The following is a 144,179-nucleotide window of genomic DNA, read 5'->3' as shown; positions in this document are numbered from 1 at the left end:
TACATATGATACTAGCTTAGACCAAATAATGTTTAAGTTAAAAAACATTCTATTCTAAAAAATGATACAACTTAGTGTTTCTACGGTTTTTGTTTTAAAAATAAATACAATTTTAGTAGTAAACTGACATATTTCTAATGTCTTTTGAAACTGTTTTATAGTATGTATTCAAGCTGTTACCAGTAAATAATAGTTTGTTATTAATCAGTACAGTTTATAAAAATTATAGTTCTAATTGGACTATTATAAGTATTTTTGCCAGTTTTCGAGATATTATTATTATATTGTTTATTGTGCAATGTTAGACTCAGGCATCAAACCCTGAGCCATTTAAACAGGACACACAAAAAGAGAAAAAGAAAATAAACTTATATTCAAAACTTTAAGATAAATTATATATATATATACAAACATAATTTAAATGAAAACATAAAGTTAAACACAATATGATAAACAAATGAACTAAATTGAAAATTCAATTCAAACTTATATATTACTTAGTACACACAGTAAAGAAGATTGTCTAAAATCATGGCTTATAAAACAAAATTCGTAACTACAAAATATATAAGTAAGCTAATAGTTTGTAGGGGGGAGGCGTAGGGAAATGAATATTTTTTCTTTTGTTTACAGTGAAAAATTAGTGAATTTTACTGGTATTTAAATCAAATCTTTTTAGCTTTAAACGAAATTGTTCTACCCTCTTACAAGATACTATATCCTGAGGTAGTCTGTTCCACATAGCTTTTGCTCTGTGAAAAAATGCGCCTTGCCACTGACTGTTTTGAAAATCATGTTTACATTTTATTTTTAAATTATTTCCTCTTAGTTGATATTTATTTTGGGAAAAATTAAAAACTGGTTAAAAAAACTTTTATATTTGCCATTGATAATTTTGTAAAGAGTTAATAAATCAAATTCCCATCTTCTATATTTTAAAATAAATACAGAAAGTTTTGAAAAAAATAATCTTATAGTAAGTATAAGTAGTATACTAGAACAAAGTAAAGCTAAATAAAATTTTGCACTTTTACTGAAGACGTTTTTAAACTGATACACTACCTTATACATAAAAAAATGTATTAAGCAAATAATATTCTCTTTATTTCCATTAGTTTACTTGAACTATATAATAAAAGATAAATTGAAATAACTTTTTTTGCAACTCCGTACTGACTTTAAAACTCACAATTTTTCAGTCATACTTAAAGTTTTTCAAAAAACTATGTCTATCAAAAACTTTAAATGTAATTTGCAAAAACTTATACTTTTTGTACAAACATAAAACTTTGTAGTATAGCTATTTAGTTTAATATAGATTTAGTTTTTTTACCTCCTTTAGTTTTTTTTACAACTAATCTAATATATTCTTATATAATCTTAATTTTTTAAGTTTAGTTGAATGTTTTTAAATTCGGTACTTTAAAACATAATTTTAATCTTTTTCTCTTTAAGGTCTTGAAGCTAGTATGTTTAATAAATGAATTTAAACTCTATGAGTAAAACCTTGTTTTGAAATAGAAGAAATGTTTTTAAATGAAATGTTTGTATTTATCTCTTCAAACCTAGGTTGAAACTCTAATTGTTGCATTTAAACTAAATGTATACCATATTGTTAACATAACTGATGTATGCAATAGTTAAAGATAACACACAGTGATTATTACAAACTTAATAAGCAAAACATCAAGTGGTGATAAAAACTTATTGTAGAAATGATTAGAAGCTAAAAATATGAACTTTGCAGTACAAACAAGTTTACAAGTAAATATGAATTTTTTCGCAGTGATGTAGAAAACAAAAAAAAATTCAACGGTTCCTCTGATAAACTTCACTTTTCTTAGAAGATATTGAAGTTCCCCTGTACTCCTAAAAGTTTTGTCGTAATAAAGAATAATTTATTGACAACTAAAAATTATTACAGAACAAAATAAGTTAAAACAATTATCAGAAAATAAAGTAAGTTTTCATTTGTTTTTATTTAGTTTTCTATCACTAATTGTTTGTTAATAACATTAAAATAAGTTTTTTATTTAAAGTGATTCATAATAAGATAGATGAAAGCTTTTATATCTAACTAAACTATCCCCAACTAACACTATCAAGTAAAATGCTATAAAATAAAATGATTTTGTTCATAATTTACAAAATACCAACAAAAAATACTTCAATTCAATGACTTACTTGTACTGGAAGCAAGTTACTTTGGTAGTGTTGTTTGTATTTACCATGGAGCGAAGTACCCAATGTTGAATCATAAACTTGGTGCGCCATTAAGTCTTTTTTGGTAAGTTTCTTCAGTTTTTTAGCTTTGTTTCTCATATTCCACTGTGTTATTCATACATTAATTAAAACAAATATTATTAAAGGTTATTTAAATAAAAATATTTCCCTTTAAATTTGTTTATAAATCCAAAAGATCAAACAATAAAATGTGTTATTGAAGTAAGTATTTCTTTAAATAAATGTTTTTTAAACAGTAATTTTAATTTAGTTTTATGTTCTCTTTTATTCTATAAAAAATACTTACATAAATAAATATAGTTTAATGATAATTCTTTATTTATATTTACAAGGTTGCCAACTCATTTTTTCAAATTTTTTTCCAGGTTTTTAAAAGTACACATTTTTGGGTCTATTTTTAGTTAATTTCTATTAAAGAAACTGTGTTAAATAGAATAAAAGCATTAAAAAGATACAGTAAAGTTACTTTAAATGTGTTTTTTAACAAAAAAAATTTTTGATGATGACAAAAAATCTTAATTATATGATAGATTTTTTGTGTCAAATCAAAATTTTACAACTGAAAATGTTAAAAAAGTTATTAAAAATTCCAGGTTTTTTGATCAAGTTTCCAGGTTTTTTTCAAATTTTCTCAAATTCCAGGTTATTTTAGCCTAAATTGTCAAATTCCAGGTAAAGTGGCAAACCTGTATTTAAGCTACTAAAATAATTTGCGGCATAACAACTTTACTGTTTGAATTTGTTATTTACAAACGCTGGTTATGATTTGATTAAAAAAACTAAAACTATTGTTATAAAAAAAGTTATGTTCAGAATGTTTTTAATCTCAATGTGCAACTCATAACTTATATTCAGTGGAATTTTTCATTGAAAACTAGTGATTTTAAGGTAAGTACTACAAAAACTAATTTAAAAATTGTTCTTTTGGTAATTTAATTATTTTTAATCAGCAATGAAGTAAATATTATTTCTATCCATACACTTTTCTAAAGTACCTTTACTGAACACCATAAGTATACCTAAAACAAATTACAGCTTCTTATAGTAGACTATTGACTAACTTCATGACGTTATTTGTTTTTTACATAAAGTCAACCATGTAATATTTTTTAAATGCAAAGCACACGAGATGCTAAAACAAGGATAAACATTTTATAAAAGAATCGATACCACTGTGGTAGCAGTGAATAATCATTTGGAAGTTAATGTGCATTGTGACAGGCTAAACTAAACTTATAATTAAATGACTCTTATAGCTAACTATCTAAACTAATATTCAAAAATATAAAAACAGGTTAAGGGCAAATAAATTTTTAAAAGAAATAAAATGAGTATACCATTTATAAAAAATGCATATTAATCAGCTCTACAATTCAGGGTATAAAATGGATTGTTGATTATAAGCCATATACTCAAATCGTGTAATGTAAATACACATACATACTTGTAATAAAAAAACGCCAGGGATAACATTTGGTTGTCTAGGGCCAAAATCGAAAGTATAATCTTTGCGGGCCGCTTTGCAGTTTTAGTTACAACGTGATCATTTTTATTTTACTTTTCATTACAAACCCCGGAATATTAAGTGAAGATTTCTAAATTTAATGGTTCACCGGTCCAGATTAACATGTTCGCGGGCCGCAGTTTGCCGACTCCTGACTAATAAACAAAAAGACAACAAAACAATTATTAAGGTTATATAATTTATTTTTACTTATGCCATGTATGCTACTAAAACAAATAAGAAAAACATTCTATTCTATCTTGCTTTGAAAACTATTTTCTACCGTAAAACTAGCATAAAAAAAACTAATACAAGAAAAAAAAAGCGTTTTTAGCAGTAAACTTTATTAATCTATTATCTTTTTTGATCTCAGATGCACTCATCCCGACTCTACTAATTCACTTGCTTCATTTTAGACAATAACAGGAACACCTTCTCCGTCTGTCTGTGCTCCGGTGTACTGTGTACAAACATTTTATCTATATACACTGCACTGTGGTAAAAAACATTGAAGAAGGAGAGTTTGTTACAAAACATACAACTTTTATCATTCTATAAAAACAAAATCGTGATAACTATCCTATGACTAAACTCAAACATAAAACTTGAGGTGACATCTGTCAATCTAAGTATTTTGGTTTTCAATAAAAACTTCTGGTCTAAAATTAGTACGCTTAAGACATTATTAAAAACGCTGTTGAAACAAAACATAAAAAACACTTTCAGTACAATGCGTAAAACAAGTTTATAAAAATATACAATCATATAAAGTTTACAAGTATGAATACATTGTATACAAGTTTAGTTTCAATTAAAAATTGTTTTGTATAATTTTATTCTAAGCTAATGCTTGTAAAAAATAAACAAAAATTATCTTCATCTAAACCAGGGGTCGGCAAGCTGCGGCCCTCAAAGTCAAAATCTGCGGCCCGCGAGCTCCTTTTCAGATAAAAGTATATACTTTATTAACATTAAAAATTTTATAATAAGAACTTACAGTTAGGCTCTTTATTTGATAAATACTCTTTATTAGTGCTCTAATATTACCTTAATTTATCGTACTTTTGATCTTAAATAATATTTTTCTACTGATTACAAGAATTATTTTTTAAATAAATGCGGCCCTTAAAGGTTTTTTTTCTAAAAAGTGCGGTCCGCGAGCAATTTTTTCTAGGAAGATTGGCCCGCAAGTTACACAAGGCTGCTGACCCCTGATCTAAACCATATGAAGTTTGTCTCAGTTAGCTTAATGAAAACAACTGCATCAAAATATTACCCGATGCATGTAGAGCATTTTCGAAGTGGCTTTTTTGTCTTCGGCGCAATCGATTGAAGTGAGGCCGTCGTTGTCTTTCTCGTCTATGAGCGGTTCTGTTAAGCAAGTGTATTTGCAAATAAAATAGTAAAATCATTTACCATGGTGTACAAAATGTGTGGTGCTCATAAACACTAATAAATAAAAGAATAAATGAAAACAGTTTAATTGTTATGCTTAGTTTAATAAAAGTAAAGTATATTTGGTACTAATAGTCGATTTATAAGTTACAGGGTCGCCACTCTTTGAGTCATAAAATCTGCCCTGAGTGACCAGAAACTTCCCTGAGTTTTTTTCCAAATCCTTAAACTTTTTTTTTGCTTCTGGCACAAATTACTAATACCTCATGCTCATTTTTCTTCGTTAATAATAAAAGGAAGGTTGTATGTGTATGCTTCTGCATTAGATGCTTACTAAACTTATGAAAAACTCTGTTTTCAAAAATTCAATGTTAATTGATTAAACCAGTTGAGATTAAAAAAAAAACAATACAGGCAGTTTTTTTCCAGTATTGTACCATTTTTACTACATTAGGCCAAATTAGAATACCTCTATTAGCAAACTGCTTTGATTCTAACCACCTTGTATTACAAAATGATAAATGGATAAACCGGTTTCATCATCTCTTCTGGCGGATGTGTGGTCAAACAAGCAATGGAGTTGTTTCAATTTTTTTTTAGTGTAGCTTCAACCCCATACTTGAATGAACTATGAATAATGTGCAATCTGCAGGACCAAGGGTTATGAGTTGAGGTAGACCTGTAGCCTCTTTATCTGTGTCATCTTTTTTTGCAAGAGAAATGTTCACATTTGGTCCACCCATTAAAATTTGGATCTTTTTTTTTTTGGGTTTAAGTCTTGAGTCTCGGTCAATAGGGCTTTTTTCAATTTATCGGCAGTACAGTGCCCTAAAAATGCTGAAGTAAAATATTGGCAGTGTACTTTTTTTTTTACAAGATCTAATTGAGTTTTTTGCAAAACTTTATTAAAACACTAATCAAAAGATATTGAATAAAAAGATGAGCACAAAACCGTTTTTTTCAAAACATCTTTAAAAAAGGGGCTATGCTAAAGTTTGTTAAGTATGAACTTGGTTCTATTCATACAAAACTTTTTGGAAATTTCACTGTCAGGAAACATGGTAGTGAATAAGATGTTTGGTAATTAACTACAAATAAATTAACCTCTAATGTAAAAATAAGACAACACAAATCTATACTCATATTTGATTTTTTTTTACTGAAAACAAGAAGTTGTAAACAAAATTTTTTTTTTTTAAATAAGAACTTATAGTACAACATAGTTTAATTAAACTACATAAGTAACTAAAAATAAAAAGTTTATTAGAACTTTTTAATGCATAGTTAGCCACAACTTTCATTTCTTTAAACTGTTTGTTTTTGTTTAACTTTAGTCATGATAAATATAAATTTAAAACTTAAAAAAAACTACAATGTTAATTATAAGAATACTGAAGAACTAGCCGCAAGGCTAAAAAATTTCTAAATAAGCACTTAAAAATTAAGAAAAATATTTTTTTGAACAAACTATTGAAACTGGATTAACTAAATCTCATTCCATATCAAGAAAAAAACTTCCCTGAGATTTTTTTAAAAATTGTAAGACTTTTCTGAAATTTTTAGAAAAATTCAAAACTGCCCTGAGTTAAAAAAAAAATTCCCTGAGTTTCCTTGAGATTTTCTACAACTTGAAAACTCCCTGAGTGTGTGGCAACGCTGAAGTTATCGGCAAATGAAACTCACGGCCACCATGTTGAATCAACAACTGTATCGCTTCGGACTTTCCGCTTGTCGCAGCTACGTGAAGCACGTTTCTGCCCTTCTTCGTCTTTCCGTTTATCGTCACTCCTAAAAAGTGTTTTGTTTAATTTTATTGTCATAAGCAGAACGGATGAGTTTAAATGACTAAAAAAGATAAGATTATATTTCTTCTATAGATATTTTAAACAGCAAGTAACAATAATCTTTTTTGAAATGATATAAAGAATAATTTTTCATCAATTTAGATTTTCGTTAAAAATTAAACTATTGAAAAATGACAGGCTAATGGACTCAAGAGTGTTATACAATAATATGAACGATATGATAAAAACTATCATTGTTGTTATCAAAGTGAAATATGATTTAAAAATTACTTCCAACATTAAACTTTACACTAAATCAGTTTATAAAAAAGGTATTAGGCATTGTTTACATTAATTCTATAACTTTAACTCATTGAATCATATAAATTAAAATTATAAAGTAAGACACATAATTACTTAAAGTCTAATAAAAGATAAAACTAAAGTACACATAGTATATTAAGTAAGAAAACATTACAAAGTTGTTTTTTGTAAATTGTAATTATTATTAGATCTAGCTAAACAAACTTATTCTTTGGTTTTATAGTGTATAAAAAACTCTATGAAAACTTTCAATATTAAAAAAAAAATTGACAAATGATATTTACTATTTAAAAATACAAACAGTTTAATTTTCAAACCTAAAAATGTTAAGTTAAGTCTAAAATGTTTAAGGGTGTCGATTATTTTTTAGGTTTCTGCCAAGAGCGCGTTTCTAAAATGATTTTGGGATATCCTGATCTAAAATGTAAAGTGTATTAAAAAATGTTGAATTTAATTATATACATAGATACTCGAAAATAAGCTAATTTCTCCGAACAAAATGCTAACTCATATAAATAAACAATAAAGTTTTGATTTATTGCTTTTACAACTTAAACTACTCCGCTCTAATACTTACAATATTCTTGTTAACCTATTTCTATCTAGTTTGATAACTAGTTGAAACTATTGATAAGAATTACAAAAAAATCAACAAATTTGATTAACATTAATTATTTTATAACCTGCTCAAAACAAAACGATCACAACCTTTTTAAATAAAAAAAGAATAAAAAATTATACTCGCTTACAGGGTAATTTGAAAAAAATTACTGCTAGGTAAGCTTAAGATTTTTAAACACAAAAATAATAAGAAAAGCACTTAACAGGGAGGCCACCGGTTTTTAAAAGTACAGGTTTTTGGGTCTATTTTTAGTTTAAATTAAGTTTAAGACTCTATTTGAATAAGATTTTTTATATGAGCACCAACGAGGTCTTTGACCGAAACTGAGTTTGCATTAAAAAGGCTTGAAAGAATTTAATAAATATAATTTATCGTCTAGAAGTTGAGATCTTTTTATTAGTTTTCGAAAAATCAAAACATATAATAGTAAAATACTGTGTTGAATAGTATAACAATATTAAAAAGATACTGTAAAGCTAATTTTTATGTGTTTTTTAATAGAAAAAAGTATTTTTTTTTAATCTATATAATAGATTTTTTGTGTCAAATTAAAACTTTACTACTAAACACGTAAAGTTGGTAAAATTCCAGGTTTAGTGACTTAATAAAAAAAATTCAATTTAAAAACACAGCCTGAGATTTAAGAAAAACATCCAAACCAGCCTTAGTTTTTCAAAAAAGCTCAAACTTTCCTATTCCACCACAACTTAACACTGTAGAAACGCACAAAAACAAACCTTCTTGCAGCAGCTTGCCAATGAGGTGCTTGTTGCCATGGTGCGCGGCCACCAGCATCGCCACGAACCCCCTTCTCCTAACCCATCTGCTCCTCGCCTCTGGCGCCATCATGCGGCTGTTCGCCGTGTTGAAGTCGCTCGCGCCCGTAACTCCAAGCTGCATCACCTGAGCATTTGGTCAGTGTTTGAGCCGTGAATATTAGTTTTTAATGAAAAGTTATGAAAAAGGTAAATGTTATTCAGGAGTGACTGGTTGTATGTTTTTTGTTTTTAACTTCTTGATTTTCTTGAAAATCAATTCAAAAAACAAGGCATTTTAAAAATTTACATTTAAAATTTATGTGAGTGTTTTAACATACTTTTATTAAAAATATTAGTAACACACACTAAAATAAATCTATTATATCATTGAAATGATTAACATCATTATTGAAATGATTAAATGTGATTTACAGCAATACAAAAACTTAATTGAAATTAACAAAAAAAAAAACTACAACTTCAACTCTTTTTCCATTCATAGAATTAAATATATTTAATAAGCATGAGCTTTGCAATAAAAAATTCGGAGTTTGCCAGAATTTGTTTAATTTATACTGAGATTTCTTTAGTTTTTATACAGATTCAAATATGCCTGAGCGAGTAGCAATCTTGTAACAGCGTCATGTTATTTTCAGAAAAGTGTTCTTTCTTTTTAGCAAAAAAAGTAATTATTTACATAGTTTCTAACTTAAAACAAAACAGGATTCAGAATAAACTCACATAAGCACAAATTAAGATGATAATAAAAATCTTTAGTACTATTTTTACTAAGGTAGGTGTCAAAAATGCAGGAAGGGACACTTTTGCATGGAGACATTTTTGAACGAAGACACTTTTTATTTTACTTAAAACTTTTTTCTAATTAAATATCTTTTTTTTTCTATCACTGTTACTCATCACCCTTACCCTTGGTTGGTATTATTATTTTGTTTTATAATACTTTCAAGTTTTTTGTTTACTTTTTTCTTAATCTCGTGCAAAACTAACCGTCTCCATTTACTAGACTTGCAACGATTTACTGAGCTAAATATAGTAAAATAAGGAGCAATTAAGTTAAAGCAAAGTTTTTCAAACAAAAGTTGACTAACAAACTATAAACTTTTGAAAATTTTCTTAAAGTAGATTTTATTAATCACCTCACATATATCTACTAAAAAAATATATAAAGATGATAGAATTGATTAATTGACAAAACACTACATTTTGATAATACTGGTGGGGTGATTAGAAAGTTGTGGTTGTAAAAACTTTTAATGGCTTTTAAAATTGATAAAATACACTACAAATTAAAAAAATCTTATTATTGTAGATAACAATTACATGACTGAAAACGGGTAGCTGTCAAATTTGCACAAGGGCACAAAGTTGAACAAAAATACTTTTGCACGAGGGGATAAAATTGCTCAAAGATAAAAATACCCAAAGACACTATTGCACGGAGACATTTTTGTACTGGTTGATTTTTTAAAATAATTTTACTTTCTTTTTAATATCTTTATTTACTATCACTGTTACTCCTAACCCTCGGTTGGTAATTTTTTTTTCTGTTAATTATTATTTTTTTCTAATTATATTTTTTTTTATCACTGTTACCTCTAATACTTACTTTTGGTCAGTAGCTTTTTTTCTTTCTAATTAATTTATTTTCATTTATTCATTTTTTTTAATAATAATTTTTATTAATTACTTTTTTTAATTTTTAATATCACTGTTACCCATAACCCTTATCCTCAGTCAGTAACTTTTATTTTCTTTTTGTTTTATTATTAATTTATCTTTTATTTTTTTTCTGTATTTTAAACATATATATTTTTCTTTTTCTTTTTCATTTTCACTCTTGTGCAAAAATGACCCTCCATGCAAAATTGACCCTTGGTGCAATTTTATATTTGTGCAATTTAGTAATCTTGTGAAATTTTATCTTTATGCAATTTTGACCCGTTCCCCTGAAAACAGGTAGGTGTCAAACTTTTGCACAAAGGGTTATTTTTGCAAGAAGACACTTTTGCACTGGTGAATTTTTTTTTTAACTATCACTATTAACCCTAACCCTTAGTCAGTTACTTAGTTTTCTTATTATTTATTTGTTTGATTTAATTTTTTTATATCCTTGGTCAGCATTTAATATTTTTATTATATATTTTTTACTCTCATGCAAAAAGGTCCCTTAGTGCAAAAGTGATTCTTTGTGCAAAAAATCTTAGTGCATAACTGACATGTCCCCTTAAAAACATGTCTAAAGAGCCACAACTCAAAAAAGTATTACATACTTGAAAAAAAGTGTTTATGGTCTCTAATTGATAAGATTAAAGATAGTAAAAAAAAAACAGAACTTTAAAAAACAATGTATTATAAAAAGTAATTTAGCCATATCTCAAAAAGTATTTGAAATTTGCAAAAATAGTTTGTCGAAGTAACTTAGACCTAAACTGTTTTTTTTTCAAACAAAGGATAATTTCCAGTTGAGGTTCTTTGAATTTTTTTTAATAATTTAATTTGAATTGCCAAATTTTAACACTTGTGCACCCGTAGATAACAAACACTTTAAAAAAATTCAATTTAAAAGACAGAGGCTAGATTTATCTATTTTTTTAGAACAAAGCTAAATTCTAAAATAAACTAAACACGATTTTCTTCAGTTTTAAAACTTGAAAAACAAAACAAGTATATATATATACTCGGCTGAAGACGCGTATTAAACGCAGAAACAGCTGTCCCAAGCAAAAGTTTATTTTGTGTATTTTAGTTCTATATACATGTATATATACAATTACAAAAATTTACAATTATTTTAGGTAGATCATCTAAATTGACTATTTCATTTTATAAAAAAGAAGTCCATTATATTTGTATTTTTAAAAAGTTTATACACATACATTTATACTGTTAAAGCATATAAAATTCTAAAATTTAAATTCGTAAACATCTTCTTACACAGATATTATTACTTCAAACATTATTAGCTAATTCATATTTTCTGCAAAACAAATAAATAAAACACTCTCTCAAGTTTTTTCTGTGATAGTTTATACGTATTACACTACTTTTCGTCAGAACTTAACAGTAGAACAAATTTAAAATTATGAAAAGTTTTTAAACAAAAACACAAAAAGTTAAAACTAACCAAGTAATAAGCACAATAAATAATTTGTGTAAATAAATAATTAAACTCAAATACTACTAACGGATAAAAAATAGATAAATTAACTAAATAAAGACACTTTGTAATCAGTTTCTTCTGTTTACACAGTTCTGGTTTCTCCAAAAATATAGAGATAGCCTCCAACTTCACGAGATCAAACACACTATTGCAATGATGGATTATTCTAAATCTGGATATGTCATATTTCCTAGCACATCTATATTATTTATTAGATGTTCTGCAACTGAAGATCTTTTTGCTGCGTTTTTTGTTGCTATTGTCTTAATTTCAGGTTCTTGTTCAATGAATTTCAATACACAAGCAGGTAGATGTTCTTTTATCCTGGTTTTTAAGTGCCTAGAGGTCTGACCAAAATAGCTCTTTTTGCAAGAGCAATTAAACTTTTAAATTTGTTCTACTGTTAAGTTCTGACAAAAAGTAGTGTAATACGTATAAACTATCACAGAAAAAAACTTGAGAGAGTGTTTTATTTATTTGTTTTGCATTAAACACAGATATTATTGTTATTCTAGACCAGGGTTTCCCAAACTTTTTTGCAAATGGCTCCCTTTAAATAAATTAAAAAAACCAAGGCCCCCTTCAACAAGATTGCTCAAAAACTACCATGAAAAACACCAAAGACACTTTTTTTTTTGCTGTTCATCTTTAACTCGAATATATCTAGTGTAAGTTTCTTAACTACCATTGAAAACACCTAATACCTTTTTTTGCTCTTCATCTGCAACTCAAGAATACCTAGTGTAAATTTCAAATTATGACCTCATGACCCCCTGTGGCTCCTTTACTGCTCATGGCCCCCTGAGTCATGGCAAACTTTGGGAAACCCTGTTCTAGACCTATTATGATTATGGCTTTGTTTTAATTAAAGAACTTCTATGAGCATACATTTTTTTTCTATTGTCATTTGTTCAATTCGTTAGTTGTAAACTTTGCCTAGTTAATAAAAAACAATTTATCTTATTCAACTCAGTTATACTAGATTATACTTTGTTTTTTTACTTTTATTGAATAAAAAACTCATTATTCATAGAATGATGCTAACTGCTTATATACAATCTAAATTTACCAATAAAATTATTAACTAGAAATTGCAACCTTCATTGTTTGTATAAAGCTTAGAAAAATTGACTGTAAAAACAAAACTTACAAAAGCAAATTAATATGTGCACTTAAGGTTATCAAAAAAAAAACAAAACTTAAACTAAAAGGGTATCAAAAGTAGGTCTGTTCTAGGTGAAGCACATTAGAAAAAATTAAACAAACTTGATGGATATCTCCTTTTGAAACAGCCCTTATTAAATTAGTCCATTCATCCCAAACTTTCAACTGGAGCTGTCCATTATTGACAATGTGATGATCGGACAAGCAGCTTTTATTATCCAATTCACCTGCAAAGTTTGTATATTGTAAACATGACTTACTATTAAATCTGCAGTTAGACTTATTTAGCTCTTTGTATCTTTTTTTATTATCTTTTATTATCCTTACAAATTATCAATTAATAAAAATATAACAAAATTAATAAATTCAAATAAATAGACATTCTTCACATTGCGTTTTTACTTGTCTCATAAAAGACTATTTCAATTTAAATACTTAATTTAAAGACAAATTAGTAATTTGAATAAGTAATTATAATTTTTTTTAATCATACATGCTGTTGAACTTCAAAACAAATAAAAATAATTAACCATCATCAAGATATGAAATACGCTGAATATCAGAAGGAATTCCAGTCAGAAGTTCTAAGTCTTCTTTGATTTCTATCAGTTCTGTTTTAACATCTACATCTGACAGTGCTATGTCCTCATTTGTAACTTGGCAGTTTACTTTTACACTTACAGTGCTTCCATACTTTGACTGAGTGCTAGTTACACTTTGTTTTGATTTTGTTGCCATTTGCAAAATTTTATCAAGTGAATAGCTTCATATTTAATTTCTTAAAACTTATTTATAACTTCTGTTATTAATTTGGTATAAAAAAAAACCTTTTGACTTCATTTCTAAATAAATTTTTACTCATTGTATAACAATTTTCAATTTTAGTGTCTTAAAAATTAAATAAAACTAAAGGTATGTTGATACAAACTTTAAAAACTTAAAAGATTGATTAAAGCAATATACAAAATGCATAAAAAATAAAAAAATAAGTAAGATATATATAATACACCAAATTAACCTGAATTATGTGATAATTAAAAATAAAAAGTATTTACAAAGAACTTAATAAAAACACCAATTTAAAGAAAAGTTATCTAATGTTTAGAAAATAGCCTGAAATTTTATGAAAAAATATCCAAACTTATCTGAGTTAACCTAGGTTGTTCAAAAAAGTTCAAATTATCCTTAGTTACTCTGAGTGTGGCAACCCTGAATCATTTCAATAAAGTCTTAATTATAAAAATAAATGAAAATGTCTTAAAAAATCAATGATACATCACTTAAAAATTCATTTAAAGACAAGGTAATTTAGTTGAAGATCATACCCAATTTAAGATTTAGTTTCTTGAAGAAATTGAACAAAAATAGCAATAACTGAAAGACAATCTCAATTTTATAAACACATAAATTAAATTTATTTATCATAAGAAACTAAGAAAACTTACATTTTTAATTGCTTTTATTAAAAAATATAAAATAATTAGATAAATACAATAATTTATATTGATTACAATGTTGTAAAATCAAATAGATTAAATATTTTTATTATAAAAATATATTTAATTCTTACTATGTATTTAGATGTTTTGTTTAAAACAAAGTATCTTTTTAGATTTAACTTAGTAGGCTTAAAACATTGGTTTTTAGCCTAGAATTATGGTTAAAAAACACTTCAAATACATCCTAGGTAATTTTTCAAAGTTAGCTTTCCTTATTTTTCTTTAAACAATTAAGTGCTAAACATTAAAAGAGCCAGTCAAGTTACAAATGATGAAACTGGCTTGAAATTTGCATAAGTTTATCGTAAAAGAGGGTTGAGTAAGTTTAAAATCAATTTTTATTTTTTTACAGTCTTTTTCTGTTCAAAACTTGAAGTTTTTAACTTTGATAAACTGATGTTTCTTCATTAATACACTTAGCCTCAAGTTGATTATTAGTTACTTTTTTATAAGTTTTACTTTATGTTTTACTATGTACAGTAACATAGCATTGTAAATACTAGTGGGCGCTCTAGTATATTGGGTAAAAATTATTTTGTACTTTATCATTTTTGTTTTATTTATTATAGTAAATACCTACTTAACTTATTTTAAAATATCTGGTTTGGACTACAATATTTTTTTATTTGTACAAAAACCAACGATGGCTATTACTTAAACTTTATCGTGAGTTTATTATCTGTAATTTTTTTCAAACATAATTAAAACAATTGTCAACTATCAACTATATAAGTGAGCCTACTTTTTCACAAATCATATTACTTTTTCCTGGACAAAACAATAAAAGGTATCCAAGTGGTGTGCGACTCGATAACCTAAAGGTTTTTTGTGCACCAGGTCCTAAAATCAAACTTTTTTGTCGTTCAATAACCAATATATTTTTAATTTCTATCTTTCAATATGTCTCATATCAATTATCATATCTATTAAGTGCAAAATCAAGGGGATTCTGGTTGAATAAAGTGAGATTTATGTTTAATTTTATATTTTTTAAATTTTAAGTTTAATTTTTTTTAAGCTTGGGTTATGATATAAGTGTTTGTCTAGATTTAAATGTTGAAGTGAATTAAATTTGGAAAAGGGATTTTAGTTCTATTAATGTACTGCTGCATTGTTACCTATTTGATTTGCATAATATTGTAAATGAAAAAAGTTTTAAACCTTAGTACTGCAGCTGACTCGTTTTTTCTTATTCAGCTACAACAAAAAAAATTAAACAACTGAAAACCTTCAAAAAATAAAAAAAACTAAAAAGTTAGACTATCTTCAAATAGTTCAAACGTTAAAGTTAGCAATTTATTAGTTTTAGTAATAACAAAATTATTAGAAAAAATTCAGTTGTTTATACATCAAAAAATAGTAGCTTTTAATATATATATGTACTGTAGTACCTGAAGTTTTTTAAGTTTAAGTCAATATACAGTTTGAAATATTTAGAAAAAATTATGTTTATTCACAAATATAAAACCTCCCCAGTAACAGAAAAAGCTTAAGATTTCTTAAAGAAACACTTTTATATCCATATAAAGTTTTAAATCTTTTTGATAGATAGAATTATCATACAAAACGGTAACAAATTATTTGCAGAAAATCTTAATCAAATTGTATTTTAAATAATTCCATATGTACATAAATAAAAATGTATAAAATTTCATTTTAGTACTTAAAAAAACAAATATTCTAGTACACTATACTTAAACTCGTTTTATATTAATTTTATTAATTCTTTGTTAATATTTACTAGACTGCACCACACAAACATCAACAACAGTCCATATACGACCTTTGTCCTTATTCGGACTCTTCAGAAAGACATAATCACGATTATCCGTTGCATCAGTCAAAATTAAACTTGCTTAAACACAACTGATAGCTAATTCTGATAAGTCTTCTTTATTTGTCAACTTAGTTTTTAAAGTTTAGAAACTATTAAAAATAGAAGTCATATTTAGTAAAGTTCTAACGAACTTCAATAGATTTTGAAAGGTTTAAAAAATGTATTTATGTTAATAGTTCAAAATAAAACTATTTAAAAAAAAATAAATATATATTTGGGAGAATATTTTGTTAAATTGATTTTTTAACATCATACTAAAAATTTTTTCCCTATTTTAACAAACACTTAACTTTTTAAGAAGCTGTAAATTATTTTATCGCTTATGAAGTTATTTTTTCTTAGTCTTGTAATTATTAACTAAATTATTTCATTTCATGTCGTCAATAGTGTAAATTTTTGCGAAAGCTTTTATTTATACAATATCCTTATAAAATTTTTACCCACGTATTATTGATACGCAGCAGAAAAAAACTTGTTTTGTAGTTAAATTAATATTATATTTGTTAAATATGCAACAAAATATTTTTTTCTAGTATTTATTATACAAACTGAAAACTTCACAATACAAAACAAAAAGTTTGAGGATGCAAATTATAAAACTCCTACTAATTCAACTTATAACTTAATATTCAGAAGGTTATTGATGATTTCCTGTGAATCGAATTTTTCTTGCAGCACTCTCGCATAATGCAAGTCTTTTTCAGCATTTTCTTTTTCAATAGCATTTTTTGAGTTTCTTTCGCTTTCAAGCTGCTTTAAGACTTTAGCTAGTTCGATTTCTTTCTCTTTCAAGCGGTCAGACTCAGATCTGTATTTCAATTCATTTTCAATAATTGTTCTTTCAGCTCGTTCTTTTTCGACTTTTTCCTTTTCAATTAATTCTTGCAACTTAGAAATTTCCTTGTTATTGATCACAGCATCAGTCTTCAGCTGTATTTTTAAAAAAATAGTTAATGATAATGTTAATTATTATCAACATATTATTTTACGCTGTGTGTTGTAATAAAAATAACATACTAAAAAAATGTAAACAAAAAATAACTACAATGTAGTTCAGAATTTATAGCATTTTAACCGAATAATAAACTTAACTAATTTTAAACTATATTGAAAATATAAAATACGATAAAGAGAAGTAATAACTTTTTCTGTGAGGTCAAGAAACTGATTAACAAGAAAGTTGTTCTTCAGTTGATCCGGCCTCTTTAATGTGTCTTGGCGGCAGAGCGGACATTTTATCTTTTGTTTTCCGGAATGTTCCCATATACCTATTTTGTTTTTTTACAATTAATTTATAAATAAAATAATAATTTTGTTTTAAAGAGATTTTAGTAGTTGAATCATACTTACAATGATTTCCATAACATGTGTACAAGTTATATAACAAACTTTAAAAAATACAGAATATAGAATACGGAATCAAGACATTAAAATTTATCCGTGGTGTATGACTCAATAAACGAAAGGTTCTTCGTGCACCAGGTCCTAGGACCAAACATTTCGAGCATTTATTTTATTGTTAAATAAATTATAATATATATTCTTAGGTGTTTGAAATGAGATAATCAAAACTGACCATTGGAGCATTCTAAACAGATAGTGTGCTGACACTCAAGAAGCTTGGGAAGACGAAAACTACTGCAGCAGATAGAGCAAGTTAAAAAGTCCTCTTGAATTTTGTCAACCAATGGCAAAACTGAACTCATTTTTGGTTTAATTATTCAAAAACTGAACTGAAATAGGACGAAGTTAAATCATGTAATGATAGTAACAGAATTAAACCATGTAACATAATAGCATTACATGAAAAACTAAACAACATAATTCTAATTTTAACTAATCTATTTTAATGGTAATAAAAAGGTAGTAAAGTTTTAATGTCATGTGTATCAAAAGCTTTATATAACTTGCTGATATTTGAAGTCTGGTTTGGTTTGAAATAGATATAAGTATGGTATTTGAATAACTTTAAAGTATGAAAACATCGAGTTACATTTAATATTTTAAAATAATAATGAGTCAATTTAGCCAGATAAACTGTTAAAAAAGATTCGATTAGGTTTTATCTACTCTAACTTAAGTTTTGCTAATAAATCATTATTTTTATACAGTAGTATAATGAAATACCTTACACTAATCAAAGTGAAACATTGTGAAAGTAAAAATGCTGATTGAGTTAAAACTGGTAAAAAGTAATTGACTTATTAAAAAGTAATTAATTTTTTTGTTCTAAACATCATTAGCATTTTTTTTTAGTTTATAAAATATTAAAGTTAGTTTTACCTCTAGCCGTCGTTAAAATTTAGTTTGATAAAACTTAAAGATTGTTTTTTAATTGTAAATTTACTAGTCTTATCGTTTTTTATATGATTAAAAATGACAAATAAGTAAAATAATTTTGTAACGCTTAAAAAGTTATTAAGTTCTATGAATATCAAAAATACACCAGTTTATATACTTTTTTTACTATTATATAATAAGATTTTTTTTAGCAAACTTACTTTAAACATTGTTTAAACTGAGTGATATTTTTTAAATACTTGAGAATAAGTGATTAATTTTTTACCCAATGTATTTCAATCAGCACTTTTACTTTCACATTATTCCACTTTAGTTTATATAAGTAATTAAATAAGATAATTGCATTGACAAAGTAAATGCGTTCAGATATACAAAGGTTAAAGCATATAGTTTCTAAATGATATTATTCTTCAGTTGGTTTATTCAGCTGGTTAGATTAATATATTTATATTTCAAAGCCCTATAAAAACAGTTATTTTATAAACAACTAGGTGTTATTCATTTTTTAGTATATAAAAAATGGTTTTCAAATGACATATTTTTTCAAAATTAGATAATTGGGGTCAGCAAGCTTTTTAGAACTTTTAATATATTTAACATAAATTTTTAACACCAAATTTATACCAAATATAAAATACAGTTCAAATTAGAACAACATTATAAGTTTTTTGATATCTAGTTGATACCCTTTTCTAACTTATTAAATAAAGTAAGTTAAAAAAATTAATGTTGTCTGATTTTAGCTTTGTTTTCGACTAATTAAACAAAAAATGAGTTCAGTTTTGCCATTGGTTGAAAAAATTCAAGAGGACTTATTAACTTGCTCTGTCTGCTGCGACAGTTTTCGTCTTCCCAAGCTTCTTGAGTGTCAGCACACTCTCTGTTTTGAATGCTCCAAATGTCAGTTATGTTTATTTTTGAAAAACTTTGAAAAAAAATTCTATATTTTTAAAAATTTACTCATGTGTTGAAAACTAGTGTATTCTTAGCTTGGCTACTTAATCTCTCTTTAAAAAAATAGTATGTATAAGAAAAGAGTATTTAATTTTTCATTAGGTATATTGTTCAAAACTATAATAAATCCATAGGTATCTGGGAACGTTCCGGAAAACAAAAGATAAAATGTCCTCTCTGCCGCCAAGACACATTTAAGAGGCCGGATCAACTGAACAACAACTTTCTTGTTAATCAGTTTCTTACTCTCACCGAAAAAGTTATTATTTATCTTCTTTGTATATAAAATGTACATCATAATCGTAATATTCTGGTAAAAAAAAGTGTTTTTTATTAGTCAAAATTTTATAAAATACTTCTATATAAATTTAGGTTTAAACTGAGAGACTAGCTACACAACGATTAGTTTTTTTTAGTATTATAAAGTATGTTAATTATTTACTAGAAAGTATAATTATAAATATGTGTTGAATAAATTATCATAGTTAATATGAAATTTTATTATAAATCTAGCTCAAGACTGATGCAGTGATCAACAACAACGAAATTGCTAAGTTGCAAGAATTGATTGAGAAGGAAAAAGGCGAAAAAGAACGAGCTGAGAGAATAATTATAGAAAATGAATCCCGCTACCATTCTAAACCGAAACGCTGGGAGGAAAAAGAAAACATCGGTGAAAGCCGTGAACGTAGAGAAAGGCCCGTACACCGCAGACGCAAACGCCGCAGTGCAATGGTGGAGCAAGAAGAAAAAACTTGGAACATTCCTCAAATAAAAGGCGCCCGCAAGAACATGGTTCAAAGGGAACAAACTCCCTGGCAACGAATCAAAAACGATAACGCCCGCAACGCTATGCCGCAACGCGATAGTGCTCATCAAAGTCGCGTGGAAATCGAAAAGGCGCGTCTAAGAATAGAGGAAACTAAAACTAAAACCGCGTATTTGGCTGAACAGAGAAAGCTCGAGCAGCAGCGTTTCGAAAACAGCAAAATGAACTCGAAAAAACCTGATAGCTTGTTGGACGTAGGGCTGATGGTGATGAGTGCTATAAAAAACAGCGACACTTTTAAAAACGCCCAGAGTAAATCCAGCACTGGTTGTGAATGGAATCCAATTTCGAAAATGAAGGAAGCAGTTAAAAGAAAAAGGGTAAGTCAATTTTTTTGATAGGTTTTGACAAATACTAGCCCTTAATGTTTGTTATTCTTTTAGTAGGCTGAAACGGATTTAATTTAATGAACAATTAGATGCATTAAAACCTAACTATTATCTAGTCGTATTGTAAAATAAGTACTTCTTGACAACTACTTAAAATTACGGCAAGTTTATTTAAATTCTTGTAAAAAACTGATTATACCAACCTATTCAAGTAAAATAAAAAAATGTTTATGTATGTCAAACAATAAATTTCTGAACAAAATTTGTTTTTAAAGAGTTATTACAAGTTGTTAAACTAGTAATGTTTTACAGGAAAGTTTGTCACGAGCACCATTTGGTTTTAGAGGAAATCCTCAATAATCTTCAGAATTTAAACTATAAGTTGAACTAGTAGGATTTATAAGTTTAATTAATAGGAGTTTTATAACTTGCATCCTTAAACTTTTTGTTTTGCAATGTGAAGTTTTTAGTTTATGTAATAAAAACTTGAAAAAAACTATTTTGTTGTGCTATTTAAAAACATTATTGTTAATTTAATTACCAAAAAAGTCTTTTCTGCTGAGGAAATATACGTGCATAATAACTAAGCAGGTATTTTGTATTAATAAAATTTTTGATAATGTTGATACAATTGAAAACACAAACAAAATGTTTTTTTTTATGCTTAAAACACAAATAATATTGAAAGAAAAAAACAAATATTTTGCCTTCAAAGGTAGATAAATAGTTAGTTTTAGTTAAAGTTAAATATGCTTTTTTTAAGCAACAACTTTTAAGCTTGAAGTTAATAACTCTGCTTAAAAGTAACCTCTTCCAAAAGCTTTTAATCTCCCTAAAAAATCTATAAAAAACTCGTTTTAAGTATATATGTTTTTTTTAAATGCTTCTAAAGCATTATATACTAAGTTTTTATTTGGTAAAACATTTATAAATCAAAGTTAAAAAAATAGTTTTTAAGAAAAAAAAAATATTCTAACTAAATTCTATACCTCACTAAAAAAAAATCTTTGTAAAAAAGTTTTTGTTCTAGCCAGTAAAAATTTAGAAAATTTATGTAAAAATATTGTAAAGTTTTATTTTAATTTCATAGAAAATTAGCTATAAAATAAAGGTCATAATCATAACTTTTGAATATTAAACTGTTAAAAACTAATTCAATCAAGATTTTTAAATAGTGTGAGTTTAGTTATTTTGAATATAAACATGAGTTAAACTAAATAGACTTAACTAGTAACTATCTTTACTTTGCACTAAAAACCTTTTTTTTAAATCTTTTATATATATATATATTTGTTTAGCACAATTAAAATTTTGTAAATGTTTTGTTTAAGAAAATTTTATTTTTAGGTTTCTATATAACTATAAATACAACATTTTTATAACATAAAAAAACAACTATTTTTCGAATCGTTTACTTAGTTTCAATGCTTTATGCATATCAGAACGAAATAAAGAACAAAGCAAAATTTTTAAACAATCACACAAAAAAACACATCGTGACGTTTCAAACAAAATTAAATAATTTTAGTTAGCCTATTTTAAAAATAACTTATGTACAAGTCGACTTATTTTGCTTTTTTGTTCTTGTTTTTGGTTTTATTTTGTTGTTATTTTTTGTTATTAATTAGTGGTTTTTGTTCTTTTAAAATACATGTTTTGGTTATGGAGGCAGGGTTGCTGCCTTTTATTTCTTTTATTTAATGATAAATTTTTTTTAATTTTTTCTATCTCGTACTTTTCCAAGCAACAAATGGCATGTTTTGTTGTTTTGCGGTTTTGTTTTGGTTCTGCAGAGTATTTCCCATTTTAAATTATAGTCTTTTTTTACATCTTTTAATTCCTAAATATAGTTCGATAATTCGGTATTGTGCCTATTTAAATGTTGTACTAGTGGAACCCACGTAAAATTTTGTTTTTATAGTTGCTCGGTAGATTATATTTTTTGATAGGCAATTATTGTTTAACGGGCATTTTTCTTTCCTGCACTTGCAGGTTTTTTCTTGTTGTTTGAAATTTAGGTTGTTTAATATTTTCTTATTGTGTTTAAGAATTTTTGTTTTAAAATTTTCCATACAGCTATAAGAAATTTTAAGTCCTGTTAAAAAAATTGTGGTATGGGTGGTTTGTGTCAAAGTGTTTATTTTATACAACATATATGAATACATAAATATGCATTGAAAATATTTTTATAAAGTCTTCTAGAATTTTACATGTTTGTTTTTTAAACTTAATTTAAAACAACTTCTTAAAAGGAAAAATTTAAACTTAATCTAAAACAACTTAAAAGGAAAAATTTAAACTTTATAAAAAACTATTTCTAATTAAAAACACGAATCAATTTATCAACAAAACTGATATTTTTAACATTTATTTTAGTAATTTGTTATCACCTTTATCATCTGCAAAACTTTAAAGATTAGGAAAACTTACTTAATGATTTGGTATTTATTTAGAATATAAAATCAAAAACAATACTGCAAGAAGTTTTAAGTTTTCAACTATTTTTTAACTGTTAGTCAGTACTGTATGCAGTTCTTTTTCAATAGTTAAATAGAGCTCTTATAATTTGGTTTTATATACAATTTTATATATATTATAATAAGTTTTATATATAATTTAGTTTTGACCGTTCTTTTTTATAAACCCAGGTTAGATTTGGAACACTTAGTTATTTGGGAAAACTAAGAAATGTTTATTAACTCTATAGATTAACTCCATAAAAAAGCTAAAAATACGGAAAAATATGTGTATAAGCATTTTTGAGTAGTACAGTTTTAAGTATTTTGAAGTTTTTGTTACAACGTAAAGAGACTATAAATAAATAGCTAAATTTTTTGGCTTTAAAATATATTTTAAAAAGCAGAAGGAAACTAGCAAAAATATAAAAAATGTTTTAGAACAAAACTTTAAAACAAAAACATTTAATTATATTAACATTTGTTAGAATTTCGTGGTACTTGCTTCAAGAATATTCCTTTTCCATCTACACACCAACAACGATTTTTTCTGCACTGAAATTTACAAAATAAATTTAAATACACTTATCTAAACAAAAAGGTTTTTGTTGTAAAACAATAAACACGTAAAGTTTGGGTTTCTTTATACTCTCAAAAATTTTTCTATGTTAATTTAGAGATAAAAATTTGAGAAGTTTGAAAAGTTATAGACTAGGTCACTGAAAAATTTGTAAAACTGAGGATAGAACCAATAAAAATTAAGAAAATAAAGGTACGAGTAAGTAAAATGTATTAAAGTATTGTAAAATTCATTGCTTTTTTGTAATTGTTTTAAAATGTTTTAAAAATTTAAAAAAAAATAGTTCTTCTACTAAACTCAATTTTTTTATTACTTTACTTTTGCTTTTTATTAAAACTACATTAAATAAAATCCACTAACAATTTTATCAGTAGTTGAATAGGAACCATTATCGTTACAAACAGGTTTCCAAAACTTGTAGTGATCATTATTTTTATTCGATACAAACTTCTTGTGAGACTGACATGGTAACTAATTTTTTTTTATTTAACTGAAATCAATTCAATCTATAAAATAAGAGTTGATTTTATGGCTAAATTCATGTCAATTCAAAAATTCAAAATGTTAATACTACTAATTAATAAAGTTTCATAATACTAAAATTTAAACAAACTTCTTTGACGGAAAATCTTTGTGGCAACACTTTAATTTTTTCTATATGTTTAATTTTTATTGATTTCATTTTGTGAGTGCTTGAAGCTTCTGAGTAGTTTAAGTTAATTTAGTATTTAAGTTTATTATTTTTTACAAGTTTGGTAAATAGTTTTTTTTACTAATTCGTATAAGTTTATACAACTTCTTTGTATTTTCTGAGGGGACGGGTCACTTTTGCACGAAGACACTTTTACACGAGAATAAATAAAAAGTAAATAATTAATTAATGGTCACGGGTAAGGGGTTAGTGGTAACAGTGAAAAATAAACAAAAGATTAAAAAAATATATATATATTTATAAATAATAGTAAAAAACTAACAACCAAGGGTAAGGGTAACAGTGATAGTAAACAAAACATAAAAAAACAATAAAATAAAACTAAATGAACAAAGAAAAAAATATTAATAGAAAAAATAAAAAACCGACCGAGGTTTAGGGTTAGTGATAATAGTGATAGTAAAAAAGAGAGAACAATAGTAAGACGAAGAAGAAAAAAAAAGTTACCGTCCGAGGGCAAGGATTAGGGGTAACAGTAGTAGTAAGAAAAAAAGGATATACACTATCTGTTTCAATTTGTGCAAAAGTTTCTTTCGCACAAAAAGCTCTTATTTCAAAAGTGATTCCTCTTTCAAAAGTGTCTTCGTGCAAAAAGTCCCTTCGTGAACTTTTGACACCTACCTATTTTCTTAAGTTTAATTGCAGTTTTTAAGGTAATAATACGTTTATCTCTAGATAATAAGAGCATTTTGTTTTAAATCTATGTACTTTATTTATCATAAAAACTAAACAGCTTATGTCAGTTACATTAAAAAATACAGTGATATAAAAAGTCACTAAAAAACCTGATTTTTTAACGATCGTTTCGTTTTTAGTATCACTAGAGTTAGTTAATGCAAATTTTTCGTTGGTTTCTTCAACAAAAACGCTTTTTGTTCGGTTCTGATCCGCTTTTAATTCGTTCCCGGATATTTTTTTTTGTTTCTCATTTTTAACTACTTTTTGGTAACTTTCATTGGCAAACAGTCTCAACAAACTCTCGAACGAAGTTTTTTGCGAAGGAACACTGTACTGCAAAGCCAGCAAACCTTCGAGCATCTGTTTCAATTTTGGAGCGTTTTCTACTTGCATCGTCTTGTTACTCTCAGCTGCTTTCCGCCTGGCGTCTTCGTAGGGAAGAGTCAGAAGGTACCCGAACAGGGAAATCCCCTTCTCCTCGCCCAGCTCCCCCACCACCTCGCCGATCGTCTCGTTCGTTTCTCCTCGCATCTTTTCGATCAGGCCTTTGCTCGTAGGATCTCCCATCCACCCGAGGTATGCGAGGAAAGATCCGACTCCCTTCGAGAAGTGATCTTTCCACTGGAAAGTCGCGTGGCCCGCCTTCCACGACTTCCACTGCTCGATCATCCACGAGCTGAAGTAGGACTGGAAATATTCTTGCGGCATCACCGCTTCTTCCGTTTGGTTTTCTGATTTCGGTTCGATGTTCAAGTGCGCATCGGTCGATAGTTCTTTTTCAGTTGGTAGGCTTTCAGTTTTGTTGCTTTGTAACGCAATTGCTACTTGCAAGATTTGGCATAGAAGCACAATTTTTATTAGGGAAAGTGATTTAATTCCGAACATTTTCTGTAGAGTATTGTTTTTGTTGAACATTTTTTAAATTTAAATAAACATTGTTTAAGTTAATTTTAATGAATCTTATTTATAAATTTGTTATTGTAGTTTTTAAGTTTTATTAAATAATTTAAAAATTAATAAAAAACGCAAGTTAATAATACTAAATAATAAAAGAAGTATTTGTTTTAACATAGTTGCAAATATATTGTACTTTCAAGTTTATTTTATGTTGTAAATATTTTTTAAACTTACTTATAATGCACACTAGTTATTATGTTGAAATGTAATACTTCTTTCTATAGTAAATATTGTCAGAAAATTAAAAATAACTTAAAGTTTTTTATTTTAAATTATTGTTTTTTATAAACGGTTCAAACAAACAAAATGACTGTTAATTCAAAAAAAAAACTTTTATATGTCTAATTGAAGTCCTTTAAAATATTTTAAAGTTTGATTCATAACCAAAACCTTGTTGAAGAAAATCTATAAAAACAAACATTTTATTTTTTTAAGCTTAACAGAGGTTTTTATAGTATGACAATAACACAAATTTTTTAAACTCACTATAAATTTTATTAGAAACATCATTATACTTTCAAAACGAAAATTACTTTTGTGTTTAGTAACTGAATAACAATAAAAAATGATTTGTTTTAATTTTTGTACTAATATACAAAAAGATAGCAAAGTGTAAATATAATATATTTCAATTTACTTAAATAACACTAATACACGAAAATTTGTGTTGAAAAATGAATAAAAATGAATAAAGGTTATTAAGTATCAATATAAGTTACTATTTTTAATTATAGTATATTGAAAACTTTATAAACTTATGTTAGTCAATTCTTACAAATTGTTTAAATAAAAAACGTTGATATATATTTAAACTACAATGAAAAAAAAATAAAATAAAATCAAGTTAATTTTTAAGTGAAATGTTATTTGAACATGTTAAAATTACTTATTTAGTATTTATTAGTTTTGTTAAAACTACATGATTCATATCAAGTTATAACTTGAATTAATTTAATAAAATAATATATATATTTACATTCCAAAGAGAATAAACTAAGTAATTAAAAAAATTTAAACTAATAAAATCTGCTATGAAAACTATTGAAAATTATTTAAAAAATTTAAATTACAGCTTGTTTTACTAAATGAAAATAAGTATTATATCAAAGTTTGAGTTTTAACCGTAACTTTTAACACTTACAACTTTGTAAAAAAAGCTTTAACTTAACAGCATTATCTTAGCGAACAACAGTTTACCTTTTCAATAGCAAATTAGTTTGATATTAACTTAACATCTGTTTTATTCATATACAGTAACCTCTCGGATCTTTACGCACTCGTGACGTTACGCACTCTCGTTTGATTACGCATTTCAAAATTCTATAAAATTCAGAAAATAAAAATTTTATTTTTTTTTAATATTGCACAAATTAGGTTTAATGTATATTTTTAATTTAAATATGTTTTTGAATGCTAACACGCCTCTCTATATCTTTAGACTTTGTAAATTTATGTTCCTTGACTAATTGATAAAAATTTGGTTATACCTCAGTATATCAGAAATTTTGTAAACAATAAAAGATTAAATCAAAATTCTGAAATAAACATGACTGTTTTTAATAATGAAAGTATAATGAAATAATGAGTTTAAAACACAAGAAGTAATACAGCAGTCTTGCATTATATATTAATAAACACCATTTTATAATTGTAAAGAAATTCTTAATTATAAATTGAATTTGCTAAGTAGAATAGAATATAAAAGTCACATATAAATAAAGATAATTTCTACTTATTATTAAAATAGTAAAATTATTTCTACTCGTATCATTACTTTTATAGAAATTCAAATTCTTTTTTTTAATATATGTATAGTTATATCTGTTGTTTTCATATTTATAAATAAAGTAAACAAATTGTTAAAAGTGGGAAAGTGCCCAGTCTGCTTTTAACTAGAAGCAATATTACAAAACAGCCATTTTAGTGAGTATATTTGGTACCACTCGTTTCTTTACGATCTCTCATATCTTTACGCACTTTTTCTGTGGACACAATGTGCGTAAATAAGCGAGAGGTTACTGTACTTAGTAAAATCCAATTTTTTTTTCTTTGAATACGCGCTATGAAGACAGGCCAAAAGTGCGTACTTAAAGGAAACGTGTATCTAAGAAGTTTCAGTCTTAATAAAAATTGTATTCTAAGCATATTCATTTGGCTGATGAGTCAAAACGTAAATAAAACTAATTTCAAATAGCATCTTAGAATTCAAAAATAAAAACTTTATATTTTCAAAATAAACATTATCGTAAAAAGCTCTTTTTATTGCATTTAAAGTAGTTACTGCTTTGTTAATGTAGCTTTCGGTGTTTTTGATATTCTTTGTCTTTAAAACAATTTTTTTTATTACATCTACTCGCAATACTATAATTGTTTAGAACAAGTTTTTGTAAGACTATACTTTTTATACTTACCTATTATTATAAAGTTTAAGTTTGCAGACAGAAATACCACAGTGCAAGTTCTAAAGCAATTTAGAATGCTTAATACATTTTTAGTTGGTAGCCAGATGTGGAAAAATTAAGTCTTCGAAAAACCCGAGGATTTTAATATTGTGTGATAGAAGGAAACTACTTTAATTACCAACTCATTTTGACTAAATACTGATTCTACACAACCGTTGTTTTTATAAATTTAGTGTGAGCTTCAATCTTAAGTAAATTGTAATTAAGACCTTTGTGTTTTGCTACTTATACAAAAATATCTAGTGTAAGTTTCAAAATTTATTTAGCGGACCAGGTTTACATGCTCACGAGCCACAGTTTACCCATTGCAGGCTTAAATTAAATTTTTTAAACATTTTCGGGCCAGACGTTTTCATTCGCAGCTCACCCCTAGAATTAAATAATAGTTTCAGTGCAAATAATCATTTTGAATCAAACCTTTTTAAAAAAATACCCAGTACTTACATAATCTACAGTAACTTAGAGCTAATCAAAAATTTATTTAAAGAAAGATAATATATATTATAAACAAAACAAATGTGTCTCTGTGAATTACAAGTTTTGTTAATTTCAAACAAATAATCTATCAAAACAATTAGCTTCAATGACTTTACCAGAAAAAAGTTTTGTGTTTTACATTTTTCAGTGATACTATGAAAGTAGCAAAATTGGACAAGCCTCAAAACATTTGAAAACACAGTTCAATGAGCTGTACCGAATAACATTATATCTTACATTTATGATAAAAACAGGATTGCCACTCGTTTTTTTTATAATTTTTTCCAGGTTTTTAAAAGTACACATTTATGGGTCTATTTTTAGTAAGTTAAGTTTAAGGTAAAAAACTGTGTTAAATAGTATAAAAACATTGAAAAGATACTCCAAAGCTATTTCAAATGTGTTTTTAATAAGAAATTTGTTTGTCCATATGATAAATTTTAAAGTCAAGTCGAAATTTTACGAGTTGACATTTTAAAAATTGCAGGTGTTTTTAGCGATTTTTGTTCAAAATTCCAGGTCAAGTGGCAACCCTGTAAAAAGAATAAAATGAACTTAGCAGTAAGCAGGGTTGCTAAATGTTTTTGGCAAATTTTCTCCAGGTTTTCAAAATTTCCTTAAGGTTTTTAAATGTACACATTTTTGGGTCTACTTTTAGTTTAAGGTAAAAAACTGTGTTAAATGGTAAAAACATTAATAACATATTGTGTAAGCTACTTCAGATGTGTTTCTTGATAAAAAATAATTTGATGATGACAATTTTTTATCTAAATGGTAAATCTTTTGTGTAAAATCGAAATATTTCTACTTAACATGTAAAAGTTGTTTAAAATTTCAGGATTTTCTTCAAAATTTCTCAAACTCCAGGTTTTTTAAGTTTTTTGGCAACCCTGAGTAAAAAATACCACGATAAGATCAGCTACGGCAAAAAACTAAGTTAACGGCCCTAAATGTAAAGACAGCTTTGAAAATTTTATGTTTAGTGTTTTGAAACATTGTTTAAATATTTTTGACTTTGACAAAAAGTTTTCATATCAAAAAGTACATTTCACTTTAAAAAACTTAGAATATGAATTTAAAAAAAAACGACCTTGAATGGCCTTTTTTTAACCAAACTTTACAACAAACTATTTTCAATTTCTTTAATGCTAACTTGTAACTTTTTTTTCTAAAGAACGTTCTTTTGCTTAGCTTTTCACAATAATTTTTATTGAATTGGGGTTTTACTTTTGTAGTGGAGCCCATTAAAAAATGTTATGTTTTTTTGCATTTTTTCACTTTGCAACGTTTTTCTCAAAAAGTTTTTTTTTTCAATTTTTTTTTATAACATATGCTTAAATAAAATTTTGAGAAAGTTCCAAATTTACACGGTTTTGGTTTCTTTTTACATGTTTTCATAGCATAAGTAAATTATTTTTTGAATAAGTTTAATTTTTAACAGACTTATATAATTAAGTTTTATATTATTATTATATTTTTTCCTTTCCTTTTTATTATTATTACTTTCCAAACATAAGACCAATTTAAGTTTTACCTAAATTCTTAGCATTTTATCAAGAAATCCCTCAAATTACGTAAACAAAAAAATTAGGTAAAACTTGTAGGTTTTAAAGTTCGGTTTAAAAAAAGCCATTCAAGCCAAGTTCACGCTCATAAAAAACATGTGCTACTACTCAGCAATTTAAAAAATCATAAAGTTAAGGATTATATTTATTTATTTTGCTTTTGCACCTAACTTCATACTTCATAATTTTTCTTGAAATAAATCTCTATAACTTTGCATCATCCTATCTCTTACATGTGGAAAAAAAATTATATTATTGGTATAACAACTGTTCATTGTTTTAATTTATCATTTACTGGTGATTACTGATGTACAACCTTTTTAAAAATAAAATAAAACTAGTGAGAATTGAAACTTTATTTTATAAACATAATTAATTACACTTATCTGTTTAAAACAGCACTACTTTTAAACTAAATTAATTCTGAGTAAATAAACAAAGTAAAATTAACTTTTATTTTCTTACTCACAAACTAAGTCAAAATTTTCCAAAAACAAGGAGTAGATAATAAAAAATGGTGAAATTAAAACAGTTGGTTATAAGAAATGATTGGCAACTTAATATCATAGAATAGAAAAAAAGATTTTGAAATAAGTACTTCATCAAACGTAAAAAAAAAAATCATGAGGAATATTTGTAAATGCATAAAATAAAAACTTACTACATAATCATCTACAGATAAAATGAAAAAGAAAAATGTAGTGGAATATCAAAAGAACAAAGTCTGTACCTGAAATTAAAGTTTCATACTCAGTAACTAAAACAAGGTTAACAAAAAACATTCTTCATAAACACAAAATAAAACTAAATAAGAAAAAAAAAACTGATTTCATATGTACTCGCAAACTAAACAGCAAAAGTTTCAACTGAGAAAGTTACTGACTGATAGATCTGATTTCTAACTCATTTTGCTGGATGCGGCCTTACCGCTCTCATGCAGCTTTTTCCTGCTTATGGCGCGGTAGTAGCCCGTCAGAAACCCGCTCCTGTGCCACCTCCTCAGCATCTTGTCCAGCTCCTCGCAGTTGTACCCGTGCGGACCCACCATGTCCTCGAAGCTGCCGAAGCTGCACGAGCTCTCCTGCGGCATCTGATCCGGCTGCTCCTCCAGGAACCTGTGCATCAGCTTCTCCACGTCCCCGTCGATGTTCGGCTGCTTCACCAGCTTGTGGTTCATGACGGCCAGGACGGCCATCGCGTCCTCCACCGCCTCCCGCACCACCTTCGACGTCTTCGCGTTGAACTTCTCCTCCTCCTGCTGAGCCTTCTTCTCCACCTTCTCCTTCTTCACTTCGCCCCTCCTCCGCCTGCCGCTCGACGACCTCCCGCACTTCTTGTGCTTTTTTCTCCTGTCGCAGCTCCTGCTCGCCGACTTCGATCTCCTGCTCCGGTCGGGCGACCCCTTCTTCCTCTTTCTGCCGCGCGGAGGGGACTTTTCGGGTGAGCAGCTGTCAGTTATTTCAATGACCAAGTTGCCGGGACACCTCTGCCTTTCTGCGGGTTGTTGTACTTCTACTTATAAAAAAACATAACAACTTTTTTGTTTTGTAATGTTTAAAGTTAGAAATGTTGGAAGTTTTAGTAGTCAAAGTGTTTGTTTAATACTGCATATTTTTTACTCTTAGACTTACATACAGGTGTTATAATTATTAATTTTTTTGAAAACTATAATTACAAACATCTTAATTTACTGAAGTTAAAATATTCAACTATGAAAAATACTTAATCTATAAAAGAATCCTATCACCGTCCCATAACAATTCATAGAGCTTATTAATTGTTAATTCCAAAAGTTAACATTGGCTGATAACTTTTTTATTGTTCAAACTTAATAAAACTATGCACAAGTTGATACTAAATAAGATTAAAAAACCTATGTTTAAGCATTTTTTAACTTGACTTAACATTGTCAATATTTAGAATAAAACAAATTGACTAAATAAGATAGATAAAAGCAGTTTCACAGCAATTTTTATCATGAAATTAACTTGTGTGAAAGTTGAACTTTAAACTTAACTTTTAATACTTTAGCAACTGAATATAAATTTACTACACATTATGTTATGTCAGAGAACTATTTTGAGGATGATATAGCGTGTTATAAAATAAAAACTTTTGAGAGTAAGCAGTATTATACTATTCTAAATATCATAAGCATTTTTTTGTTAGTTTATAAAATATTAAAATTAGTTTTACCTCTAGCCGTCGTTAACATTTAGTTTGATAAAACTTAAAGGTAGTCTTTTAATTGTAAACTTACAAGTCTTATCGTTTTTTATATGATTAAAAATAAGGAATAAGTAAAAACATTTTGTAACACTTAAAGAAATTATTGAGTTCTATGAATATAAAAAAAACACCAGTTTATATATTTTATTTTACTATTATATATCAAGCATTGTTTAAGTAAGCATAAAACTTTGTTTAAACTGAGTAATATGCTTTAAATACTTTAGAATAAGTGATCTATTTTTTACCCAATGTAATTCAATCAGCACTTTTACATTCACATGATTTCACTTTTATTTATGTAAGTACTTAAACACACTACTTAATGCATTCAGATATGCAAATGTTACAGCATATAGGTTCTAAATGATAAAAAAAATTGTTATTTTTGATGTTATTCTTCAGCTGGTTAGATTAATTCATTTATACTTGAAAGTCTTATACAAGTAATGAATTTTTTAACAACTAGGTCTTGAAACTGCAAGCTACGAATTTCACACTAGATACACACTTTTGCCTCTGTTCAAGTTGTGTACCTTATTTGTGCCAAAACTATACTTAAAACATATTTCAAATTAAAACTGACCATTTTTCCTACAGGGAGTTCTATCATACAAATCATCTTTGGTGCTTAATTCTACTTTTAAATAACAGTCATAGTAACTCCAGTTGTTTAAATACCTGAAAAACAGTTTATTATGCACATGAATTTATATTACTTAAACCTTTTTGTAATGTGGACTAATTCTAATACTTGGTAAAAATAATAATTTAAGTCATCATTAAATTCTGTACAAATAATAAACAAACTAGATATTTTCAAAAAAAAAAAGCTGATTTGAGATCTTTAATATATTAATATATCCAATATTTATTTTAACAGTTTATTACTAACAAAACATTGTTTTACTCCTATACTTCCATGTAGGAGATCCTCAGTTGTTGTAAATAGGTCTTATTCAAATATAAAATATATTAATTTAAATCTATAATAATATGCATTAATATATAATATTAATATATACGTAAAATTAAAAAAACTACTTTAAAATTAAATTTTGAAAATTATCACAAATTTATCTCTCAAGTTTAGCTTATCAACAGTGTTTTAAAATTATTAAGGACATAGGGTAAACAATTTTTTTTTACAAAATGACTAATTTAAAGGCTTTTTACTTAGCTAGAGCAGTTGCTTTTTACTATGTTTGTTTGGATAATTTTTTGAGTCATAAGGGTACAAAGTAAGAAAGCCCTTTAAAGTTTTTAATGGAAGGACTAAGTTAAGAAGACAAAAAATTCTTTTTTATTTAGAATTTATTTTCTCCTATAGTTTTAAAGCAATTTTTCTCAAACTTTCACTAATCTTAGTGAATATTAAACAATTCAATTATGTTTTTTTTTTAACTTTCCAATTAAACACACTTTTTTTTTTAGTCTAAAATTTATACTATAGCATTTTTTTTAATGTAAGAAAAGTTTCCTAAAAACTTTAAGTTAATGTTTGTGAAATGTTTGTGTAGATGTTTGTAAAAAAAAAAACATTTTTTGAAGTTCCTATTGAAACTTTTTCTTTATACACTTGTATCAAAAACCTTTTTACAAAATGAATTATAGCTCAAATAACAAATAAGATTTTTAGAAAAACAAATTTATATTGTATAACACATGGCTTTAAAAAAACAACAATGTAAAGTTTTGTAATAAATCCCCCTCTCGGACTGTTAAAGAATTATTTTTCCTAATTCAAAAAGTAAAATTAAAAACTGGACTTATTTAATTTAAATTATCTATTTTACATCTTTTTTAATACATAAAATAATAATTGATAAAGTCAATAATCTTACCAAGAACTAGAATTTGTCTCTTGGAAAATAATTTTCACTTAAAGTTTTAATCTCTATTGACTTAGAGCAGGGGTCGGCAGCCTTATGTAACTTGCGGGCGAATTTTTATTCTACAAAAAAGTGCTCACAAGCCGCACTATTTAGAAAAAATTTAGAGGGCCGCACTTATTTGAAAAAAGTTCTAGTAAACAGTATAAAAGTATTATTTAAGATCAAAAATATGACAAATTAAGCAATATTAGAGCACTAATAAAGAGTATTTATTGAATTAAACGCAAAAGTGTAAGTTTTTATTACAAATCTTTAATTTTTAATGCTTCCAAAATGTATTTTGTAGCTAAAAATGGTGCTCGCGGGCCGCAGTTTGCCAACCCCTGATTTAGAGCATTGGTCTATTCAAAACTTATAAACAAGCATAATTTAGTTGAGATTTTCTAATGAAATATATTTCTACAAACTCTACTGGGCAAAAAATTGCATTGGGACTAAATTTTGATGAACAAACTCTATAAAATTTGTATTCCTAAGCCTAAAAGAATATTTAGATAAAAATACTATTGTTTAACTAAGGAATTTAAAAGTAATAAGATTTTGTTTATTAATGTATCCGAGTTAATATTTTAAAATTAGAAAAAACAACTTGCATGAGTATTCAAATGTTTATGTAAAACAGTTGTAAATTTATAGAAAACTTAAATAATATTTTATACAAAACATAATTGAGTTTTTTTAAATTTTGAACATTTTCATTCTCTTTATTCTTGATCAAACTTGAACATTGATGCTTTTATACCTAAGTAAAACTAAAGGCCAAATAGAAATTAAAGTGATTGTTGAAAATTTTAAGTAAAAACTAAAATGATTCTAAGGATTTTTTTTGAAGCATAACAAAGAATTGTTTTTAAAAATATTTTTTAAATTAAACTCTTAAATATTTTAGGTTTATACTGGATGATTAAAATTTTTATAAAAAAAAAAAAGTTTTTTAGAACTTAATCCTTATGTTTTTCCATAGTTTAAAAATTTTAAACCATTATTTTCCAAGTATAAGTGGTCTTATCTTTCTGTAAAGTTACTTTTAAACTAAAGATAAAAAGGAAATTTTAATAGATCTTTAAAATAGATAAGATAGTGCTTTAAAAGATATTGTAAAGCTAATTTAAATGCTCTTTAATGCAATTCAACCTTTTAATTTTTTATCAAGTTCTACCAAGGTCTTGTCTTAAGGTTGTTTCAAAACCTCAGTGTTTATAGAAGATAAACATTTTCAATACTTATTTACAATTTTAACCTTTTGTAATAAATAAGTTTCAAATTTATGAATTTTAGCCTCTCTGATTATAGAATTTTAATAGTTGGGAAATTTTTTTTCTGTAATTTATTTAACAAAAACTTATGACCTAAGACAACTTTTTGAACTTATAAAACTTGTTTAGTTTTTAGTAACTTTCTAGATCTAACAGCTAGTCAAACTAAGAGTATAGAAGGGATAGATTACTATTTTTTGAGTTTTATTTTAAGATATTTTACTAAACTACCAGATGTTTTTTGCAGTTTTAAAATACTTAAATAAACTTTTTATTAAATAAGCAATCAAAATTCGAGAGTTTCCTTCGGAACAAACTAGAATACAAAAATGACTATTTTGTATAAGTTATTTAAGTAAATATAAAGTATGAGACAAATAGTAGTTAAATAAATAATTGTTGTCTGCTGTATAAGACAGAACAAAACTAAACTATAAAGCTTATAAAACTTAGTTCCAATTTGTCAAAATCATTTACATTCAAAAGTTGCATACCTAAAAGCACAAGTTAATTTCTTAGCTTAACCTGAACAAATGTATATGAAAATATCATTCGTACTAAAAGCTGTTATAACAATAAATATATTATTTAATGATTAAAGTAATTATATAAGATTTTAAATGTTTAAAATATATACAAAACTGTTTTAGTTATTTTTAAAATTTAAGTTAACATTTTTATATACCTAAACTATGCATTATAAAAATATTAAACTTGATCAATTATTTTTCTAAATCAAACAATTACCTTATTGCGGATAGTGCTTCTGCATAATTAGCTATGTGAACAAAACCGTAACGCTCTTCCTTAACAACAGCTTCTGTAACAAGACCATACTGACTGAACAGGTCAAACAGATCGTCATCTTCTACAAAGCCTGGCAAATTACCTACAAATAACTTAACCATTGCCTTAGTACTAGTTTATGTAGGGAGTGAAGCTGTATAATTATTAAATCTAACAAGTAAATTATGTGATATGTTACTGAAAATATTAAATAAAACAGATTAGACTAGTGTGATTTAATTAAAACTGAAATAAAAATATTTTTGGCTGAAAACGATATAAATCCCAAATATTCTTCATAAATGTTCAAATTGTGACTTTGAAATATATAATCAATTTTAAAACTCATATTTACGGGAACAGGTCTAAATTGCACAAGTAAACAAAGCCAATTTATCTTTGTGCAATTTTATAACCTCATGCAAAAGTATCTTTATGCAAAAGTATTTTTGTGCAATGTTGTGCACTTGTGCAATTTTGTACACTTGGGCAATTTAAACAGCTACCCCATTTTAACATATACAAACTAGCTTAAAGTACTACTTATATATGTTTTTTTTAATTTCTAAGTTATAAAAACTGTGAATCTTTTTATTCTATAATAACAGGGTTGTCATTCTTTGAAACAAAAACCTAGCTAAAACAACCTAAAAAAAGAGTGAATATTTATTTACAAAGCATGATAGCCAAAGGTTTTTTGAAAGTAGAAGGTTTTTTGTACATTTTTAGTATAAAATAAATTTAAGGTACAAAAGTATGCTAAAATTAAAAAAAAAAATGATAAGTAACTGCATATGTATTTTATAATATATATTCTAGTTAATATAAATAAAATGTTGTATATTAAAGATTTTTTATATCTTATCAAAATTTTATTATTTTTCATGTAAAAATTGATTAAAAATCAAGGTTTTTTAGTTAATTTGTTACAAAATTTCAGGTTTTTCTAGGCTTATTTTTGCCCAATTTATAAAACTCTAGGTTTGTCTGGGATTTCAGGATTGGCGACCCTAAAACCTTTACTTTTCCATCACACTATTATATTCTCCTATTAACTTGAAATCACAAAGAGTATGTCTGTAAATGTATGCTTTTAAAAATACTAAAAATAAAAATAAATTAAAACACTTAACATTAAGGATTTTAAACACTGTAAATAGAGAACTGACAGCATAAGAATATGTATTTTTATTAATATACAGCAGTACTAAGTTTTAAAAAGTTATTTTAAAAAACAATAACTAATGATTCTAAAAATATAAAACTACATATATCAGGTTTGCAACATTTTGAAGCAAAAATGAGTTCAATGTTGTTACTTTTTGAGTCAAAATAACTAACCTGAAAGACCAAAAACTGTCCTGATAAACCCTAAACTATCCCAAGTCATTCAGAATTTTCAAAATCCTTAAAACAGTTTTTTATCTCTAGTGCAAATTACTTATACATTTTTTATTAAGTAATAAAAGAAAAGTGCTTCTACATTTTATCTTTAAATTTTAAGCATTACATAACACAACTAAAATTAAAACTGGATCAAATAAATCTCATTCAAGATCTGAAAAAAAAAACCTGTTCTATATTTTTTAATCTTATAACTATATTTAGTTCTTTACAAAAAACAAAACTATCCAAAATAAGCCTGAGTTAAAGAAAAATATTATCCTGAATTATATTTAAATACGACAGGAGATTAATCTAGATATTAGATTAACATAGTAGTGAGCTGTTTAACTCTGAACAATGATTGAAAAGTTGCAGAAAACTTCAACTGACAATAGAGGGATTACACAAAAAACTAGCAAGCCAGGTAGCAAGAGGTAAATAATGAACTAAAAGGCTTCAACCTTTTTTTTAATTTGGGTACTTGAACATGTAACAAATGAAAATAAGTTAATAAAGAAAGAGATGGAAAGTTAACAAGAAAGTTTATGATAGCTGGGTACAGGGTTGCCACTCTTTAAGTCAAAAAACCTTCCCTGAGTAACTTTAAACTTCCCTGAGACTTTTTCATATCCTTAAAAATTTTATTATTTATTAAAAAATTACTATGTTAATTCTAAGAATACTGAAAAACTAGCCGCAAGGCTAAAAAATTTCTACATAAGCACTTAAAAATAAAAATAAATAACTTTTTTGAACAAAATGTTGAACCTTGATTAACTAAATCTCAATCTAGATCTAGAAAAAATTTCCCTGAGATTTTTACTTTAGAAAAAACCAAAACTGCCACAAGTTTCCCAGAGTTAAAAATAAAGAATCAAAATTTCCTGAGTTTCCCTGAGTGTGTGGCAACGCTGTGGGGAGAAGAAAAATTTCAACATTCTGATTTGAACAGATTACAAAACTGGTTTGATAAGGAGATGAGGCAACAACATCAAGATTAAAGATATACCTGTAAATAGTAAAAAGAAAGTTGAAAACATAAAAGTAGTAGTCTGAAGCTGGAGAAAAATCAAATTAGTAGTATTATTAATACTTTTTTTTGTATATGTAGAAGCAATGATAACTAACATTTTGTTTAAATAGCGTTTTTACAATTATACTTAAAAAAGTTTTAAAATAATTGCTAGAGAATTAATTTGGTTCTGTAAAATGAGGTAAAATTATAATTCCGCAACTATTTTGACGCTAAAATTTTTGACAACTTTCTTGATTTTGGACAATTTTTGTCCAACAGACTTGACTAAATGAGGGCTGGTGGCTAGCTTTTGAGGTAATTCAACCCAAACGAATTTTTTTATGACCTTCAAACACAATTTAGAACCCTTTTAATAGATTACAAAACTTGGACTCAAAAAATAACATACCCACCTACTATTAAGCAAATAAGACTAGTCAAAGCAGAAACCAAGCAAGAAAAGGACGAAAGGTTGATCCTACTTTAGTGGTGCTTAGATCTAGGGACCTAAAAGATAAATTATGATGAAAAAAGAAAGTTAGTCAAGTACTTTTAAGAGTATGAATGCTAGTATGGTTTTTGTTAATGATAACCTCAAAAAGCTAGTAGAAATCTCTTGGTCATGCTATGAGATCGAAAAATGAAAATGGTTGGAAGTACACTTGAGCAAAAATAGTATATTCAGAAGTAAAAAAAATAATGATTCATAAGCTATTGTATAATCTGTATAGAATAATTTAACAAAGTTATAGTTAATTAATTATGCGTTTAAACATAAGTTAATGATATAATATTACATTTTATTGAACAACAAAAAACCCTAAAAATATTTGGTCTTAGGACCTTGTACATGAAAGAAAGAAAGAAAAATGTGAACGCTCACAACTAAGGTCAATGGATTAGTGTGGAGAAAGACCTTTTGGTCATTGAGCTGCACACCATTTACTTGTATCTAATTCTTTGAGCTAACTTTAAAACAATAATGAGAAAATAATAACAAAAACTTAGTAAGTAACTGTATATACAAAAAAAAATTTTTTAAGTTTAAAAATGGTAAGCACCCTTTTTTAACCCATTACTGCCAATATTGACCATGGAAACCATAGTCTACCATGGGCTCCACACCGTCTCCTCCCCTAGATTTCTACTTTTATGATCATGTACATTCATGAGTCGAGTATCAAGTCACACACATCTTGGATACCTTTTAATGTTTTGACAAGAACATGTATTTACATATATTTTCTAATTGGATAAGTTGTTTAAGTTTTGAGACAGATATTTTTTCATTTACTTATGCTTATAATGCATGTTAAGTGTGTCATAGAAAATTTAAATATTTATATGTGTATTCCACCTATTAAGATAATGTATCAATTGGGAGCATTAAATTGTTGTGTCTGAGCTTGAGTTTAAATTTTATGTTAATAATGAGGATTATTATTATTGTGTCATTTGTGAAAATAGTGTTATGTAATTAAAATTATTTTGGGAGTGATAATTTTCAAAATATACATACTTTATTGAACAAATCATGCTCAAAAATTTTTTGTTTCAAGGACCTGGTTATACAAAAAGACCTCTCGATCAGATTGATTGTTGCAAATCTTGTTTTAAAAATGTTTATATCTAGATTATAGATGACTGTTTGTTTTGTAAAAGCCGTTTTCAGTAAATGTACCTCAGTATCTGTTAAAACGTCTGCAAAAGTAGTTTATGTCTGCTTGCGCATGCAATTTGACAATTTAAGAATGTATGTGTGTTTAATATATTAATATAATACAATTTAAAAACTTGTTAAATTTGAATTCCTTTGCAAGTGTTCATAGGCCAATAAGAAGTTTGTAAACAATATGGGTTCAAAAATATTGTACCTGCTGTAAATTATATTGTTGAAGAATTAATTGAGGCTAATAGTAAAGGTAAACTGAAGTGTGTTTGTGGATTTTGCAAATGCTTTTAAAACCTTAAACATAAAGTTTTATTATCAAAACTTTAATTTGATAATTAAACTTATCAATGTTAAGTTTTTTGAAACTTAAAAAAGCGGATGTCGGTCTACTACTAAAAATTGTTTCTCAGCGTAAATTTTTAAATGTTGCAGTATTTCTGGGTTCTTGTTTGGGTCAGTTGTTTTTTATGTTTTTGAAAATGGTGAAGTCAAAAGACATACTAATTATGTTTTATGCGATTTCGAAGTTACGTGGGATAATAGTACATAACAACGAGCAACTTTCAATTATATAAGTAATAGAACATAACATAGGCGTGTTTTGACTAATTATCTGAAGCCTGTACGATCCCTAAAAAAAAAGAAAAAAAGAAGCTTAAAATGTTTACTAAAAACTTTGTTACAGCTAGTTATTAATAATGTTGTTTTTTAAATTATTATAACATAGTGTTTTTTTTTAACTAAACCTAAAAGAAATTGTACTAAATGTTGTTAGAACAAACATTTAATGAAACTGCTGTTTAAGTTGTTATTTATTAAACTTAACGTAGTTGTTACTACAGATTTGATAACAATCGTTGACAAACTTGATTTTTTAGTATATCGTAAAAGTAGTACATTATAATTTCTTTGACGGTTATACACCTTTTCACTACGTTGATACTCTTAAAAGTATAAAATAGTTACTTATAAATAAAATTTTGTGTTATTCAGACAGCTATTTTTATTTTACAAAACTATAAGAATTATTGATAATATAAAACAGAAGTAAATTTACTAAGCCTTAATTTTAGTCACCATAAAAAAGTCATTTAATGTGTGTGTAAAACTTTGTTCTGGACAAGAAGTCTAAAGGTATCAATGGTATACGACTTGATAACCAAAAGGTTCTTCGTACACCAGGTCCCAGGACCAAATAATTTGAGCGTCATTTTATGTCGTTCAAAAAACTACATAAAACATATTTTAAAACTGTTTATTAAATTATCCGTTATATAGTTTTTTGTCTTAGTTAAAAAAGATTGCTCAATTTACTGAAGTGTAAAGAGCTTATTTAAAGAAAGATGTGCAAATTAAATATCTTATTTACAACCAGGTTTCGGTGACAAATAATTGCGACCTCTTCAAGTAAAATAAAATAGTAAACTGCACATAACAATGTTGTTTATCTATAATGTTATTTAAATACTTATTCATGCATGAAAATCTAAACAAAAACTAAAATGTTACATATTCGAAAATGCAGGCTTTTCATTGTATAATTAGGTAAAACTAATACTAAATTTAAAACGAATTGTATTTAATTTATATTATGAGACAAAAAAATTAACTGAATTAAGAGCTTTTTTAAAAAGTTTAAAGATATTTATACCATGAAATTCATCTAAATGGAATTAAAAACTATCTGAAATTGGAATTTTAAGCAGAGTATCAACAAAACATTAACAAAACTCAAAGTCATTGAAAAATTAGGTTTTTAAAATTTTTAGCAAGCGGGGTTAACTTACCAGTAAAAAACTACCAGCTAAATCATATTTCATAACTTAAACTTATTAAGCACCCTGTAATGTAATACCTAGTGTAAGTTTCAAATCTCAACTAGTTTATATTTAAGTATATATCTAAATATTTTGTTGCTTTTTTGTGGATCTCAGAATATTTAGTATATTTTCAATAAAAAGCTTGACATTTTTAAAGTTTACTTTTCGCGAGTCGTACGTCGTCCATCCATGCTTTAAGTTGTATACCTCTTACTAATTTGAGTTAAGTACAATAAAATGTTGATATTTGTTAAAATTTATCGACCCAAAATATCTTAAACAGTTTTGAAAAGTGTTGATTTCTGTTTTTCTTTTAATTTTTATTCATTTTTGTTGTAAAATTCTTAATGAGCAGCTAGAAGCTATTTTTCCCGTTCAGTAAAACTTAAAGTAAAGCGTAACTCTTTATATTAAGCATTCTTTTGTTTGAGTTATTTGAGCTTTTAACATTTTTGCAATCTACATTCACGTATGCTTTTATATCCCAAATGAAATTTTCTTGTTTTATTTAACTTAAATTAAAGTTGGCTCTTTCTAAATTAAGTAATCTTCATTGTTAAGTTTAGACTGTTTTCAAGTAATTAAAATCAGTTTATTGTTTAAACAGAACAACACTTACTTTTTAAATACCAAACTTTTTAAGTGCTCTTTTTTGTTTAGGCTTTTGAGCGTGTAGCTTACAAACAAAAAACAAGATTTTTAATACTCTAAATTGAAAAAAATAATAAATCTTAGTTAAAAGATAAAGTACTTAGCTAAGCAACTACACATCATTCTTTTCTGATCCAGATAAGCAAAATCATGCTAAAAAAAGCAAGTTAAACGCAAGTCTAAAGAACTTTAGTTAAGATTTTTATAACTTCTATAGCAAGTAAAATACTTTTCATATGTTTCTACACCCATATAATTTAAATTTTAAAAGTGTTAATAATAATTAATTGGTTTATCTTGGTGGTAAATTTTTGTTTTTTCAGGGTTTATTTGAAAAAACAGAAGATTTGTTATTATAATAAAAAAGTTTTAGTTTTTTCAATCTATTGGATCCGGATCCAGCAAAATCACAGCTAGGCTCCATATATATTTTTTTTATAAGGATCCAGCCAGACTCGGATCCTAGCAAAAAAAATGGCCGGATCCAGTAGATTACTAGCAATAACCTAAATTCTCACATACTTATATTAATCAAACGCTTTCTTAAAATTGTTTATGCATTTTAAGTGCAAATAGAGTAAACCATATAAAAATGTACTTAAAATAGTGTTTTTGAAAAGTTTTCTTACTAACATAGTATGTCGAACACTTACATATACTTTTTAGATTTTAGATAACTAATTACATAATAATAAAAAATCACTTAAACTGATGGTTAATTTTGTATTTATAATTTTGTGCTAAAAAAATTTCGCAGTTCTTCAAGTTCATGGTTCCCTACCTTTTTTCTTAAGGCACCCTTCGAGAAAATCAAAAAGCTATTACCTCGTTTAACAATATTTCTCACATTATCCCTAAATACGTTTAGACCTTTTTTTTTTAATTATTATCAATTCCAGAATATGTTTTAAAAGTTTTAATTGTGTACTTCTACAGTGTTTCACCCCCTAACTTTTTTTTAACCGGTTTTTTTTTGGGCCATCATCAACAAAGTTAAAATATTTTCTGTCATCGATAAAAAACAAATTACCTCACCTCACGATCAACAACAACATCACCAGAGACGGTCTTAGGCCGGTTTCGTCCCTATTACTCAAGTTTATGCGTTTTTTTTTCTTTAAACTATGTTTTCACTGACTGCATGAAACAGCCAACATTAAAAAATTACAAATTGATTTTAAAATCTAACAATGTTTATTGTTTGCTTTTTTAAATTCCTTACAACAATCTTTTTTAATGAATTAGGTTGATGACAAGTGGGTATAATTTTAATTCAAACGGTATATGAAAGTTATAACGTAGATATACTGATAAGCGTTAATTTTTACTGTTCAACTATATTTTAAGGATGCAGTTGTCTTGAATAAAAAGTTAACTTAACAAAGAGTTATTTTAAACCACGCTTGAATAGTTCTTACATTATTATATATAAACATTAACTACTCATGCTCCACAAGAGAAACTCAGATGTTTTTATTTTAGAATTTTAAATGTTAAAATAACTTTTTTGTCACTGTTTATGTTATTAAATTCTACTTAACTAACCGTGGTACCGAATTGAGACGTTCTGTTTAGAATTCTTATTTATTTTAATTTAATTGATATTTAATTCTAATTATATTATTCTCATTATATATAAATAAACGAATATTTTATTACTATTGTATTTTTTGTTATTATTAAACACAAGCAAAACAGAGACCAAACATAAAAACAACACAACTATACAAAGAAAATCTTGCATATCTAACACAACTTATTTATACAAATACTAATATGCAACGTATATGAACGTAACTACCAATGAAAATTTTATTACAACGAAGCAACTTTTCCAATGAACAAAGTTTGACTTTTATGTAAAATCATGAACACAAACGGATGATCAACTGTAAAACAGATTGGTGTTCGACAAACTTTTTTACAACGAGGAACCTTCATTAATACTCCAGTTGCTGCAGCAGCTTCAGTTCCTTCTTCACTTGTCTCTACAAAAGCTTTGTGAACTACTTTAGAAACATAAAGTCTACGATCTTGTTGCAGAGCGTCTTTAGACATTGAACTAAAATCTGCGTTTTCCTCATCAAAATCTTCTTTGATTCCCAACGAACACATAGTTTCTTTTAGGTTTGCCTCATGTTCGATTTTGAGTTTTGGTATTTTCAGCAAAATATTTTTTCTTTCAAAACTTTTATCGTCTTTAATGTTTTCAATTGTTTTAAAGTCTAGTTTTTGGATTACATTTTTCAATCGAAATCTTTCATCAGGTAAAATTATCAGCATACTAAAATCTGATTGTTTGTAAGGAATTTTCACACACTTGAACCTTTTTTCAATTAATGGCATATACGGTTAGTAATCATTTTTTGTCATTATTTTATCAGTAGAAGTTTTCTTTTCACTGCAATAGAATGGAGCATCTTTGGTGCTATACGACTTGAACTTTTTCAACCAATCACCTTTGAAGTAGATACAGCTAACTAGAACACACGCAGTATCAGCGAAATTTTCGCTAAATAAATTTTTTACTTTTGCATTGGTACGATTTGCAACCCAACCATTGATTACTGATTTTGATCTGTCTGCATTGTTAATGTAGTCTAAAGACTGCATTTGGCTTTTAAAAGCAGTTTCTATGTCATTTTTGTATTTTGCAATCATCTGAAATGTTTTTGATGGAAAGATAGAGTTAGCAAGCTTGATTTGTAAACCTTCGTAGTTTAAATTGAGCACATCACTTAGCGTTTCAATATTACCAAGAAACAGTTCATCTTCTACAAATCCTAATGCCTTTTCAAGCTGCTGCTTAGTTGTTCCATTAGAGCCTACTAGTAGCATCGACAGAGCAAGCGAAATACTAAGTGGTGAAAAGAAAATGTTCTTATTTTTATCAGTGCTTTCACTAAGCTTGTTAAACAGAGTGGCATCAAACGAGCTTAAATTCATACTAATTATTAGACACCAAACCTTTAATACTGTAGTTTTATTATTGATATAACTCAGTTAAATACTTCTAAAACTTAGCTTATGTTTTACGAATTAATAAAAAGGTTTATTAAAAAAGCTGTTAGATCAATTTCAGCTTATTGTGACAATTAAGTTTTTATTGCTTTCTGGTAGGTTACACGACAATTTATTAATATTTTATAAAGTTTTTGAATGAGCTCCATCTCAAAAAGTAGCCTGAAAATTCAAAGGCATTAAAGTTTTCCTGAAGATTAAATTAATAAAGTTTATAGTTGAATTTTAAATAAATTTTATATTTACTAGTTATAGACATAATTTAATTAGTTTAAAAGCTTATCTTAGCCATACCTCCAAAATTAATTTTAATTGAAAAGAAACAATTCTGTAGGTCTAAACAAAATACGGTGTCATAAAGTTCTGAGAACCACTATCGTTAAACATAATTAGAGAATAATTCCAAATTGTTTCGGTTAGAAATTTCGAAATTTCAAGATTCGTGTACTTCTTTTAAATATTCGACTATTTTGTTTAAGCTATTTTCTATTTTAAAATATTAGGATGCAACAAATTCAGATGTACAACTCGTACAATATGAATAAGATTTTGATGCATATCTTTGTTATTATATTCAAGTTATATAAATGCTTATGAGAGAACTTGATTCAAATCGCTTAGTTATATGTGAAACATAACCATAAAGTAAGCAGTTAAAGTTTTGAAATTTTCAATACTTACCAGATGACACTTTTGGCGCTAATAAGCTACATTTTTTCGATCTGTACATCTTACAGCACGATATGATAGCTAGAACAAAAGTGTTATTTTAATAGTTTATATACCCATTTTAGAAATAAGAACAATTGTTGATAGCGTACACTTTAAAAATATATATGGTTAAGACTTAGTTCTTTGAAACGAATTTATTTTTTGTAGTTCTAGTAGCTGTTTTAATTATAACACACTCGTAGTTCTAGTTTCTTATGATTTTTATGTCCACGGTATCTTTTTTTACACTCTTCTATTTTTTTCTTATAAAAGCTCTAAATATTTCTAGAACACTGTTTAACATTTACACTTGATAATTAAAATTTGAGTATATATATCAAAATTACAGCTTTTAAATAGTAAATCAAATTATAAAACTATTTAAAAGCTTTTTTATATTTGAATTGAAAACAACACTTATAACTAAGCCAACTAACTGTTTAAATAAAAAACTTTAAACTAGTTGATATTAACTTTTTGTGTTTATTAGCTGTTTTTAGAGTATATATAAAATATTCGGAAACATAAATTTTAAATCATTCCTAACCCATTATTTACACAATTTGTTTCAATTTATATTTAAAAGTTAATAATATTTTGTTACAATTTTATCATTTTATACATAAAACTACTAAGGTTTAGTGTTTCATATAAACAAAATTATTTTTTTGACAAGAAAAACTAAATAAGTAAAATATAAAGTCAGACTTTTGGGTGCACGACTATTCAATTTCTGACAACTCAAATAGTTAAAAAAAAATTGAAAGGGTCACAACCAAAAAGTAATGTATATTTATCGATTATATAAAATACAAATGTAGATACTATAAATATCTAAAAGCCGTTTTTTTCTTTCTACAAAACACTAATATTTTTTGAGATATGGCTTAAATAAAGTAAAAACATAGTTATATTTAGTAATTTTAAAGTATCTAAAAAATATAAGATTTCGCAAAAAACAAAAAGAGGCTTGTTGTTTTAATAAGATCTACATATTTATTTTCAAATTTATATAACTTTTTGAGACTATTTAAATATTTTTTTAAGAATTAGAATTGTCTGAATTGTCATGTAACCAGACTTTTAAATGATTAGTTGGATGATATCAAAGGAAAACGTTATTCTAAACCAGGTTTTCCAAAATTTTTGTTTTATAGTGCCCCATTTGAAGAAATAAAAAAAGACATGGCCCCCTCCGCCAAATATTCAAAAACTACCTTTAGTGCGCCTAAAGCCTTTTTTTTAACTCTTAGTCATCAACTTCAGAATTTTTAGTGTCAATTTCAAATTGTGGACTTGTGCCCTCTTCTTTTTACAGCTTATAGCCTCTTAAGTTTCACAATTTTTCCCATATAGTCAAGTGTAACTTTCAAAATTACCCAATAACACGCCTAAAACCTTTTTTTTGCTCTTTAGCATCAATATCTAATGTTTGTAAGTTTGAAAAAATGGCTTCTTAACTACTCCTACCCCCCTTAAAGAAGTTTTTAACTCACTTCGGGAAACGCTGTTTTAATAAATAATGCATTTTGCTCACTATTTTTGTATTAATTATGTGTAATTGTAAAACAAAAGTTCAAGAGATAGATGCATAAAGCGAAAGAAATGTTAGCTATGAATGTTAAACAGCCTTAGATGTAGAGTGAAAGTTTGTTTTTCTACCAATAAGTGATATTTATTTTATTAGAATACATATTGTATAAATTAGGAAAGTAGCTTTTTTATTGAACTTTTTAATAATTGTGTTTAGGTATCAAAAGTTACTAAGCGAAAATCTTTACTCATTTCATAGTTTTTTCCCTCTACTACATTTTTTCTAAAATTTATAAACTTCTAATTTTTTAAATCAAGTACCTTAGTATTTAATCTAGACATTTTTTTTAAAGTTTTGTTTGAATTTTTCCAAATTTATTTTTGTAGTTCATATTTTTAAATAAAATGAAGTTAAATTGTAATGAACAGTTTTATAATGAACGGAGTACTTAAAAAATTGAAGCTAAATTGATTAAGTTTTATTTATTAAAAGTTAAAACTTTGTTTTTAGTTTATTTTAAATAAAGATGTGCAAAGCAAATATTTTATTTACTGCCAGGTTTCAGTGGCTAAAATTGCGACCTTTTAAGTATAAAAAAATAGTAAACTGTAGATAACAATCTTGCTTATCTATAATGTTATTTCAAAACTTATTCACGCATGAAAATCTAAACAAAAAAATAAAACGTTACATATTCGAAAATTCAAGCTTATCAGTGTATAATTAGGTAATACTTGAAAAGGTCGCAATTTTTTGCCACCGAAACCAGGTAGTAAATAAAAAATTTAATTTGCACATCTTTATTTTAAAAAGCTCTTTACATTTCAGTAAATTGAGCATTCTTTTTTAGTTAAGACAAATAACTATATAGCTTACTTTATAAATAATAAGATAAGTTTTTTATATTTTACAAAGACAGTTATACAATATTTTAAAAGAATATTTTATTATAGTATGGTAAGAGATAAAAAACGAAAACACATGAAAATAAGTAAAAATTAAAAACAAATTACAATTAAAGTATTCAACTAAAGACAGCAATTTATGTTGTTAAAAAATATTTTATTTCAGTTTTTACAAGTTTCTGCATAATTTCAAATCAAGTTGAAAAAATTTATCACCGCAGACAAATTTATTAATATCTTTAAACAAATTTTATTACTAGAAATTAAAATAAACTGTCAGGAAAACCTGAATTAGAGTAAAAAAAGAGACTTAAATACTTATAGTGTAAAATATTATATAATAATTGATTTATAAACAAACACATTAAAAATATACATTAAACCAAATTATTTTATTCGAAATTCAAAAACTTTGGTCTGAAAGCACAATTTAACACAAAAAATCAACGTACTTCAAATACCTTCTTAAATTTAATATTATAACACAAAAAAAAATCTTGAAGCACAACACGTCAACTTTTTTTCATCCAATCAACCAGAAGCTTTTTTTTTTCAATCCAGGGACTTTTTTCAGCGCCTCATCATGCGCGGTGGCCCGCGAGGCCTCGGAGGACCCCGCGGCGGTCCGCCTATGAATTTACCCTGGGGTCGCATGTCGTGGTCCATGCGAGGGCGCGGTCCCCTCCAATCTTCGCCGGGCCTGAACATCCCTCTGTCGCCGTCTTGCGGATAATTTTCCTCATGGAACATTCTCGGTCCTCGGTCAAAATCTTGCGGCCCTCTCTTTCTCGGTGGTTCCCCGTCAAACCTCGGACCGCCGTGCCGGGGACGCCCCCTGAAATTGTCCTGGGGGTTGGGTCCGTTGAACTCGGGTCTGGGGCGGTCACCAAACCGCGGCCTTATATTTGGACCCTCCATTTGCCTGTCCATATTCGGCGGCCTGTTCATGGCCGGGCGCGGCGGCGGGTTGTCCATTCTGTTCATGGCTGGGCGGTTCATGTTTTGGGGGCCGCCCCGCATCTCAAATGGCGGCCTGTCCATGTTGTTACGGGGTCCGGGCGGTCCCATATGTCTCGGGCCGGGACCCTGGTGCCTCTGCGGCGGCCCGTGGTTCATCCTGGGTTGCGGCCCGCGCATTCCGGGTCTCGGACCAAAGTTTCCGTGTGGACCGGGGGGTCTCAGCGGCCCTCCTATGTTGCCGGGCGGTCTCGGGGGTCCGTCCATCCTGGGTCCTGGGAACCTGGCGTTGGGGTTGTTAGGGTGCATCATCCTGGGCTGCTCCTGGAAGTTGGGCGCCGGCTCCCTCTGGTGGCGACCCTTTCTCGGGTCGAAGGTGTCCCAGGCGTGCTGGAACTCGCGGGGCACGGGGCGGGCGAAGGGGATTTTTCTTTTGCTCTCCACCTGCTTCAGCAGCATCTGTTTGTGTGAAATGTTTTAAATGAAAAATATACAAGTAGTGCAATTATTACATGTTTTTAGAGGAAAGGTTATTTTTTATCAAAGATAATATTTTTTTAGATATCTAAAACATTACAAATAAGCTTTGGCCTCTTACATTAGATAATTTATTTTATTGTAAGCATTAATGCAAATTCGTGTTTCATACAAAAATAAGTGAATTTCTATTTACAATATAAACTAACATAAAGCTTCGAAAGAGGTCTTTTGTTTAAAGCTTGTAGTCACTTTTTAAAATAAAATTGAAAAAAGGTTCAAAATATATAAAAATACAAAACTTTTTTAGAGTGGAAAATCGTTATTTAAAGTTTAAGCAGTTGACTTCAATCAGAAGAATATTTACAAATTATTTTTATTCGTCGAATATTTATATACCCAATTATAAAGAAAAAAATAATGAAACACTATTACAATTCAATGTTAATTGTTTTATAAATATTTACAATTCTATACTTAATAAACTTTAAACTAATTCCTTTAATTAAATATAAACAAAAACTTGTTAAGTTCAAGATATTTATAACTTATTTGTAAAAAACTTTGAATATATGTCAAGATTATTTATCGATTTTTTTTTTCATACGGTAACAAAACTTAAAACATTAATAAATAGCTATCAAATTACTTTTGTACGTTATTTCTATTATGTTTTGTATAGAAAAAAAAAAGTAGACTCTATAGTTGAAAAACTTTTAAATAATTTATTATTAAGCAATATTTTGTTCACTATGATCTATTAGTTAGAAAACTTTTTTCAGATTAAATAGGTTTTTTTTGTAGAAGAAGAACTATTTTAATGATAATTACTTTTAACAAAATACCGCTTTGTTAAAACTTATAGGAAAAATGGGGATCTTATATATAATAAAGACTTAAAGAAGGAGAAAACTAAAACTTTAATTAAACCAAGCATACGAAATGGTCACAAAAAATTGTTATTATTTTATTTTTTAATCATTTTGTTACATCACGATGTGTTTGTCTTTGTTTTTAGTGTAGTGTATTCTAAGTAATTATTTTTTGAGAATACGGCTGATAGGTGATTTATGTAAGTTATTGAGTAAAGATTAGAGGTAAAAATTGAATATTTTATTTTAAATTTTTAAAAGTTGCTTTGCTATAGTGGTAAATAGTTTTTAGCTCACTCCCAATCTCAACAACAAACTTTTCTTTCAAATTCGAATTTTTCATCGTGCGATTTGAAGCCGAGACCGGGAATCTCGCTTTTGATGTCGTTTTCCTGATTCATTGCAGCTATCGTTTCATCAATGTTTCCTAATCCTGAAAAATTAATTTTGAAAGTTACAAATTTTATATGGATCAAAAGATTGTTTTATTTTAAAATACCCTTAGAACCAGGGGTCGACAAACTGCTGTCCTCAAAGTAAAAATATGCGGCACGCGAGGTACTTTTTAGCTCAAAGTATACCTTTTCAACAATAGTAATAAGAACATATTTTGTGTTAAATACTAACAATCTTTCCTGAGAGTTTTTAAAAACCTTAAAACTATCCTAATTTTTTGATAAAAATCGAAACTGTCTTATGTCCTCCTGAGTTAAAAAAAAAACCCAAAATATCCTGAGTTATCCTGAGTCATTCTAAGAATTTCAAAACGTTATCTTGAGTACATTAAGAGTGTGGCAACCCTAAATATAATTAAATAATTTTGAAACGTATTAAGCAAGTTTTCAGAAAACAAGAATGACCACTAAAAAAAATTGTAAACTGTTCAAAAAACATCTTAAAGATTAAAAAACATATAAAAAATAGTATAAATTAGATTTTTATTTTTGTATTTAAAATATAACCAATTTATACTTGTCTAAGCTTAGTTTTAATATCATGAAGAGCAAAAAATTTTAAAAGAAAAATTAAATCGTGGTAAACAGCATTAGAGATTATAGGTTAAACATTGATTATTTACTTGCTAAAAACTCATTTATCTTTACATTTAAACAATCATTTTAATTTTAAAACTAAAGTCATTAATTTAGTGTTTTTAAATTCGTCAAAGTTTAAACTAAACATTAAAATAACCCAACTTATTGAAGCTCTTTAAATTACTTCAACTTTATTTACATCCTACCTTGTTTTAAGATAAATTTACTAAAAAATAAACGAAAAAAAATGTTTTACTATACTGACCATTTTCTATACCTAAATTAAACATTTTTGCAACATGTTTTAACTCACCACAAAACTAAAGTTTCAACTAATGTCACATCCTAGCTTTAATTTAACGTTGATTTACATTATTAAAAAAAATATTTTGTTAGTCAACTGATTCTTGGTTATGTTTTAATGAAACGTTTTTGCAACGTGTTTTAGCTCACCGGGTATTTCGTCACAATCTTGCGACAGGTCGATGTTTATTGCTTCCGGCTTCAACGCCGTTTTGCTGAAAATTGAAACGTTCTCATCTACGGGGATTACCCTCGCTGGATCTCCCGGTTTGTTGCGAGTCCAGAATTTACTGCAAAAAATAAATGGTTTGACCAATGGTTGGATTATAGACAATTAGAAGCTTACAACTAAATTGTTAATAGTTTGTTAGAGTAACGACTTTTAGTAATTGATCTAAGTCAACTAAAACTATTAAAAAAATTATTGCAACAAAGTGAGAGCAAAAACACTTCAATAAATTTGTTGAGAAATTTTAAAATATGTAAGGTATTGAAATTATTTTACAAAAAAATACTTACAAAAATAAATACTCGCTTTGATAAACGACTTTTTATATATTTCAAAATTACATTCTCTTACAACACAAAGTTATAAGTAATTTCTAAAGTATAAGTTAGTATTATAAAATATAAGTAGTCTTTTATAACCGTAATCTAATACTTAAATACTAAAATTTAATACTTTAATTTACTGTATGCTTTATTGAATTAATTACCATTTTTTAGCATTAAAAAAAGACGAAGTATATAGGAAGAATATTTTGAACAAGTTAATCAAACTTACACGTTTGAAATTTATTACGAAACAGTTAGAATTTATACTTTTATAAATTTGCAAATTAATAATATTTTTTTAAACACTTAAAGTATTGCAAAATTATTGTGTAGTTAAATTCAGTTTTTCTCTAACTTTTAAAAATTCAAAGTAGGAAATTTATTGAAAAATTCTGTGCACACCTGATAATTAATTTTTAATTATAGTAGTTTTAAGGAAAACACAATTCTTATAAAGATTTAATTGTGTTCTCAACAACAGGGTTGCTACATGTTTTTTGTTAATTTCTTCTGGGTTTTCTAAATTTCTTCCAGATTTTTAAAAACCAAGTTTTTGGTCCATTTTTAGTAAAAAATTAAACTTAACTTAGAAAGCTGTCTTAAATGGTATAACGACATTGAAAAGATACAGTAAAGCTACTTTAAATGTGTCTTATAATGAAAAATATTAATGATACAACAATTTTTATCTTTATGATAGACTTTCTGTAAATTAATCGAAATTTTGTTGTTTTACATGTGAAAAAAATGTAAAATTCCAGGTGTTATAAAATTTTTAATTCTAGGTTTTTCTAGTTTTTTTTTTGCCTAATTTGTCAAATTCCAGAGTTTCCATGATTATAGGTTTTTTAGCAACCCTGTAGTAACCAGTACATTAAAACCTGTTAACTACTTTTTAAAACTAAAAAAGCTAAAATTAAACTTATCTTTAAAGCAAATTTATATGGGTAACTATTTCTGTGCACAACAAGTTAACTTACTACAGTTCACAAATGTACACTTAAAAAAAAGTGATATAAGTTATTAACTATTTGTCTAAAAAACACTACACTTTTTTATATAGTCTAAGTAGGAAATTTATTGAAAAAGTAAAACTTAACTAATAAGTCAAACTATTGATAAGGTATTCAAAATTAGTTCATGCAGATCTGTAAATTTTCGTACATATTAACTTTACAACTGCGTAACTCAACATCTGGTGCAACTAACGTGGAATGGTCGTTGGATCCTGACACGAGCACGTGACCTAGCGGATGCCACGCCAAGCTCCATATCAGGTTCTCGTGAGCCGACTCCAATCTGCCCACATCCTGGTCTTCGCTGTACAAATATTAACAATTACATTCATTATTTTAATATTATTTAAATTTTTTTCTAACTATTTAAAAATATACTCAAATACTTTTTATTTGGTAATTCAGCACTGGGTTTAGGACAAAAAGCGTATTTTAATTTTGCATTAGTAGAAAAAACTGAGGTTTCATTTAAATCAAAAATGAAAGGTTTATAGCTATCAATCAAATTAAAAAAAAAGTTTTTTATTTTATTTTAAAAGATTGTTGTGCATTGATTGATGAAGACTATCAAAAATAAATCAACTTCTACAGTTATGATTCAAATCAGGTTCATTATGTTTTAGGGTCGGCAGCCTTATGTAAATTGCGCGCCAATTTTCCTAAGAAAAAATTGTTCGCGGGCCTATTTAGAAAAAAAACCTTTAAGGGCCGCATTTTCTTAAAAAAAATTTCTAGTAATCAGAAGAAAAAATATTTAAGATCAAAAATGTGATAAACTAAGCAGAGCATTAATAAAGAGTTTTTATTGAGTTAAGAGCCTAACTTTAAGTTTTTACTACAAAATATTTAGTTTTGGTTGTTGTAAAAAAATATTAATTTCTGGATGAAAAGGAGCTCGCGGGCCGCAGATTTTGACATTAAAAGCCGCATTTGGCCCGCGGGCCGCAGTTTGCCGACCCCTGTTTTAGTGATTGGCTATTTTAAAAAAAATCGCAATATTGATAATCATGTTAGTAACTTTGGATAGCAACAACGAAAACAGAATTGTACAGACCATATAATTTAAATTAAACAAAAGTATTAGTTGTACACTTTTAGCTTATTTAAGCAGTTACAATCAAAGTTCTCAACTGAATCCAAGGAGATGAAAATGTAAAAAAACTCATTGTAAGACAGTTTGTAATTCTAGCCGGATATTTTCAAAACATTAATAACAAAAGTTTTACTGTTTGTCAAAATCACTAATTTTGGGGATTGAAAAATAACTATTAGGTCTTTTCAAACAAAATGGATAAAATATCATGTTCCCAAAACCCAGATGTAACTTAACTACTGCTTTAATTTTCAATTCGTTAGCTTACTTTTCAGAAAAATTTTCTTACCACTACGTTAAAACTTTTTTTGTTAATTTTATAGCATTATATCATACCATACAACATAATATCAACATACAACTTGGTTGTAGCAAATAGAGAAAGAGTTATAGAAACTAATTATTAAAACGCAATAAAAGTATTAGTTCATAATATAGCAAGAAAATCTCACCCAACTTTCCAGTACATGATGGTTCCTTCAGACCCGCCTGATGCGAACAACTCCTCGTGAATCGGATGCCAAGCCACGCAGAACGCTTCTTTTTTGTGTCCTCTGAACACCTGTGACGAACAAAGATGGTTTAAATTATAAAAAATACTGATATTTTTTTGTACTTATTTAATTAGAATTAAAGTAATAAAATAGATTTTACTCTGTTAAAGAATCAACGTTAAGCAAGGTTTTTAAAACTATTTTCAGTGGAAATTAAATTAAGTTAAGTTACCTGCAAAAATAATATAACAAAGTTATTGATAATTACAACTTAATTCTAAGGCGTTTAACAATATTAATGTACAAGGTATAAAATTGTAATAAACAAACAACATTTTATACCTGCCTTTCTAAATTATAGTACAATTAATAACGTGTCTTAAAATTTCCTTTTAACAAACCATTCAGATATTTTATAGTTAAAAATTAGTTCCAACAATTAGCGCGACGAACAAAACAACTTTACCATGTTTGTCTTAACTCAGCATAAAAACAATCTTGGATCTTACTTGTAATTCTTGTTTGAGGTTTCTTATGTCGTACAGCTTAATTAGATGATCACGTGACGCTGTGAGGAACCAGTTGCCGTTTTTGTTCCACCGAACATCCATCACAGTTCCCTTGTGCGCGTGTCTGTGAATAATAATATTTTTAACATGATTTATTCTGCATTGTTGATGCTCTTAGCAAAGGTTTTTAGTTATAAAAAACTGTTGAAGGTTTCTGAAAAACTCTTAAGTAATTGAATATTAATTAGTATTTTCCCGATTGAATCTTCAGCATATAAAAAATTTTAAATATTACATAAAAATTTTGTGTAATTATTTCAAAACAAAAAAAAAATGTTTAAACATAAAACATAAACAAAACATCTTTTTTACTTTAAAAAAATTGTACAATGTTACAAAAACTAATAGTTTTTTTTGCAAATAATAGTAAGTTACTTAATTTTTTTGAATCGAAGAGATCTAAAATTGAAAAAAAAATAATTTGTTAATCACATATATACAACAATACCAAACATGTTTTAGTACTTCAACAAATAAACAAAATAATAAATAAAATAAAAATATTGTTGTTGCAAGCCTATTTAATCAGTATACTAATGAAATGATAAACATTTAATAAAATAAACAATCAAGTAAACTAACACAGTAGTGAGAGGTTTACCACCTTTTGGATCCCACAGCATGACTGGTTTGTGGAGATCTTTGCTGGATGAAAGGATCATTGCTTTTTGTGGATGCCAGTCAACCTTGAAAAAAATTAATATTTTAGATATCTTGCTACACATTAAGTTTTTTGTCACTATTTTAAATTGCTGCTTAAAAAAGGTTGTTTAAGTTATTACAAAAGTATATAAAACTGTACTATTAGTTTTATTTTTATGATATATTTTTTTAAGTTTTTGTAAAAGATTTAGACCAAAAATAACCTCGTAAATTTAGAAACAAAAGAAGCCATGAAATTTATCTGTTGATTAAAAAACCAAACCACAAAACTAAACTTTAGAAAATAAATTTTTATAAAAACAACATTTTACCTGCTTAACATCGCCACCGTGCCCCCTCATAATCCTTTCTTCTTTCGCGGTGTGAAAATCCCACACTCTGACCGTGCCGTCATCACTGCCCGTGCAAAACTTCTGATCCGTTGGTGAAAACCTGTAACAAAATTTTTAACGTACACGTTTTATTTTGACTGTTAGGTTTCAACACATAAATTTTTAAACACCATATAGTTAACATATCCCTTTACACTTTTTTTGTTCAACTTATAAACAAAAGTCAAGAATTTTTGGTGAATTAATACGCGAGCTCATTTGAACCTTGTTTGTTTAATTAAAGGTCTGAAGTTACTAGAAAACTAATTGTTGTGATAAGCAATTTTAATTTAACTAATTTATGGAACTAATACTTTGAATATTTATAATTTTACCAAAATGTATTTTTTTTGTTAACCCAATTAAATAATGTCAAGCAACTTTTATCAATTTAGAAATATAAGCAAAAATGTTATATTAAACACAACTAGTACTTCGAATAACACAAAAAAAGTTTCAATATTATACTGACGAAATGGATCTGCACGGTTGCTCCTTGTGGGCTTGGAACATTTTAACGGAGTTCATGTTGAGTTGCCAGTACTTGATGTTTCCCATGCTGTCCCCCGACACCAGCCAGTTGTCCTGCTTCGACCAAGCCATCGCCCTCACACTGTTGTCGTGTGCCTGCGAAAAAATATAGTCAATCAAATATATCTTATGCTAGTCTATGAATTTTATGTTTAAAATTAGTAATATTGATTAAAAAAAAAATATCAGATATATAAAGAAGCTATCATAGTTATAATTGTATCAAATTTAATTTTGAATTTAATCGAAAACTTAGATAAAAAAAATTGCGCTCACTTGCAGGATGGTTTCGAAGTTGAACGCGGATCCGTTCCAAAGAGTAAATTCTCCTGAGGCGGATCCAGTCACCAGGCGTCTCCCGTCGGGCGTCCATACCACCTGTTGGGAGAAAACAACAATTAGAAATTTTTTTATTGCATTTAGTTTAAGAAAAATTGTAAAATTTTAAAACTGTAAAAAATAGTTTTCAGATAAAAATGTAGCATAAGTTATAAAAAAGATACTTAGTAATAAACTAGCATGGGTCAGTCAACACAAGTTGTTTTTTAATTGTAGCTGTTTTCAATTTATTTTAATACTTTTAAAGATAATTAGGTACAAAGTTGAAGGTATATGAGTGCACGACTCTTTATATTTACAAAACAGCTAGAAAACTTAAAGAACAAACTTTTCTAATAAAAATATTAAGTATCTGTCATAACATAGTATCACCGATAGGCAATTTGTAATACTTTAGACAACTGTTGAACTTTTTATAAGTTGCCTTCAAAATTGTTTGGTTACAAGGACTGATGTATTTACTAATTTCTAAACTCAAGTGTAAATGAAAACAAACTTATACAAAAAATAAATTTGAACACGTATAAAGCAACAAAAACATTAAAGCAATCTTAACTTAATTTTGGACTTACAGTTATCATCTATGCAAAAAAAAAAAATTTTTTTATGTTAATGACATAGCTACCTCTTTAATTAAAATATCAAATACACTAAATTATTTCTCTAACAATAAACTTTAAGCTTTGAAGAACAAAAATATATTATTATCAACTTTCCAAGATTTTTCCGAGCGATTAGCATTAGTTCATAAACATTATGCATTTTTTCATTGTAAATTAACTTTTACAACGAAAAAATTCCACTTAAAGTTTGTTTTGCTTAGTCTTAACATTTAGGCTGTACATATCTTACAGTTTAAAAAAAGCCTTGGGTTAAAACAAAAGTTCTAAAAACAAATAACATACACAGCAGAAATATACAATTCTATTAAAAAATTACAAACGAACCTTGAACACGGGGCATTTGTTCTTGTTGGTGGCAGACCTGACGAACCTGGTGCACACCGAAGACACGGGATTGCTTCTGTAAGCGAGCGCCGCCTGCAGTTCAAGCGCGTACGACTGGTCCGGAAGAAGCTTCGGAACATCAAACTGTACCCGCTGGTACCTCCTTCTCTGCAATGTAACATTTTATTTTCTACGTTGCTCACATTACTTGACGGTAAATGGAACCGTGGGCATTAAAATCACACGAAATTATTTTTTTTTTGCTAGAGAGTTATTCTATCTTGGTTAAATCAAACATTACTTTTTTGGAGGTACATGCCGAAAATTAAAACTTAGAATAAAAAAGGGTTAATTGATGATAAAGGGTGCAAACATAAAGTACATGATAATTTTACAAAGATATGTTAATTGCAACACAACGTTATTATGAGGCTTTTTGGTTGTAGCATATTAACTGATACGCTAAAGTATGCTTTTTATAAGTAATTAGCTATATGCATGTTATAATGATATTTAAGTTGTTAATTACTTAATACTTCTAAATATACTAGATTTCAGACCTTGTTCATTTTTATTACTTTTTATTCTTATTTTTTTCAAGTGTATAATACTTCTTGGTCATCTAACTTTTACTCAAAACAGGCATTATATACAAACACTTTTTTTTACAACGAAGTTTTTCCATTTTTTAAATGAAACTGAAACTGATTAAAATGGTTTTTAAACATATTAAACATAAAACTTTTATTAAATAACGAGGATTTAAAAGGCTGAACTTGATGCAACCAATAAAAACCTAGAAAATTAGAGATTCAGAAAATATATTTTCTATTTGACTTTAAAAAAATATACTATAATAAACACGCATATTTTAACTTAATTCAAAATATAATTACTCGTAAAATAGTATATTAATAATAACCTATCACTTCGATACATACCAATGTTTAAACTAATTTATTAAGAAAAAATTATTATAAAAAATCCACAACAAACTTCAACGTATAGGACGCAGCTGGACGTCCAGTCGATGACCTTCCTTCCCGCCTTTTTCTTCGGATCTTCCTCCTCTCCGTTTCCCGCCTGATCCGCATGAACGACCTTCACTCCCGCCTCGTTGTTGATCACCTTGAACGACGACTGCTGCTTGAGAAAGTTCGGCTGGAACACGTACGGTGTGTAGTTGCGGCTGTTTCAATTTTTCATGTGAGAGTGTGGTTAGAATTTAGTGGCAAATTGAATTGCCTTTTTTGAGTGTTGGTTGTGTGCTGATTTTACGAAGATGTTTGAGATTCTTTCAAAAAATGAGTGTAGTTTCGTCTGTTCAGTGAAAATTTAGCAAACTGTGTTGTAACTTATAAGTGTTTATTGTTGACTGATTTTGTAAGAATGATAAACTTTATTTTGAATACAAGTTATAATTGAGGTTATTTGAAAAAAAAACTAATATAACAATTTAATGTTGTTTGAAATTAGTATTAGTGTGCTTAAAGTTTTTATAAAATCTAAAAGATGTTGTTCATATGTATTTAAAAAAAACAACAAAGAAAAAATTATACAATAAGAAAGTTTGTTGTTCTTAAAAACTTATTTAGTACTTAAATACTTTTAAAACTAGTTAATTAAAAAAATATAACTTTATCTAAAATTCAAGCTAAATTTGATTTCTAAATGATACTACTGTACAAATGTGCTATTAATATTTGAACCAAATACTTCTTTTAATTTAAAGAAAATTCAAGGCTTGAATCTTCTAAGCTAACAAGTAAATAAATTTTAGATTTCACACTGATGTGATTTCTGTCCTGGCTTAAAAAAGCCTAAACCATGAGAAATTTATGTTTATACTAAATTAATAGTTCATATAGTTTTAGTTTGTTAAAAAATCATATGTGACTTTAAACCTCTTTATTTTGAGTTATAGACTTAAATATTTATAAAAAAAAAACTATTTAAATACATACTATATTTACAACATTACTACATGTTTTGTATTATACCAATGGCAACGTGTCAAAATTGCACAAATTATATTTTTTAATTCAAAAATTTATAACAAAACTATTAAGCTTTGAAAGTAATTTACAACAACTTTATACTTGTTCTATAATTTTTTTATAAAACATTTACTATCATTATTAAAAAAATAGAGAAACTAGTTTTTTACCTTGGCATGGTTTAATACAAATACTAAATGTTTTTACACACGTATACTCGTATTTAACAAAAAATGTTCTTTTATTACTCGTTTTTAAACGAACTTGGTTAGTTTGAAAATAATCTTAATGTTAGTAAAAAACATTCAATAACAATGTAAAAAAAATTTTGAAAAACTATGCTGTACAGTTTATCAAAATTATTAATGTTCAGCAATTTCAAAAACTTTTTAGTATAAATTATAATGAAGTAAAGTTTTGAAAACAAATTGAAGAAAAAATATACGTAAATCTTTACTGTCTTGTAACTGACTAATCTTAATTTACTAGTTTTTAATTGAACTAATAAGCCTTAATTCGTTCATTGAATTTATATTGTTGTTTTTAAAATAATCAAGTTTGTTTTTATCGTACTTACTCAGAACAATTATAAGAAAATATAACACCATTAGCTTTAAAATAACTACTACGCTAAAGTTATCTAAAATTAAGTGTTTCAGTAATTTAACTTGCTAGTTTATCATGTTTCAAGTAAAAATATGAACAACTTTATAAACGAAGTAGTTTAGTATGTACCTACGGCAACAAACTTTAAGTACAACATAAAATTATTTTAAAGTTTTAACAAACTGTAAAAAACTAAGCAAAAATACTTTGACAACTAATTTTTTAAACTTACTGAGCTTAATCACGAAACTCTTTTGTGTTAACTATTTATTTAGTAATATACTTTTTCACAAAAATTTTAAAAGACTTAGCGCTTAACGTATAATTTAAAAATTACTTAATTTATTAAATGTAATATAGTATTTTTTTAAACGCTCAAGAATTATTATAGAATTACTAAAATTTTGGGTTTTAACTTCTAGGAGACAATAACTAGTAAGGAAGTGAAAAAGTAATCAACCAGTAAAGAGGACAATAAAAAGTTTTTAAATTTCTGCGAAGAGGGTAATTAGGAAATGAGTTTGGAAAACACTAATTTGAATACTAATAAAAATGTCATGATTTTAAAAAATTAAACTTATAAAAACACAATCCATATCATAGGAATTAATAATGAATTATATTTATGATAACATTTTTGTTAGCGACTAGATTTAAGAAAAAACAATTTTTTTTAGACTTAATACACACATAGTTTGCTGTCATTTCTAACTTTTACAACTCTTAATTTTTTTCATTTTTAACTCGAATGTACATTTCTAACTTTTATTTTTTTTAACTCGTATATTTCGAATGTATAACCTACATTTTCAACTTACAAATAGTATAGTTATTGAAGAAAAAAGTATTACATGAGATTCAAAATATGATAAAGTTTTAAGGGGCAACACATCAAAAATCATTTAACTTTAAAGAAAAAAAAAGTTAATTAAGGTTTAATTAATAACATTATGATGGTAAGAAATATTATATACAAAAATAAAAAAAAATCATATTTACTCAAAATAGCCAATTTTAAATAAGTTCTTTTAGCTATACAAAAAATATTATTAAGAAAGATAACTTAAAATAACTAATGAATACTATAATATGAATTGTCGTCAAAAAATTTAAATTTAATAACTGTTTAATGCATTAGTAATCATTTGTTAAAACCATAAAACTATTTTGAGGTGTTGATTTTTAAACGTACATGTTCGAAATAACTTTGTTAAAAGCGTGAATACAGAAATACATTGAGTTTAAAAGTTACCCCTTTTTTTAAAAGTGAAAGTTATAACTTTTTAAGTTATATAAGTCAAAACTTGAAATGGCCGACTTCAAAAATTAAAAATGAATTTGAAAGAACGGAAATTAATTATACACAATGAAAAACTTTTTTAACGACAGAAATTTCAAAGGCTTAACTACTCTAAAATCGTAAGTTTATAGAAACCAGTTTACAATATTTGGTATTGTAGTTTATTAAATCAAACAAGTTATTAAACTATTATTTGATAAAGATATATGGTATGAATTTATAAAGAAAGAATATGATCAATTGTATGAAAAACTAACTAACTTGGGAATTATAAATAACATTAACATTTAATTCACCATAAATTTGTGTTTTAAAAACAAAATTTTTTTCCAACACAAATTAGAAAATATCACACATGAATAACTAGCTTACTGTTATTTATAAACCCGTAAAGAATCTTTAAATAGAAGTTTATTATAAATTATAATAAGAAGTTTCATTAATAAAGCCTTAGGGGAGTCCAACTTTTTTTTTTGCAAAATTTACATGGGCTTTTATTTGAAATTTAGAGTATTTACTATAAAATAGTTTTATTACAACAAAAAAAAACAATTAACTTTTGAAATATAAACAGTTTTGTAAAAAAATCCGTTACAACCGTATGGAACAAAAAAACTCAAGGCCAACTTTCTTTAAAAGCTATTTTCTCCTTTAATTTCAAAGCAATTTACTTTAAACTTTCAGGAAATCTTCTTTTTAATATTACGAACAACTGTAAGAAGCAGATTTTTGAAATATATAATTCAATAAAACTATGACTGAAGTTAAAAAATCATTATTTTTGATTGTAAAAAAATATACACATTTTTTTTTTTAAGTTGTATAAAATTCATAAAAGAAATAGACTCGGAAAATTTAAAAACAATTGCTCAAAAACTGAAGGAGGAGATAGATTTTAAGTGAAATAGCCTATATTCGCCTTTTTGTTTGCGCCTCCCATAAAGAAACTATTGAACTCTCTATTTTCCGTCGCTAAAATCTCAAAAGTTAATTTTAGTTTTAAAAAACAAATAGTAGTTTAGTATCTTATGTAAAAAACAAGACTAAATTTTTAAAAAGTGATTTACTCCCTATGGCCTAAATCAAAAAAGGTCTTTTTTTTTAATTGATTTTATGTTGCAGGAAATTTTACAAGTTTCTTAATTTGAAGGCTAAATATTTATACTTTGTTTTAAATGCATGTATTCTTTTAGTTTCATTGATATAATACTACGGTTAAGCAAATTTATATTATTCAACTAATTGCTGATATATATAATCCTTATGAACTACTTTAATAAAAAAAAACCTTTGTTTTTAGAATTGAGAAAATTTACATACATTAAAAATAAATATAAACTAAGTTGTAAATTTAGTATTTAAAAATCACATCAAAATTACAAGCGGCTAAAAAAATGTCTTTTAAGATTCAATGAGTCTTTTTGACAATTTAAATGTTTACTCGAGCTATTTATAAGTACAACTATGACATAAAATATTATTTTTATTTTAAAAAATAAATAATGTATTGAAAACTTTGCATATGATACTTATTTTATATGACTAAAAGTATAGAATATTTCATTTATTTTATACTTTTATAAGATACTAGGTAGTTTGTACACCTACCTATATGAAAAGATTTAAGGTTTTTATTTTACAATAATTTAGTAATTACAATAACTTTACTTTAAATATAGAGTTAGTTAAAGCATATTTAATATGTTTTCCATAATAAATTTTTGAATTCTACTTCCAAAAAGTTTATTTATTTAAAATATTTACCCATAAAACTCATCAATTTAACTTAAATAACTTTATTCATTTAGATATGAATACTTTTGTAAGTTAAAAATAAACTAAATATTACACAAAACTTTCTTATTGTATAGGGTAAACACAACTTTAATTTGCTACCAATATATTTTTACTTAAAACTCAATAAACAGCATATAATTATTTTAATTAAAACCAATTACAAATGACTATAAATAAGAATATTAAGAATATGAATAAATTGACAAATAAAATGACAATTAGAACAAACTCAACATATGTTGATATGTTTTAATACTTATACAGGGTTGACAAAAGTTTTACATAAATTTCTTCCAGTTTTTCAAAAACAAGTTTTTTGGTTTGTTTTAGTACAAAAGTAAACTTTAGGTAAAAAAAACTACAATGTATAACACTATTGAACAGATTCTGCAAAGCTACTTTAACTTTATTTTTTAAAGAAAAATTTTTATATGATACAAAAAAATTTTGACATAGATTTTTCGTATTTAATTGAAACTTCGTTACTTAACATGTAATAAATGCTTAAAACTTTAGTTTTTTTGCCTAAATTGTCAATTTCCAGGTTCTTTAGCAACCATGATTTTACCTATACATTTTTTTTATGTACTTACAGAATATAATTCGACATTTTACTTTTAGGTAACTAATTATAGTACAATAAATTAATTTAGATCAACTAAAACTAACAAATTTATATATAAAAAATGGTATATGATACAAAACAACAAGATAAAATTTTATTCTTAATGAAGTAGTCTTATTGTGGTCACAAGTTAAACCTCTCAAAATTTTTAATCAAAGTAAATTTTATAAATATTGGTGTTTAATGTGGTAACTAAAACAACTTTAAACAATTTTTCAACCAGTATATTTAACTTGATACTAAAAATAATTTTTGTCTGATTTTAGCAAAATAATCCTATTTAAAATTTATATTGTTTACACAAAATCTTAAAACACAAACACTAAAGATATTTTTTATTACATCGTATATACTCACTTTATTTTGAATTCTTCTAATTTTTAAACTGAGAAAAAGATTTAAGTGAATTTAATTTAACTTATATAAAACTTCTTTTTAAAATTTACAGAAAACAAAACTTTGAGGACAATTAACTGTACAATAACAAAAGCTGTAAAAACTTATACAACATAAACTTTATTTAAATATTAAAGAATATTATTATTTTTAACTAACATATTTAGTACAATTATAGGAGAAATATAAAACTCCTTTATTAAAATATTTAGTAATTTTATATACCAAGTTAATATTTATTAAACTTCTAGTATACTACAAAACAACTCTAGGATATAATAAAAAGTAAAGAAATTAATCACAACAACCTCAAAAATGCACCAAGTTCAATAGAATGATCTAAATTATGTCACATAGTCCGTATTTAAAATCAAGTTTGTTACTTTTCAGTAGAAATTTATTTGTATTTAATAATGTATAAAACTAAATTCCTTTTACCCGGGTTGCCAAAAGTTTTAGAATAATTTTTCAGTTTTTCTGAATTTCTTCCAGGTTTTTAAAAGAAAATATAAGTTTTTTATCTCCACTTTTAGTACAAAATTAAGTTAAAAATCCTTCTTAAATAGTATGAAAATATTAAAAAATTAGTGCAATGCTACTTTAAATGTGTTTTGTATTATTATGTTTCTAAATGATTAAAATTGACTTGTATAACATAAATTTTTTTGTATTTTACCAAAATTTCATCATTTTTTATGCACAAATGTTTATAATTCTCGATTAATTTAGGTTTTTTAGTGACTTTGATCAAAATTTCAGCTTTTCCAAGATTTTTTTTTCAAAATTTTCAAATTCCAGGTTTTTTTTTTGCAACCCTGGTTTACAAATAAAATTTTATCATTTGTTCTTTCTATTTGTTAATACTTACTACTTACATACAATTCTTTTAGAAAAGGATGTACAGAAAAATCAACTACATGTTAATTTTCTATTAAAATCAGTATCTTAACGTTAACATTTAAAACAGTTTAATTCTTTTCATAAATACTTTCTGATTTAAAATCTAATAAAATCTTTCACAGCGAAACAAGTAAACTAACTTAAAAAACCCTAAAACTTTAATAGGGTTAAAAAGATCTTTAAAACTTAATTAGAAAGAGTTGGCACATTGTCATACAAGCAAGCTTTAAGATTTTATTTGATTATTTGAAAAACTATACTTAAACAACACTATTTTGTTTAGTAAATTTCACAAAAAAAAAAAAAGAACCACAAAAACCTACAATATTAATTTAATTTTTTCTCTAGGTCATCATAGCTAAAAATACAATCTTGTCATAAATATTACTTGTTATAGTTAATATCACTTATAAAACTGCTGAGAAATTATTAATAACTTTTATAAGTCTTCAACTAAGAAAGCATTTGGTCCACCTTGAGTTAGTCTTATTTTATAGATGTTTATTTACTTTTCAAATATTTTTAAAACTTGTAAAATGCAAAGTTGTATAAAATATTAATGATTTTTCTATATGTCAAGTTTACCTTAGACGTAATTTAAAACCTTAATCATAAAACTTAACTTAATCATTTAAACAAAAATCCTGAAAATTTTGAGTTACTTGAAAAATTTAAGAAGATTTAAATTATAGCTCAGGTTTTTTTAAATGGTCCTTCACGCATTTGCTTAATAAACTACACAAAACAGACTATTAAATAAATTTAATTAAAAAGAACTTTAATTTCTATAAAAATTACTTATTTTTAGTCTTAACCAAACTTGAACAAAAAAAAAAAGAGTTATTAATAACAGAAATGGACTAAATGCAAAACTATTTAAAAAGTTAATTTATATTCGAATACTGAAAACTTATATGAAAATAATTTTTTAGAAAATACTTTAATGGTTACAAAAATTTAAGAAATAAGTTATGATACGTACAGGATTTTTTTAGTCTGATGATAAATTAGTTAAGTTATGAAAGAAATAGGTTAAGTTAGTAAATAATTTTTAACTACCTATAACTTTTATACAACATTTAGATGAAACAAGAACAGTGCTCGCAAGACTAAATTAAGTAACTAGATTACTAAAAGTTTTAAATACTACTTTTTAACAACTTCATAAAGATTATGCTGCTTGATTTTAAATTTGTTGAACAGAAAAATTGTACAGATAATAATACATAAACTTGTAGCCATAAGTAATCTTCAATTATTAATAAATTTATTTTTGAATAAGAAAATTAAAATTTCAGTATTAAGTTAAAAGTAATGTAATTCTTAAAAATCTTACTTATAAAAACGTTAATTTAATGTCATTTAACCAAATAAAAAAAAACTCTTAGGATAAGCAGGCTTTTTTGCTGCAATTTATTGCGTGTTTAAAAAAATTTTATTATGAATACAGTTTAAATTAAAATCACAGTTGTACAAATAAATAGCTACAAGATAAAAAATTCAATTTCTGCATTTGATTACTGACATTTGTTCAACTTATCACTTTGTTGAAATTATACCTGTACAAAAGCAGATTAATGAGATCTGATGTTTGAAAATATTGTTTAACAGGCAGTAGTTTTTAATTGAAATTTTAAAAACAATACACAGAATTCTGTGAATTACTATGTACTGAATAGTTTTGATTAATTTTTTATCTATTAGCATGTTTTATTTAAACAACTATTTAAAAGTTGCAACAATTCAAAAGTTGTAAAAAAGGTGCTCATGCGGAAATTTTAAAAACTACTGTCTTATTTTATCCTAGTACAATATATAATGTAACAATTCAAATGTTAATATACCTCTGATACTTATTGACATAATTTTGTTGTTGAGGGGGCAATGGCATTATGGGAGGTTTCGCTTGAATTTGTGTCTCCATATTTATACTTCACACTTGCTCTTATTAAATACCACACAACTTTTCTTTTCGATTTATATTTTATTGAAGCTGAAAACAAAAACAAAATGTAGTCTCAGTTTATTAATAAAATATATCTAAACTTTATAAGTACTTCTAAGTAAATTGCCCAGTTAAGCAAATTTTAGAATGTAAAAAAGTTATTTATTTTTAGTTTTCAAATTTTGGTGCAATGGATTTTTACTAAAATATTTTTACTCAGATAAAAATCATAAAATTTTAGTATCAAAAATATAAACACTAGTTCACTACACCATATAAAATGTCACACTGAAAATCATTAACTAAAATATTGTCCTAAGCACAAATGTCAGCACTAAAAACACAGCAGTCTGTTTCCTACTCGGCTTCCGCCATCTCAACATCTCCATCTTTTCCTTTGCCCTCAACTTTAGCTTCTTCACCTTTGGCATCCTCTGCGCTCTCAGCCTCCATTTCACTGCAGCGCTTCTCAAACTTCCCAGGGTTCTGCCTCCTCAGCTTCTTCAGCAGCTTCCTCTTCTTCTTGCCCGACAACTCTGCGTTGTTCTGCGGGTTCTTCAGGTGCTTCCTGATGTGCGAGCGGGGCATGATGTCGGCGTCGGGTATCATGTACTCCTTGACCGGCTTGTTGGCCTTGGACCGCTGCTTCTTCAGCCTGGCCAGCCTCTGGTGGTTCTTGTGCACCTTTTGCTTGGGGCGGTTGATTGTGGTGGACACCATGTTTACTTACAAGAAGGTTTCTGATAAATTTTTCAAGTTATTACTTTTCAGTTAGACTTACATATTTAAAAATTAAACAATATTTTGTATTTTGCAGTCTGATACTATTAATTGTTGTCGGAAATGTGCTTTTTAAAAAAAGTATTTTAACATCTAGAAAGTGTTCTTAACAAAAGCATTAGTATATATATTACTAGTAATGTCAGTAACCAGGTTTCATGGCTGAGCGGATTATCAAACTGTAATGATGTAATGAAAGTAATTTCACTTTGCAGCTTGATGATCTTCTCATCACTTAAACCTGGTTACTTCGAGTGCTTTTCAATAATACTTTTGTATATCATAATCTTTATCCTGAACTAATTTCACTGGTAAATTTATTTTGGCCAAATACCTTACAGCATTAACGCCAAATGGCTTAAATCAGTAATTTTTTTTTTTTTTAATTTAAACTAAGCTACAAGTTGATAGTGATAGAACAGCATTGCAGTATATCAATATAAAAGGGTATGATTCATATGCCTTCTGAATGCTTTAAAAGGCAATTTTGTTTCTAGTCACTCAAAGTTTACCATTAAAAGTTAAAACTACTGATGAGTCTTTTAAATGAAACTTGGTACTATATTAGACTAATAAAAACTTGTACATAATTTTCTTCAACTTAAAAAAAATAGAGCTCTAATTCTTTTGCTTTTAAGACATGAGCTAAATCTTATTACACTATATTAAAAATAACTATTCTCATAAACAATTTTGTGTAGAAGATTGCCTTTTTTAAGAAAAAATCCAGTCTGAGTGACCAAAAATGAGCCAATCTCATTAAGTTAGCCTTAGGTTAAAAAACAAATTGAGACAAAACCTGAAAATAAGTCTTAATGGCATAGAGGGTCCACCAAGTTTTATTTTTCAAAATGATCTTATTTATAGTTTTATTTATACTACAGAAATGTTTAACCACTTCAGAAAACTAAAAGTAACTGTTGAGATATAATCAATCAAAGTTGACGAGCTCAATAGGTTCCTAATGGAAAATGCAAACACAAAACTACAAAAAAAACTAATTTATAAAAATCTATATACTCTCTTACTTTTTAACAAAGTTTATTTGAATTTTTAGAGTAATATTCAGAGTTATGTAACATTTATATTTTTCTATCCACAACTTATTAAATTTGAAAATTAAAAACTTTATTTAAAAATGAACTATTTTTCTGATTTTTAATTCCAAAAATGAAAGTCTTTAAGGGCATGGTAAACGCCTTTTTTTTTTTTTTTGGTCTTATTTTATATAGTTTTTACTAAGCTATAAGATGCTTTTTACAGATTTTAAAAATTCAAATTAATTTTTAAGATATAGCTGATCAAAGTTGGAGGCAACAATAGGTTCCTTATCGGAGGAGCTAACTAAAACGGCAAAAATAGACTTTTTCACTAAAAATCTATCTTCTCCTACGTTTTTTGAGATAACTACCTCAAAATTTTACCTCAAAAAACTGTTTTTTTTTTTGTTTTTTTGTTATAAAATTTTAATTGTTTTTTTTTTTTTAATTTTTTTCCAACAGAATTTTCTAAATATTGCAAGGAACATTTCCTGAAAATTAGAAGTAGTTATTTAAAAAAAAGTAGGAGGAGATAGATTTTTAGTGATTTCTAGTTATTTGCCGTTTAGTTTGCATCTCCCATAAGGGTCCTAAAGTCGCCTTTGACATTGATTGGCTATATCTCAAAAATTATTTTGAATTTTTTTAATCTGTAAAACGCATCTTGTAGCTTAGTAAAAATTATATAAAATAAGATCAAATTTCAAAAAGAGGTGTTAGTAAAATCCAGCAAATCACATAATTTTTTGATTTTTTTAACTTAATCTATGAAATTTATTGTTTTTTAAAACTACAATTATCCTAAAAAATTCAAAAAATAGGAAACATTTAAATTATTAGTATACATTAGCAGCTTAATAGACCAATAAAATAGTTATTATTAGATATATCAAAGTATAATAATTCTTTTTAAATTATGTTTAAGGGCAAAGGGGGGGGGGGGTAAACACCCTTTTTTGGTTTTTGATTTTATTTTATATAGTTTTTACTAAGCTACAAGATGCTTTTTACAGATTTATAAAATTCAAAAAAATTTTTGAGATATAACCGGTCAAAGTTGGAGGCAACAATGGGTTCCTTATGGGAGGCGCAAACTAAAACGGCAAATAACTAGAAATTACTAAAAATCTATCTCCTCCTAGGTTTTTTGAGATAATTACCTCAAATTTTCAGGAAATGTTCCTTGCAGTATTTAGAAAAATCTGACAGAACAGAATTAAAAAAAATTAAAAGTAAAAATTTTATAACAAAAAACAAAAAAAAAACTGTTTTTTTTTTTAGTTTTTTTTTATATACAATTTTAATTTAAAATTTTTTTTAATTTCTTCCGACAAAATTTTCTAAATATATCAAGGAACATTTCCTGAAAGTTTGAAATAGTTATCTCAAAAAACGTAGGAGAAGATAGATTTTTAGTGAAATAGTCTATTTTTGCCGTTTTAGTTTGCGCCTCCCATAAGGAACCCATTGTTGGCTCCGACTTTGACCGGCTATATCTCAAAAACTATTTTGAAATTTTTAAATCTGTAAAGAGTATTTTTTAGCTTAGTAAAATCTATATAAAATAAGATCAAAAACCAAAAAAGGGCGTTTACCCCCCCCCCTATTCCCTTAATGTACTATTTGCTTTACATGACTTAGTCAGGGTTGCTACTGATTTTTGTAAATTTCTTCCAGGTTTTTAAAAAGCAAGTTTTTTGGTCCATTTGAAGTATAAAATAAAACTTAAGTTAAAAAACTGTCTTTAATAGTATAGCAACATTGAAAAGATACTTCAAAGATACTTTTAATGTGTTTTTTTATAAAATATTTTTTTTTAATTCAAAAAACTTTTACCCACACAATATTTCAAAATATTGTTCCTTTCCATGTAAAAACAGTTAAAATTCCAGGCTTTTTTTTCTAGAATTCAAGGATTTCATTTATATTTTTTTGCCTAATTGCCAAATTCCAGGTTTTCACAGGATTCCAGACTTTTTGGCAACCCTGCTTAGTAAGTCACAGCAATAAAATCTATTTATTTGGCTTCTAAACCCTGGTTTCCAAAAATGGAGTAATGTACAAAAAAATTACATAATTTGAAACCACCTTATACTTAATCATAAACTTTGTAACAAATATTTTTTAAGATAATAAATTTCTAAATATTTTTTTTGTCAAAAAGATTGTCTGTGCAAAAGTTTATAAAAGACTATATTTATATTTCAAAACTAGACTGAGTTAGCTTAGGGGAATGTCTGCTTATGGGGTTAAACACTATTATTAATAGTTTAAATAATAAATAATAACATTCTAACAGTTCAAAATAAATTGGTTAGGCTTACAAAATTTTGGTTGTTGTTTAGCATAGGTGTTTTTTTGTAGTTACATGAAAATTAAAACTATTCAGGGTTGCCACTAGTTTTCAAGAATTTTTTTCCATGATTTTGAAAGTACAGGTTTTTGGGTCTTTTTTTAGTTAAAACATAATTTCAAGGTAAAAAACAGTTAAATAGTATAAAAACATTGAAAAGATACTGTAAAGCTACTTTAAATGTGTTTTTAAATAAAAAAAAATTAATGATGACAAAACCTTTTTATATATATGGTAGATTTTTTGTGTTAAATCAAAATTTTTCTACTAAACATGTAAAAATTGTTTAAAATTTCAGGTTTATCCAGTTTTTTTTTTGCCTAAATTGTCAAACTCCAGGTTTCCAGGTAAAGTGGCAACCCTGACTAATATAAAAATTATTATTCAGCCACATCAAAAAAAAGCAATTTGAACTTTTTTAATTATAAAAAAATGTACTAGTGTCTAAGTATTAAAATAGCTGGTAGTAAAAATTTAAAAATTAATTTTATACTTGGTAACTAAAAATTTCATGTTCTATCAAGTTTTACAACTTTATTTAGCATTACTTCAATAAAAAAGTTTAAGTTTAAAAAGAGTTCATGTAGATAAAATTAATAATATTATATTGGTAAAGATAACAAAAACCTATTATTTAAAAAAACATTTCACAATGACTAACAATTATGCAGTGCAACCCTTTTTTTAAGTATATTTAACCACTACACAGAAACTTTTATCACAGTTTGAAAGTTAGTTTAAAAGCTTCTATTTGTTATTAAAATTAATACTACTTCAGTAGATGCTTTTTCATAAACATTTTAGATGTATATTTTTGAAGGAAAATGTTCAACATTCACAATTTTATAATTTTGTGTAAAACCAGGTTTCACCTCAAATTATTTGACTAACATCAGGGTTGCCAAAATTTTTTGGCAAATTTTATCCAGGTTTGCAAAATTTCCGTAAGGGTTTTTAAAAGTACACACTTTTAGGTCTATCTAGTTTAAAGTTAAGTTTAAGGTAAGAAACTGTATTAAATATTATAAAAACATTGAAAAGATACTCTAATGCTACTTTAAATGAGTTTTTTAATAATAAAAAAACTGATGATGACAAAAAAAAATTATCAGTATGATAGAATTTTTGAGTCAAATCTAAATTTTACTAATAAGAATGTTAAGATTGTTCAAAATTCCAGGTTTTTTTAAGTGATTTTTGTTAAAATTCCAGAAATTTTAGCCTAAATTGTAAAATTGGAGGTTTTTCCAAGTTTCAAGGTTTTTTGGCAACCCTGTAATATAAATCAATTCAATTATATTAAAAATTTTATAGATTAGAATAACTACAAAACTTCATAACAAAATTAAGTAAAATATTTAGAAAGAAATATAAAAATTAACTAAAACTTTTTGTAAAAGCTGCTACTCATTACCAAAAATTATATATGTTTGATAATATTAAAATTAGTTTTAAAACACTTTTAGGTAGTGCTTATTTTATTTCACTATATAAAATAGCTCATTTAAAATAGTTTTAATAACTTTATAATTAACAAAAAATTCAATTTAAAAACAAATTAAAGCATCATGTAAACTTTAAAACATTTTTATTAAAAACTTATTTTAGAACAGCTAGAATTCTTTCATAAAGTTGTTCAAGTACTTATTTTTATAGTTCATTAAAAAAAATAACTCATTTAGATAACAAAAATAATAATAAAATATTCAAATGGTTTTCCAACAAATTTTTTTGAAAATCAAAAAAAAAAAAAACAAGTACAAAATAGTTGCCACTTGTAAAGGGAAAAAAATAGTGTGACCAAAACAAACATGATATGAGTTACTGTGATATTATTATTATTTAAGATCTTGTGAATAGTTTTACTTTCTTTGAGACATTTTTAAACCAGTTTTCCTTGTGCATAGTAGTATGCTCATGATACATTTCAAAGTGATCAAAAAAATTTTAGGTAAAGAAAACTTGCTTATTAAATCAAGTACTGTTAGTCTTGTTGTACTTTTTATAGCTTTAACAGGTTTAAATAAATCTGATATTATAATAAGGACAAATAAACGTTTACAAAGTATTTTTTCAAATCTAAATTTAAGTATCTACTGCCTACAAAACTTTTTAAATGTTGAGAAACAATACTTTTGGCTTAAATACACTTGGTGGAATATCTATAAGAACAGGACCATAAATAATTGATTTCATATTTTATTTTTTACATGAGGCTATGAAACATAGTTTTGATATAATTAAGTACAGCTAGACATAAAGCATAAGCTTTTATTTCATAATTAGAATAAACACAGTAAATTCAACAAAAATTAAATAGTAGAACAAGAGTATAGCAAAACGTTTTAAACTGAACGGAATCAAATTAAAATAAACCAAAACAATAAAACTATATATATTTTTTAATACACATATTTCAAGGTTGAATTTTCAGATTATTTACTTTATAGTCTAGATGATTTTCTGATTTCCATTAATTCTTATAGAAAATAAACTAGCCTTAGGTATGTGGAGATTATAAAAATAATGTTAATTAAGGTTAGACTATTGTTACAACAATTTGCACAGTACTATTCCTTGTTCAACCAACATATGTTTTTCTAGGTTAAACAAATTAACTGAGTTTCACTTAGTTCTGTAATAAAAAATAAGTACTGCAAGAATAGAATTAGAAGTGCCACTCTTTGAGTCAACAAAACTGTTTTTGAGTGACCTTAAACTATCCTAAATCATCCTGAGTTTTTTAAACCCTTAAAGTAACCTTTTTAACTTTACAAAGCCAGTAAAAATAAGGTTCTCGGCAATATTTTAGTCATAAAATTAAAAATATTGGAACTAAATCTCATTCATTCAAAAACCAAAAAAAGTTTTGAAGTTTAAAAACAAAATTAGGAAGGCCAGAGTAATCCAGAGATTTTTATAAGTTTCAAAATATCCTGATTATCCTGAGTGTGTAGCGGTCCTGCAGTATTAAACATTAAAAATATGAAGATGTGTATTTACTAAAACATAAGCCATAGTTATTTTTGGCTAGTAAGAAATAGTAGAAACAAAACATGTTATATCATTCAACTGTTATACATTGTGAAATGGTGTAGATTTTAGTTCAACTAAGTTTCACTGCTCATGTGCAGATCTAAGGGAAAAATAAATAGATCTATAATTACCAAAATAATAAGACAGGCTTCATATTTTAACGTGATAGTGAGCTTTCACTTTTTTTTTCTTAAATTTTTCTAATATGACAACCCTGAATATAATAGAAAACAATAATAGGTAATTGACTAGGATGATGTTGCACAGATGTCAAACTAAAGTTATATAATATATATTATATTCATATAATTTTGGCTCTAACTATAAAATTAGAATGTGGTTTTGACAAAATAAATACATTGATTAAGTACACATTTTAAGAAGTATGGCTTACAGTTCACTCAAAAATTTTACATACAATAAAATTAAGTGCATAATAAAATTTCTGAAAACACATCTTAATATTAAAGATAAGTGTGTGCAATATTTTGAAATTATATATAGTATATAAAAAATTTATTGAGTGTACTGTAAGCCATACTTCTTAAAGTGTGATTGCAACCTTATGCAAATGTGGTACTTCTTAAAGTGCATACCTTATCAATATATTTATTTTGTTAAAATCACATTCTAAAATTATCATGATTTTTTTTAATATAAAGCCTAAATCATATGAATATAGAGTTTATAGGTATTGGTGCAACATCAACCTAGATTACCAGATATTATAGGCATTTGCTTCTAAAAGGCCTAATCATATTTTAGATCACCCAAAAATTTGTAAATTATCTTTATACACAATTGTATATACAATATAATATTGGTTCAGCACTAGTCAAACAAAATCCAGAAAAAATTAATGTTTATTATTAATTATTATATTAATTCTATCAATAAAGATCTAGTGAAGGGTTTACCAAACTTTTTTTCATAAGGTGCCCCTTGAAGAAATTAAAAATGCATTGGCACACTCAATAAGATTTTCAAAAAACTACTCTTAGATTTGCTTAAGATTGTCCTGGAGAAGTTGTTAAAAGGTATTCAAGCTGTGTACAACTTGATAACCAAAAAGGTTTTTTTGTGCAATAGGTACAAGGAGCAAATATTTTGAGCACTTTAATTTTTGTGGTTTAATACACAGTAAGACTTTTTTATGGCTCTTCATAATCAACTGATGGTTTAGTTTTAAACTATGAATTAAACCCCTTTGTAAATTAAGACTCCCTAAATTTTTGATATAAATAACCTCCATGGGAAACTCTGATCTTTTAAAATTGCAGATATCCAGGGAAGAGGGTAGTCCAGATAGTCCAGGAAGGCTACTGGTTTTTAAGAAATTTCTTTAAGAATTTTTTCCACTTATTGATAGACTTTGTCCATTTCTAGTACAAAAATAAATTTATGGTAAAACACTGATTTAAATAGTAGAAAATTTTAAATTGCTTAAAAGCATATTGTATTGCTACCTAAATGTGTTTTATAAAAAGTTTTAAGTTAAAAAAAAGATTTTTTGTTTATAAAATATCTAAAATTTATTAATTTACAATTAAAAACTGTTTAAACTCTAGGTTCTTTAATGATTTTAGTTAAAAATTACAAAATACTCCAGGGTTCCATTTTAAATAGACAACCTGGTAGCCCTTTATGTTTCATTTAGTAAGATAATATTACTTAAAATATATACATTGTACAAGTAATATTTTACATTAAAATATAAACACTTAAAACTAAAAAAAAAAACGGAAAAAAGAGTGAAAACTCATAACTATGGTCAATGAACTGGTGTGGAATTAAAAAGTAAACAACTACAACCTGAATCATATTATTTGATTTTAAAAACATATGAAAATTTGGGTGAAATAGTGTTAAAAACAAAATGTTTGAAATTGACTGTAACATAAACAACTAAAGATAGAATTTCATAAGAATGCAAGATCTTTACTTAATACAACTATTTGAATTCATTTATTAAAAACAATCAAAAAACTTATAACACCATTTTTTTTTTAACATATCTACTTAACAAGTATAATTTTTAATCTAGCCATATTTATAATAAAAACTTTTTTCTTTTAAACTTTTTCAGTGGTATTAACGAATCTTTACAGTTACATGGAAATAATACAAAATTTCATGTTTTAAACTTTTTATAGATTTTCTATTGTTTTATGTTTAACAATGAAATGTTCAAAGCATGTAAATATAGTTAGTGGTTATCCGCCAATTTTTCCTAGTATTTTACAACATCACATTCGTTATTTAAAATTGTTCCTATATAATCTATGCAGAAAAACTTTAACAACTTTAAAAAGACAGTACATAGAAAAACAGAAGTTAGAAAAATAACAAAATTAGCCGTAAATTACAAAACTTGTTTCATTTTTGGTTGATTTATCAACGTTGGACTGATGTATCAAAACTTGAATCACAAAACTGAAGACACATGTGACATGAAGAGTAAAAATAAGGCAAATGTTTACCATTAATAAAAAGATTCTTAAAGTTTTAAAAAATATATAATTAAAGGCTATAAAAAAAGTAATTACAAACTTAAAGTTTTTATTGTAAAAAAAACAAAAAAAAAGTATACAAAAACATACATAAACTAAAAAGCAACATGTTTGTAAAGGTGGATATTTAGGAATAAGATGTTTTTTAAAAAGTGGTCAAAAGCGCTAGTTTAAGTTTTATAGAATTTGGGTCAAAACTCAGTGAACAACAGCCCGCGGGTCTATTCGGCTTTCCAAGCTTTTTTTTCATATAATAAGTCTGTTTTATGATGAATTTAAATTTTACACGACAAACAAAACTCGTTTTTTACAACTGTTTTCAATTTCGAATTTTGGTTTCAAGTAAAAAGTATTGATATCTTAGTTGGTATCGTTAAAAAAAAAAATATAACAAAAATTTGACTATTAAATTTAGTTGAAACAAAAAACATTTATTAAATATTTAGATTTATTGTTTAACTTTCACAATCCTAGTACTTTAAAAATTATCATTTTGTTAAATCTGTGCTTTATACTAATTTAATATTTACTACTGAAATGCCTTTTAATATATCAAGATTAGGTAAATGACTATTTTTAAGCACAGTTTTTTTGTCTTAAAGTAATAAAAGTGTTTAAAGGTTATGAAAGGTTTCTTTGAATTTATAAACTTATATTATTAAATATTGCCATTAGTTTAATAAAGTAGATCTTGTTGAAAATTTTATTATAAACTTTTAACAAATACGTTGTCAGAAGTAAAACTTGCTATCGTTTTCAAACTGTTACGAACGTACAAAATTTGTTGATAGACTCTATTTATATACCAAGTTTATTTTTGTCTACCTACGATTTAGCTGTGCGATAATTTAAATATAAAATCATATGTAGATCTTTAACATAAACTCGGATTAAAAGTGTTCGATTAAAAGCATTATTTTTTTTAAATATACACCGCAACACATTTGATAACTGATAAATTTTTGGTAAAGAAGTATACAGATTACAGGGGTTCTCATGGATAATAAGGAATATAGTAGATAGGGTATAGAAATGATAGATTAATAAACAAATCGAATGAAAACTAATATTTTCTTTACATGAACTAAAAAACACATAGAAACATGATAACTACATCACACTATACTAAACCTACAATTGAACACACATAACCAAAGAATGCTAATAAGTATCTTAAAGCTTAAGTCAAAGAAGCATGTAACGTGTTTGTTATGCAACATACTAAAGCACATCGCCTTCACCAATTACTGCAAGAGATTACAAGTAAAATGTTCTTTTATTAGCACTTGAAAAAAATCCTTGTAATAAAACCATTGTATTTATTTTTGTAGTTTTTATTTACGATACTTCAAAGTGACAACTTAATAATATTTATTTTTATAAAACATCCCATATTTATTCACACGCTTTAAAATTATAAAATGAAATGTTGATTTAATTACAGAAGTTTTAAATGAGTCTTATCAGTACAGTACCTCTGTACAAAAATTGTAGTTAAATATATTTAGAGCAAAACGCTTCAAATTTTGCACAATAAACTCCAACAACAATAAAAAAATTAGGCCTATAAATTAATGCAATAGATAAGTGTATAACGCTAATTTTTAACTTTAAACAAGCTTTAAATTAAATTAGCATTGTAGGACACTTGTGCAAAACCTTACTTTTTTTTTGTTTCGGGTGTCAAAATTAAATAGTTCAAATAAATCTTTATAAAAAATGTAAAATTTATTTATTTTAATAAAATACACAAAACTTTATTATTTAGAATTAAAAACTGTAAAATCAACAACTTTAATAAAATATACATAAGTTTATTACTTAAAACTAATATTTCACAAATATAATAAAAACCAAGTTCATTGATTAAATTTGAATGACTTGTTTGCGAATGTTAGCTTAAGAAAAATTAGAGAATTGAATTATTGCATGATGATTGCATGATCTACAAAGTCCAAAGTCTATCGAAAATTCCAGAAAGGGAATCGTAAAACTACAAATACGCTCAATCAGAGCGTGAATTAGGTCATTTACCTCAGCAACAACTGGAAGCGGCATGCTGTCACTCTAAGAATTGGAGCTGCCGTTTTACATAGCTGAGTCTCCAGCATACACTCCACTCGAGTCAATTTGGACTATGACGAATAAGCCCACGCATTCGGTGGCATCGACATAATACTTATATCATTCATTGTAAATTTTAACATTTAAACTTCATCTCGCCGAGCTCTACAGCTTGTGTCAACGAGGAAGCATAAGTGTCACCGTCCTGAACCAGTATATTGTACGAACAACCATCTCTTACAGCACAAATAGAAGCCTTGAACTTCAAGAAGCCTTCTAAAGCATATAACTGTAACGCGATTTATTGTTGAATTATATATTGAATTTTGTCAGTCTTTATATAGTTTAAATTTGTTAATAAAATGTCTTTCCAAGGAAAATTGAAAATATTATTGATACCCAAACTGTATATAACTATGAAAAGTATTTTAATTCTTAAACCACCTCAGACCGAGTCGCAAACCGAAATTGAAGAATGCCCCGAAACTATTGCGAATCAGGCTTCTGTCGAGACTGCCGAACCTTCTACAGAGGCAGCTTCACATAAAACTAGAAACCGTAGTTCTAGTAGTTCGGAGAGCATCAGCATTACATACTTTTATAGTTTGAAATTCTTAAACTAATAAATAATGGTATCTAAATTCTAGTGTCAATAAAACTTTAGTTTTTTTTGTTGAAAATTATAGTTTATTAAACGATAAAAAAACCGCTCAAGTTACTTATTCCCAGGACCTAGTGCACGAAGATCCTTTTGGTTATTAGGTTGCACACCACGGATACATTTTAACGCCTTGTCCAAGATAATTCTATACTTATTTCTATTTATTTCTAATCTGTAGAAAACAATTCTACAAATATCTAAGAAATAACATTACAACAGCAAGCTTAACAAAAACTTATTTTTTTGGCATTACGTCAATTCTGTCATTAAGACGTCATTTCGTCGTCATGCATCGGTATAGGTGATAAAAAACTTTGCACAGCAGATAAGCAAAGATAAAATATTGTCTAACATAAATTAATGTCCTGGACAAGACGTTAAAAGGTATCCGTGGTGCGCGACTCGATAACCAAAAGGATCTTCGTGGACTAGGTCCTAGGTCCAAATATTTTGAGAGGCTTGATTTTGTCGTTCAATAAACTATAATATTAAACTTAATCTAAAAATTCTACTTTTGTTCTAATTTTTATTTAGATAGCACAAAACCTCATTTTAGCAGGCATACTATTTCTCAATTCAAAAGGTTAAGAAATTTTTACAAAAAATACTCGAACATAATATTTTTATCTAAAATAAAACAAATGCTTATTTAGTATTCAGCGTTTAGTTGGTATAGCAACAGAAGCATTCTGGAAATTCGTAGCGTAGAGTGAAGGAAAAGGTTCTAAGTGTAGTTTATTAACATAGAAACACGCTATCACATATCAAAAAAAAAAGAAAGATAATAACGTGCATTGTCTGTTAACTTTAAGAACTTTAATTGTAATTAAAACCTTACAGTTCGTAAACGATTTAGAAGAATAATTTATATGAACTCTTTTATACACAAAAATTATGAGAAGCATTTATCATGTATGCTCTGCAAGTATTCGTTTTTGTCCTTTTGTGTAAGTTAGGCCTTAGTTAGGGGCTAAATGGCATATATATACCCTTACTTAACATGAAAATTCGCGTCGGCTAAAGTTTTAAGGTCACTTTTTATTGGCTAATATTTTACTCATTTTTATTCAAAGTTTTAAATGTTAAAATTTATTATGTTTTGGTTAGGTGGATTCGGAATAAATGTTTAGAAAAAGTTTTTTAGGAAGGTTGGTTAGGGATAAGGGTATTGTATACCATATTTATTTATATGTAAAATAAAGTGATATTATTATATCTCTATCTTTAACGGGTATAAATAGGTATAGCAGATTAATTTAGTTATAAAATTAACAACAAAAACTATGTAAAATTTATTGCCTTCACAAACAAACGATCTAAAATGGTGCGCGACGCTTAAGTTTTCTACACATTAATCTTATACGAACTTCAATATCGATAAAGGTGGAAAATACAATATTTATAAACGTAGAAATCCTATCAAAATTGTTTCACATCGTACCACAGCTTACGTCTTCGGCCACAAAGTCTCACGTAAGCTGTTTTATATCGTTCTATAGTTAACCTCTGCGGCCGCGCAGTCCCAAGCCAACTATTTTGTATCGTAATGCCATTCACGTCTCCGGCCTCGAAGTCTCACGTGAAAAGCTGCAACTACTTCCACGAAGGAAGAGTCGCCCCGTTGAAGCGGTCTAGGTCCGCTCCGTAGGGTAGTTGAGGTATAATAACCTAATTTGTAGAATTGCTTCATCGTTTATATAAATTTTTACTCTCTCTTTTGCAGGTGGCTTGACATGTTGACAGTTGCAGATGGCTTGACTTGTTGACAGTTGCAGGTGGCTTGACATGTTGACAATTGCAGGTGTCTCGTTGCATGTTGGAAGCTGCAAGTGTTTCGGCATGTTGGAATGTGCAGGTTGGAATGTGCAGGTGTCTCAGCACGGTTTTAATAGCCAGCTTACATACTCACCTGTTTTTGCACACGGCAATTAATGAATACAAAATTGTATTTATTTTGCCTTTGTCAATCAAAAAATATCGAGTAGAATTTAAAATATAAATTAGAGAACTGTTGTTATTATTTATTTGAAACTTGCCTTTTGAAAGGAATTTTTAATTAAAAAAGTTTTAAAATTTATTCTAATGCATGCATCGACATATGGACAATTGAAGTGAAATAAGTATAATTTCACATAAATGTCCAAAAAGGGTATAGATAGATTTTCTAAATATTCTGCTGTACCATCAATTTACCTCATTTGCATTATGTTATGAATGAAAACATTTCGAAGCCTTTCAACTGCAGCCAACCCAAAAAAATCAGCTGTTTTAAAAGTAGACCAAATAGTAATAAGCCATTAAAAACCAAGCTAAAGTATTGAGAAAATTATGTAATTATATACTATTAAATATGTATGCAATATTAAACTAAAAGTTGTTAAATTATAATACTTTGGTACTGTTTAAGTAAAACAACTGTTATTAAGAAAACTTTGTTTTATTATTTTATGCTTTTTATTAAAAGAATTAAGTTAATAAAGTCACATTTTTCTGTAAAGCAATGGATAAGTAAACATAATCCACTTAGTCTAAAATTAGGTAAAGTAATACCAATATTATAATAGTTTAAAGTAATAAAATATTAAACTTAGTTTGTTAAGTATCTTAAAAAGAATATTTGAAAAAATTACTACTTTTGGAGAAAAGGTTATAAAAGTAAAAAATTCGAAAGAAAACTCAAAATTTTAAAGAGGCTCCACTACAAAAGTCAAACCCTAATTTGATGGAAATTATTGTGAAAAGAAAAGCAAAAGAACGTTCTTTAGAATAAAAAAAAAATGTTCCAAGTAAAAGAAATTGAAAATAATTGGTTTTAAAGCTTGCTTAAAAAAAAAATTACAAAAAAAGCCATTCAAGCCAAGTTCACTCTTGTTGTTTTAAGCAGGTTCGAAAAAACTTCCAGTGAACTACTGATTAATTTTGTTTAGTCAAGTTATAAATAATATATTATAAAAAAGTTGAGCATACAGGTTTACATAAACTTCTAATTAAAAGAATATCTTAAAAACTTCTTTGTTTAATTTTTTGTATATACTTCACCACTAGGTTTCAATATTTAATTTAGAAAATTTTCAAAGCCACAGTTAGGACTCCTAGTTGCATTCAGGGTGGTGCACTTTACTGCCTAAGCTTTTTCAGAGTTTGTGAAATGTACTCTGTTCTTCTTTGAAAAAAGAAATACAGTTTAGGCCTATGTAGATAGAAAAAAAAAAGGTTTTTGATATACAAGTTAGAATATTAGTTAGAAAAAAAAAAAAGATAGAAGGTTTTTGATATACAAGTTAGAATATTGTACAACAAATATAAAAATATTTAAATTAGGATAATACTTAAAAAGATCTAAGATTCTTTCATTTTTCATAATAACAGGGTTGCCACTCTTTGAGCCAAAAAATATTCCCTGAGTGACCAGAAACTTCCCTGAGTAACCTTCAACTTCCCTGAGTTTTTTTCAAATCCTTAAAAACTTTATTATTTATTAAAAAATTACAATGCATATTCTAAGAATATTGAAGAACTAGCCGCAAGGCTAGAAAAATTATAAATAAACACTTGAAAAAAATTACTATCAAAACAAAATATTGAAACTGGATTAACTAAATCTCTTTCTAGATCTAGAAAAATTTTTCCCTGAGATTTAAAAAAAATCTTAAAGTTTTCCTGAAAATTTGCCCACCCCTAGCCTAGATCTTCCTCACAGCACTGGTACAGTTGAGGACATTTTTCTACCTCTGTCATCTCCATGCTATCTTTAAAAATAGTTAACTTTTGCTTAAATATGTTCCAACCCTCTTGATTGCAGTCTCCCTATTTGAGGGCGGTCTATCTTTGGAGGCTTTGGTTTTGAAGAGCTTGCATTAATGTGAACATAGTTGTGAATAATAAGGAAAGAGGCAGCTACAGAAGCATCCACATCTGGTGTTTCATATGTGCAACTCCAAGAGGACATTAAATCACAGGCATTGTTGTTTCAATTCAGCAAGATTTTATCATAAATAAATTCTTTCTTGCTTGAGTTTATTAACGAACTAATAACAAGTATGATAAAATCTGTACTACAAAACATAATGAAAGCTAAAGGTAAATACTTATACTTTTTGCATATACTTAAGTATAATTTAACTTAAAGACTTTCTTTTTAAACATGCATTAAAGTCGATAATGCACACTGGCTTAAAATTATTGCATTAAAAAAATCACTAGTTTTTTACTTACTCAGACTGACTCAAGCTATTTTGATGTAACTAAGAGCAGTTTTTTATCACTAATGCTAGTTTTTTTTTGCTTTAAAAAGTGTTAACCCGTTTAAATAGCACATAGTTTGTAATAAATTAAATGTCTCAAAAGTTATGTAATAAGGCGTTGTGCTGTGTAGGTTAAAAAAAAACAACTATGAAAAAGTATAGTTTTGCATTACAAAAGTTATATTCTAATTTTAATTCTACAAAATTGAAAAATGATTGTGTGGTCAGTGAATATTATTAGTTAGTAATTTTTTTTTCTTAAAAATGTGTATAGTTTTATTATTAAAGACCTTGAAAATAATTTCAGTAGGTTATAAATATAGAATGTCATATTCTAAATAAAATGAGTTAACAAATAATTATTAATAGTTTTCTGTCATTTTTAAAAATTTTACTTCCTTACAGGTTACTAGCTAATATTATTTAAAACTAGAAGCAAAAATTAAGAATTTATTTTCACACAAACACCCAATTAAAGTTTTTATCTGGGTTTAAATTCTTCAAAACACATACTTATGTAAAGAATGTCAAGCAAAGTTACTGAGAATGAAAACCTGTTCTCTATTTTAAGTCATTTGAAGAATTCAAGAAACTTAAAGGTAATATATTATTTTTATCAACAATTTTATTTTCTATTTTGAAAAGCTTATAGCTTTATAATAAACTTCTCATTAGATTTTTAAACATATTATTATTTATTTTAATAGTTATATTTAAAAAAATATAAAACATAAGTAGATTATATTTTGATAGATTATTTAATAATAATACTATAAAGTTTTATTATTTAAGTGTTGCTGAATTCTTGTAATAATAAATAGTCTTGAAGTTTTAATATTTTATATAATTAAGCAATGATATGAAGTTTCCCAGAAAATATTATTTGTTCAGGTTGGTATATAAATCAAGCTCACTTTATTTGAAAAATTGTATTGGAACATAAGTGACCAGTAAATATACAATACGTTGCACAAGACACACAATTTCAAAAAAAATAAATATATTTTGAGCCTCTTCAGTAGAGTACAATGCTAAAAATTAAAAAAATTTTACACACTTATATAGTAACCAAGTAATCATAAAGTAATCAAGAGATTAATGAAAGACAAAAGCAATTAGTAACAGTTAAAATCAAATAAGTCCATTTACGTTATAATTGATCTACAGTAAAACTAAAATGAAAACAATCCTTATAAAATGTTATGAAAATAAAGAAACAGTAAAGTCAAAATCTTTTTGCTTACATAAAACAGGTTTCCTTAACAAAATACAAATGGCTTCTAATCAAATCAAAAACATTACTACACATTTTAATGATTTCAAATCTATCTATATTATAATTGTTTGCACAAGTTGGATTATTAACTAAATGTTCTGAAATAGATGAACTTTAGATGCGTTTGAAATCTTTACCGGTATATCATCTTTCTTATCTGACAGGAAAAATTCTCTACACATTTTGGTATGTGTTTTTTTATTCTCTTCCTTAGATGTCTGGTTGTTAATCCAATATAACTTGCTGTACAACAGCAACTGTACTGGTAGATTACCATATTTTTATTTAATTTTTATACTGGATTCTATCACCTGGTGTTATTAGTGGGTTAGAGGTAAAAAACAATTCTAGGGTTTGCTGCATAATAAGTATTTCTTACTAATTGTCTAATTTTCTTTTTTAACATCTCTGAGCTTTTATTAATAAATGGAATTTTTAAAGTAACTACACATTTTTCCGGTCCTATTGTCTTTATTCTATCCAAATTTTTCACATGTAAATGAATTGTTTTGTTAACTAACTCTTGTGGGTAACTGTTTTTGTTTAATAGTGTTTTGATTTGTTTGATTTCACTTAGTAGCAACTCTGGGGAACAAATTTTGTGTGCCTGATGACACAAAGTTCTTATCAAATTTACTTTTTTCTTTAAACTGCAGTTTGATTGAAAGTTTAAATAACATCCTGTAAAAGTTTTCTTTCTGTACACCGAAGTTAAAAATCCATTTTCTTTTTGTTTAATTATACGTCTAAAAATGCAAGTTCATCGTTGTTTTCTTTTTCTATTGTGAAGTTTATAGAATCATGAGCATTTTTCAAAATATTAAAGAATTTATCTATAATTTTCTCGGTTCTAACTAAAATAAAACAATCATCCACATACCTTGGATATAATAAATTATTTTTGAACGCAGGAACAAATTTTAATTCAATATAACCCATAAATATATTTGCTAATGTTGGTCCCAATGGGGATCCCATGGCTATCCCCTCTTGTTGTTAATAAATTAAGGAATTAAAACTAACTTGACACCAGAAGTTGCCAGTTTCAAAATTTTTTAAAAATTCATTCTGCTAATTGTAGGTTTACTTAACTTAAACAATGTATAAACACAAATTTTAATAACCTCTTCCAATGGTACGTTAGTAAAAAGACTTTTAACATCAAAAGACGCAATAAACGCTAGCTTCTATTTCTCTAATTTTGTCTACAAACGGTAAAGGTTCATCTAAGTGTTCATCTATTTCAGAACATTTAGTTAATAATCCAACTTGTGCAAACAATTATGATATAGATAGATTTAAAATTATTAAAATTTGTAGTAATGTTTTCGATTTGATTAAATTAGAAGCTATTTGTATTTTGTTAAGGATACCTGTTTTATGTAATCTAATTTAGGTGGAATCTCAGCAAGCTATAGCCAGATCTTGTAAAAACTTAAAATTATTTCTTTTTTAATATACAAATACTTTATTTTTTTGATCACAAGCAAGTAGTATTATACTTTTCTATTTAGTTATTTAATGACTAATTAATGAATGTAAGATAGGATGTTTCTATTTCATAATTTTCCATTACAAAAATACTGCCTCTGGTGAAGGAATTTGCAAAAAAAGCTTTTACATAGAAAATTATGCAAAATTCTAGGTAAAATGTTTAATTATAATTTCACATAAGTTGCAATATAATATTTTGTTGAAATAGTAAACTTTTTAACTAAAACATTTATGAACTTATTAGGATTATTTTTCTTCAATTAAATTTCGTGAATTTTTATTGTTATGTGTAAAGTAGTAAATATGGTATAAATAAACAAGTAAAAACAAAACAACTTTGTTAAACTTAGTATTAAGTGAAATAACTGTTTTTTTATATTTAAGATTTTTGAAAATATTAATTTATGAATTATATTTAAGTTATTGTGAAGTATCTAAGATTATTTTTTAGTTCTTAATAAATTGTTAAGGCATAAGCTTTAGAAATTTCATAGTGTATCTATTATTTTTACATGTAATATTTTTCAGATTGAAACTTTGAATCACAATGAAAATATCAAAAGGTAATAATTTTTTGTATTTTAATAAGATGATTTGTTCTAAATTCTTAAAAAATGTTTTCAAAATATCTAGATACATTTCTAGATAATCATTTTTATAAGATTTTCATTATAAATATTATACAATGTTCAATATACTATTGTTGAATCTTTTTTATTAATATCTATAATCTGTGATTGACCATATTTATTGTTATTTTTATTAGTTTTAAATTTATTTACCTATACAGACAGTTTCTGTAAATTTATATATAAGAAAATTACACGCTTTTTTGAGATATATAGTGATTTTGTAAAAAAAATTCCTAAAAAATAACAAGTTTTTCTAAACTTTCAAAATTAATTTAAAATCTATTTTTCTTAAATTTTTTTGACAAGTTTCCAGAAAAATACTTTGAATGAAAAAAAAATTGCAGGACTAAAAAATTACAACTAGTTTTCAAAATATTTTGGGTTTTTAATTTAAATAAATTACATAAAGTTTTTAGAGTCTTTACAAAAACTTGTTAAGACTCTGGTTTCTCTAAATGGGCAATATCAAAACTTGTAAGTAGACGAAAAAATTAAGTTTATTTATAGAAAGAATATTTGATAAAAAGACTTAATTGTTTTCACAAATTTACACAGGATCCTTGTTTTTTTATTTAAGTAATACATGTTTCTGTGTATTAACAAGTTAACACCTTTCGGCGGAGCTCTGTAAAAAATAAGTAATATGCAAAATTGATATCTTTAAAACTGCAAAAGAGTTGTTTGGTCTAAAAGTATTTCTATTGTGTTATATATTTTTAATGTTATCAATAATATAATATTTTTATAATAACATACATTTATGTTAACTTTTTAAATACTTGTAACTAATAAGCACTTTGAAGTAATAAATTAAAAACAAGGATTTAGAAGAGTTTTAAAATGCTTTAATAAACTAATGCTTTTATACTCCTAAAACAAACTTCATTTAAATTTTAAACTTGAAAAAATCTAGAAAACTCAAGTTTTAATAATTCCTTTAAATAAATCAATAAATGTTAAAAAATTAATGTTGTAGTAAATTACAGCAGAACTGTCTTTACTTTGTAATCAAGTTCACTATTTCATATATTTTTCCTTTTTATAAAAAAACCATAACTTAATGCATGTTAGTACACTGTTTGTTGTTTCCATCTGCAAAAAGTTTCTTTAAGACCAAAAGGATCACTTTAGCAAACACTTTATTTCGTTGGTGCTTGTTAAAATCAAACGAAAATCTTAATACTTTTTATTTACAAAATTTGTACTTGAAGTATCTTTTATGTAAAATGAACATAAAAATGTTTACCTTATGTAGTTAGTGTAAAATGTTAAGTTTATATTTTTAGATAGTTTTTAAGACTATCACCAGTGAAGATAAATATAGATCATGCGAGTCATAGTTTAATTAATAAGATTAACCAGATTATTAGTTCTTGGTCGCTTAAATTCTAGCGATGAGTTTAAAGTTTAGTTTTTTTAAGTTGTGTAATAAAGTTTGCTTTTATTGGTTATATACCCTTAAAATGGTTTCGATCTTCCATAAATTATGTTAAACATTTATTTTAAATTTACAACTGTATTACACCAGTTAAGTTGATATAACAAACCTAACCTTTTTTACCTATAAAATTTAGTTTTTTTTTGTTTTTATAGTGTAATATAGTCTATTGGTTTAACTATATCTCAAATGATTTCTATTTTTAGATTTGGTAATTTGCTGGAGTGGTTTATTTGTCACTTTCAAAGAGAACGAAACTTTCAATCGCATCAGAATAAGGACATGTTTATTTCAATATATAAGGAAATCATCAAAAACAAACAAAGTCTAATGTTAGTTATTTTTAATTTGCAAGGAAAGTTTCAGTGATCAATTTATATTTTTCTTACAAGTCCTAAAAGGCGTAAAAATGTTAATAATCCAGTAGTTTGATGTTTATAATAATCTAATGAACAAATATTTTTTCACTTGCATAAGTTAAAATTTTAGCACTAAACACTAATTTTTAAGTATGATTTTTGTAAAGCTTCTGTGAGTTTTATAAACCTGTTTTACATATATTTTGTTTCACCCTTTTTAATAGTTTTTGTTCACCTTAGTTTAAATTTTATTTATTTATGTGATAAACTCTTGACAAGTACTAAAGCTTCTTAAAACAAAGTAAAACACAAATATTAAAAAACAATCACGTTTTCTTATTTTTTTGTAAAAAATGTGAATAATATGAAGATCTATACTCCATATCTGAAGGTAAATGTGGGTTAAATAGTTTTTAGGAAAGTATCTAGCTTTGAATTAAAATAATGAAACTTGGTGTAACAGATTACTACTTTTATACTACTAAAAAAAAACTCATGTTTACTTTTTTTTAAAGTCTAATATAGTTTTTTACATAAAGCTTTTTATTGTTTAATATGTGTAAATTCTCAGTTAAAGAAAAAAAGAAAAAAGTAATTACTATAAAGTTTATTTGAATCTTCTTAAGAAAGAATTACTTGAATTTTGAATAGTTTAAAATGTGGTTTGAGTCATTCTTAATACTCAATTTATTTTAAATGAAAAAAAAAACCATCCGTAAAAATAGTTTTACATATTCTTACTCTTTTTGTCTCATAAAAAAGAAACTCACAACTGATAGTTTAAAAAAATGCTAAACGTCGTTAACTTTAAATCTAAAAACAAAATTGTTTAAATTTTCAGTTAAAGTAACAAAAATTTAATCTTTTAAATATTTTCAGACCCAAAATTCAGATACTTATTTTTATAAATGATTAGAAACTAAATATGTTTCGAAATATAATAATTTAAGTTAATTAATTGTAACAATAGTTTCATTACAAAGCTATATTAAATTTCAGTGAATTATTTAAGCTTTTTCTGGTGGCTGACGATTACTATTTTTTACATTATGTCTTTAAAAAAACTTCTTAAGTATCAGTTGAAAACCTACCATAATCTATACTCTCAAGCTAAATTGATTATCTTTTTCACAACGTTTGTTCTCAGAAATTGTAAGGCTAAACTGTTATTTTTTTTACTTATAAAGTTTAACACTTTTATTACCATTTCTCCAACCAACAAATACCTCATACAAACAATCAATCAGGAACGGCGTCGACAACGACAACTCGGTGCGAGCGGTCTGGTGCGTCAGGATACTGCTCAGGGACGAGAGGTTCCAGCAGATGTTGGTGCGGGACGGCGAGACGCTCACTTACTTCTCCGACCTCTTCGGCTTCGTCAGCTGCGACTACATGCAGTTTAAAAACGACGGCTCTCTGCTGGACCACCTCTGCAGTTAGCTTTTGCTTCGTTTGAAAATGTTGTATAACTTGTTTTTAAATGTCGTCGTTTATTTCAGTTGTAAAATAATGTTAATAAAGTAAATGAATCGCCTTCAAAATAACAACTGTTTTCTGTTTTTGTCAAAAAATTAACATCGATTAAGAATTTTATTAGTAGTTTTTTTATCTTTTAGAAAATTATTTTAGATAATTGTGCTTAATTTTCGAAAAACAGTTCAAACAATCAAGATTTAAGTAATTAATACATCTTTGATTTCTATTAAACTTTATCATTAGTAGTATGTCAATTTTTCCAAGGTAAAAAGATTAATCTTATAACAGGCTTGAGCGGATATTACAATTAGTTTTGTTTTTTTATTCAGTTTACACTAATTTTTATTAAGTTGTTTAGGTGTTATAAATATATAATGTATATGTTTATCATTTTTTTGTTACTGTTTTTCTTTACAATTCTCAATTACTTTCAGGAATATTCCAGAAGTTGTCAGTGTCGAGAAAGAACCACGCAAAGTTGCTCGAATGCAACGTGCACGTCATAATGATCAGGTTGCTCGCCTCCTGTGACGTCACAATACTTCACTGCTCCATCGTGTTCCTGATCGCGCTCGCTGAATGGTATGTTTCATATCAGCATTTACACAATGTCTTTAAAAACCTAACAGTATCAGGGTTGCCAACCAGTCAGACTAAATCAGGCTGGTTAAGAACTTTATCGAAACTAAGGCCGATCAATTTTATTTTCAGGACATTCGAAAAAGTAAGGATAGTTTAGATCAGGGTTTCCCAAAGTGGGCCAAGTGGTCCCCTAGGGGGCCATGACAGATACTCAGGAGGCCATGAGCAGCAAAGGGGGAAGAGGGGGGCCATGAGCAGTAAAGGAGCCACAGGGGGGGGGGGGCATGAGGCCATAACTTGAAACTTACACTGACTAGATATTCTTGAGTTGCAGATGAAGAGCAAAAAAAAAAAAGATCCTATGTGTATTTTATCGTAGTTTATGAGTAACCTATATGTTGAAGGGGGCTATTGCTTTTTCAAACTCTTTAAAGAGGGCCATTTGTAAAAAAGTTTGGGAAACCCTGGTTTATATTTTTCTCTAAATACATATATAGATAGTTTTTATGAATTGAAGTCAACTTTTTTCTTAAAGTTGTGTTTCTTTATGTATAAAGTCTTCATTTACTACTAAGAGTATTTTAACAGTATTTAATCCTGATTAACAGTAAATTATTTAGACTTATTATAGTTTTCTAATAAACTCAGTTTAGTTTAATGTAAATCAGGACAGTTTTTGTCACTCAGGCTGACTTTTTTAGTTCAGAAAATTGCTACCATGAAAAACACAAGAAGTTTGTTATTATAAGTTAAAATCAAAATCTAACAAACGTGTTAAAGCTGCATCTTGTTTTATACATTGTAAACTTTTTTTCTTTTTTTATACCAATCGCATGTATATATTTTCTTCAGCCCAAGTAGAACAACTTTCTGTTTTTTTTTTTAATTCCAACAAGAAATAACAAAGAGTCAGTCTAATTTCGACTGTCAACAAACAAAACATTCACAGCAAACCGGTGGTGGAGGCGATAGTGGCCGGTCACGTGACTGAAAGCTTGCTGCAGATGATACAGGAGTACGAGGAGGCGAGCAAGGAGCACGCCGCCAACCTGCTGCGAATGCTCTCCACTCACGCTGAAATAAGGGAGCAGGTTTGTGTGAGTTTGTGGAAAGTTTAGAACTCGTGATTGTAGCTCGAAAACTTGTTTTGTATATGATTCGGGTTGAATTAGTGAACGTGTTTTTGCAGTATGGTAGTTAACTTGAGGTTTTTTTGAACGTTGCAAACCTTACGTGTATATATATATATATATATATTTATATATATATGCACATATACTTATAAATTCATTGTAATAAATCTTTTTTGAAAGTTTTAATATAACTAAAAGTGTTTATCTTCAAATAATCTCATAAGTATTGAAATTTTACTTTTCGTAATAATTTTGTCTTTAAATAATTAATAATATTTTTTTGTTAATAATTTTTGTTAAACAAAGCTTTTTAAGTTTTTTTTTCAAATAGTTGTCAAAAATTTACTTTTGGGCTGTCCAACGTATTAAAAAATCGTGAAAATATTTACCTATTATTTTTTTTGAAGTGTTAAGCATTTATGATAAATCCAAAATTGTTAAATAAATAAAGAACACTTAAAGTTCATTTTATACAAATTATTTTTCGTGCTACACTGTCAATTGTTTACATAGCGATAAAAGATAAGATTTTTAATCTATTGAATATTTTTAAAACTTAAAGCAATTGTTATTACGTCTTTTGAAGAAACAATACTTATATTTTATATAGTAAAATCTAATTGATAAGCTTTAAAGTCTCGAATTTTATATCATCGCTTTATATAACTCTCACTCTCCCACACTCCATATTCGTTCTTTCGGTGTATTTAATTTTTAATACTCTTATTGTTGATTATTAAAATTGTTTTTAGATTAAAAATTAACTTCATTACAACAATTAAAGTACAACTCAATATTTTTTAATTGTTGTGAAGCTTCTGATATACGACGCTCTCCCAATACTCCTGTCATGCATCAACGACTCGGACCAATGCGAGCTGCTGTGGCACATCACGTGGTTGATCACCAGAATGTGCAGCGGAGCGGAAACAGCCAATGAAATTCGTTTGTTGGGTGGGATCCCTTTGCTTTTGAACCTCCTGCACAAGTAAATATTTTTAAAACTTTTAATAAATTAATCGATTTAATTAGCTTTCTTTTGATCTAACAAGTAAAGCAAGTATTTTTTATAATCATAGTTGTCAGATTGGTTATTATCGTATCGCCACACAACTACTCAAGCATGAAATTTTTGAGTTAAAAAACAAACGTTTATGAACGCGTTATGACTATTTACATGTGAGGTTTATTGAGTTAATTCAACCCTGCTGACAATACCAACCTATGTTAACAAAGTTGCGTATAAAGTATACTAGTACTTTTTGTTATTAACTTTTGTTTAAATTGAGTAGATATTTGAGTTACTTCAAAGACAAAATATGCTTTTTTGTATAACAAATGTTTGATCAGAATAACACAGAAGTAAAACACATTAATAATTTTAGCTGTAAGTTTTCTTTTAAAGAAATATATTTATAAGGGAAAGATCGCTAACATGCGGGAGAAATGAGTTGACCAGTGCCAGCCACAGAAACAGCAAACAAGCACAATCTCAAAACTCCAGGTCAAAGTCACAAAAAGATATTATCAAGAACCGTTTGCAGGTATGAAATAGTTTTTTTGATGTTATATTCTACAAACTGATTTTTTTTTCTGTTAGCTTTCCTCAAAAATGTTAAAATTATATTGAGTTTTAAACAGTTTTTTATTTTTTCATTTGCAAGTATTTAATCTGTTTTTGACGAAAATACAGAAACTAGCATAGACTAGTTTGGTTTATAAGCTTTAAATTGCCACCGAGTTTACACAATTTCAAATACACTCACCAGCTGAGGTCGGCTTGTTGCACGGCGATAACGGAGCTCTCGCTGGACGAAAGGTGCACGCAGGCGATAGTTCAGAACAACGGCGTCTATCTCATCGCTCAGCTGATCATGCCGCATCAGATAAACGAAAAGTTTGTTGAAATGTAATTTGTAAAAATTGTAGGTTTATAAAGATTGATTTACTTTGATTGTTTGTACGTAGTTTTTACTTGTTTTACTTAATAGTTAGAGCATTGTTTTCTCATGATTTTTAAATTTAGTTACACACTTTTTTAGTTTTGTTTAAGCTTTTAAATATTTGTAAACAGTTAATAATCTTTGGATTTTTCATTTATTAATTTTAAAGCTTTTTTTTTTGCAAAACAAAACCAAGTTTGCAAACGTTTTATAAAAAGCATAAAGTGTTCTATGCATTGTATACATGATTCAGTATGAAAAGTAATTAAAACTTTATCTAACACAAATCTCACAGATGCCACAGAGCCGCTTTCCAGCTGCAAGTGAACGCAATCAGGGCGCTGAGGTTCCTGTTTTCGCTCGAGCGCAACAGGAAGCTCTTCAAACTTCTCTTCAAACCGGAAATGTTTCAGGTTTCTACTTTGTATTGCAATAAAAATGGGTTCGAAATCAGTTTGTTTTTCACAATGCATAATGGTATCTTACTTTTAAGTACGTGTTGGGTAAATGTCTTCTTGTACAAGTCAGTTCATTTTTTTTTTCAAGTTAAAACTAATACTTTATTAACAGAAGTTCATTGACGTTGGACATTTCGTCAGAGATTCTACAGTTTACAGGCCCCTCGTCGACTTGCTCAACTCCATGAATGTGACTTTTAAAATTTATTTTATCTGCTATCTTTAACAATTAAAATAATAAACTTTCATGTTTATGAAAGTTTGTACTTTTGTTGTTTCGATGTAGTAGGTTTTTAAATGTTGGCTAGCATGATATTCTAAAATGTTTGTACTTCAATTTAAAATTTTCTTTTTATTCAAAGTATTTTTGTTTGATAACTTATTTTAAAGTCAATAAAACTATAAAGTTTTTTAATTGCTTCAAGAACTTTTTTTAAACTTTATATACTATCTGTTAAAATAAAAAATATCTAAAAAATGTTAATGTAATTCTTCTCAATTTTTTTAAAAGTAGTTCAAAGTAACCCTCAAAAGCATGATCAACAGAAAGGCAGAACCACACATTTTTTTCACACTATTTAGCAATCTAAAATAACACATACTTTCAAATTAAACACTCAAACACATCCAGGAGTGCAGTATGGACGAGCTGCAAGCTGAAATCGAGGAACTGAACCGGAACAAAATCGCAAAGAGGCACATCAACGAGTTCGACGTGTACGATGTCATCGGATCGGGCGCTTTCGGCTCCGTTTACAGGGCGAGTTTCAAAGTTGACTTTGTCAGGGTCTTTTACTTTTGTTTGATGTTAGTGCTTTTGAGGTAAATAAGTTTTTCTGAAATTGAAATGGTTTCAATTGTAGAATTGCCGAAAATAGTTTATCTTAATTGTACTGAATAACAAGAAAGTTGACTTTAAAACAAATCATTGGAACTAAAGAAAAGTGTGCGCACTTTCAAGGGTAACGATACTCACCAGTTTTTTAGATAACCACGTTATTATCGTGTTGTGTAGACCTAGTTGTATGATAAAAGTACTACAGTCTAGACCTAGTTGTGCAGTGATAAAAGTATTCGTATAGAATAATAAGACTGTTACAAATGTAAACAAAAACTGCAACAGGTGAAAAGAAGGTCGCACGAGAAGCAGCTGGCGCTGAAGGAGCTTAATATATCCGTCGGAGGGGGCAAGAGCGCGCGGGAGCGGAAGAAACGGGAGATCGACGAGATCGTGAGGGAGCTGAAGATAATCCGGGAGCAGCTGAGGCATCCCAACGTCGTCAGGTACCTCTCCACGTTTCAGGAAAGTCCGTTTGTGTTAGCTTTAAGTTGTTAGATTTTAAGATTTATCCTAGTAAAAAAAACGTTAGTTACTAACTTTTATTTTTTTTTTAGCGTTCTTGTTCTCTTAAACTTGTTCAATAATTTTGCTAATAAATGTTTTTATTATACAAAGTATCTTTTAAACGCGCATTTGTAATTTGTTAATTCAAGTTTTGATGTAACATATCAATTAATACACATTTCAAGATTTATCCTAGTAAAAAAACGTTAGTTACTAACTTTTATTTATTTTAAAGTTTTTGTTCTCCTAAATTTTTTCTACTTTATAAATGTTGCTAAAAGCAATACAAGTTCATTTTTTTTCGCATCAAAATATATTTGCACCAGATGATAAATTGTACATTGAAATGGAGTTGATAGAGGGAGCGACTTTGCAGGAACATTTCACATCTTTGCAGGAGAAAAAAGAATCTGGCATGCATGAAGACAGAATATGGAAAATATTTATTCAAGTTTGTTCTCGTTGATAAGTAGATTTTTTTTTCATGATAGTTTTTGTTGTTAATTAATTTTAAGTTTCTTAAACATCTTAATTTTATGTTTAAAATTGGAGAAAAATACAAAAATTTAAGCCCACAAATTATTTTTTTGGGTTACTGCGAAATACGTTGAAGAACAATATACTTGAGGTTTCTATATATTTTTCAACTAGTTAAACATTAAACGAGAGTTGTCGTCATGTTTATACTTTGTAGTAAAATTCTTAAACTAAAATTAATCCGAAAGACACCAAAAATGTTGACAGATGTGTCTCGCATTGAGGTACTTGCACGTGGACAAGAAAATAGTTCACAGAGATCTCACCGCGAACAACGTCATGCTGAGCGAAAACGACAAAGTCACCATCAGTCAGTAAACATAGTTGTAAAAACAATAAAACTATTGCTTGTATTCTTTAAAACTTTGTGTTTTTTCAAAATCATTTTGTGTAATATCGAGTATTTCATTAAATTGAAATAAACTTAAACATACTTTTAACCGATGTAAGTAGTTTGAATTAATAAAAAGTAATTTATTAAAAAAAAGCTAGGTTAATTAATAATTGGTTATATCTTGAGAATTATCAAAAGTTTAAACAAAATTGTTTTCAAACAACGAATCACACTAGTGACACTTCAACAGCTGACTTCGGTTTGGCGAAGCACAAGCGCGACAAATCTCAGATGACATCGGCGGTGGGCACCATTTTGTACTGGTGCCCGGAAATAATCAAGAACGAGCCGTACGGGGAGAAGGCCGACATATGGGCCCTTGGTTTGTGGTTGAAATTTTCTAAGAAAACATTGTGAAATTAGTTTTCAGAAGTTCGCAGTTTTTTTGGCGAACCTTAATAGAACTTTGTTTCACATATTTTTAGCATCAGTTATTTGTATTGATCCCGTTTTTTTTTTTTAATAATTTTAATCTAATAGTTTTATTTGTATATATTATATATGCAGTTAAATTTTTTTACACACTGTTTTTGATTTATTTATAAGTTTTTAGGCTTGTAAACAATATGCTGAAAAATTAAAACTGCTTTATAACAAATGGTCAACTTTTATAAATTTCGTGAACAAGCATGAGATATGTTTATGTAGAATTTTTAAACATTTCGTTTATTTAATCAGTTGTGAAAGACTTTTTTTTTCTGTGCAATCAGATTTAAAGTATTATTTATTCTAATAGCTGAAAATTAAATTACGAAAGTTATTAAAGATGCTTAAAATAACAACATTTTAGTTTATTTATTAGATTTATCAACAAAATTTTTTTTTTTAATTAATTTTTTTTGGGGGGGTAATTATCCTTTAACTTGAAAACTAATAACTTAATATAAATATTTTTATCCAACAACAAAAAACTGCCACTTTACTGATCAATTATTTCAGTTACAATAATGCACGTATGTTTTCAGGTTGTCTCCTCTACCAAATGGCAACGTTAAAACCCCCGTTCAACGGGTCAAATATGCTGACGCTCGCCAAGAAAATAGTGGAGGGCAAATACGAAGAAATCAACAATGACTATTCCGACCTGCTTTCCACAGCTGTTCAAAAGTTCGTTTGTATATAATTCTAACTAATATATGATACAGAGTTTTGATTAAGACTAAAAATTCTCTAACTTATTCATATGTGAATTGAAAAATGATCAAGTTCGTTTAATCAACTCAGAAGATTTAAGTTTTAGTTTTCAGAACTTTAAATTATAAGGTTAAAATAAACCTAAAAAAATACCAAATTTAATAAGACAGTAAAAGTTTCCACCAACATAGAATCAGTAACATCTAAGGATTATTAAGTTTTATTAATAAGTTTATCAAAAAACTACCAAGTTTAACATTACAACTAGAAATTTATCAGACGCCTGACAACATCACACGATTAATTTGAAATGTAGTTTAAATAAATAATAGCACTTTTTTAACTTGCACAAAACTTTCCTTTCAATTTCGATGTCAAAACATTTCCAAACCGTCAAAACTAGGTAAACAAGGTCACAATTTTTCTCAAATGCCTGGCGCCGGACTTATCCCTGTGTCTTCTTAAAACGTAGTCAGTTAGTATCCCACCATAAGTTAACGGACCTGATTAATTTTATTCCTCAAAACACCAAAATCCAAAAACACCACTTTGAAATGTTTCCCTACCAACGCAGATGCCTGACGCCGGACCACGCGAACAGGCCATCTATATGCGGGGTGTGCGGTCACATAAGCGACCGGATGATGCGGTACACGGACGACCTGACCATGCAGCACGCGAGCGCGGAGAGGAAGCTGATGAAGGAGAGGAAGAGGACGCAGCGGCACTTGAACGAGGCGAGGAAGAACAAGCACGACTACCACTCGCTCTTCCAAGCGTCGCAGAGCAACCAGGTACAAATTGTACGGTTTGATTTTTCACTCCCAAGTTTGTCATAATTTTTTGTGCTTTAAAACTGCTCATTCAATTTGGTTGCTATGATGCTCTACTTAAAATAAGATCTTATTGCAAGGTTTGTAATCATTTTTATAAATTTTTTTATTTATGCTATTCGCTTTTCCAAGCTTCGCAGAACAACCAGGTTTGTTGTTGTGTAGATTTTTCACTCTTGAAACTGTTTCGTTTTAATTTTGTTAGTAACAAAGTAACAACTTTAAGTAGTTTTTTTGAATTTTATGCAATTTTTTAGCCATACTTAATGTAGTATCTTTTTGCAAGGATAGTACTTAGTTTTAGACATTTATTTTCTTGGTTTTAGTGGTTAAATAATACAAGTGTTTGATTTAAAATTTATAAGAATAGTTTGAAAGTTGGTATCATCAATTAAACAATTACAATTTATTTCCTAGCAATATTAAAGTATGCTTTTTATAATTTAAAGAAACTTTTGTTGGTTTAAAGCAGGATTTCCAAAAGTTGCGATATCGCCTTTTTATTTTTAGAAAATTTTTAGTAAGTTTGAGGGTGGTTTTACAGTTTAGGTAGTAAGGTGGCAAGAACTAACTTACACTAGATAATTAGGGACTTGTAATGAAGAGAAGCGATTTAAAAAAAAATTGAAAAGGAGTCGATTACAAAAATGAGTTTTGAAAACCTTAGTTTATAGTATTTCATTTTTCATATTTAAGTTGATATAACAATTCAACACTAGTTGTTTCTGTCAAGCTTATAGAATTTATACTCTTAACCGTTAATGTGTTATAGTTTTCATAGGTAGTAAGAATTAAAAACTTAATTTAACAATATGAAATAACTTAGCTAATGTTACAAACATTCTTTTAAACCAGGAAAACTTCCAACGACCGTCATCACTGCTGCATTTCAACTCGAATCCGCTCGATTATGACGTTGTCTCCAATGACGTCATAATCGCGTCGAGCAATCCACGTTCCAGTTCCGCGGACGTGCTCAACTCAAACAACCACAACAACAATGGTGATTAGAGTTTCTTGAAATGTATTATTTTTGTCATTTGTTTCATTAAAAATAATTTTAACTTTTTTTCACTGGTGTGTCCAAATAAATGTGGAATACTTGTTAAGGCAGTAAAGTAAAAATTTTAGCAGAGAACAAATTGTAAATATATAACAATCTGTTTTTTATTTCTATAAAAAGTTACAAACTTTACTTTAGTTTTAACATTATTCGTTATTAAAACAAAAAGATCAGTTTTTACAAGTTGATGCAGATATTCAAAACAATACTTTGTAAAATAAGTTCCAATTATTGATTGAAAAGTTTTCGTATTAAAGAATTTACTCGTTGAAAAAAAAGTTATACTGTTTCAGAAAAGCACTCAAAATTTGTAAAGTATACAGTATTGTGTCATAATTAATACATGACACTATTGTTGTTCAGCTCAACAAGCGAAAACAAACTCGTTCGAAGTGCCAAGTGTCCCCCAGCAAAACGCAAGACCAAGTTAGTACAATTAACATGATAGAGATTACAAAATTTTTGTTCTTAGATTTTTAGTGCTTATAACAAATAAGATAAATAATTAAAATTTTGATAAATATAAGTTTCAATTCGTTATCTCTTAAAAGAAAAGCTTACAGCAAACATACAGAAAAAACATTATTTACTCACTTTGCGAGCAATATTAAAATTTGTGCAACACTGGAAAAAAAATTATAGAAGAAACATTTGTATCAAACGTACTAAAACTTATTTTTTCAGTTTACAACGCAAACATAATTTATATAAAACTTTCAGTATCATCAGTGTCAAGTTCCAGTTCTTCGAGAAACCGCCTGCTGAGCATATCGCCGCTGAAAGTCAGGGAGATTGACGATCCGGTGGCGAAGACCCTTATGCAGTTGCACAAGATCATCTACATCGACCAAGTTTGTCATATTTGTTTGTGATCTTTAAAAAGTAGCTACTTTTACAAAGTTACATTGGGTAGTGACTTGACTTTTTTGTGAAAGTATTTTTAAATAAAGCAATCTGCCTGTAAAATTTGGTAAAGCAGTTTCTTTTTTTTAGTTCAAAAAGTATTTTAAAAATCGGTCAAGTTTGTTGAAAATGTTTGTTGATAATCTTTAAAAAGTACCTACATTTACCAAGTTGCATAAGATGAAGACTTGACTTTTTTGTAAACATGTTTAAAGTACAGCAATTTGCCTTTGAAATTGAACAAAACATTTTCATCATTTAGTTTAAAAAAATTTAAAAGTATTCGTATTTAGCATTATGTATCTGGTAAGATATACTTACAGTGAATTATTAAACAACCCATGTGAAAGCGTAACTGCTATTTTCTCGAGGAACAAAAATAATTTGAAAATTTTTTACCATTTTTTCCAGCTGCCTCCCACCGATGTGGTGAACCTGCGCAGGAGACAGATTTCGAGGTACAAACGGGCGTTGTTCGCCCCGAACCAAACCAACCAGGATTACGGCATGCTCAAAAGCGAAATGCACAAGGTACATTAACGTAACTGAAGGTTGTGTGCGTTGAATTGGTATTAAGCACTGTGAATAGTGTTAGAAAGTTCCCGTCAGTAGGGTTTAATTTATTATTGAAATTAATTTAGTTACTAATGCCGAGAATTTTTTAACACTAAACACAATGCTTTTTACCAATTCTTGATTGAGTGTTTTACTAGTATTCTTTATAATCATGTGTTTTTTGTGTAATTACTTATGTTCATGTGTTGTTTAGCAAAGAAAATTTTGAAAAATTATTTTTAAAGTTTAAATGATGATATAACACTTACAGCTTGCGTTTATAAAAAAACTTACAGTTTTTTATGTTAAAGCTAGGCCTTTTAAATTAACTATTTATTGTTGAAACAGATAATTTTCAAAAATGATTTGTCTAATCAGGGTTGCTAAAAAATTTGGATAAACCTGAACTTTGAGAAATTTTGAAAAAAAACGAGAAAAATCTTGAAAAACCTAGAATTTTAAACTGTTTTTACATGTAAAATAACAAAATTTCAATTCTCTACAAAAAACTTATCATAAAAATTAAAGATTTTCTGTATCATAAATTTTTATTTTATTTAAAAAAACTTTTCAAGTAGTTTTACAGTATCTTTTCAATGTTGGTATACTGTTCAAAACATATTTCTAACCTTAAGATTTTATACTAAAGATCGACCAAAAGTTTATTTTCAAAACCCTGAAAGAATTTGAGAAAACATTCGGCAACCTTGTCTGATAAATATATTGTATATTATTTTTAATAATTATAAGAATCAACTTTTGCAACCATACAACTAGTTGCTACAAAAGTATAATTGAAATAAAAATAGTTTTCTGTAGTACTTTATCTAATAAATAGATTGTAAATTACCTTTACTAGTTATAAGCAACAACTCTGATTTTGCAACCATACAATTAGTTGCTACAAAAGTATAATTAAAATAAAGCTAATATTCTTTAAATTGATGACCACAGTTGTTGCAAGGGTCTCACGACCTCATAGAATGCTGCGGTGTCAACAACAAGGAAACGTCATTGTTACGTCACAACGCGGACAACGAAGCTGAAAGCGACGAAACAACGTACGCTCACATGCAGGTTTTCAATTTGAATAATGTTTTTCTGTTAACCAATCAAGATTATTTATGAAACTTGTGAAATGCAGTAATACTCTGTAAGGTTTCTATTTTTTTTTTTTTTAACAAAGCTGTAATGATATTTTTCAGAAAATGATAGAGCAAGTGTTGCACGAAAGCGGTTATTACCAAATTCCCCCTTCAAACCTCAACTGTTCTTGATGTTCATCCTGAAATAAACAATTAGTTTTTTTTTTATTTCAGTTGTTTCAAATTTTGCATAACTGTAATCTAGAAATTGTATACTGCCCAAAATTATTTATAAGCTTGAGTACTGAGAAGCTTTGCAGAAGACTACTTTTTTAAATCGTTTAAAAAATTTGAACTGCTTACCAATAGAAGCTTTTTTTAATTTTATTAAAATATATCAAAAATAAATTTGAAGGTTTTAATTTTGTTCATGTTTTTAAAAATAATTATACTTTTGTTAAGTTGTTTCAATGTTAAATGTTTAAATTAAATTGATACATTATCGTTTCAAACTAAAGAATTTTCAAGTTTTGTTTTTTTAAGCAATTTTAGTTTTAATCATGTAATCCTTTTTCTTCTTCAATTTCTATTCACTGTGATACTTGAAAACTGTTATTGATTGTTTTTATTTGAAATATTAACTTAACAAAGTTATTTTTTTTACTTAAAATTGAATAGAGCGATACTAAGTGTAGCAGGGGCTTTTTACAGAAGTCATCAGAATACCATTTGGTCCTTAACTATAAATGTTTGACTAAACCTTGATGTTTTTATTATACAAACTTGTAGAATCTATTTCTAATTTTTTGTCCTTTGTTAGTTTTACTTTTTTTTTTAAAATAAAGTTCAACATACGAAAGCTTTTGCACACTTTACAATTTATTTGTCAGTTTTTGACCACACCTGAGTTAACAAACAAGAAATCATTTTTTGAACAAGAAACTTATAACCACAAGCAACTTTGCAACTCCAGTTAATTAACAGGTTTAAATTATAATGTAAGTGTTTTCAACTATAATATTTTTTATAGTTTTTTATTTTTCACAGCTTGACCATAAAAACAATACTGAAAAGCAGTGGTGAAAAGTAAAAATTATTAATTTATCTGTCAATAAGAATGTCTCAAGTAACCTTGCTTGGTTGTAATTTTGGTAAATCAATTTACATTTCAGTTTCAGAAGTAACTCTTTAATTTATACTTTATTTTTATGCTCTTCAACCTTTTGTAAACATATATTTAAGCTGTTTTAATTTTGTATTTAACAATGGCCCACTATTAGTCTTGCTTTACTCAACTTTTAATCGTGATTGAATCCGAAGTATTACTGTCATACAGTTGGTTAACTTCGCGTAAATGTAAAAATAGTTCACAATATTACAGAAGGCGACCTTAAACGTTATCGCAAGTAGCTCTTGCCTACCAACAAGGTCAAAAGCAGGGTTTCTTAAGCTTTTTTTCATAAGACCCCCTTAGAAGACATTAAAAAAGCAATGGCCACATCCAATAACATTTCTCAAAAAAACTATACTTAAATTCGCCTCAGACCTTTTTTTGTTGCTTTCATCATCAACTCCAAAATATCGATTGTTACTAGTCGTATAATCTTATTTAGATTAAATCTTACTAGATAAAAAAAAATATTTGTTTCTAAATAAATGAAAACTATTACTTTAATTGAAATACAATCCAATGTGTTAACAAGTAAATTATTTTTCTACTTTTAGTTATAAACAGTTATACTAAATAATCTAATTAATTATTTTGTTTTAATTATCAACAAAAGTATCATTACAGACATCATATGTTAATGTTTTTTTTCTAAGTGCAACAAATCCAGTTTGATAAAAAAAACCAAATATATTCGAAACAGTTTTGTGCATAAATAAATTTTTACAAACAATTTTGTTTTTATTGCTGCGGATATAAAACGATCAAACGTTATCAAAAATATTCGTTAATCATTACAGATTTTTTTTATGTGATTTATTTTTAAGAATAAGTACAGTTTCTTTATTTTAAATATACAGTCAGTTAGTTATTTAAACAACAAGTTTTACTAACATGCTTGCTTCTGCAAATAACTTGTTAATCATTTTCCCTGATGTTTACAAACTAAATATAAATTTTATCAGACAATTTTTTAATATTTTGTTTTAAATTATGTACTTAATTGTTTTTATCGTTCTTATGTTGCATTAAAAGTTCTAAAAAATCTAAACACTGAAGTAAAAGTTTTTATCAAAGTATATTAAAAATGAGGATGAAAAGTACCATACCGTTTTACTAAGAAAAACTATTTACCAATTAAACTTAAGTTTAACAAATAAAATAGATTGAAAACTATGTAAAAAAAAATACTTGAACAATAATTTAAGAGGAAAACTACTTATACAAGTTTGACTGCAGTAACTTGCATATTCTTTTAAAGATTTTACGAGAAAAGCTGTTTGATTTTTTTTTGTTTCAATAGTCCTAGACAAGACGTTAAAAAGTATCCAAATAGTGTGCGACTCAATAAGCGAAAGGCTTTTTCGTGAACCAGGTCCTATAACCAAATATTTTTAGGACTTTTTTGGTCGTTCAATAAACAATGTATATATACTTTAAATATTTTTCTTAGATTTTTAATTTAACTTAATATAATTATTCTTAATGATAACGAATTTAAACAGTACTCTTTATTTAACTAACACATGTTTATGTGTGCTAATAAGTTAACACACTTCAAAGGAGCTCTGTAAAAAATAGATACTGTAAGGAAAGAAGAGAAGCTAAAACGGTGTATATATGTGTTTATTAAAAATAAGAATAAATACAGTAGATTAATGGTTAATAATAGATACAATATATAATGTTAAATCCGACTGTTATAAAACTATATAATATTTGTAATTATTAAGTCTAAACTATGATAAAGTATAGTAAAATTCAGAATAAAATAGAAAATCAAAACGTAAAGCACTCACATGAAAGTTAAAGATATACTGATTCATAAGACTGAACGGTCATTAAACATTCAAAAAAAAAATTTGTAATTACGACACGATGTTACGCCCTAATACATAAAAAAAATCATTTACCTTGCATTGCAAAGTAGATAATTTTTTCTTTATGTTTGGAAAAAATCAGTAAGGCATTTTAATTGAAAAAATCACAACTTCAACTGCATATACATTACATATTAAATAAGATAATTAACTATTACTTTAGAAAAAGCTTAAGGTTTTTAAGATTACGTAGACTTTTTACAGGTGTTTTATATATATTTTTTTAAATGCGAGTTTGTGTTTAAAGAAATGTAAAAATGTGAAATAACAAGGTGGTTATGTGCTAAGTATAAACCTGTAGTAAAAAATCTTCTCACCGGTCTATTGGGCGTAGTAGGTAAAAAAACACGGTTTATCTGTGATTTGAACACAGGCTTCCAATTCAACTTGGAACTTAACCCATTAAGGAACATAAAAAATATATAGTTGAGTAAGAGAAAAAACCATGCTGGAGAATAAAAAAAGACATGTATAAAAAAATATAATTAAATAGATAAGTAAAAATTATTAATGACTTAGGATTTACAACTATATTAGTATATATGAAGTATGTGTAGGTATGTTCATAAGAAAGAAAAGTGAAAGTGAAATGTGAGAAAACGCCAAGTTTTTATTTGAAGATGAAGTTGTTTTAAATATCACGTATTTTACTTAGTAATTGTTTACCAATTTCCATTCGTTAAAGGTTGCATATTTGGCAGATCTTGCTCTGCGCCACCGATGTTGTTGTTGACGTTGTGAAGTATGCTCCATTTCATTTCTGGTTTGGTACCATAACTGTCAAAATACTTTCAAACGAAATCTGACAATCTTGTGCTGTTCTTTTTATTTACATGCTTGAAAGTATACTTATGCACAGTGTATCTATGTTTAAAATATTCTCCTGTCTAACACTTAACGGATTAAAATTATATTTATATCTATCATTAACCATTAATCTACAATAACCTTTAGTATTTACTCTAATTTTTAATGTACACATATATACACCTACTTTAGCTTCTATTCTTTCCTTACAGTAATTATTGTTTAACCGAACTCCATTGAAGTGTGCTAACTTGTTAACACACAGAAACATGTGTTGATTAAATTAAAAAAAGTACTGTTCAAATTTGTTATTACTATATACTCCAGTAAACTTGTTTCGCTAGGATCTTTATTAACAAAAAATTAACTTTAAATTTTGAGTAGCTATAACAACTCTTATTAATTTAAAGCTAATAAGCTCTAGACCAGGGGTCGGCAAACTGCGGCCCGCGGGCCAAATGCGGCCCGCGAAGGGTAAATCTGCGGCCCACGAGCGCGTTATTTTTTTGAATGGAATGCAGCCCGCGAAAGAAAATTTTGCGGCCCGCGAGCATGTAAAAGTGGCCTGCTGAGCAAACATATATTTTAAGTTAGATTTGTTTGATTAATTTTGTTTTAAGTTTCTGTATAACATTTTTTAACAGCTAAAAGACTTTACTGATTTAGGTTGAGAATTTGAAAAAGACAAGTTAGCATTCCACCAGGTTTTTTTTCTCAATTTCATAATAACTTTCTTCTTACAACAGCAAATGATTTTCTGAAAAAAGAGTGTAAGAAGTGTTTTGAATTAGTAAGATAGTTATATAATACCTATTTGGTAAAAACTAAATGCAATTGTTTCTGTTTTGTACAAAAGTAATGCACAGTAATTAAATAAAATGTTATTTCTTTACAGCTTAGTTTTTATTTACACGTTTTTTATACCTAAGTTTCTATTACAGATGTTTTTTTTTTACTGAATACTATATTCTAGTGTGCACAAAAACATTTAAAATAACAATAATAATAATAAGAAATAATGTTTAATTTATTTTGATTTTGACACCTTTGATTTTTCAGAAGTTTCCTTTGCATTTTAAATTAATTCCTATGCACACCAATGAACAAAGATGCTCATATTTTAAGCACTTTATATTTAATACTTAACGAGATAAAGTTTAGTTTATGCATAGTTTTTTAAAATAGTTGTTTCTACAATATCTAACTGTGTACAGACACATTGAATTTAATATACATGACACAAGTAAAAAAAGTTTTTGTTAGGTACACTTTTTGATTTTTCAAACAATGCTTTTTAACAAAATAAGTTAATGTTAATGCGTTTCATATAAAAAGTAGCTGTTTTTTGGAACTACCTATTTAATACAAACTAGATTGAGAAATGGTAATTTGTTAAGTTTGTAAACTTTTAATCAATTTAGTTCAAATTCGATCAAATAAACAAATAAAAGTTGCTTCATTCAGATTATGACTATTTCAAGACTTCAAATGTCAGGCCAATTTAGTTATTTTTCAGTTTTTGACTTGAATTGCTTTTTTTACGCTAAAATATCAGGCTATTTTCGATCACTCGGACTGACTTTTTGCTTTAAAGATTGGTAAATTAAATTTATGATGTATGTTTTGTTTAATGAACAGTTTTGATTTGAATTAAAATATATTTAGATTTTAAGTCTTGCAGCTGATATAATTTGAACTACTGTTTATATTTATTGTATACGAATAAGTGTTGCTAAAAAATCCCCGAAAAGCTTGGAAATTGACAATTTATGTTTAAAAGATCTGTAAAAGCCTTGAATTTGAGAATTATCGAAAAAACCTTGAATTTTAAACAATTTTTACATGTAAAGTAATGAAATCTCGATTTGACACAAAAAGTCTACCATATAAATATCTTTTAACAAAAAACACATTTAAAGTAGCTTAACAGTACCTTTAAAATATTTCTATATTATTTAAGAGAGTCTTTTTTACTTTTAATTTAACTATATACTAAAAATAGAAGCAAAAGTTGTACTTTTAAAAACTTTATATTGGTGCATTGCACTTTTGCTTTTAAAATGTATTTACCTATTGTTGTGCTTTGTATTGGAACTAAACCTAGAAATTCTTCTAAAATGTCAAAATTAGTAAAACCACCTGTAATAAAAATTCTAAAATGAGCAACACCTGTTGTATCAGTTCTCACATCTTAACAAATTGATTTAAGTCCTAATTTTGTATATGCGGATTTATAAACTTCAGACATTTCCTGAACACGATTTCTTGTTGATATTGAAAAAATAAACAAAAGTATTTTACTAACCCAAACACAAGTTATCTAAATAAGTTTTTAACTGTAAACGATATCTTTTTTTTAATAATTACTTTTGCTACTTAATAACTTGCCTTAACAGTTTTTTTCTGTACAGTCTGTAACTAAAAAAAATTACTAAAAATAATCATGTGCGTTGTTGAAACTGACTTAAGTGATTTACTTTTTTTCGTTTCTCGCAATAACTCCAAACTAACGTATTATAGTTCTAATAGCTCGTCTTACAGTTCACATTTGCTCTTTTTAAGTTCAACATTTTTATTGCAGATAAAGAATTGCTATAATGCTCAATAAAAAAAAGGTTTTTTTAATTCGTAATAACATAATAAATTTTTATACATTTGTTAAAAATGATTAAAAACTTAATTGTACATTCAAGCTGAATAGTAATAATTTTATTTATATAATTAATTCACTGTAAATAAACTTCGGTATTTCTTTATTTATTGAACTTTATTCTAAAAAGGGTTACCAAACAAACAAGCTAGTTTTTTTTTTTTTTAATTCAGACTAGGTTTAAGCTTTAAAATTTTTTTTATAAAACTCATGTATTTCTCAAACTTTTATTTTAAAGATTTTGATTAAATCTTCGAATTCTCAGAATAGTTTTTATGACTGTAGTGTAGTTTACTAATTGAATAATTTTTGTCTATTTACATATTGTGCTTTTTTATAAAATTGATATTTTAGTTATGTATTTAAGCATGATTAAAAAAAAATAGATATATTAATTTTTATTAAACTTTTAATATAATTCCGACATTTTTGCTTTTAAAGTGGCAACCGTGAATAGATTACTAATAAGGTATTTTATTAAAGTACTCCAGGATTAATTGTGTTAAAATTTTTTATATAGCTTATCTACAGTATAAATAAGTATTAATTTTATTTAAGTAGCTAATTACTGAGTTTTCTGAAGAATGCAAACTATTTAAGGCGCAAAAAATATTTTCAAAAGTTAATTTTTTTTTTAATACGAAAAGGTTTCATAATATAAATAATCTATAAAAGTGACCCGTAAATGTTTTCAAGCTAGGTTTTTATAGAGAGTTAGGTTGTAAGTAAAATAATAAAAATATTTTATCAAGTTTAACTTATTAAATGTTTAGGAAAGTTCATATTTTATTAACACTTAAGTATATTAAACAGTGTAAATTCTATTCCAAAATATATTTATATATTAAATAGGCATTCTATGTGTAGCTAAAAGTCATTTAAAGTAATAAAGTAATAAAATTAAAACTGTCTCTGGTGTGACCAAAACTAAAGACAAAAGATTATTCAAATATCACTAAAACTAAAACTGTGGCCCGCGAAGATTTTGAAAACTTGAAATTTGGCCTGCGAGCACCAACTGCCTGCCGACCCCTGCTCTAGACTGAACTGCTCGACCATCATCAACAGTCTATTGACAATCTGCGATCTGGTGTCGGAGTATCACATAGACCAGTGCTTCTGAAATAGGATCCTCAGGGGTTCCGCGAAGCCTTTCGAAATTTAAAAAAGAAATTTGAAAGAAAAAAAAACATAAATCATAAAACTTCAAAAAAATGGAATACATAAAATGGAAAACATATATAATTAAAGCATTCATTGATCTGCTTAGTGTGTATCTAGCGGTAGGACTTTCAATGGGTATTATTATTAATAGGTGTCCTGGTTGCGCAAATTTTTGCAAATTTTTTGAATTTCTATTTTTAGTGAAGTCATGAAAATACCCTTCCTTTCACTATTGATCTGTGCGAGGAGGTTGCATCAAAAGAACTCGTTAAAAAACTTAGAACAATACCTCTGTCTAATGACACCATCCAATCCAGGGTCATGGAGATTGCTAGTGATACAAAGGATCAACTATTGGAGAAGTTAAAAGCCAGTCTATTTTATGTTGTGCAACTAGACGAGTCCACTGACGTTAGCGGCTAAGCCTTGTTACTCGTTTTTGTTAGATATTGTGGGCAGGAAGGATTCAACGAAGATATATTATTTTGTGGAGAATTATCCACAAAAACAACTTCTGTTGAAGTAATGAAATGTGTCGAAAATTATTTCATCAGCAAGGGTATAGAGTGGAATAAATGTTTCGGCATTTGTACTGACGGTGCAGCGTCTATGACTGGGTCCAAAAATGGTGTAGTGAGAAAAATGAAGGATAAAGCAGTTGAAGCTAAATGGATACATTGTCATTTATATAGAGAAAATTTCGCAACAAAACATCTTCCTTCTTGTTTACAAGAAGTTCTCTCAACTGTTAATTGTATAAAGAAAAGTGACACAAAGGCCAGATGTTTTAAAGACCTATGTGAAAGTTTAGATGCTGACCATCTGCGACTTCTTTATCACAACGAAGTTCGCTGGCTGTCGAAGGGGCGGACACTGGTTCGTCTCGTTGAATTAAAGAAGCAGGTGTTCACCTTTCTTAAAGATGAAGGCTCAGAATTAGTGAAGTTCTTTGAAGATGATGTTTTTTTGGCCAGGCTAGCTTATCTCACCGATATTTTCGAAGAATTGAACGCTTTAAACTTAAGCATGCAAGGGAAGCAAACTTCCATTTTTGTCATGTCAGACAAGATTGAGGCGTTTAAATTAGAATTAACTTTTAGAAGAAAAAGGTTAGCAATGGTAATTATGCGATGTTTCACCGGTTTGATGAGGCCCATGAAAAATGCATAGAATTCAACTTCTCTGACGAAATATACAATCACCTTGATCTTTTGTCTATAAAGTTTCAACATTATTTTCCTGAAGATGTTCGCATCGGAAATTTATGGATTTTGAATCATTTTATGTGTGAAATTGCTTCAGAAGAAGTGAATCTTCCTACAGATATAGAAAACGAATTGCTGCAACTATCTGAAGATAGCAATTTAAAATTGAGTTTCAAAGGGAAGGAGCTTTTAGACTTTTGGATATGTGCAATTTCAGAGTACCCCGTCTTAGCAAAGCGTGCAGTGAAATTTCTTTTACCATTCACCACCACTTATCTTTGCAAGTCCGGCTTTTCGCATGTAACAAACATTAAAACGAAGCAAAGGAACTGTATGCTGACTCCAACCTTATCTTCCTGTCTCTGTCTCAGTCTATCCAAAGTTCAGCCGCGCATCGACTTGCTTGTTGCTAAGAGACAAGTTCAAGTTTCGCATTAAATGTTTTTTATTTATTTTTCGTTAGGCATCTTACCCATTTATTACAGTAATCTGTGAATTCGATTAGGTTCATGTACATTTCGTTATTGTTTGTAGCTCTCACTTTGTTTTTATTATGCAAGGAAAGATTTTTATGACGTTGCGATTAATCATGTTTGTTTTCGTTTATTTATTATAGAATCATAAAATATCAATTGCCTCTGGCGCGCTTTTAGTTTGACTCGACTTAATACTATTACAATTGGTATGATTTCTAACAATGATATAGTTTTGCTAAAAAATTCGCTTTTTACTGAAAATCTTTTGTTTTTTGCAGGAAATATTATATTAAACATTATATGTAAAATTAAATTAGGAGTTCCGCGGAAAAGTTGAACTTTGAAAAAGGGTTCCGCCACTAGAAAAAGGTTCAGAAGCACTGACATAGACTGTTGTTAATAGTTGAGCGGTGAAGCCCAGCGCTTATTAAATGATGGCGTAACATTTCGATTTTGCTGAAACAACTACTAGTTAGTTCAAAATAAAAAAGTATTTTAGCAATGACTTTTTATAAAAACCTGCGTTTCTAAATTTGTTTCAAAGATAATATAATAAGTTTATCATCATTATTTTTTCAATTTAGTTAAGTATATATTTTGTTTTGTACTTTGTGAGACATATGATTTGAATTGTTTTCATTCTCTTTTTTACTTTTAAAAACTATTACTATTTTTGTAGAAGTTTATTGAACAAGATAAAAAATCAACGCTAAAAAGTTTGATCAATAACCTAGTATATAGCAAAGACCTGTGGGTCATCAAACTGCATAACAAATTTGAGCATTTTTAAACTAGCAAACGTATTCACACAAGACCCGGTTAATATTCGAATGCTTGTTTTTTTCTGTTTTTTTTTTGTTTATGGTGATTAAAATTAAATTACTAATTTTTAGGCTTACATGATTTGTTTTTATATTTAGTCCTCAGTATCTAATTTAAACGGATTTCAACTGTTTGTCTTTTTTATATCTAGTTATTTATCTTGGACCTATTAAAAACTTTCATAGGCTCATAGAAAATGATACACAAGCTTTAAATACTTTTAATATAAGTTTTAGAAAACATATTTGAAAAGTTTTTGTTTTGTTAATAATTATAAAGACTGTTTTTTTTTTTCAAGATTAAGATATTTTCAAAACGATAGTTTTAGTTTTCAAACTAGTACAAAAGTACTTAAGTAGAAAGTTGATGTATTTAAAACTATCCGCTACAGGGTACTAAGAAGCAAAAAAGCTTTAAGTATTTTTCAAACCTTTTTCGTAAACTCGAAGTAAAAGTTAGAAATAAGCATATATAAGTAGATTGTTATGAATCAAATTTAAAAAGTGTTGTCGTTTTGTTCCTTTAAAAATGTAAAGTTATTTAACAGGTTTTTTTTACACAAGCACTCAGTATAAGAGTTTAAACAAGTTTTTTGCTGTACAAGTACATAAGTGCTTAACGTTTTTTTTTTTTATTATTTATTAGCGATTAATTTAAAGATTAAAGTACTATTTTATATCAATAAAAAGAAACATCAAGATGGAAAACGAAAAAACAGGTTTATTAAGAAGCTTCCTCGACAGTAAGTTGTGTTAAATTAAAATTGATATCCTAGTTAAACATTTTTGCTAGTTTCAAAATTCTTAAAAGATTTTTATTAATTGTGATTTGAGTAAAAACTTCAATACTTTAAGACTTTTTTTATATTTAAAGTTTTGGGTACTCATAGCAATTAAACTCTTTTAGATTACTTTAACTCAAATTTTTATGTTTTTATAATAATTAGTACATCGTGTTTTTACTTAAACTAGGTACTTTACAAAACTGTACTTAAACAAGACTGTAGTTGTGTTGAGTTGTTCATATACATTAAAAAAGTATATTTGTCCAAAACAATAAATATCAAATAAAGTTTAAAACGTTTAATAGCGGCTAACATAACAATTTGTTTTATTGTTTAGAAAATAGAATAATACTTCTTTTCATTTACAGCTTAATTACAAATTTAGTTTAAATAATTTAAACGTAGTTTTTTAGGAATAAATTTTTTAAACAAAGCATTATAATATAGTTTTTAAAAAGCTGAATAGCTTTATTTGCTCTAATTTAGCCCTTGTTCTAGATAGAAAGCATAAAATGCTAGAAATAGTTATTAGTTTGAATGATTAGTACCTATATTAAAGAATGTTCTTATGTTCTTATAATAAAAGAATAGCTATTTATTTAAAAGGACTTAGGATGCTGAAAAAATAAACTTAAAATGACAATTAATATTCGATAAAACTCTCGAAACAGCTTATTTATGATTTTAGTTCTTTAAAACATTAAAACAACACACTATTATTATCTAAAAATTAAAGCTTGTTGGTTTGCGTTTTTGATTAGCTTTATAGACCTAGCCCTGGTAAAAACTAAAATTGTAGTGCTTATAGTTTTTAATTCTTGTAGTATTTAAAATCTGTTTTTTTATGAATTTCCGCAGTATGCCAAACGGTTGTAGCACAAAAACATTTAACATCAGTCATTTTGTGTTTTTATCAAACATATGTATGATACAAAAAAACACAGGTTTTGTTTACACAGTAAAGACGTTTCTATTTACTTTTTAAAAGCATCTTGTATAAGGCTACACGCAAATGTTTTAATACATGGCATTACAAGTTGATTTTGAAAAAAACTATTATTAAAACTATGTAGTTTATTATCCAAACTACTAAGTACTAGTACCAAACCTGTTCATTGTTATAAAACTTTTAAAACATCGCTTGATTTAAAATTAAACAATAAATTAAAAAATTTACCAACTACTAAATACTAATACTAACCCTGGTCATTGTTATAAAATTTTTAAAATATCGCTTGATTTAAAATAGTATAGCAAACATTATATTTTACAAACAGTAACAATTTTTTTTTTAATAATAGTTTTTTATTAATTACTTATATATAAGTTTATTCAAAATGAAATCTAAATTTTAGACATTGAAAACTACTGATTATCAAAAACTACAAAAATCAAATCTTAAAAGCATTTGAAGTATTTTCTTAAAAATAAAGTATTTTTCATTTTTTTCATGTCTTTAATCCTATACATATAATAAACAAAAATGTTTTTAAAAACCATTTTATTGCAAGACACAAGGCTTTTTCTATTATAATTTTTATTAACGATTTAAGCGATTTCAGAACTCACAAATTCCCTTGTCAAAAATATTAGACACTCACAAAGTAACTAAAAACAATATGGTAGAGTGAAAATAAATACTTAATAAATAACATAATTAATTAAAACGACAAGTAATTAACAAAAATGGACTTTTTTAAACAAAAAAACAGTTTAAACAAAATGAACTATTTAAATATGTTAGAATATCTATAATCTCCAGAAGCTTTACTCATTCAAAAACTTCAACCAAATTTGAACTGTCAGCCTGTCCCTGATAAAGAACTAAGAGTAACTATTAACATATTTGATTAACCCATTTAGTTTTAATTGGTTTTTTGTTTAAAAAAATCATTTTTTTTTAATTAATTGTCGTTTTAATTAACTGTGTTTTTCATTAAGTACTTAGTTTCACTCTATTTAATATTTTTACTTAATTTGTGAGTGTTTAGTATTTTTGACAAGGGAACTTATGAGTTCCGAAAGCGCTTCAATTGTTAATAAAAGTTATAATGGAAAAACTCTTGTGTCTTGCAATAAATAGTATTTAAATAAACTTAGAGGTCTTTCTATATCTGAAAAATGCTTTAGGCTTACGTTTCCTTATATCTATGACAAAAATGATAAATAGACTTGAAAATTACGAGATATATTATTTAGTAGCGCATAATCTTTTAAAATTTTAAGTAAACTTTTGAAAAGCTTTACAATGTAAATTGTTAGTGATTTTCTAAACTTATACGCTATTTTTAGTGATTCAAAAGTCATAATTCAAAATATATTATAATATTCTAATCAAAAAAAAAAAATGTTTAACAACAAAAAATTCTTTTGTTATTAACTTTGATCAAAATATTTCTCAGTTATATTATGAATAACATTGTTAGTTAAAGTTTGTTTTTTAATGAAAAACTTTATTAGCAGAAACTAAATACAAATTTAATTTGTTTTGAATAATAACTGCAGAACTAGTAAAAATTTCCTAAACGATAGTTTAGTTTATAATTATCATAAAACTTTCATACTGGGTATAAAAAATAAGCATTTTTTTGTTTTTGAAAAACATTATTTTAATATGTTTAGTTTATATTTTCTGGTAATAAGAAACCCCCTATGGAACCGAAAATTTTTATGTGCGTAGATAATAAAGGATTTTTTTTTAATTATCTGTTAAAAGAAAACTGTTTTTTTATAATGAAATTATATATATAAAAAACTTTAATCAACTACCGTTGTTTTACTCTTCTGTTTTTTCGAAAAAAAAATCGACACACTAGTGCAAAAGCATCGTTAATTGTATTACCAACCAAATAATTTTTGAGTATCGTTTGATAAAACTGTTAAAACATTAGCTCATGTAAATTTTTCAACATTTCATTTAGACTGCCAGTTGAAAATTAAAACGAAAGTATTTTAATCGTCTTTTTTTTAAATTTACTTTTCAGTGTTGTACTAATATTTAAGGTAATTCTTGTATGATTATGTTTATTAACAACTAAAAAGCATGAGTTTAAAAAAGTTAATAGCAAAGGTAAGTTTTTTTTTTAATGTTTATTTATAACAGTAGGTTAAAATTAATCGCATAATACTTATTGGAAAACATATGTCAGCGCGCTTAAGAAAAAGCCTTTGCGTTACAAAGTTAAAATTTTATTCAAAGCTGTCCATTTTACAGTCGACTCTTCATTTAGTTCTTTTTCTTGCAGCCACAAAATTGCAACTACTTTGCGTAAAATCACCTTGATTTAAATTTTTGACGTCAAAAATGTATTTTTTCCTAATTTCAGGAAGTCTACTTTAGTTTTAATTTGGATTTATTTTTTTATTGTTTCAAAGAAACTAAAACAAAGAAAACAGGATTAAGAAAAAAAGTCAGTGGCTTAGTTTAATAACCAAGTATTTTTTCTAAAGCTTTTAATTGTATTGTTGGTGATAAAATTAAAAACAGCTAAAGCTTTAATTTGATGTTTTTAAAAGATTAGTAATTTTTTAATTAAAGCTTTTTGTTAGTCATTCTATGACTATACAATAACTTTCTTATACAACTACTAGTTCGAGAACTGTTTTATATCGTATGTAAATGTATTTTATACAGTCTGTTCGAGTTTTTTTGTTTATTATGTTTTGTTCTTAAGAAACACACTTTTTATTTTTAAACAATCAGTTTCTATCAGCTATATTTCGATTATTTTAGCGGGTGATTAAAATTTTAAAAATTTATGTAACTAAAAACTTTTATCAACTTTTTTTTTTAATAACTAAAAGTACAAAAAAATCTTTAAAACTGTCATACATCTTCGTTTGATACGGCACCAACCGCAGCGCAGTTCTCAATTGAAACTACGTTGAAATCGAAAAATGCGCCTCAAGTTAAATTTCGGCGTCGGAACGGCTTTCAGCGTTCAAGTTGGAATAACAAGGAGCGTGTACGACTAAATAGAAACATATGTATGAAACCAGCCGTGAAGAAATTGCTGCTGTGAACTTTGCCTTTTACAACTTTGTAGCAAAAACTGTGCTTTTTTCGGCACATAGCTTGTTTTTTCCACCAAAGTAAGTTGCTCGGCAGTTTAGAATTGTTTTTAAAGAGAAATAAATTATATTGACAGACATTAGTTTTCAAATGACACTTAGTTTGAGTACTTGTTTTGTTTGAAATAGTCAACGTTTACTATTTGGTTTTACATGTGTTCAAGCTGACTTTAGGTAAAACTGAACCGCGAATTTGAATTTCAAAGTAAGTACTAAAAGCGTGTCAATTTTGCCTCGAGACTGTATTTTGAGGTACTTATGCAAGTTATATAAACAAAAGTTGTCACTTTAATGCTTTGATGCTGTAGTTAAGTGACTTGAGTTTACATAAGAGCTCAACTTTAACATATTTAGAGCAGGTGAAAATTTAGTTTTTTATTATTATATATTTTTTTATAGTAAATTTTTCTATATTATGTAAAAACTTTTTTTATTTGTTTGTTTAAGAAATAAAAATTATAAGCTTTGAAAAAACTGGTGTAAACTTTGCGACTAAAGTAATAAAATTATTTTTTTAGCATATCTCTTGCACTGTTATTTATTTTAAGACCAAAACTTTAAAAGTTAATTTATGAATTTTCATCAATAATAACCTGTTTAAAATTGAGGGTTTTATATTCTAAAATAAAGTTTGACACATTTTTTTTCGTCTAATTAAACTTTAGTGTCAGCTAATTTTTCAAAACTTTGAATCAATAAATAATAATCTTTAACCCATTTTGTTTATTTTGTTAAGTTTATTATGCTAGCTTATAAGTTTAAATGAGCTTAATGATTTTTTTCTAAAAAGTCAATAACAACTTAAATGTTTAAAAGTTGTGCTTAATGATAACTTAAAATTTTTGAAAATTCAAATTAATTTTTATATCAATTATCCTCAAAATAAGAAAAAATTAGTTGTATCCTATTTTGTATCTAGTAAAAGTTCTTTATATTTCTACTTAATGTAAACAAGCTGAAACGGTTTACTTTTGTAAGGAGTTTCTTTAAACTTTAGTCCAATATAATTTAAATTTTTTTTTTGTTTCTTGGTAACTAAAAAACACTATTAAATAACAAATTAATAAGTTTATAGTATACATTTTAACTCAACCTTTCTTTACTTAAAAACAATTGTAAAACTTAAATAAGTTCTTTATATTCCAAAAAAAAAATTATATATACTGAAAAAATGTTAGCTCTACGGTAACTCTTAATAACCTGTTCATTAGTCAAAATTTTTCAACATAGATACAACAGACAACCAATTATAATTATTAGTTTTAATTAAAGGTTTCAACTTTTCTGCTATTACTGGTTAATGTTATAACAGCAATAAAACTACGAGTACTGATGAGAGTGGTCAAAAAGCGCTTCTAATTATTTGATTATGTTCAATGAAAATTAATTTGTTTATGCTTGTGTAATATTATAAACCATTGTTTAAACAAAAAAAAAACAACTAAAAACATTACTCATTTTATCATGTTTTTGATCTTAAATAATATTTTTCTACTGATTACTAGAACTTTTTCTAACTAAATGCGGCCCTTAAATGTTTCTTTGTAATTAGTGCGGCCCGCAAGCAATTTTTCCTCGGAAAATTGGCCCGCGAGTTACATTCAGGGGCTGCCGACTCCTGAACTAAACCAATAAAAAGTTCAAATAACATTAAGTCAAACTATTTATATAAAATTCTTCTTGGCAGACATGGAGCGTCGGAGCAGCCTTCTTCCGTGCATCAACCAGATCGTCCTTACGTTTGTCACACTCCTCTTCTTCGCGTCGACTCTGATCTTCACCTTCGTCGCCATCAAGCTGAGGCTGTTCGCCTCCCTCAACCTCGTGCCTGCCACTTGCACAGGTGCTTTTCTAATTTGAATAAAAAGTTTATAAAGTAGATACTCAAAAAAACTGATGATTGTTGTGGTTAGAGTAGACTCATGCAAAACTGTTTAATTAAAAAATATAAAATTTAGTTTCATGTTATAGAAAAACAAAGTATTTTTTTATTTAAAAAAATATTTTAAACCGTTCAAATTTTTACTAAGGCTTTTTGAAGATTTAAAAAAGTATGTTCGATAACGAAAAGAGAAAGTGAAAAGTATTTTAGTTAAAAAAAATTAAATCACATAATATTAGATCGTAGCGATAAATCACGCACATAACACCAAAATAAATTTAAAAAGTAGCCAATAAATTATTTTAGTCGTCTCTGTTTAAAACTAAAGCTTTTGATAAACTTCCATATAAGTATCAATATATTTCTTTAAAATTTAAAAAATTCGAACGAATTAAGAAAAATCCTTTAAAAATGTACCACTTAAAGAAGCTTAAGCAGTAAAATTATTTACTGTCATGTTGTGCATATTTTCTATTGTACTGATATTGTACTGATATTGTCTCTTGTTACAACAAATTACCCTTTGTTTTTTCTCTCAAATTTTAAGCTTTGTATATCTTAAGCAAAATAAACTTCAAACGTTAATGAACGAAGCTAGTAAAATAAGTATGTTATTTTATAAAGTATGTGTAACTTATTCATAGTAGCTATAAGTTACATACATTTTACAGTACCTTTAAACTTGATCTCTTAACTAAGCTATACTTTGTTAATTAAAAACAAATAGTTTTCTGTTTGTTTATAACTATAAATAGTGCTTTAGAATCTTTTTTAAGACTTTTCCGTTATAAAAAGATTTAAACTGGCCTATGATTATTATCTACATATGTTTTAAATGATCAATTAAAACATTTTCGAACTCCTATCTATTTTAAGCAGAACTGTATTTTAGTACTGCGTAGGGATTATTTAAAAAGCTACTACGTTTAGAAAAATATATCCAAAACGAGTAAATAAATGTTCTACATGCAGTTTGTTCTAAAACACAAGAACGTTCATGAAAATGAATAAACATTCTTTGTTAAACTAAAACATACTTAAATTGTTTACAATTTTTTAACTCTCCACTTGGACTTGATTTAACAAAAATGATTTCAAAACAACAGTGACGGACGTTTCCACCAACCTCAACACCTCCTGCTTCTACAAGTCCCCCATCGAGGAAATAAAGTACACTTCCTTCCCGTGCCTCCAAGTGCGCGTGAACGTCGCCAGAGAGGACTCCGAAGAGGTGCGGAACCCCAAGCTGCTCATGCAGAGCGACACGAAGATTTACGGAGACGATCACATAAGAAGGTTTGAAGAGTGTTTACGTGTAGTTTGTTTATGTTTTTTATACAAATATGTAATGAAGTTAACAAAAAGATGCTGCTGTAAAAGAAGCTCAAACGAATTTTATACAAGCGTACAAGTACTAAGCTTTTGTTCTTAAGTTTTACAACAGTTATTAACGTTCAAAATGATTACTTTTTATACTTTTTATTTAAAGTTTAGTTTTTGTTTATCACAATTTATTTTGAAGACCCTGCTCGTTCCTTCCTGATAAGTGCGCGGAGGACGAAACCTTGTTAGCCAACCAGGCGCAAGCGTTCGCCGATGAGCTGGGCGAAAACGGCACTTTCCCCTGCTTCGACGTCGTCGACCTCGAAAATCACGAAATAACCGTTATGACGTCACAGACGGCGGACTCGAACGTAGTAATGATGGCGTTGGTGGTTCCGATGTGCGGTGCCCTTCTGTCGCTCCTGTGCTGTTTCGAGTTCTGGCGGAGAAACTACCGTCACGTGAGCAGGTTGTACGTGTACAACAGCTGGTCCGCCTCGTGATGTGACGTCATAGAGAGAGTGTTTTGTTTTAAATTTTTTTTATATTAAAAAACAATATGTTGGCTTGATGTTAACGTATCCGAGAAAAAATAAACTAAACAAGTTTTTATTTAATAATTGGCAGAAGTAAAAATCTTTTCTTAGATACATTTCTTTTTTGATGAACTTTGAGATTTTTTTAACTTTAAATTTTTCATTTAAAGCTTTTGACAAAACAAAAACATTCTTATGTAAAAGGTAAAGTTTGTAAATTAAATATTTCTAAAATTTTGGTGTGTACTTTTTTTTTCTAAAGTAGTCTTTATAATACATAGTTAAAAATAAAATATTGATACTTAGTTATAAACGTTTTTTCATTTTTTTTTAATTTCTTTGTAACCTTATTCCTTACTTTTTTAAAAGTATAAGATTAATTTTTGTTTGTATTTATAATTATACAAAGACTCTCGCCAAATACTTTAACTTTAGAAAAAGATAAATTTGCCTAAAACAAAGTTATTTTAAACAATTTCATTGTTATTCTTATATATAAATATTGTTTTTATCAACATTAAAATGAAATAATTTATTTTTTGAATTTCACTTTACGTTTAAAAAACTCTTTTGTCAAATTATAAATTGTTGTTTTATTTAACAGTACTATCAAAAACATTAATGTAATCGTTTTTGGTGCTCAAATATTTTTGTAATAAAAGTATAGGATTCATATACAATCATTTAAGTAAATGTCTAATTTAAATTTGTCGTGTGTATTACTTGATTGCAATACTTTTTATTAGCCAATACAAGTCAAAATATAGGCAAGCAAATGTTTAATGATATTATTTTATACTGAAACTTCGTTGTAATAAACTAAAATACTATAATGTTTGTCTTTGAATAAACTTGTCAATAAATATATAAAGTTTGATACTTACTTTAGTTAAAAACATAAATTTAGAGTTATGCTTAATTAGTTATTATTTCTGTATATTTTATGTTTTAGTAATTCATAAGAGTAGTTGTGGCGCTTTTTAAAAATACAATCTTTTAGACCAAGCCTGTAACATTAGTATTCCCTAAAAAAATTCAACTTGTAAAGTTTATACAAAGTAAAGGTTTATTAAGTTTATATATAAATATACACTTGTGCATACATATGTAGTCGTCAAAAATTATTTTATTTCCGATGAGTCTTGTTTTAGATTTTGTTTACAAAAGCTCCAACTTTGACCTCTGCCGGCAGCTTCTCTTTGTAAATCCTTTTCAACATAAAAAAAATTCAGCTAAGACAGCCAGATGATTGCAAATTAAGTTTATTGCGTGGCAGAGATTTGAACAGTGACGTCACAAAGCAATGACACGTGTTCGGACTGAATTATTCATCTTGTTTTGAATTAATTTCGACGTAATATTTTGTGCTGGTCTGGCGAAATCACAGTCACGTCACAAACGAAAATTTTCCAGCCAAACGTATTTTGATTTTAATCATAACACGAGGTCCCATGAGCTGTATAGTTTTTATCTCTTCATCTGAAAAACAAAACCAACATTTTAATTTGAATTTCGAAGATTTGTTAAATACTGTAAGTTTTTGAAGTATTTTCAACTGTAATATCTACTGGGTTTCTAAGTTTTTTACGTAAGAAACGCAAGTTTAAGTATCGAAAGTATTGAATTTAAATAATTAAAGCATACTTTAAATGTTTTTATACATAGAAAAAATTTTTCGTTAAATGTACAGCTTAGTTTTTATAAATCAAAATATTACTTTTGAAGAAATATTTTCCTTATAGATTTTAAGTTATTGTACTTCCAAAAGGCTAAGTTTATTTTAAATGCAAGTGTCATTCAAAAATACTTTCTTTCTTTTGCATAAAATATAATCTGCAAAAATTTTAGTTTTTTCTAAGCTGTAAAATATTTTTTCCGTTCTACTATGCTTTTCTCAACATTGAAATGCGCTATTTCGGTCGCTGAATTAAAAGCTTTTACAAAATGCAGTTTAATAAAAACATACGATAAAAGGTGTGGTTAGATTTTCTATCATCCGCTTACAACACAACTTGTTAAGTAATTATTACACTTACACTTAAGGAAGTATTAATTAATTATGAGCATAAACTCTTTAAACCGATACATTTGTAGAAATGATTAATTATTTATGACATAGCTCTTATGTTAACATTTAGTTGAATGATCCTATTTTTTACATATTTTTATTTTAAACAAAATTTTAACTTTTTAAACTTTTTATTTGAAATATCACTTGTATTTAACACTTCCTTTGAAAATGCTGTCATCTATATATTTTTTATTGAGCGATAAAAAACGCTCAAAAAGTTTGGTGTTAGGACCTGGTGTACGATAAAACTTTTCGCTTATCGAGTCATACACCACATGTTTCAACGGAAATTAATTAAACTAGAAAATTTGACAAATTACAATTCACAATAAAAGCTCTGAAATATACAAACAAAAGAAGAATGTTTATTTTATAAGACTTTAGATTCAAACTGAGTCAATTATATTATTTTTTCTGAATCATCACTTCTACACAGAAAATACAAGTTTTAATGAAGTTTTTAGTAAACGACTTGAGATTTTGTACGAATACTGTTTAAGTAATACTATTTATTTTTAATAACATGGTATTTAATCTTTTTATGTAGGAATTGAAATTAAACAATAATAATTCAAAAATATTAAAAAGTATATAAATATACTTAGTTTAAGTACAAACTATTTTATTAGAATAAGCTTTGTAAATATGATTAGGTGCATAGCACCGAAACTAAGTCGTGATTTAAGTTTTAACAAGCCTTGTTTAGAGTCATATCATCCAAACTTGAAATCGATTCCTCTCCTATCAACTAATTTTCTTGTAACTAAAATAATTACAAACTAAAGATTGTGAAAAAATTTTTTAAAGCCTTATAAAAAAGTACTTTTTTATTTGAGTTATATTTTTTTGATAGAAAAAGTCTAAATCGAGATTAGTCTAGACTTAAGTCAATAGAAATATAGCATAAACTTATCAAACAACTACAAAAAAGAGAATTTTAGACTTATATTTAAGATATCCAGCCTTTATCTAAATTTAATGTGTATTTAGCAAAAAAGTTTATACTACGGTAAATTAGAAAAGCAAAACAATAACTAAAACTAAACTAGTTTGAATAATTCTACACATAATTCTTTACAATCAATTATTTTTTACGTTTATAACACAATTTTAAAGTGCTTTTTAAAGGCACAAAGTACTAAATCCTCATTAGTTTTTTCTTAGTTCTAATAAAAATAACATCTTGTTAAAATTTCAAGTATAACTTTTGTGTCTTTTTATTACAACTTATGTGACAAGCGTAGTTCTTTAAAAATTTAAATTAGTTGCACATGCTTTTTAGAATAAGTCATAATAAAAAGTGAATAAGTTTGTAAAAGTCGAATATCAAACTGTATATTTAAAGTTTTAAGCGGTCAAATAACGCTAAATTCAAGTTTTGAAACAGTAAGTTCTTTTTTGTTTTCAGCTTGTATAACTATATTACTTTATTATAGGGTACTGTTTTTAAGTTTTTTCTTAGTGAGATTTTGAAAGCAGATTCTAATAACGAAAGAATGTTTCGCCCTATCCGGCTCTTAAGTCAAAATCTAAATCAAAAAGAAAATGAATTTAAAAATAAGTGGAAGATATAATAAAAAAAAACAAGAGGCTAAAATTTGTTAATTTGTTTTCAACAATTTTTTTTCTAGTTTTAGATTACAATTGAAAAGCCGTAGAGTCCAAAACATTCTTTTTAATTAGAGTGTGTTGTAACAATCTCTAGATAATTTGTTTGCTATAACTATACAGCTTGAGAAATATTATTGTTAAATCTAAAAACTTAGCACTGTAAATATGATACAGTATGAATCTAAGCTATTAATCTTAATCCAGTTGCTAAATTACACGACAAAAATAGTTATGGTTATTGTATCTCTTTGGTATCTTTTTATGGTAATTAAAAAACTGTAAAATACTTATTTTTTTAGAATTGGCTTTTAAACATTTGTTTCATATTTCTTTAGCTTTTTGTCTGAGGCTTCAGTGTATATGTAATAAAATTGTTTTTAGTAAGTAAAGTTATGCTAGAGGTATACAATAAACCAATAATTTAAGGCCAGTATTAAATTTAAGGTTTTAAGCCGTAAACTAATCTACTTTATCAGGGAAAACAAAAAACCTACAATTTATTGAAGTTTATCGATATATAATAACTGTAGTAGTATTAAACTTTTATTTTCTAAAATATTTATTCAGCAGACTAAGTTTCGAACTAACCTAGAACAACAACTAGAAAATACAAACCGAAGTTCACATAAAACTTTTTTTCTAAATAATAAATGTTTTGGTGTGTATTTTTGTTTCAAGTTTCAAGTAATTGCTCCGTTAACAATTTTTTTAAGGCTTCTAGATGGTATTTGAGCTAAATTTAATTTGATGACAAACTTAAGAGAAAATGGTAATATATATGTTCTTCTACGAAGTAAATATTATTAATTATGTTCTAAAAATCAAAACTTTATATAAAAGTAATATATAGTTTTTAATAATAATGTATAGTTTTATCAAACTTTATAAGTGGACAGAAAAGTAATGAGTTTTATATTAGTCTTTTATTATTACTTAAGTTAGTGAGACTATATCTTAAGTTTTTAGAAATATTTAAAAATGCAGAAGCAAATACTGTATTTTTACTTCTTTATTTTGCATACAATAACAAACTTTAAGTTATTTTAAAGCAGTTTAGAACTCTTCACCTAGTTTTTATTTTATAAAAATTTTTAATTATTACTTAAAATGTTTAATTAAATTGTTCGTTTTGAAAGCTTTTCATTTTAAATATACAAATAAAAAATGTATATTATTAACTTTGTAATATTTTTTAAAACTAATATTTTAGTTTGCATTTTTTTTCCTTTTTTTTTTGATGTTAAAAAACAATAATGTAATTCTTTAACAGTAGTTTTAATACCAATGAAATTAACAAAAACGTTAAAAATAATAGTGTTAGTAGTTAAAACATACAGATTTGATGCAAATACTGGATAGTTGTAGTTTTTTACAGCTAAAAAAAGATTAACAACTTGAAATTACTTGTTTATACCGCTTAGATATAACAATAAGTAGATTTATTCAATATACCGTTTTACATCTCATAAAGTAAATACAACTCTACAACCATAAACGTTAAATGTTTACTAAAACACTAAATCTTTTGTATAATCTGAAAATATTAAATTTATATACAAAAGTAAATGTTATTTAAAAGGTCTAAACAAGACATAAAATTACTCAAACAATACATTATTTGGTAAAACAATAAACTTATAAATACTTATTAATTGTTCAGTGTTCAGAATTGTTTACTTTTGGCAATCGTAAAACTAAGAATTGGCAAACTTCGTTTTTATTTGATACTCTGCTCAATAAATAAAACTGTTCATTTTAGTTAAGTTGTAAACTTATGGTCAAATAATTTTCCAGATATAACTTTTTAGTAAAACCTAATGTTATCATTACAGCTTGTTACTAAGAAGATGACCCATAAAAGTGTAGGATATTAAAATATAACTACAGCAGAACATTTATAAGGTAGCGAAGTTTAGCCAACTTTATTAGGGAAGTTGTTATCAGTTTAAAAATATTGCACCTTACAAGTAATAATTTGGTAGTAGTTGTCGTTAATAACTAATTCTTAAATTTGAACAAAAGTTATCATAGCTTCTAAACTAAAATATGTTTTTCTTTTGTTTGCACACGTTTTTCACGACTCTAACCTTAGTTATCTACTAAAAATAGTTCAATTTTTGCTAAAATTGTGTAATAAGTTATGTTGCTGCAGTACAGGGGAAGCTTTAAACTGAATTTGTTGAGCCTAGACTACCTCTGATAAAAGAAGAAAAAAAGCTATGTTATTTGCTTAAAACATTTCGGAGTCAGCAATTTTTCACATGACAATTGCTTGTGCTTTCTAACTAAGTATTCAAAAGATGAGTTTATAAGAAGTAAATAGTAGATATAAAGCATGATAAAAATGTAATCCACGCTTGAAAAACAGCTGTATTTAAGTTATAATTATAAACACTTAATGATTTCATAATAAGTTAATAGTTAATGAGAGCCTGTTAACAAAGGAAACCTTTTAGTAGTTTGCGTAATATTTTTAGTTTAAGTGCTAGTAATAGTAAAATGATGCACTACTTTTAAATTCTATACAATATTTGTACTTGTAAAATGTGTAATGCTATGTTGTTAGCGTTGAACTATACTTAGTTGCATGTGTACAGTTAACGTTTTTTAATGTACAACACTAAAAACTGTTAAAGCAAACTCCCTAGTACTGTTTATTATGATTCATCAGTTTAAACCTTTTTTTTTTACTTTAAATTTTGGTTTCATAGTTGTGTAAAAACTGAAAAAAGTTTTCAATTTTTTGACCACAACCGTTTTGTTCGAGATTTGTTTCAAAGTAAAATAAATGTTGCCCTCTCATTGAAAGATAATTTAATTTTACCTATTTTTTTTTTAAACTATATACGTTTCTGGAAATAAAAAATTTTGTTTCATTTAAAACTTTTCTTCTTGCAGTATTGAAGCATTATTAGTAGTATTTTATTCTTTTTTTCACTTATTAGTCCTGGAAAAAAAATTTTTGTCACTTATTATGTCCTGGACAAGACGTTAAAAGGAATCCCTGGTGTACGACTCGATAACCGAATGTTTTTTTCGTGAACCAGGTCCTACGACCAAATATTTTAAGCGTATTTTTTGTCGTTCAATAAACTAGATATATTAAGTTTTAAACGTTTCAGACTGGCCATTTTGTTTCAAAGATTGGCAACTTTAATTGGAACTAACTAGAAGCTTTAATAAAATGTATTTTGAAAATAAAGTTGTAATATAACTAAAGGCATGATAATAAACTACTAGTAACTAGGAGAGCTCAAGTTAACTGCTTAAGATGTATAACTAAATACTTTTCACAAATATATAAAAAATATTTTTTTAAGAAAATGTTCTTATTATTTTAAAAACTAATTATTTGAGTGAGAATGTTAAGATGAGTTTAAATAGTACTAATGTTTAAAGCTGATATAATTTATACCAAACAGATATTAAAAACTTATTAGCTACCCTAATAGTTATTTTTACCCTTTTTCCATTTAGTTTTCCATTTAATTTAACAATTGAAACTAGAAAAGCCAAGAACCGCCTCTGCTATATTGTATCTTTTTAAGTGTTTTAAAACAATTTAATATTATTCTTCTTTAATATAATCTTTAGGTGTTTGTCAGTTAAGCTAAAAATTTATTTGCTGACAAAAACTTCTTTAAAACTGTGTTCAGTTTAGAAAACTTCTTGAGAAGGCTTATAGTAAAACAAAATAACTATAATTTAATGTTAGCATCATAAGTAAAAAGTCAGTTAAAAGGAAGATTAAAAAGTGAATCAATAAGCACAACCAAGCAATAAGAGCTTACCATAAGTTAAATTTACACAAAAATGTTTTATTTACAGTTTCTGGACTTTTAAATTTTTAGAAAATATATATATATAATAGAAAGTTTAGAATACGTTAAAACAGGGCTTCTCCGAGTAGTTAAGATTTTAAAACTTCGTGTAAACATACTTAGTCTCCTATAGATAAATAGCAAATAATATTTTTAAGTAAAATAATCATATGTTCAGATACCTTAGTTATTTGTGTAGTTTTATAAACTATATTTTATCTTTATGTCTACTTACAGTTTTGGTAAACTCGTTAATTTGATTTAATACCATTAGGGTTATAATTATTCATCAATACATAATTGTTTAGTCAAGTTTTCCTTTACTTTTCTGTACTTAAAATGATAAATTTTACTCAACTACATTTTATTGACAATTAAAAATCAACATTTTTTGTAAACTTAACTTGATGAAATAAATATTTTATACCTATCACACTTTTCCATGTTAATTCCTAAAAAAAAATATCCAATTTTAGTTCATCGTTTTTGTAAAAAGCAGTTAACCAACCTATAAAATGGAGCAACCGGCAAACACGGATTCTGTTAGGGACGACGCGGCGGACGACCTCCCGGAGGAGATCCGGAACATGTCCGTGGAGGAGATCAAAGAGAGGACGATGCTCATCGGCACCGAGGTGCGGGTCATGCGGAGCGAAGTCAACCAGATCAAGCACGACCTGAAGACGATGGACGAGAAGATCAAAGAAAACAACGACAAGATCAAGGCCAACAAAAAGCTGCCGTACCTGGTCGCGACCGTCCTCGAGCTGCCGGACGTGGAGCCGGAGGAAAGCGCGGAGGGCGGCGGCGTGAACTCGGACGCGCAGAGGAAGGGCAACAGCGCGGTGATCAAGACCACGAGAAGAGATACCTTCTTCCTGCCGATGGTCGGACTTGTCGATCCTAAAGACCTCAAGCCGGGAGACCTGGTCGGAGTCAACAATGATTCCAAGCTCATTCTCGAGAAGCTGCCAACGCAGTTCGACAGCCGCGTCAAGGCCATGGAGGTAGACGAGCGGCCGACCGAAGAGTACTCGGACATCGGCGGTCTGGACAAGCAGATAAGGGAGCTCGTCGAAGCGGTCGTGTATCCGATGACTAAAAAGGAACAGTTTGAAAAGGTCGGCATCCAGCCTCCCAAAGGCGTGCTCCTGTACGGACCTCCCGGCACCGGGAAGACCCTGCTCGCCAGGGCCTGCGCCGCGCAAACCAAAGCCACTTTTCTGAAGCTGGCCGGACCGCAGCTGGTGCAAATGTACACGGGCGACGGAGCCAAGCTGGTCAGGGACGCGTTCGCGCTGGCCAAGGAAAAAGCGCCGTGCATCATTTTCATCGACGAGCTGGACGCCATCGGGACCAAGAGGTTCAACAGCAAGAAGGGCGGCGATCGCGAGGTGCAGAGGACCATGCTGGAGCTCCTCAACCAGCTGGACGGATTCGAGCCGAACAACGACATCAAGGTCGTAGCGGCAACCAACCGGGTGGACATCCTCGATCCGGCGCTGATGCGGAGCGGCAGGCTGGACCGGAAAATCGAGTTCCCGCACCCGGACGAGGAGGCCAGGAGCGGGATCCTGCAGATCCACTCGAAAAATATGAACCTCTGCAGCGGCGTGAACTTCGAGGAGCTGGCGAGGTGCTGCGACGGCTTCAACGGGGCGCAGCTGAAAGCGGTGTGCGTCGAAGCGGGCATGATCGCGTTGCGGAGGGACGCGACCCGGGTGACGCACGAGGACTACATGGAGGGAGTGATGGAAGTGCAGGCCAAAAAGAAATCCAACCTTCAGTATTACGCTTAATTTTGTGCAATGGTAAATTGGTATTTTCAGTTTTTTAAAGCAGTTTTAAGTTTTTTTTTTCTTAATACTTGATTATATTTTTGCTACATTCAGTTTGCCTAATAACATCAACTAAGTTTTTGTGAGTATTTAGTTTTATCGCCGTTTTCGAATAAACTTAGTTATTTACAGCTCCTTTTTGACTTAATAAAAATATAGACATGTTGATCTAAAAAGTAATGTTTTAACAAGGTTTTATGTAATAAGGAAGATGTAGTACAAAAGGTTACAAAGTAAATAGTATAAAGTTTGTAAGTTAAACATAGTTTAATCTCAACAATAAAATAGTTCATCTAGAAAAGAGTTTCTATACACTTAAGTTAAACTAGTCGTTTATTGGCTCCTGTTAGTAAAGTCTTCTTAAATTCTGACAATAAATAATATAGTTCGAATATTTTATTTTAGTTGCATTAATCATAAAACATTTTTTCACTCCAATATCATTTGGTTCCTCCGTTAAAATAAAATTCTGGATATCCATATTTGTGGAGAAACTTAAGTTTAGTTCAGAAACTATTTTTTAACAGATAACAAAAACTTATGGAAACTAATGAAAAACATGAATAAACTTAAGAAATATATTTAACAATTTGATTTAAGTGTAACATGGTACAAAACTCAATCAAAACATATATACTTAATAAAATTGTAAATTTTTATTTAAAAAGCGTCAAGTTTTTTATTTGAAAAATTTATAAACACGAGTAAAAAGTTTAACGTATATCCCGTGGACTGGATCGATATAAAAACCCTGATCAACGACTTATTCTATTGCTGTAAAAAATATAATGCAAAACAAGTAACGTTGAACTGTTTAATAACTAACAATTTGCGCTTAATTTCATTTTTATACACATAAACTTAATTAGTTTTACTTTATAAGATTTGTTTTACTTTTACAGTACAATTTTTCAAAGTTAGATTTTTTCTAAAAATATTCGGCCAACAAAAGCATTCTTTATGATAAACTTACCTTATTGACTATACTTCTATTGTTCCTTGCTTACCTTCGTAAAAATGTAGTTTATATTACTTTTGCGTTTTTTATTAGTAATTGGTTGTTAATATTTTTATTTTAAAGTATTAATCTAGGTCAGCGGATCTTAGCCTAGGGTAAGTTTACCCCGGGGGAAAAATCCCTTGTTTAGGGGGTAAATATTCTTTGTTACAAGTTACGTAAGCTATTAATTATAAAATTTCTCTTTAATTTAAAAGTTAGTATTCAACTGTAATTTCTTTCAACTTCAATAAACTCTTTATATTTACGATTTTTCATTTTCAATAAGCCTAAAGTTCAAAGGATTCAAATTTTTTCTCAAAATTAAACATTATTTTATATCTTGGCTGTAAATTTTCAATAACCTTCCAAAAAGTGGTAAAACATGAAGAAAGTTTAAGGTCTAGAATAACCATACCAGTTAGGACTGTAAAACTAATTTATTCAATTTTTTCAAAGGCCAGTCAGAAACTTTTAATCAATATTAACTTTATCTATAAAATTTTTACACACTAACAAGCTTTATGTTACAAAATATTACAACTGATTGTGATTTATCAATGTGAACAATAAATACTTTTGATTTGCTTCAGAAAAACTTTTCCAAAACATTTGAAAACAAAAAACATGTAAATTAAGTAAAAAAAAAGTTTATGTCAAGGTTTTTCAAAGAAGGCGATTTTGAAATTTCAAGTAGTTATATTTTTTTTACTTTTTAGCATGCATCCGTAAGTAAAATTTAAACTATAGTTTACCAAAGTGGGCCATCTCAGGGAGAAATAACTAGTAAGGAGCGAAAAGGTAAATGGGTGTTTAATTATTAAATGTGCAATATCTAATAAAGGGGGCAATAACGCAAAAGAGTTAAGGAAATTCTGGTTTACATACATAATTATAACTGTTTGGTTTGTAACTTAGTATATTTTTAAATTCAAGTTTATAAACCTTAAACTCGAAGTTAGGTACAACTGTTCAGTAATTTTTTGATATAGATTATGGTAGGTGTCAAATATGCACGATGGGACACTTTTGCACAAAGACACTTTTTCACGGTTTTAATTTTTTTTTTTCTAATTATTAACATTTTTATCACTGTTACCCCTAACCCTTGGTCGGTAATTTATTTTCCTCGCGCAAAAATGACTCTTTGTACAAAAGTGACCATTCGTGAAATGTGTCTTCGTGCATATTTGACCCGTATTAGTAAAAACAAACCCTGTGCATTAACTAGGATTGCCAAGAGGTTATTATGAAATTTTTTTCTAGGTTTTCTGAAATTATTTTAGGGTATTGAAAGTACAGGTTCTTTTTTAGTATAAAATCAAACTTAAGTTGAAAATCTGTCTTAAATGGAATAAAAACAACGAAAAGATACTGGTTATGCTACTCTAAATGTGTTTTAAAATAAAAATCTAGATAAATCAAAAAAAAATTTAGTATGATATTTTCTCGTATCTAATATTAATTTTATCATTTTACATGAAAAACTAATAAAATTCCAGGTTTTTAAAAGATTTTGTTCAAAACGCCAGGTTTTTCTGGGCTTTTTCAAAATGTCTTTAATTCCAGGTTATTTTATAAATTTTGAAAATCCAGGTATTTTTAGGTTTTCAGGTTTTTAAGAAACTTCTTCTAGGTTCTCTGAATTTCTTTCAGGTTTTCATAAGTACAAGTTTTTAGGTCTATTTTTAGTATAAAATTAAGTTTAAATTGAAATACTGTCGTAACTATTATAACAACATTTAATGTGTTTTTTTAATACAAAAATATCTTTTATGATAACATAAAATGTTATCTATAGGACAGAATTTTTGTATCAAATCGAAAGTTTATAATTTACATGAAAAAATTGTCAAAAACTCTAGTTTTCTTTGTTTTAAAGTATTTCCAGGTATTTTGGCAACTCTGCAACCCTGATTAACAAAATTTTAATTTAGTGAATTCACGTTTTATTTCATATCTAAAACTACTTATAGATATCGTTTTTTAAAATGGAAACATAAATTTATCTTTAAATTAGACTTTGGTAATAATAATCAAAAATATCTAATCTAAAAACTACTTACAATTATATAGTCATCAATTGTTTATAAACTTTTGAAACTTTCATCTATTTAGTTTAAAATACTTTTAAATGTGTTTAAATTTTTAAACTAAGAAAATGTAAATTAAAAATATAGCAAAACTCCTTAATTGACTAAACAAATTCTAAATTAAAGAATATTCAAGAAAAACTAGTACACTTTGTTATTTCTAAGAATAAACATGATACAACACTTTTCGTTGGTTAAGGGCATAGGGGGGTCCACATTTATTTTTATAAGTTGGTCTTATTTTATAGAGTTTTATCTGAGCTACCAGACATTTTTAACCGCTTGAAAAAATTCAAAGTATTTTTTGAGATATGAGGGATCAAAGTCAGTGACCTCAATAGGTTCCTAATGGAAGGCGCAAACTAAAAATGCGAAAAAAGACCATTTCACTAAAAATCTATCTCCTCCTTCATTTTTTTAAGCTATTTTCTTCAAATTTTCACAGAAAGTGTATTATTAACCTTTAAAAAGATTGAATGCAGGAATTTTTTTAATTTTGAAAACTAAATTTTCTATTAAAAAAAACTACCTTTTTTTTTGTTATTTCTATCTAAAATTTTTATTTTTAAATATTTTTAAAATTCCAACATTTAAAGTCTTCTAAATTACAAAAGGAACGTTTCCTGAAAGTTTGAGGTCTCTAGCTCAAAAAATAAAGGAAAAGGTAGATTTTTAGTGATTGTTTAAATTTCCGAGAAAAATACGTTGAAAAATTTGCGGTCCATATGTTTGTATCGGAAACTTTTTATAAAAATTACAATATCTCAAGTTAAAATATATTTTCTAATTATGTAAAAAATGGCTTATAGTTTGTACTTTAAACTTTCATATGAGATACAATATTATTTTTAGTAAAAAAAAAAATGTCGGACCTCCCTATGCCCTTAAAACAAATAAACAGTTTTTTAAGATGTTTATAACTTGATACAAAACGTTGTTGCGTTAAATAAAATATTGTTAAGCATTTTTTTTACTACTTTAATCCAAACTTAAATGAACTTTTTAATTATGTAATTTATTTATAAGATCTGTAAATATGAAATTCTTTAAAGTTAATTTAAAATAACTAAAAACAAAATACTTTATCTTTTAAATAATAAAATTAAACTAATACTAACAATTCGCTTGACAAAAAACTTTTTCCTTTTTAGTGTGGATAAAATCAAACTAACATATTTTTAATGAAAGTGAGGTAAGTAAGTTATTTAAATTTTTTATACTTTTTGAAACAAAATCGTTTTAGTCTTTTAAAAGTTACGAAAAGAAAGCAACAACAGTAAAAGACAATATAAATTATACCGCAATCTGCTAAAAACTTGCATCAAAATACTTGTTTGCCACAATTAAATCAGCTAGCATAAAAACAAGTGAAACCTCCAAATTTTAACAAGATAATTTTTTAAAATAAATATCAATTTTTGCTTTAACCATTTAAAATTTATGAAAAACATATTTTGTTATATATATAAGCCATTAGAAAAGTAACAATAATTATCAGCTTAAAGAAAATATTTTTCAGCTGGCAATCTTCCAAAAATTTTATTAAAATAACTTATTTCACCGTAGCAAAAGCTGCTTGCACAAAAACATGTGAAACCTTCAAATTGAAACAAGATGAAATTTTTATAAAAGAATCAGTTCTCACTTGCCAGTGACGAGTAGTAGCCGGTGTGGTAACCGCACATGTACCAGCTCACCATCAGGTTGGTCAGCGCCTCGCTGTCCATCTTGACCAGTTTGTCCACCGGGATGTCGATGAAGGGGGGAAGGGGGACGTCCCCTTCCCTGATAATCCCCTCCTCCTTCACCTCCTTTTTGACCTCCTCCTTCACCTGCGCACTCCGCATGTACTCCTCCCTCCGCTGCTTGTCCTTTCTCCTCTTCTTGCACTTGGACGGCGACTTGTGGTTGGTTGGCTTGCTGCTGCCAGCGGATGGCGCTGTCAAGTGGTCAGCTTTTTCTTGTTTTACGTTTGCAGAGCTCATTTTGACTTAAAACTTATAAAACCTGAATATTAAGTTTTATCTAGAATACACTTTCGTCTTAGTTTTAACTTAAATAGTTATTGTATCAGAAAAGTATGTAGATAATGTGTTTATAAATTAAATTTAATAGTTGCAAACTTTTGAGTAAAAAAAGCTACATTGAGTCATCCTGAGTTTTTGTAAATTATTTTAAAAATTAAAAATTAAAAATATCCTTAGTTATACGGAGTCAATAAATCTAAAACTTTTAAAAAATTCAAAATATCCTGATTTACCCTGAGTGTCTTGAATGTGTGACAACCCTGTTAGTAATTTACTCTAAAATAATACTTTATAAAATACATTAAAGTTTTAATTCATCTTCTTTCAAATAAATTTTTTATTTAGACTTTCATGCATTTACTATTAGTTTTTACTATTTTGATGATAATACACAAATTTAAATAAAATCCTTTGAAAAAACTGCTTAATTTTCATCAGTACTAAACTAGTACAACACTTAAATGCGCAGAGAAGACAACCAACTTTTATAAGATCAAGTGTTTTCATGTTTAGGGCAATATAAACCTAATTAAATTTTTTCTCTAATTAAAGTTTTCTAAAAAGTGTTTTTATTAAAACTTAAATTAATCAATTGTTTTCCTAAATAATTATTTTACTTATACTTGGAATTCAAATTTAGGTTTAATAGAAAGTGTTATTTTTTCATCATCAATTTTTATTTATTTGACACCTAATAAACATTTACAGACTGATACAAAACAAAAATATAAAAATTTATTTGAGTATAATGCCTTATTTTGTTACTATACGTTTTTTAATAAAAAAGGATCAAACAAAAACATTTTAGAAAGCTTTTACTTTATATAATTTCAGGTTAAAAATTCAATTGTTGAGTACCAACTTAACAGGATTACTCTTAACGCTAGTATTGAGTACCAAGGCTATAAATGTTATAAATATCAAGATTTATGTAGACAATTTTTGTTGACAAAATAACATATTAGAAGTAATCATAAACCCAAAAAAGAACAACTTAAATCATACTTGCCAGATCTAAAATTTCACTAATTGTAGCAGTCAAATTAAGCCTGTTTATTTTTTTTTGTTAGTTTAATGTCATTTAATATTTCAAAACTCAGCGTTATTCTTAAATAAGTAAAAAGAAAATGGCAAAACTTTTTAATGAAATGCTGGTGAGAAGAGTCTAAACTTGACAGTTTAATTCCAAAAAAAAGGAATAAATCACCAAAAAAAGCTAAAACTTGTATTACTATATAGTTTTTTTCATTGTTATTAAAAATGATTTTATTTGTTGTTGATATTATCTACATTTTTATCTACTAACTTATTTCTCTTAAATTTCTACTTTTAAAAGCTATGTAATTATAAACTAAAGCTAAAATTAGTAGCTATATTTTGGCTGTTGTCAGAAAACTTTGTGAAATATAACAACCCATATGACATTTTGAGACCTGAATTTGTCATTATTAGGACTATTGAGGAGACAAAGTCACAAGGAACTACTGTTTAAGTCTACCCAAGCTAGGTTAAGTAAGTTAGCACTGCATATGTTTGTGTATGATCCCAAAAACATCTCAGCTTTACTGATGATAGCTGAAATGTTGCTACTATTTAATAGTCAAATAAAATTTCATTAAAATAACATTTGAACTTACAAACTTTTAAGTTTATTATGAATTAATTATGAATGATTTCGTTAAATGCAATTTTTGAATGTATCCACAAAATAATTCTTAGTATTAATGTAATGTCTGCTTAATTAGGCTAAAACACTAATTCCTTAAGACTACTTCTACCTAAGTATGGAAAAAACCAGAACCTAAAGTCTCACGTGAATTGTTGAATATGATCATCCCGTGCCTAAGTCAGCCTGACTATATTAATAAGCCTCAATTTTTTTTTAGCCTGTGTAGAATATATTGTGCATACAATATATTTTGGTGTGTATTAAAACACTTTAAATAAAAAAATACATATAATTACATGAAACACCTATCTTATTCTATCTTTCAAAATATTTATAAGTATTAATATGTCATACAACTGTACAGACAACTAAACCTTAAAAAGTATTTTTAACAGTATTTTTAACCTTAAAAAAGTATTACTAATAGGTTAACACACTGCAACGGAGCTATGAAGATCAAGAAATAGTTAGTAAGAGCAGGACTGTAAATTTATGCCTTTAGACCAGAGTTACTAAAAGTAGGCCAAGTGACCTACTTTGAGGCCATGAACAGCAAAAGGGCTAAAGGGGGGGGGGGGGGGCATGAGGTCATAAACTACACTATATATTCTGGAGTTGATGATGAAGAGCAATAAAAAAGGTCTTAGGCAGTTTTAATAGTAGGTTTTAGAGAAATCTTGTTGGAGGTGGGCATAGCTTTATTAATTTCTTTAAAGGGGACCTTTGAAAAAAAGTTTGGGAAACCCTGTTTTAGACTTAATATTAAAAAGGTTATAGTGTATAACTTTATTATGTTTAAGTTTTTTTTAAGGTAGAAAAACATCAGAGAACACACTTTAATGTTTTTCTACCTTAAAAAAAGTAAAAATAACAATAAAAACTAAGTAGAGCTATCAACAAAGCAAAAAGTTTGACTAAAGAACAAAAATTATTCATTTTAATTTAACAAAAATGAAATAGTAGAACATAATTTATACTACAAATATCAAAACATTTGAAACTAAATTGATTCAAAATAACTGCACACAAAAAAAAACTAACAAAAAACTAACTTAAGTTTTCAAACAATTTCAAAACTAGCTCAAAATTGTAAAATCAAATAAACTAGCCTGAATCAGCCTGATATAGCAATCTTTCATAGATTTGTTTAAAAAATTAAAATAATAATATTACATAGTTTCCACTCTTTGAATCAAATAAAACTGCTGAGTGACTTAAAACTGCCCTGAGTCATAAGTTTTTTTCAAATCATTGAATAAAAATGTTTCACTTCTGGCACAAACTACTTATGCCTCATGTTCATAACCATATAAGTAACTAACATTATAAAGTATATTTAAATTGTGTACTTTAAACAATATGTTTATATAAGCATAATTTAAAATAAATTACTTAAAAAATAAATTAACTTGTAAAACAATTTTTTTTTAATTACTTCTGTTCTTTATTTATTTGTTTTTTAAATACAAACCACTAAGTAGTAATGAATTTTTATAGAACACTAATAAAAAACCAAATGTATGTAAATTTTAAAACAAATAACTAAAAGGAACGTACTTTTCATTTAAAAAATATGAGTCTAACCAAACTTGGATGTTTACTAATTTAAATGGTTACTCAGATATTTTTCAGTTTAAATTCAGAAATATTTTTTGGTATTTAGATCTTTACTAATTTAGCTTGAGCTGTTTTCAAGCAAGTATTTTTTCATCTTGAAAATTATATTAAGCTTCAAAACCATATTCAGCTTCCTTTATCACTCAATAAAATTTTCAACTAAATAAAATAAATCACTGTAAATTGTTTACATCTGAAAAAATTGTAAACTCGGATCCGAGTAACTTTTGCACATAGTCACTTTTATAAGTGAAGTTACTTTGGCACGGCATCAGTTTAGTACCCTGACCTTAACCCTAACTCTTAACACTGAACCTAGACCTAACTGACCCTAAACGTAACCTTGTGCAAAAGTGACACTTATGCAAAAGTGAGGACTTAAAGCAACACTTGTGCAAAAATGACCCTCTGTGCAATAGTGACCCTACGAGCAAAACGTGTCCGAACTCGAAAAAGATGTGTAACATTTGTATGTTTTCTACAGTTAATTTATAAATCTCTGATCAACTCAAACTTTTAATTTTATAAAGAAAACAATGTTTCACGCGTATGAACAAAATCTTAACGAGATCATCAGTTAAACAAAATCTGTAAAAATATTTATATAAACATGCAAGAAGACATTAGGCTAAACTTGAAAAAAACTGGCATTTATGTGTAAAAAAAACCTAAACAATAAAACAAATTAAACTTATAGGTAAAAGCTATCAATTTAGAAAAATCATAATGTTACTAGGTTAGTTTATGTTAAGGTTAGAAAATAAAAGCTAACTAATAGTATTATAATCTTAAAACTTAAATAATTAAATATACTCACAATTAGCAGGCTTGTAAAATATGTGAACAACAAAAAAAAAACTCTAAATCTCTGATCGACTAAATTTGAAAAATTACTTTAAAATAAATAATGCTTCAAAAACTTCTACCCTTATACTTTTTTAACCATTATTTTTACTTAAATAAAATGAAGTTGTTATTTTTAAATAAACTAACGGTTAGATAAATGTATAAACATTATATAAGTGAAAAACTCAATATTATTCAACAACGTTATTAAAGTTTTAAACGTTTGAAATGTAATTAAAAAGAACGATAACTTTATAGTAGTTTACTATTTGAAAAAAAAACTGTTTTAAAAACTTATGTTATTAAATTCATGTTCTAAAGATTATCTTTTGACTTAATGTAACTAAATTGCCTGTTTTATTTAAACAGTATTATCTTAAAATATTCTAAAAAAAAGAAAATACCAATATTTTTTTATGTTTAAAAACTATAAATATCTAATTTTATAAACCTTCTATTGCATATTTTCCTAGTAATAACAACGCATACAAAAAATCTAAAAAAGTTGATTTAAAGACCTGGGTGAAGTAAAAGACCTATTGGATAATAAATGTTATAATTAACTAGTTTGATTAAATTTAACGTATGTTAAGTATTAATAAATATCGTTTTTAATCATACTTTACTGCCAAAATAATATTTTTTATCAAAACTTCGCTATACATATTTACTAGTAGTGTTATAATATAGGACAAGAGCGTAAAAAGTTGGTTTTATTTACCGATTTTTTTTAATATGTTTAAAACAATCTATATCTTCCTAAATTGATACTAAATATAATTTGAGAAAAAATCTAAATCATAAACAGTTTTAAATGCTAACTGGTACCCAAAATAAAACTAACACGAAAATCATTCAAGTTAAATTTTTTAAAATATAATAGTTTTTTTAAGTTGACTACTATTGATCTGCTAGAAGTTCACTGTAAATTTATGCTTTTTTATTTACAAATTCAGCTTCTCTAACACTGGTTATATCGACTATCTTGGACTCTGCCGCATCAAAATTGATGTTAAAATTTTAATTTTTTTTTTAATTAAAGTTAATTAGTTTTATAAAGTTTAAATAGTATCAACATTTGGTTTTTCTTAAACCTGAACTTCTAATTCACCGCTAATTATTGGTAAAACCTCACCTACATTACCACCTGTTGATAGGTTACGGACGTATTCGCGCAGTGGTTCATTATGCTCAATAGCGAGCTCCATTTTCATCGTGCTCTGAGTGATATTGTATATATATTTAATAGTGACATAGCTACCTATTGTTTTTACTGGCTGTGCATTTTTAAAGCAACCATAAACTGTTTGATTGTTATCAACAATATTTGCTGGTACTTTAGCATGTTTACGCCTAATGGCTTGTAATCCATCGTAATTGTCTTTTCAAAAGAGAAAATGGGAATAAACTTAAATATATTTTTACGACAGTCAGACGATTTTTTCGTAATAGTTTAATTGGCGCACGAAACTTGAAAATTGTTGTGCTCGTAATATTCAGGTAGATATTAATCTGAAAACAGGGACTCTTTTTGTAATAGTAACAAATTCTCCGTCATCATCCACGAAAAAATTTCCTAGTTTTTTTTATCTTCAAATATTTGAAAAGAGCTCTGCTATAAACTTCACCGGTGACTCAAATGTTCTACTTTGTTACCTCAACAGTTATGTAAAATTTTGCTAATTTCAAAGAAAAAACTTAAATAATAATGCATTCTAAACTTAAGTATTTTCAGTAATAATTGCAAGTTATTTTCTAATAGCTTTCATATACAAAAAATAAACAAATGCTGTTTAGAATTAGGAAAACAAATTTTGTTGAAAATATACAAATGGTAATGTACAGTCCTTGGCCAGATTGAATCGCTAACAGAAGCCTGCGAAATAGTTTTTGAGCTTTCAATTGTGTATATAAAATCGTATAGATATTTAAATTTACCAAGAATAACTACAGCCAAGTGTAAAATTATCCATGTACAGTTGACATCTAAAAATAGTTTTAAAACACGCCGTTGTGAAAGCATAAAGTTCTAAAATAAGTGAATAATTACTAGTAACTTTCGTTCACATTCACTCTCTTTAGACTGTCATTGTAATCTTGTAGAGAAAAACCACTTTTGTTCGAATCTTGGAAAGTTCGTTTGTAACTTTTCTTACCGGTCAGCACTTTGCTTTTAACCAAAATGGCGTGTATTACTTCAAAGATATCCT

General features: G+C 27.1%; 6 protein-coding genes and 2 pseudogenes across 9 annotated transcripts in view; 4 read left to right on the top strand and 4 right to left on the bottom strand.

The window, feature by feature from the left end:
- Positions 1–1,593: 1,593 nt before the first annotated feature.
- On the bottom strand, positions 1,594–13,771 carry LOC145840799 (uncharacterized). The gene is made up of 7 exons (XM_082948134.1): positions 13,507–13,771; positions 13,079–13,203; positions 8,611–8,776; positions 6,827–6,931; positions 5,025–5,119; positions 2,185–2,328; positions 1,594–1,869 (listed from the first exon to the last, which is right to left on the bottom strand). The coding sequence occupies exons 1-7, from the start codon at positions 13,712–13,714 to the stop codon at positions 1,810–1,812; spliced, it is 903 nt and encodes a 300-aa protein (XP_082804260.1). The 5' UTR covers positions 13,715–13,771; the 3' UTR covers positions 1,594–1,809.
- Positions 13,772–45,674: 31,903 nt separating this feature from the next.
- Positions 45,675–46,268, bottom strand: LOC145841294 (leukocyte elastase inhibitor pseudogene; annotated as a pseudogene).
- Positions 46,269–49,808: 3,540 nt separating this feature from the next.
- Positions 49,809–69,317, bottom strand: LOC145841733 (pre-mRNA 3' end processing protein WDR33-like). Its single transcript, XM_082949086.1, has 13 exons — positions 69,180–69,317; positions 60,711–60,903; positions 59,715–59,882; positions 58,705–58,806; positions 58,370–58,524; positions 57,838–57,958; positions 57,446–57,549; positions 56,804–56,927; positions 56,253–56,362; positions 54,901–55,011; positions 53,287–53,426; positions 52,117–52,232; positions 49,809–50,909 (listed from the first exon to the last, which is right to left on the bottom strand). The coding sequence occupies exons 1-13, from the start codon at positions 69,257–69,259 to the stop codon at positions 50,064–50,066; spliced, it is 2,370 nt and encodes a 789-aa protein (XP_082805212.1). The 5' UTR covers positions 69,260–69,317; the 3' UTR covers positions 49,809–50,063.
- Positions 69,318–69,328: 11 nt separating this feature from the next.
- Positions 69,329–70,016, bottom strand: LOC145841734 (uncharacterized). Its single transcript, XM_082949087.1, has one exon. The coding sequence runs from the start codon at positions 69,998–70,000 to the stop codon at positions 69,638–69,640; it is 363 nt and encodes a 120-aa protein (XP_082805213.1). The 5' UTR covers positions 70,001–70,016; the 3' UTR covers positions 69,329–69,637.
- Positions 70,017–86,427: 16,411 nt separating this feature from the next.
- LOC145840157 (serine/threonine-protein kinase Nek10-like) lies at positions 86,428–105,075 on the top strand. The gene is made up of 24 exons (XM_082947305.1): positions 86,428–86,567; positions 89,267–89,301; positions 91,015–91,140; positions 92,415–92,605; positions 93,081–93,228; positions 94,178–94,319; positions 95,177–95,349; positions 95,782–95,905; positions 96,131–96,258; positions 96,600–96,717; positions 96,875–96,952; positions 97,394–97,522; positions 97,886–98,069; positions 98,434–98,558; positions 98,852–98,954; positions 99,229–99,360; positions 100,004–100,145; positions 100,747–100,966; positions 101,861–102,008; positions 102,432–102,494; positions 102,789–102,919; positions 103,383–103,502; positions 104,481–104,603; positions 104,732–105,075. The coding sequence occupies exons 1-24, from the start codon at positions 86,493–86,495 to the stop codon at positions 104,801–104,803; spliced, it is 3,030 nt and encodes a 1,009-aa protein (XP_082803431.1). The 5' UTR covers positions 86,428–86,492; the 3' UTR covers positions 104,804–105,075.
- A 10,354-nt stretch (positions 105,076–115,429) lies between these two features.
- Positions 115,430–123,771, top strand: LOC145840897 (uncharacterized). Of its 4 annotated transcripts, none has more exons than XM_082948244.1 (4): positions 115,430–115,525; positions 121,326–121,481; positions 122,627–122,816; positions 123,043–123,771. In XM_082948244.1, the coding sequence occupies exons 1-4, from the start codon at positions 115,483–115,485 to the stop codon at positions 123,344–123,346; spliced, it is 693 nt and encodes a 230-aa protein (XP_082804370.1). In that variant the 5' UTR covers positions 115,430–115,482; the 3' UTR covers positions 123,347–123,771. The 4 variants fall into 4 exon arrangements, with proteins under 4 accessions (XP_082804370.1, XP_082804371.1, XP_082804373.1 ...); XM_082948245.1 differs by lacking the exon at positions 115,430–115,525 and adding an exon at positions 119,565–119,659; XM_082948247.1 differs by lacking the exon at positions 115,430–115,525 and adding an exon at positions 119,704–119,843.
- Positions 123,772–131,427: 7,656 nt separating this feature from the next.
- On the top strand, positions 131,428–132,681 carry LOC145840132 (26S proteasome regulatory subunit 6A pseudogene; annotated as a pseudogene).
- A 9,168-nt stretch (positions 132,682–141,849) lies between these two features.
- Positions 141,850–144,179, top strand: part of LOC145841292 (uncharacterized) — a 10,413-nt gene continuing 8,083 nt past the window's right edge. Inside the window, exon 1 of the mRNA XM_082948657.1 lies at positions 141,850–141,859. Within this exon, the coding sequence (XP_082804783.1) occupies positions 141,850–141,859 (10 nt within the window). The remainder of the gene's footprint in view (positions 141,860–144,179) is intronic.

This window comes from Thalia democratica, chromosome 7 (genome assembly GCF_965202585.1).
Source record: "Thalia democratica chromosome 7, ktThaDemo2.hap1.1, whole genome shotgun sequence".
Classification (NCBI taxonomy): Eukaryota; Metazoa; Chordata; class Thaliacea; order Salpida; family Salpidae; genus Thalia; species Thalia democratica.
Note: the sequence above shows the minus strand (reverse complement) of the source record. Positions and strands in the feature narration are given on the sequence as shown.

What these genes read in the sequence shown, in the direction of transcription:
- LOC145840799 (XM_082948134.1), bottom strand. Translation starts at nt 13,714, where the DNA reads ATGGCAACAAAATCAAAACAAAGTGTAACTAGCACTCAGTCAAAGTAT. An exon ending in TATTTCATATCTTGATGATG is followed by an intron (nt 13,204 to 13,506) that starts GTTAATTATTTT and finishes CAAACTTTGCAG; the next exon opens with GTGAATTGGATAATAAAAGC. An exon ending in AAATGCTCTACATGCATCGG is followed by an intron (nt 2,329 to 5,024) that starts GTAATATTTTGA and finishes TGAATAACACAG; the next exon opens with TGGAATATGAGAAACAAAGC.
- LOC145841733 (XM_082949086.1), bottom strand. Translation starts at nt 69,259, where the DNA reads ATGGAGACACAAATTCAAGCGAAACCTCCCATAATGCCATTGCCCCCT. An exon ending in GCTGCGTCCTATACGTTGAA is followed by an intron (nt 59,883 to 60,710) that starts GTTTGTTGTGGA and finishes GTTACATTGCAG; the next exon opens with AGAAGGAGGTACCAGCGGGT. An exon ending in CAACCGTGCAGATCCATTTC is followed by an intron (nt 57,959 to 58,369) that starts GTCAGTATAATA and finishes ATTTTGTTACAG; the next exon opens with GTTTTCACCAACGGATCAGA.
- LOC145841734 (XM_082949087.1), bottom strand. Translation starts at nt 70,000, where the DNA reads ATGGTGTCCACCACAATCAACCGCCCCAAGCAAAAGGTGCACAAGAAC.
- LOC145840157 (XM_082947305.1), top strand. Translation starts at nt 86,493, where the DNA reads ATGTCAAGCAAAGTTACTGAGAATGAAAACCTGTTCTCTATTTTAAGT. An exon ending in CACAATGAAAATATCAAAAG is followed by an intron (nt 89,302 to 91,014) that starts GTAATAATTTTT and finishes TTCTATTTTTAG; the next exon opens with ATTTGGTAATTTGCTGGAGT. An exon ending in AAACAACCACAACAACAATG is followed by an intron (nt 102,009 to 102,431) that starts GTGATTAGAGTT and finishes ATTGTTGTTCAG; the next exon opens with CTCAACAAGCGAAAACAAAC.
- LOC145840897 (XM_082948244.1), top strand. Translation starts at nt 115,483, where the DNA reads ATGGAAAACGAAAAAACAGGTTTATTAAGAAGCTTCCTCGACA. An exon ending in ATTAAGAAGCTTCCTCGACA is followed by an intron (nt 115,526 to 121,325) that starts GTAAGTTGTGTT and finishes TCTTCTTGGCAG; the next exon opens with ACATGGAGCGTCGGAGCAGC. An exon ending in CGTGCCTGCCACTTGCACAG is followed by an intron (nt 121,482 to 122,626) that starts GTGCTTTTCTAA and finishes TCAAAACAACAG; the next exon opens with TGACGGACGTTTCCACCAAC.